The 120,017-nt window shown below is 38.6% G+C and overlaps 1 protein-coding gene across 3 annotated transcripts; it reads left to right on the forward strand.

Moving 5' to 3' along the window:
• Positions 1-57,173: 57,173 nt before the first annotated feature.
• PCGF5 (polycomb group ring finger 5) lies at positions 57,174-118,958 on the forward strand. 3 transcript variants are annotated; one of them, XM_075216425.1, is made up of 10 exons: positions 57,174-57,281; positions 94,560-94,874; positions 96,639-96,735; positions 101,495-101,550; positions 101,640-101,699; positions 105,627-105,769; positions 108,169-108,267; positions 110,334-110,423; positions 114,549-114,629; positions 117,280-118,958. In XM_075216425.1, exons 2-10 carry the CDS (start codon positions 94,763-94,765, stop codon positions 117,325-117,327), a joined length of 786 nt encoding a protein of 261 aa, XP_075072526.1. In that variant the 5' UTR covers positions 57,174-57,281; positions 94,560-94,762; the 3' UTR covers positions 117,328-118,958. The 3 variants fall into 3 exon arrangements, with proteins under 3 accessions (XP_075072526.1, XP_075072528.1, XP_075072527.1); XM_075216426.1 differs by having other exon boundaries at positions 57,176-57,281; positions 94,563-94,874; XM_075216427.1 differs by lacking the exon at positions 114,549-114,629.
• Positions 118,959-120,017: the final 1,059 nt, after the last annotated feature.

Raw genomic sequence — 120,017 nt, forward strand, 5'->3', positions numbered from 1 at the left:
TTAATAGTTATGTCACTCAGTGCTAGTGCTACAAAAGCTTTACATAGGCAGCAATGAATTTTAAATCTTAAGCGCGCCAGTGCAGCGTTTCAACCACTGCTTACACTGTTTTTGGAAAATTTAAAAATCTGTTCACTAGGGGAACCTATATTAGTATGGCAATCCTGTCACAGTGACTGCTTTAAGTGCTCTATGAAAACAGTTAACATAGTAAGTTAATTTCTTTTCTCAGCAGCGATTAAAACACGTGTACACTTTGATATGAGCAATAGATACATAGGTTTAAAGTGTCTGTGTGTCACCATCGTTATACTTTAAATTATGTTTTTGTGGTCTTTTCATTGTATGCAAAGGAAAATGTTTGTCTTACAATTTATTTGTCCTTACTCAAATGGTGAGCTCTCCTGACATAGCCCCTGCTTGCCAACCCATTCTCTGCTGTTTCCCATACGTTTCTTGCTACATTAAATACGTTTATGTATGTGTTATTCCGTGGCTATATATCCATAGAGGACAATAAGTCCTCTTCTACATATAGTTTGAGCTGTGGTTAGCTAGTTGCTGAATATAGCTCAATGTTAGCATACCACAGACTCAAGAGCAATGCCATCTGTACCTAGTCTAATTATGACATCTGGAATATATCAGGTCATGCTGTTTGTGTGTTATATATGAAAGTTGAATAATCAATGTCAAATAAAGTAACATTAGATGTAATGAATAATATAATTATAATAAGATATTGCCCACAACAACCAAACAAAGTGACATATGTCTCCACTGGTCACTGTCTGTGTAGAGACGGTCCTGAACTAGGAGTATTCACCCAATTCAGTAACTGCAGGAGTTCTTTTAAGAGTAGTAGTGAACAGAATATAACAAATGTTCTACTGACTTAGAACTAATTAGGGAACACATTTTGCTGTGAAATACAGTTTTGTAATTTTCAACCTTTATGTAAGGTTAGTTAAGAGTGCAGCAGTGTATCTGTTGAATCCTCAATGGTTTGTGAGTTGAAGGTAAGCAAATCTGCATATAACAGCTTTTTACCATATACAATAAAAAGTTGAGTACTGTAGTATTTGGCAGAACTTTATTTGAGTTCACAGTTAATTTTTCAATAAATGTTTTCAAAAAAAATGTCCTTATTGTTTAAGAGGTCAGACAGCGCTCTGAAAAATTTATTTTTATTAAAAGAAAAACCAAAAAAACACCAAATACTACACTTCTCATTATTCTATCTGAACTACTATCTTTAACTTAGACACACTGGGTCTAATTCATTAAGGAAAGTAAAGCAAAACCTTTGAACCTCGGCAACACCATGTTGCATTGGATGGGTAAATTTAAAATGTGAGGACAGATTTATAATTGGGGTAGAGCATGTCCTAGATCAACTTTTAATGTCAGTGTAAAAATAAAGCTATCAAGTATTTGCAGCCTACATGAAAAAACAGCCAGTATTTTCCTTATGTGCAAAATAATAAACTCATTTGCACCCCTTGCATTGCAAAATGGTGTTGCCAAGGTTCAAAGTTACTCATTTCTTTGCTTTCCTTTACTTAATGAATCAGAACCACTGTAAATAGCTAAAGTATGGATTTGGAACATGTAGGCTAACCTTCTCTTAAACAAAGATCTGCTAGTATGCTTTCCTTATAGTAGATTGAAATGTAACAGTCCATTTTTTTGGAACAATCGCATCATTAACGGGAATTAACTAGTAGAGACTGGAACACCAGATGTTGTTGACTGAAGAGGGATTAGAGTTATTGGATGGAAAACATACATACGTCTACAATAATGTGATGCCTTCTTAAGCCAGAAATGCCTGCTGTTTGTAATTGGTTTTACTGGCAATGGCTGCAGTTGGGCACTGTGCAAATTTATTTTTGCAACATTAGTAGTAATGTTATTATTGTTGTCATTGATTTGTAAGGAGCCACAGTGCACCGCAGCACTCCACAGTGAGGAAACGGGGTATACATAACATAGTGACATACAAGATAGACAAAATAAATGCGGACATGAAAATAAAGGTTAAAGAGGGCACTTCTCATGAGAGAGCTTACCATCTAATGGGGAACGGGCACAGCTAAGACAAGATCAGAGTAGAGATTGTGACAGGCTGTGCCAATAGGCGTAGTATAGGTGGAAGTAGAATTATTTAGTAATAAAGAGATAGGTCTTCATAGTGTTTAAAGACTTGAAGGTTGTGGGAGTGTATGCAGGGCCATCTTAACAACATTATCGGCCCCCGGGCAAAGCAGTGCACCGGGGCCCCTACATATATAGATATATATATATATATATATATATATATATATATATAGATATGGATGTATAGAGATACAGATATAGATATAGATATATAGAGATAGAGATAGATAGATGTACTTGCTCAGTGACCCTTTAAGGTTTTTTTTGCAGGTTTTTTCTTTTGCAGGATTATTTATTCTAATTAAGAGCCCTGCCTATGGGGCCCCCTTGCCCGTGGGGCCCCCGGGTACCTGCCCATCGTGCCCAATGGAAAAGATGGTCCTGAGTGTATGATCAGGCATGGTAAGATATGCCATAAGTGGATATCAACACAGGAGAAATCTTGTATGGAGTAAGAGGTGGTTACCAGAGATGAGGTGAGATGAGGTGAGATGTAGATCTAAGAGGGTATGAGGGAGATTGTTTTAATATGAGAATTGAGAAGTCAGAAATGGTAGTGTTGTTCAGGGATTTCACAATTCCTGGCTTGTGTCTCCCTCAGGTCCTTACCTACTGTCACATTGCTTTCATGTATCTTTTATGTATTGAAGTCATCATTGTATGCACCTTTAGGCTGCATCCTGGGATCGCAAATATTTTCTGAAATGGCGCAGTTGCAGCAAAATAAGATATGTGATATTTTTGCATTTAATATATTTACAGGTTTGTGCGTGGGCGATGTTTTCACCCGCAAAGTTTCAACACACACATCAAATTAAGCAACCAGGACTTTTCACTTCTGCACACACATCAGAAAGAGGAAACCAACACTCAATATAAAAGATGGCGGCAGGCCACCTGTAAGTTGCTAGTTTATTGAGCTATTCTTACTTAATCAGCAGACATGACCCTTTTATTGGATTATTTGTGTATGAGCTTGGCTTATTGTGACTTCTATCTCAGCTCTAATCTCTGGCACTATCCCACTACCCTTCTTGTTCTAGACCCCTTTCTATGTCAAGGCAGTTACATAAAATATATGTATCCTAATTAAATGGGAGTCCAATCTGGGCAGACCACATGATGAGGGCACATGGTCTATAATAAGGGAAAGTGGGTCAAAATCCTCAATCTCAACTTGCATTAGGGAAAATTCTTACAAATTCTTTACTATATGTGGTATTTAGTTGCTAATAGACTCCAAAAAATATTTGGCACTTCCACATTATGTTATCCAAAATAAACCTAAAACCTATCACCTTCTGGGTTTTCCAATAGAGGACATGGACAAACTTCCAGATAAATAAATGCAGTTAGGTGCCTGATAGCACAATATTGGATTCTTCCATGCAACAGGTGCACAATAAAATATGACATGGAGAATATTTCTGCCTATTTGAACAATAAGACCCATAAGTTCACTCAAATTTGGAGCTTTTGGTACTACTACAGCTCCCCCCTAAAAAAAACAAACCTTTTAGCATACTCTCAGGTTTCATTTGGTAAGATTTCATTTGTTTGACTCGATAATGACTTGATAAACTGTAATGACATTATTCAAAGAGTAATACATCTATCCTGGACTTGTTGGGGTTCCTGAAGTTAGCCTCAGTTTCCTCACCCACTCTATCCCTCCCTTATACTTTATAACCTTTTCTATCCCACACAGGCATATACCTAAGCCCCCCATGCATATCTAATACTACCTAAGGGCTTTGTTCACTGTAGTATATGGTTCTATGTTCACCTATGATTTTGTTCTTCTGTGTGATCCTAGTTTTTGTTGTTTTTTTCGTATTGTTGTATTTGAACCCCAAAACACTGGTTGAGCAGACTAATCATACTACTAATGGGTCATGTTTATGGCTTGGAACTTCCATATGAAATTAAGTTTTGCACATCACTGTCTGACATTATATTACGTACCTAATTACTGTCTCATATTTTGTCTAGAAATAATTGCATTTACTAACTGATTCCTATTCCCTTGAATAAATTATCATCCTATGTTTCAGCACAGTCTATTAAACTTACAGTACTCCATTGTCAGACATGATGACTCTTCTAAACATTCTCTACACATTGCTAAACTACTAAGTATCTTATTAATGTGCACCTGTTAATCCTGTCTGGTGATTCAGAACCTGCGAGTCAACATGCTTGTCACTTGTCAGAACATCATGTTATTCTCTCATCGTGAAGTAGTCTAACTACAGCCGGGCACAGGACTTTAAAGTGTTCACTGATATCAGTAAGACCTAATTAGAGATAAAGGATAAAGCTCTTAACTGAAAGTTGAAGCCCTTAACTGCTGAAAAAAGACTCAGAAGTGTGCAGATATGAGCTATTTGATAACAGAACTTTTAATATATAGTTAGAGCATAGCTCACACATTCTAATATTCCCAATTTGGAATTCTGAACATTTTAGGCCATATCTCCTACCCCCTCAAACCTTGCCCTTAGATCAAAAAGCTCCATCCTGAAATCAAGAAGACCCGCTCATTTTTGACCCTAGAAATTAGAACTGTAAGTGGGTATTCACAGCAGATGGCAGATATACAGTACAATATATTGTAATCAACAAAGCCTTAGGTGATGCCAAACTATAAATAGTTTTGCAAATGTTAAATGTTAAATATAAAATGGTCAGTGTATTATTCTGTGCAATCTTGCTTAGGTACTGTTTATATGGAAGGTTCTTGCTCATTTTTTTGTCCGTGCATCTGTTGCCAAGGTCTCCAGTGGACGATGGACGATTAAAAGGCAATATTTGTTGTAAGCAGAGGCACTTGGGCACGTGTTTATGCCAGAGGACAATGTAAAGTCTATTTAGGTAGAGTGACAAAAACACTGGAATACTACTTTTGAGTAGAGATATAAAAATGTCAGTGTTCAATTTCACAAAGTATTTCAGACTATAGGGCAAATGTTTTGTATTTTTGAAAAAATGTGATTTATTTTAATATTGTGCCAAAATTTAGGGTCTTAGAGTTGGAAACCAAACTCTTGCTGTGATTTTCTTTACCATGTTACATATAGCACTGCAGAAAAACCGTCTGTAGACTTTTACACAAGCTGAGCATAATCTGACTAGACACCATCAATAAATGGAATATTACCTACTGTTTATGACCAAGCTGCAGAGATGTAACATACATGTCTGGAGAACAGAATCGTTTTTCATCAAACACAGAACAATAACATGATGCATGTACAAGTAATGTTTGTACTGATTATAATTTGCTACAAATAGAATTAAAGTATATGTAGTCAACTACTAATATACACAATATCTGAAGCCTACAAACATTTTAAGTCTCAAACTAAAGGCAGTGCTGGTTAGCAGGGGAAACACCTGTGCCCCATAGGCAGAGCCGGAATAATAGTGGGTCCAAGGGATGGGGCCATACTCAGAAGAGGCCCCTGCTCTGCTCTATTAAAAGCAGGGAAGGGGGCCCAGGATGCAAGAATTGCAGTTTTTGCCCCTACCCAGATTTTACTTTGGGACCTGGCGATGTACTGTATTGCCCATGCCCATAGGTAATGAGTGTTGCAATTTTATCCCTGAAAATTCCAAGGAAACTTTTGTTCATCCTGAACACATTGGGCCTGAGTCATTAAGGAGAGTAAAGCATAAAAAAGGAGTAACTTTGTACCTGGGCAAAACCATATTGCATTGGAGGGGGTGCAAATGGGTTTATTATTTTGCACATAAGGAAAATACTGGCTGTTTTTTCATGTAAGATACAAATAATTGATAGCTTTATTTTTACACTGACATTAAAAATTGATCTAGGACATGCTCTATCCCAATTATAAATCTGTCCTCACATTTTAAATCCCCCCCCCTCCAATGCAACATGGTTTTGCCAAGGTTCAAAGTCACTCATTTTTTTTGCTTTACTTTCCTTAATGAATCAGGCCCAGTATGTTTAGTTGGGATAGAGCATGTCCTAGATCAGCTTTAAATTTTAGTGTAACAATAAAGCTATCAAGTATTTGTGTACTAGATGAAAATACCTCCAGTATTTAACTTATGTGCAAAATAATAAACTAATTTGCACCCCTTGCATTGCAACATGGTTTGTCCCAGAGAACATTTACTCTTTTTTTTGTCTTACTTTCCTTAATGACTCAGGCCCATTATGAGAGCTGCTACCTAACTATATCAAGACAAATCTTGGAGCCTAGTGCGCTAAAAGTGTGGTTTGAAACACTAAGTTCTCAAATACTATATTAAATGTTGCCTGAATGTAAGGGTAAAATTAATAAAATTAATTAACAGCTTATGCTAACGGTCAAATAGCAATGATGTTCCTATGCATGAGGTCGTGTTATCAATGAATATTGTTAAACTTGCATTTATTGCTGTAATATTGACCTTGATTCCTAGGTCAATATTACAGTAACTAAACAGTTCCAGGCAGCTGCGATTTTAGTTTTAATTATCTGGGGGAGATTGAATTTTACAGGTTATATTTACTAAACTTCGGGTTTGAAAATGTGAAGATGTTGCCTATAGCAACCAATCAGATTCTAGCTATCATTTATTTAATACATTGGGGCGGGGACTGATGTGAATGAGTTCTCTGTACAGCGCTGTGGAATCAGTGGCGCTATATAAATAAATGGTGATGATGATTCTACAAATAAATGGCGAGAATACTATCGGCAACATCTCCACTTTTTAAAACCCGCAGTTTAGTAAATATATCCCTCTTTGTCAGTTTCACTGACTTTGTGTTGATAACATTAGAATAGTATATTTTTATTTTATATATTATATATGGAAAAATTGGGAAAAAAATCAGAAAAAATAAACCTTTTTTTCTAGGCATATTATTGACTCCAATGTTATCAATTCTATGGGATCTAGTACAAACTGGACCTAATCACAGCTTACATTTATTATTTACAGCTTGGTGGTGTGTGTTTCTCTATATATAGAAAAAAGGAACAAATCCTGAGAATTACATTCAGTGTACAGAAGTCAAACGGGTAAATGAATGTACAGTTGAAACAGTACTAAATGAGTGAAACCATGTTTAATAGGTGGCCATCTAAATGGTTAAACTGATCAACTAATGAAATGCTTAGTACATGGTTTGAAACATTTCCTACGTTTCTGATTCGTTGGTTATTTACCATTGACCTGCGCTGTGTTATGCTGCACAGGGGTGTGTAGCTGAGAGAAGTATTAGGGAGCAACAAGCACAAAACTTACAGCTTCTTATTGATACTTCCTTTCATTTCCATCTTATGGGTATATTTAAAAGCTTCCCGGCGCTTTGATGTCTTGCTGTTATGTTTAGTTTTAAGCACGGGAAGAGGCACTCTTCCTCTGGGGGGAATACAATTAGCCGCAAAGTGTCTTCGGAACGTCTGTCTTTGTGGCAGAGATTTGACAGAAATCTCCGCTCATTTTTCCTTGCGCCTCTGTGAGGTGTGAGGAAAAATGAGCGGAGATTTCTACCGCAATTGCCGGCAATGTGCGTGGCGCGATGTCTGTGCACCACATCACCACCAATTAAATTCCCCCCTTCTGTCTCTACAATCCTTGGGCCAAACCTCCCTGGATAGGTGTGCACAGGGTCTGGGGATTTGTTAAACAATGTAAACTTCCCTTTTCCCTTTTTATTTCCATGGGGTACGCACCCAATTTGCGTACCCCATGGAAATAATCAACTTTAGACCCATACATTATGAGTTTATGTTTAAGTAAGGAATCTGTAAGCATGATATGACCCTCCTTTATACCTGTGTCTGAAAACATTTATTACTTTTGTGTTTTGTTTGTGGAACAATTCCATGGACAAATAGTCAGAGATGACTTATCTGATTTGTTAAAAAAGTGAAATGCAAATAATTTTTTATTGATACAAGCTAAACGCATTCCGTGTTTACGTTCACTGTCAATTTAACCACTTTAAGTAAGGATTTTGGTAGCTTCTTAACTGTTACATCACCATGACTCAGTAAGCTGTCATATCTTTGGATATGTTTGTTTTTTTTTCTTCTCTTATCTAACCCATTTTCATGATGTTACAGAAACTGTTGGTAGTTTTGAAACAAAAGCTATAACAGAAAGGTAAATATAACCGGAGGTCATCTACAACTTTAAAACGTCGGGGTTACACATTTTCTCACTTGTGTTTTTCTAGAATAGATCTGTAATGTTGATGATTCTTATTGGTAGGGAGTGTGCTTCTAAGCTTGGATATGTTCTACAGCTGACACAGAGAAGAATTATAAGCAGCTTCTGGGCATGTTATTATGTCAAGTGTAAATATTTCTTGCAGCTGCTGAGTAGATTTTGCAGTTTAGGCAGTGAATGCCTCTCTAACTTGCCCTGATATGGATATCTGTAAAAGTGTTAGATTGTGTTCATGTGATTTCTTTTTTACTGACCAGAATGCCAAACTATTGAGTGGGTGTGAAAACTACTGTTGACATTTTAGACAAAATATAATACTACTTAAAGTTAGCAGCAGTACATATGAAAAGAAAATGATTAATCTACCATTTAATTGTCTCATAGCAAAAAGATTAAAATAATAAAATCTGACATCTCGTTCCTGTAATTTCTACTGTCTTGTAAGGTAAATACTAATATATAATGCAGAATACAAAACTCCGGTGGTTATAAAATGCGGAGCCCAACTCTCTGGTGGCTATTTTCAAGTGCAAGTTTCAAATCTTTGTTAGTGAAATAATACATAGCCCAGATGTTAAGTGCTGATACAATGCAGGTCCTTATAGCTCTAGTGGTGACACAATGCTTTTACCCACAGGCCCATGTCACTACCTGCCCAGCAGAGCCGGATTTAGACCTCATGGGGCCCTAGGCAAGATACTGGTTTGGGGCCCCCTCCTGAAAAAATCCATAGCACTATAGTTTTTTAGCATAACATATACACTTATTCAGGGGCTGGCTGGCAGGCTTTATCCTGGGGGGAGCAAGCACATAGCACTGGCCCATAAGTAGCGGCCCATTTTTAAAGGGTGGCCTCACCGCCAGCCCTGGGAGGGACCCCTGGGGACCTCTGGGCCCTAGGCAATTACCTTAGTTTCCTAATGGTAAATCCGGCCCTGCTGCCCAGTGCTTCCTCCTCTTCTTTTTGTCTTAATTACCTAGCTATTGAGTTGCCACAGCTGTAGAGAAAAGGTGTTGCAAGTTTAGTCGTTCATCTTCTGGGATCACTTTGTGATAACATAATCTCATACAGCAATTTTTAGGGCCCCAGTCTGTAGATTAGCAGGAAAAGAATTGTGCTGGGGGCGTGTTCAACATGGGGTGTGGGTGGACATGACATATTATGTATTAAAAACTGTTGCGCTCACCTATCTATTATTGCAGCTTTCACAACCTGGTGCTGGATACTTGTCTGGATCCTGGAATGTTGGGACCTATTGGAAAATGTATAGGTACATGAAATATGGAAAACCAGGCAATAAGTGAATACAGTACATAACACAGATCACACAGTATATAATACATGCATTATAATAAAACATTACATTTTTAACTACCTTCCCAGCCACATCACACCACCCCCCCCAGTCACGTCACGACACCCTCTCCTCAGACAAAATATGATACCCCCTTTCCTGACAGATGCCCCCCCTTTAATCCAGCTCTGCCTCCAATCCACCTTTGCAACTCCACCCCACCCCTGATGGAGGAGGGGGGGGGGGGGGGGGGGTCATTTATAAAAAAAAAAAAATGCTAGTTCAAGTGCAGGCCCGGGCCCCAGTACTTTGTACCACCCCCTCCTCTCTTTGCATCCCTGAGTGTGCTATAAGGAAATGGCTAAGAGTCAACTTTATATCTATACTGTATACAGGATATTCCCCTGCAGACATCATATCACACGTGGGGTGCACAACACATGACATGCTCCCTCCAACTTGTCCAAGAGCAAGAGATGCAGACGAAAAAGTCTGTCTCTTAAATGTACGCCACCAGATGCAGGGACGGTGCTAGCGCTAGGCATATCTAAATGGTTCCATAGGGCGCCAATGGTTAGGGAGCACCAAAAACACTGGAAAAATGGCATAATGTCAAACATCCAGTATTTGTAATGCCTCTGTGGAACCCCCATATGGAATACCAGCTGCTGACATGAAGAAAAAGCAGCCACATCTTCTTACATATGAATCTGCTGGCTGCTGCTCCTCCATGTCAGTCTTACACTCACCTCCCAGCTACTAAACTATGCAGCAGGGGTGGGGGTGCAAAATGAGGGGGAGTTGCAGTTCCAACAGGAGGAGGTGCCGTCCTTAGCCTAATGGAAAAAAGAAGGTATGAGTGTGGGGGAGGGGAGTGAAGGAGTTAGTGCTCTTAATATGTTGTCTGGGGGCTATTAATGTAATGTGGGTGGGGACTAGTCATTTATCAGTAAGTGGGAAGTACTAATTTATTGGTGGGGTGATGGTGGAGGCTATTTTAATTTAATAGGGAGGTCATGGTATTGTCTATTAATTTAAGGTGGGTGATGGGACTATTTAATGCTGGGGTGGTTAAAATAATAATAAAAGCTGCATTACGAAATAATGAAAAACAGAGATCTTGGTGGCATTATTTGCACAGCATACATAGCTTTCTGGGCATACAAGCAGTTGTGGCAGAGCGATACCATCATTTTTAGGTGCTGCTAAGGTCCATGCACTTCTGCCCTATATATACACCACTGGCAGGTGTGAATGCGATCAACTAATCAGAGATTTGTTACAAGAGAGCAAAGATTGTTTACTTAACCCTTACCCATGGTACACTGTTCACTGCAATAAACTATGTTCCAACTGTAGTATACACAAGCACACAAGCAATGCTGTCATAAAATTATACTATTATGTATGTAAAGTATTTCACTGTCAATGCATGATTTTTTAAGATCATGTATTTGTTTTTTGTTTTTTTGCTTGCTATTGTTAAAATAAAATAAGATATACAGCAATTCTTATATAATGTAATATTATTTGCACCTAATTTCTTTCAGCATATCAGTGTTCCGCAGACAGGAAACAAACCAGTTATAACATAATATTCACACTGATGTTCCAGAATGTAAAATATTTACTAGCTCTGTAAATACCCCAGAGGACAATATAAAAATAATTCATTTAAATCTCTCTGGCCTCATGCCATGGGTAGTTTCTATTTATTTTAAGTATGTTTTTCTATCTAAAAAATAAATGTTTCTTTTGCTTTAACATCTAAAGAAACATCTGACCCTGTTTTTCTCTGGAGAAATGTCAGTTTTAATGAAGCTTTTACTGTACCTGTAACATTATGTTTCTGACATCAATGGATGCTACAGTAGGTCAATTAGCTTCAACGTATTATTATCCTTATTTACTAATAGTGTACAGTGCCAATTTAATAAACTACAGTATATAAGAATTTGCAATCTTTACAAAAAAGTGATTTTTTTATATATGAAGAATTAATTTGTTTTATTTAAAATTTATGAAATAATAAATGAAAGTAAACCCAACTTACAAACAGTATATTTTCACAAAGTTGTGTGATTAAGTTTACAGCCTCACCAGTGGCAGCAGTCATATTTGTTCCTCAACTTGTGTCTCCTGTTTGCATTCATAACCACAGGTACACACATGTCCATCCTATTGCTTGATATGGGGACCCCTTCCTTTATATGATGTCCACTCTCATAGCCTATTCCCTAACGCTTGATATGATGTTTACACTTCTAACCCACCACCACCCACATATAATAAAGGATCAAATAGGGTTTGAGCTTACCATAGGTTAATAAAACAATGGACATACTAGATGAGTCAAGCGGTTCTTATCTGCCATCAAATTCTATGTTTCTATGATATGGGGACCACCCACCTAGCCCACTCACTACTCCTTGATATGATCGTCCACCTAAATCGATATGATGCCACCACCTACAAACCCACCAGCCCTTGATACGGGGTCCAGCCACTTAGTCCACGCAACCCCTTAATATTGGGGCCACCAATCTAACCCACCCTACCTCACCCTTTGATACGAGGACCAGCATCCTACTCATCACCCCACCCCCACATGAGAGCCACCAACCCCATCTCCCGTCACATGAAGGCTGTCCACCTTGCCTCCACTGCCTCTTGTTTGTGTAACATTAATTATATACCTTTACAATTGCTCTTATCTTCCCCCCTACTAGGATTTTCCAGTTCTTATGTGGTGGACACTGAAATCAAAAATACACCTTTGTAAATGAGGGAGATGTTTTCTGGAATAGTATTGCCTACCTATATTTTTTCTTTGGCACATGTGTTACAGCATCTTGATTGTTGGTATCTTAGCCCGACTACGCTCTTCCTGACCCACCTGCCAGGACAGATGAGAGCTCAGTCATTGACTTAAATTCACATCATTTTCTTGAGTCATCAGACACCCAACGGTCCATCAAAGCAAAGCTGCCAGCAAGTCCACCATGGTGGGTGGCTTTTGTTACAGAGAAAGAAGGGGGAGAGGTAATAATCAGGGTTAGTAGTTATTGAGGAAGAGGAGGTTAATAATTATGAGGGGGTTTAAATAAGATGAGCGATTACTAATGATGAAAGGGTTACTGAATGGATACTTAAAAGATTTTGAGGAAGTGTGTGCAGGGGCGGATCTAGAGAATTCTTCTACCCGGGGCAATTTAGGGGGGGGGGGGGCAATTTAGGCCCCACCCCCTTTTTTACATCTGAGGCTGCCGGCGGCTGCATACTATGTGCAGGTCCGTTCAGCAGTGACAGGTAGGGACAGTGTGCTGCCCGGATGTTCTGGTTGTGTTTAAAACACAATCAGAGCAGCCGGGCAGCACACTGTCCCTGCCTGTCACTGCCGAGCGGACCTGCACATAGTGTGCAGCCGCCGACAGCAAGCCCCTGGATCCGCCACTGAGTGGGTGATGAGTGTTACACTGCCAGGGTAGTGTGACCACAAAGGGCTTGCAGCTTCCTATTGTTTCTCCTACACGAACTCATTTTCAGAGAGTAGGTAACTATGGCTCCTGGTAAATTGATAGGCTGAAAAATACTTCAACCTCCAAAATTGCATGAAGGCAACAGGCACATTCTAAATAACGGCTGCAAACAACAAGATAGTTTAAAGAAAAAAAAAGAGATGAAATAAAACATTGATACCTGCCAAGCAAATGAAAGGGATCATATTCTTTGGAGGAAGCCTAATTTGAAGTAAGTTCATTCTACCTTTCAACTTTCAGCATTAATTTGTTAGTTTTACCAACACAGAATACATTATTTCATACATGATCTAGACCAGATGCATAGAGCGGTGAATTATGAGCTGAAAATGTATTTTTACTCAAATGTGCTGTCATCTTTTTTTCCATTTTATTTTCATTTAGAAGCTGTGGACTTCCCTAGGCTGAAAGCCTCTATACATTCTGTTTTCCGTTATGTAATGTGAGATGTCTGTTTAGTATCATAAATATGTCACATAACTTTCTGTTGCTTCAGCAGGTTTGGAACTGAATATCACAAGTCTTGCCAGGTCCTTTAAGAGACATATTTTCTGCACTGGTGAAGTGGTTCTTAAATTTTGAATTATCTTTTTCCTCCTTAGGCCACCAAGAAGTTGAAAGTTACACTTCGTCATCTGGCATAAGTTTTCACTTCTTGACCCTCCCCTCAAATAAAAAGTCATGATTGTGATGAGCTCTAATTCTCTTTCCAGACAAAATTTCAGAGGGCCTCACTTTTTTTGGAACCTTTAAACGAGTCTCTGTTATGCAGAAACTTTTTTTTTCTTTCTGCAGAACGAATAATTATAACAGGAAAACAAACTAATCCAAAGTGTCAAGTTTCCTTTGATTGTTGCTCTAGCAAAATCTTGAGTAATGGCCATATTCGTCTAACAGTCATAATATAGCAGATGACACTCATTTCTAGAGGATGAAATCACTACATACTGTATAGAAGTTACTGGACAGAGAACATTGGGTCATTTGATGAAGCTGAGCCAGTTAGACAAAAGTTTATTTTATTTCAGTTGCAGTATTTTTTATTTTTTTTTAAAAAACCACACAATTTGGCTTGACGTTTCTGCATATCTTCAGAACTAGGGAGACTTTCATTGTGTAAATAAAACTTAAAGACTAGTTACAGTGAAATGTAAGATTTTGTTGGACTTAGGTAATGTAAATTATACCAAAAAAAATCTCACCTGCACTCCTGTAATTTTCTAATTTGGCGGGTCAGATTCAAAAGTTCATAAGGAAGGAGCTTAGACGACTCCACTTATAGTTTGAAGGCCCGATTCAGCAGAAAAGAGCGTAGACAAGCAAAAAAAGGCAACAATTCATGGTCATCATCATAATCATCATCAGCTACATATATATATATATATATATATATATATATATATATATATATATATATATATATATAAAAAAATATATATATATATATATATATATATATATATATATACGCTGCTATTGTGTGATGGTAGAATATATATTGGTGTCACAATCATATTACACTATCCTCTGGTCTTTTCTTGTGTTTATATGTTAACATATGATTGGAGATGATGGAAGATTACGTGATATCGGTACATCCAGCATATTGTGATTGATGAGTCTGCATACATCTACTATCCGGTACGCAATATATCACCTACGGGTGTTTTGGTCCCCAGAAACACACTACACTTTTAGGCACCTTGTGTTCCTCCTATTTACTTCTCTCTCTCTCTCTCTAGATATATATATATATATATATATATATAAAAGCTCACTTCCTAGTCAGATTGATTAATTAAAACACATTTCATAGGCAAATCCGTTAACTTGGATGGTGCGCCCAGCAATAAGCCAATAGCACTAATGAAAGCATAAAGACAAATATGTATTCCTTGTGGGGGCACTCTAGGGTTAGGTAATAAAAATCAATACTGTCTTTGTATGTGTTACAATGTGCATGTATATATATATATATATATATATATATAAACCTGTCTACTAAAAAAATATTTCAATAGGGATAAATTGAACTTTCATTGAAACCACCTGCTATAGAAAGGTATTCTGTAGGCAAAACGTATTATTATTTAGCTGTCATATAGTACAGTGATGGGCAACAGGCAGCCCTATGGCAACATACAGCCCTCCGAGCCACTCCTTCCTGCTTTATTATCAGATTTATTTGTTATAGCTTGTAACACTTGTTTAAAATGCCCCTCTGATATGTTGCTACAGAAAGGTGTCTCTTTCTATAATTAAATATATTGCTTTAGGTAGAGATGTGTGCAGATCCCCATATTTTGGTATTGGTTCTAAAACCATCTTCGTGTTCTGGTTTTACCATTACGTGGCAGTTTAATAAATGATACAATCTCTATGAAACATAGTGGCACAGCAGAGGGCATAAAGTATGGAATTCCACCTCATTACTACCTCTTGCTGCAGTTGGTGGCATGGATTGTCATTTTTTTGGAAGCTGCTGCAATGATCTGCATGCGGTTGCTAAATGCTGAAAATGCCCAGAAATTTTATGCACCAACCTCTCATTTTTAAGACATTCTGCACCACCAAGGGTATTATGTGCACAAAGCATGGTACGTGTTGAAATTCACCCAGACGTAATGCACACACAATTGGCAGCCTTGCCTGTTGCAATTCTCAACAGGGAAAGGAACTGAGGTGGCACCATGAGTAAGGACGGCAGCAGAAGGGTTATGGTGCAATGCAGAGGGGCTCTGGGTCAGTGGTCAGAGGAGATATGTAAGCGTGTCCCAGCAACCTATTAAAAACATTTAAGGGGAAAAAAAATGAATGTAGCCCAATGACCCATCCAATGGTAGCCCACTATGGGACCAGCATATGTCACCCTACCCCCAGCTAAGCGGCCCCTGTCAGGGGCTGGTTGAAAAAATTTAGCCTGGGGAAAGAGACAACACAACTCAGCAGCCTATTAGAAACATTTTAAAGGAAAATAAATGCATAGAGCCCAGTGATGAAGCCCAAGGTAGCCCACTATGGGACCAGCCCTGGGGACATATGCCCTACAGCTGAGCCAGCACCAATTCTTCATCAAAAGGGCAGACTAGTCAATAATGTACCCTTATTCTGTCAACAGCCACAATGCCACCATCACCTTGGCTTGGTCATACTGGTCAGTGGGTATGAGGTTTTCCCCAAGCAGCCAGGAGTAGCCAGTGAACGGAACACAAAGCTTTGATATTACCACCTAATAACACGATTCAAGTAAGTAACAGTTATGGAGCCCAGGATGTGATAAAGAATATTGGTGTTTATTGATCAAAATGCAGATAAATAGTACAAACCAAATAATGCTGAAACTGCACAGGAATATCTGAGATGACTGAATACTTGTTGCAAGGAATACTACAGATGTAGGAGGAATGGTTAGATGAAGGGGGATCCGGAGTAGTGATGTGAAGTACAAGAGCACAGAAGAACCAGGAGACAAACCAAAGGGGAAGGCAACAAAACAACAATGACCAGCACAGGAGAGGCAGAGAGGCAGGTATAAATAGGGAACACCCAGGTGCAGGAGATAATTAGTGACACATGTTAACCCCTAGCAATAACAAGTAGGAAAAAGGCACAATAATAGCACCTCTGATAAACAAAGGTACTGCCAGATAAATATAATATAACAAGTCCAAAGTCCAAAAGGCATTGTCGAAGTCAGCAAATTGGATAAAGTCATTACAATTAATATCGAGCAAACTTGGTTGTCTTTGTCTGAAAATATGTGAAGAGCACGCTACGGCATGGAAGGGCATATCCAGCCGCAACACGTGGCAATAACAGTTTTTATACTTTTCTACACATTCACACGAACACACACATTTGTAATTAGTACACATTAATTGTAGATGCAACACATAGTTATTTATGTCAAAATATAGCGGTATTTATGTTTAATATTATAAGCTATATGCATGTTAGTAAAAATCAAGGTTCAGGTTGCAGGAACTGTGTCATGTTTAGTATCATTTTAATCCCCTATTAATCAGCAGCTGTCCGGTTCATTATCGCACATTGCATACTCTAGTTATTGATGTTAGGGAATAAATGTTTAAAGTGATACTGACTATAAAATGCTAATAGACTAGTTGAAACTGGAGTCTTGGCTGGAAAGTCGGAGCACATCCCCTGGAGAGATGACCCCCACCTTTGGATATTATGGTTTGAACTGGCCTATGACTTGCAGTAAACTGGACCTTCCTGAAGCCTGGACCAATAGAACCAAGACACACCATCTGCTTTGTTTTACTGTATTTCTGACTGCATATAAGCAGGAGCTTTGGGCTTAGTGACCAGTCTTCTTTGACCACAGACTTCAGACCTGAATGACTGTTCACTGGATCCAGGGCGCCTGCGATAAGTAACGGCTGTACTTATTTTATTTTGCTTGAATTATTCTGTTACTTTTGGATAATAAATATCTTTGTGCGTTGAAAACACAAATCGAGATTCGACAATCGTTATTGGAGAGCGACAAAAAGTGCATAACAGCAGGAACTGCCAATGCAAAGCAACATGCAATGCAGAGAGCTTCAGGCAGATCCTGACATATAGCACTCATAGACATCCTTAAACTTTCCACAGGATTCTGTGAGTGTCCAAGTTGCTCTTCAGCCTCAGTGTACTTTTCATGTACTGATATGGCTGTTTTGGAGGTGACAGACCTACACTCTGAGCAAGAAGGTGGTGCATAGGAAGTTAATAAAGATGCATGACCATGTTGAGCACTCTCTTTTGCAATGGACATTCTAGTATGTAGTATGTGCCAGCAGTAGCAGGACCCCTACTGGCAAAAAGTAGGCATGATCTAAGCCTTTTCTTGCCACTGCAGGTGGTGTATGGAATGTTAGCTGTTTTCATTTTTTTGGACAAATCACCACATTCATCAGAAACGTCTCTCTTATGTTATGGCTCACGGCTGTTTAGATAAACTTTTAGAACCAGACTGGTAGAGATCTTCATCCAGAGCAGATGCCTTACTTGTAGAACTGCTATGTGCGGAGGTATTCGGATGCCCCAAGGACATAGCTCTGTAGTATTAGAAGCTTAACAGAACTAACCGTAGCGCCAGTTAGAGAGTTCTGGAGGTGGATACCAGAGACAGTCCAAAGGTTGTGGGTCAGATGTGAGTAGGATAGCCAAGGGACAAGGGACAAGCAAAAGGTCAGGGTAGGAGTTCAAGCAGGGTGCATACACGGGTAATTCAAAAACAGGCAGAGGTCAAGGGGCACAGGAGTTCAAGCAGGATCCAAAGTCAAGCCAAATGGTCACAACAGGGAATCAAGTTAAAGGTAGAAAGAGATACACTGGAACAGGGGAGCTGGTCAGGAATTTGTGCAGGCATAGAGAATACCATAACCGTAGGGAGGCTAAGCCCTCCCTGCCTTAAATATCTAGGAGAACCAATCAAAGGAGAGGGGACACAGCAGGAAAAATCAGCCTCAGTAGGCTGTTTATAAATGAATATATATGCACACGTCCAAGTGCCTCTCTATGTCAGGACACGGCACTAACTAGCTGAGCGTCCCGTATGTTGCCTAGGTGACACGCAGGAAAAAGTGGAAGTGACGTCCCGGTCGTCATGGTGACAGCTGGGACGTGGCCTGAGAGTAAACAGTGAGTCCTCAAGCTGCCGCTGCTCGTAACACCTTAATCTTTACTTCGAGAGATGATTTTTTTTTCTGTAAGATTGAAAGTGTTGGGATTTTGAGCACACATTCTTGCACTTTGTTATTGCATCATCTTTTTAACTAGTAGAGGTCGAAAAAGTACTGCAGGTAATGATACTGGGATGTTCCTGATATGCAGACTGATCCATGTTTGACAAGCGGAGTAATGCTACATGAAGTAGGAGCTACTTGCAACTGAAACTACACCAGGTGAACGCCAATCAGAAAGGGAAAGGAGGGAATGTTATTTTACACATAGTTGCCTATTCTTCTGGAATGTCCGGGAAACTCCCTAATTTCTGGGAGTCCTCCAAGACTCCCAGGAGAGCAGGGCAACCTCGAACATCCCCGCCACTTTGTAAAGTTAAGTGGAGGGTGTGGGGCTTAGTGTCATGATCCATGCTTCACCGTGGCCCCGCCCCCTGCGGGTATAGGGCAAAATGGTAATGACATGCTTAGGGGGCTCTGAAGGCTCCGAGCCCCGCCCCCACACACCCACCTGTCGCTCAACCTCCTGGAAGAGAAACTAAATTAGTAGGCAATTATGATTTTACAATCCTGCTAACACTGCTCCACAATATAATTAAAATTTAGGCAATTGATTATATATATATATATATATATATATATATATATATATATACATATATACATATATATATATATATATGTATCTAATATATAAATGTCTAGTGGCGTGTGTTAGTCTGTCTGTCTGTGTGTGTGTGTGTGGAAAAAATAAAACCAAACTGCAGCGCCACCTGCTGGGCGGAGTTATACACTGACCTACTAAATTCTTAGTGTGTGTGGAAAAAAAAATTCAGAAAGGGCTGAAATTTGGTATACTAAGATGTTTTTAATTTGTTAATTTAATTTGTTAATTGTTAAAAGTGTTTTGAAAGATTTAAAAATATATATATATATTTCTTGAAGGAGAAGTGACAGTTGGGAGTGGTTGGTGGTTGCCGGGGGTGACAGTGGGGAATGGTTGGTGGTTGAGGCCTGGGCTATGGCCCAAATGCATGACAAGAACCTTTTTAACACCTTAAGTAGCTTGATTTGACTAGAATGCATGAGTATCATGCACGGGTTAACTTGTATATATATATATATATATATATATATATATATATATATATACACATACATTCATATATATGCTTTCAGCTTGGAACACTTTGGATATTAAAAACAGGAAATCTATATGTTTTTTGGGGTGTGTGGCTCACAGTCAAACAGCACCCTGCTTCTTGTCCACTAAACAGTTCAGGGTGTAAATGTATCAAGCTGAGAGTTTTCCGGCGAGTTTGAAAACCCAATTAGATTCTAGCTATCATTTATTTAGTACATTCTACAAAATGATAGCTTGAATCTCATTGGTTACTATAGGCAACATCTCCACTTTTCAAACCTGCCGGAAAACTCTCAGTTTGATACATTTACCCCCAGATGCCTATACTATATATACTATAATATTATAACAACAGCGAGTAGCCATTACTTGCCTGTCCTTCACTCTCTAACACCCAATTGATCACCACATAATGCTAGCAGACCATCTATGGGATAAATTGCACAGTTATTGCAATATACATTGCCTCTTTAAATTGCAGCCACCTCTCACGCATATGCTACCATCTCTAAATTGGCAGATGAGAGCAGGGGAGAGGGTTATATATAGAAGATTATCGATTGAAACCTTGCGAGATTCAACAATTAACATTGCCTCGTTTTCAGATCTAAATTTCCTGCTAGAAACATGTCATGACTCTATTAGACTCAGAACCCCAAAATTCGAATCTATCGGATTTCTTTGAAGGCGAGCAGCACACTTTTTGAAGGTCAGAGGGCCACACCATTTGGTCCCTGAAGTTTGTCAGATTGCCCATCCTTGTAGTACAAATTAATGCTTATATTTCAGAGATAAATTCTAGTCAAGCTCTTTAGCATTATTGTTAGTCTTTGTATGCAATGCCACTTGTTATAGTAACTATATATTTATATGTTATTATTTGAAATGTAGCTTGCTACAAGTTTTCAAATACATTGTGATCTATTCCTCCATACAGGGAATCAGAATAACTCCTGCTGATTACAGGACCAGTACCAAAATAATCATTAAAACCAAAATTAATATCCAATTTCAACGAAATAGCAAAGATTATAGATTGTTTTTCCTCCACTGTGTACCATACAGGGCAAGCTCTAAATAAAAGTGCAAAATTATTGCAAATGGTCCTGTCTGTGCCTAGATTGTCTGTCCGCATTGCTATGCACCTTTCCACTTTAAAGGGGTGTGGTCAGTCACCACTGTGAAAATGTCATCATGCAAATAAGATTGAAGTTTCTTCCCTGCCCAAACAATTGACAAACATTTCTTTTCAATTGTGGCATAACCCCACCTCCCAATTCATCAGTTTCCTGCACAAATAGGCCACAGGGTGCACCTGCCCCAACTTGGCTAAGTACTGCTCCCAACCCATACTGTGATGCGTCAGTTTGCACAATAAAGTCCTTGTCAAATAATTAGGTGCCAACAGTACTGGAGCGCGAACAAGGACTTCCTTTAATGACTGAAATGCCAGCTGAAAATGCCAGCCCACAAGCTTATGTCCATTCAAATACTTTGGAGAGCTTCTACTCTCTGTCAGGGGGTTCAGACACGGTCACCTAATTCAAACGGTGGTAATCTACACAAAATCACATTGTCTTGTCCTTCTTGGGAACCAATACAGAGAAGGACACCCAAGATCAAGCTAGAATTCTGGAAGGTGAAACACAGCTGACATAAGTAAGTCTGATGGAGCAGATAACAGGCACCACAAACCTGTGGCTGGGAGATGATCTCACAGACAGAAGGCAGAGTCTAACAACAGGCAAAGAGCCGATCCAGGCAGCGATAAACGTAGTCGAAGTCATGAGCAAAAGGTCTTTTCAGGCAGCAAACAGGGACGGTTGGCAGAACTCAAAGCCGAAAATCAAACAGGAGCAGAATATTCACAGAAACACGAGCACAGAAAAGCACGCATGTGAACGCTATAACCAGCAAAGGTTCAGTGAAACTGACAGGTATTTAAAGCAGTAGTAGCCAATCAGTGCAGGTGTCAGATTGAACTGCAGGTAAGAGGAGTTCAAGTGCTCACACCAAGGTTGACAGCAACACTGCAGCAGACAGAATGAAAACAAAGCAATTACCTGATTTTCCTAGCACCATATATTAAATCAAAGGGGGAGAAACCAGTAGACTCTGGTGGCACCTCCCGATAAGTAAACAGGAGGTGTGGCAGGTAGCTGTCCCAGTGCTCCCCTCCAAAGCTACAAATACCTGTTACATGTGCTTCAGTGTGTCAGTGAACCACTCATACAGTCCGTTAGTCTGGGGATGGTAGGGGGCAGTACAGAGTTGTCGCACTCCGTATTTGCCCAGAGACACTGGCCCAGCTCACTCATACGCTGTGTTCCTTGATCGGATAGGATCTCACTAGGTAACCCTATTCTACTAAATACTCCTAGCAGCGCATCCTTTAGCTTTTCCGCAGTGTTGGTGGACAAGGCCACAGCCTTTGGATACCGGGTAGCATAATCCACCATGGTGATGATGTACTTCTTCCCTGATCTATTTGGCACAGGCAGAGGACCTACTATGTCCACAGCTACTCGCTAGAAAGGTTCTCTAAATATATGCAAAGACCTCAGGGGAGCACGAGCACTCAAGCCGCTTACACTCATCACAGGACTTACAGTTTGCCCAGACTGTGTCAGGTGCTTCAGTGTTTGGTCTCTTCCCTGGTGTCCAGCCATAGGTATTTTGTGGGCAACTGTCATCAGTTGCAAACAAAAGCTCTGTGGAAACACCAGTTGAACTTGTTCTCGGATTGGTCTTTCCCCATCTACCTTCCTAGCTACCCGGTACAGCAACCCTTTATGCCAGGTCATAGTCCTTACCTCCTTCCCTGGAAGGCCACTGCCAGCTTGGCACCTCATGCCTTCTAACAAGAGATCAGATAGTTGAGGTCCCCTGAACTCTTCCCTGTGGCCCCCACTATTATCTAAGTTGGAACACTCTGCAGGGGATCTATGTTGGAGTTACTAGAGTTAGTCAAAGTGGAGTCAGTCAAATTGAGGTCACTATGGTCAACTATACTTACTGCTGGGGCTGGCATACTGCTTAGGGCAAGAGCATCACCAGGCTCCCCCACAAAATCAGTTTAGCCAGTGTTGCTATGGGACATAGTATTTCCAGAGGCAAATAGTTGGCTGGTTCCTGAAGATCTAGCAGCTGCAGACATTTCCTCTGACCTGACTGATGCTGTGGTTGCTGGCAATGGCTGTTGTCTAGCAGCTGTGGTCTTTTCCTCTGTGCTGGGTTGGGTAGATGTAGATCCTGAAGACTGCAGTCTGGCAGCTTGGCTCCAGGTAATGAAGTTGAGAAATGCTGTCACAATTCTACCCCCAACATCATTGCCAAAGATCACATTGGTTGGGAGGCCATCCATAATGGCAACATCTGTCAACTCCTGGCAATCTGCCCAGTCCAGATACACCCATGTGTAACAGTAACTTTGGCAGTGTGACTCTGCAATCCTATGGCAGGTTTTAAAAAGATGGGGACTCACTACAGTGATTGAGGTCCCTGAGTCTCTAAGTTCTTCTCCCTGCAGAGGTCCCACTTGGACAGGCTGCAGGTTCCTCTACATGTGTTTTGGGAGTGTTTTGTACAAAAAAGTGACTCTCCGCCAAGTCACCTTCAGACATGCCACACTCCGTTGGGTTGGCATGGGTGGAAACAGTATCTATAGGCTCACCTTTGCCAGTTAAGCAAGTCAGCTGGGCCCCAGGACTCTTAGGGGATGTCTGGGGTGCTGGGGCTGTGGTACACTTCATCCTTAGGTGACCGGTTTTCCCTCAGCTGTAGCACTTTATCTCCAGCTTGGGATCTGATGGTCTCTGATAACTCCCAGGGACAGGGTGGGGCAGTGGCTGGCGAGGTTTAGGGTTGGCTGTTAACCTGGCACTTCTGCCAGTGTGGGCAAACAGCCACATATTGATCTGCCAACTGGGCGGCTGCTCCCAAAATGACTGGTTTCCTGTCTAGCATCCATCATTTCACCTCCAGTGCGCACTGGCAGTAAAACTGCTCTTGGCACATTGAGTCTATTACCTTCTCCATGGTCTGGGTGTCAGACCATGCACCCACTTCCTGGCAAACTCCTGCAGCATCTTGACAAACTCCTCATGGGTGGCGTGGAGGTTCTTGGCAAGGTCCCAGAAATGTTTGCCTTGAAGAAGTCTCGAATCTATCACGAAACACGTCCGTCTATCACAACATTTCCGGTAATAGCCACGTGTGCTCCTCGTTGAAACGCACGCCACACTTACCAGCAACGAGCTCTTTCACCATCCATCGATAGCAGACAAGTCATCCCTACAGCATAGGGCCACAACTTGCTGCTATTGGACCCAAAAACACTGTCTTGAAAAACTAACCGCAAGTATCGGGACTTTGATCTCCACCATAATTAATTTTGGACACCTTTGCATATTGAACGCTTTCAGACTGATATTGAACTGGCTAGCTTATTCCTCTTTGTCTCCTCTTAATGTTGATAATGTAGATATATATGTACAACTCAGAGGGGCATATTCAATTTCCGCTGTTTTCCGCGGCGTTAAAACTAATACCGTTATTACGGTAATAGTAAGCTGGATTTCAGCTCGTAGCTCAGGGAGCTGCGAGCTGAAATCCAGCGAGAAAACTACCGTAATAACTGTATTTACGCGCACTATTAACGTAATAATGGTAATAGTGTGCGGAGCGTGAGATTTTTGGCGTTTCCACCAACAATTGAATATGCCTCAGAGAGTTAGAAATTAATGAACTTGCACATTAGCAGATATTGTTATCATGTTACTACCTTTATCGTGTTACAATAAATTTGATTTAACTTTTCATAAGCCTGGTGTAATGACAGCAATGTACTAGCTACAGAAAACATCTAGCCAAATTAGACAATCAGATACTATTACACTAAGCCTAGACATTATAGGAACCAACACAGTAGGAACTGTGATATTGAGCGCTGAATCTTTCCAACCAGAACTTTTGCCGATAGGTCTCTGGGGTAATAGTGTAGCATTTAAGAAGTCCTCTGAGGGCATTCCACTGTGGGCACCAAATGCTTGACCCATTTCACTCTGGGTACAACGTATAGCCTGCATATCCTTTCAAATACTTGTAGATACTCATCAATATTTCCAACACTGTCCTCAAATTTAGGGCAAGGCACAGAGGATAGTTCTGATCCTCTAGGGGGTGTCTCCCCCCTGGGCTGCATGGCTGGTGCCCTTCCTGCTTGGCACCATGCTTCAATGAACTATGTCTGCTCAGCTTCTGTTGCCTTGCTAAGGCATCCCGCTGCATCCTTAGTCCGAATGCCCTGGGCTCATCATAGAACCGAGGGACTGATTTTGCTGGACCGTCTGTTAAGAAGAAGGTGCTGATGTCTGGGGGTCTGGTTCATCTTGTTCCTGGTTTTCAACTGGCAACTGCCGTCATCAGTTTCCTCCTCAGGGTACCATGCTGTAGGTGCCATTCTTTCAGTGCCGCTCTCATCTCTGCCCTGTTTGGGGAATGCCTGATATCAGTGCCCTTGTCACTGCACAAAGTCTCAAGGTCATCATCATCAACATTTATTTATATATAGCGCCAGCAGATTCCGTAGCTCTTTACAATTGGGAACAAACATTAATAAGACAATACTGGGTAATACATACAGACAGAGAGGTAAGAGAACCCTGCTCGCAAGTTTACAATCTGGACTCATTGGCATTATCAGATATCCTGTGCATTCTCCTGGCTGCAGATAATCCTCTCCTTAATAATTCAGCTCTACTGACTGGTGCACGAAAAGCTGCCTGAAATTTGTGACAGAATGGACCTCCTATGCCACACTATCTGTGCTGCTGAGGAGCAGCTTTTCATCCTGTCCCCTTTCTCTATCCCAAATTGTGCTCCTCAAAACGCAGTAGGAGGGGCTTGCTGCCACCACCACTAGGCTCCTTTGCCGGCACCTAGAACAGCTTTTGGATAACTCTCGCTGCTAGTGTACATCCTTGCTAGTTACCTGGATTGATACACCTGACCTCTTCCTTTAGATCAGGGTTGCTGTGGATGGTTCCCGCTGGCCTTTCACACTGGCCAGAGCTGCAGGGTAGCAGGCAAAGCGTTGGTTCTGGATGCTGGGTCCCAACCTCAGAACAGCCGGGTAACAGATTCGTCTAATCTGTAGGTCACAGGAATTGCCGGCGGTAAGTTGGCGTTAAAGCAGAATGTTGAATCAGTGATGTTTTATTAGTCAAAATAAAGTCCTAATAAGTACAGCTACATACAAGTTTGTGTTACTGAAGTTACAGATGGAATGATACATTACACGGTTAAACAGTGCTCTTTTTATACAGATTCTGACATTCATGTGGGCAGGGCATAACTCAGCCCCCAGATCCTAGCTAGCACCACAACATCTGATATATTATTTTCAATAATTAGCATCAGGATGCAATATGTTATTTAACCTTGGAGTTAACACAATTTAATTTACAAAAAGTCACATCAATCTGTAATATCCTAAATTACTTTCATCCTGAGTCCTCATTGTTCAGACAGGTTCTAAGATACAGGAAAACAAAATACACAGGACTGAAAGGTAATGACCTCCTACTGTGCCTTCAAGCTGAAAAAGTGTTGGTCACTGATATGTTAAAGTCTAATTAATATGAGATTACCTGCCTTCAGACAGTGAAACACATTTCCTCCAGAAGAGTTACAAAATCAAATCATGACATACTGTCTCAGAAATCAGTACATTTCCATACAAAATACATACCAATACAAAAATTGGTATGTTTGCAATTATATAAATTGGCACACTGCATTATTAATTTAAAAAAAAATTATACAATAAGTTATTTATATGTGATCCAGCCACAGACATTAATAACATTATTTACACATTATTATCAATGATTAACATTATTTACATACTAAGCTCATTATCTGGTATAGTGTTCAAACCAGCCAGTACAGTGTCACAAATGCTAGCATATCATACACATTTTAAGATAGTTTATACAGTTCTCCTTTAACAATCTAATTAGTGGATCTCCTTTCTGTGCATTCTTTGGGTATTGGCATGAGCATTTAAAAATGCTGAACCTTTTGTTAAAAAAACTGTGTGCAGAGATGATTGTGCACTCAGCCAGTTGTTAATATCTTGTGAACGGGGAATTTGAAATACTTTGATCTCCATGTGTTGTGCTCAGCAGTTGTCACAAATTCATTTAATCCTCTGTGTTCTACATTTCTCCTTCATCTGCAAGTATCATCATAACAATACAACATTTGTTTAGTGTTGAATTTCTTACAGCTTTTTACTAAACAAAAAATGGCTGATATTCTCCATCTACACATTCACCTCCTACCACTTATATAAGAGACATACCTATTCAATACCTGAAATAATACATGGACACAGATTTAGGCGAACTAAGGTTGCAGTTTTAATTGTATAAATGATAGTCACAAAAAGAGCAATGCAAGTTCAACTAACAAGATAATACTATATAACAAAACATAGGGATAGCCAACTGGCCCAGAATCCCAGGCGCTAATTTACAGTGTCAGAGAGATTACACCACTTATGGTCTATGAGGTCATGTTCGCAGAAACGCTGCCCAGGGCCTTCGCAGAAAGGACCCTAAGAGAGACATAGATCGAAGGGGGGAAAATCCTGCAGCCAATCATAAACTCTAGCGCTATGTATTAACCGTTGACTGCCCTGCTTTCCTGCCAGCTATGCCTTGTCTGAATATGGAAAAAGAAAATTAGATTAACTACACAAACAGCCGCACATAATTAACAGACATATTGTGACAGGGTGGGATGGAAGGATTTTGTGAAGCAAAAGAGGGTGAACTTCCTGTTTTTGGTTGCTACATGGGTTTTTTTCGCCACTCTCTCTTTTAACCTCTGAAGATAAGTGCAATGGCATTTAAGTACATTCATTACTATGTAGGTCTTTATTTATCAGTATTGCATTTTAGAAGAATGCTTTGTTTGTTTGTTATACTATTGTATAGTTTTTCAGAGTATGGACATATGAAGTAGGTGTACTTAGGACCAATAGCAATAGTATGGGTGTTTTTTGTGTTCTAAATTATTTTTTTTCTATCAACTTTCTCTGTAGTCTAATACAGTGTTTCTTAAACCTGGTCCTCAGGACCCCTAACAGTGCATATTTTCCATATCTCCTGAATTTAGCACAGGTGTATTCATTACTGACTGACACAGATCCACAGTTGGTATAATTATTTCCCTTGTCACCTGGAAAACCTGCACTGTTAGGGGCCCTGATGACTGGGCTTGAGAAACACTTTTCTAATAGACCTTCCCTATTTTTAGGAATATTGGATCCAACGTAAATGGTATCTAATCATAATTGAAAGCAAATTAACCCTAATTTGCAAAGCTTTCCCATATAAATAATCTGATGGAGTAATCCTGGGGCTCATTTTCAGTTGGACATACACTTGGAAACACATTTCCATGCTATAATAATGATGTTCAGTAAAAATGCGAAAGCGCATGTTCGTATCCAGATTTTTGTGTATTATTGACTTGCACCCCCTTACGCCTGGAGATCAGAGCCAAGCAGGGGTGGGCAATCATAAGCTGAGTACACTAAGGGAGTGCTCATGCAATAGCAACACAATCAAATACCCAGATCTTCTGCGGGTACTAAAGGACTGGGCCAACCATACCCAATGGTGATGATGACTATCAGCTATACAATCCAGCCACTACTGATTGTCTAATTGTGTGTTGGCCTCTCCAGTTTATAGTACTTAAAGCAATAACATTACAGCTATTATAAATCAAGTTGTGGCCCTCTATTTGCACTACTTGGATAACATTTCCATATTTACCAATACAGGAAAGAAGATTCCAATTTTTTTTTTAAAGCGGTAAACAGTGGCAGTTTGTATTTTATTAATAGCTGTCACAGGGCCATCTTAACAACATTATGGGCCCCTGGGCAAAGCCATGCACCGGGGCCCCTATATATATATATATATATATATATATATATAGATATAGAGATAGATATAGAGATATAGATAGATGTACTTGCTCAGTGACCCTTGAAGGTTTTTTTTGCAGGTTTTTTCTTTTGCAGGATTATTTATTCTAATTAGGAGCCCTGCCTATGGGGCCCCCTTGCCCGTGGGGCCCCCGGGCACCTGCCCATCGTGCCCAATGGAAAAGATGGCCCTGAGCTGTCATTATAATTTTCTCTCTTGTGTATATGATAGTTCATTCCCTTATTATATTGTGTACAAATTGTATAATGAGTCTTTAGCATTTACTACTAACACTGTAAGGCCACATCTCTATGCTATCGTTAGGTGTAAGTATACCTGATGTACATTTGGCACAAATATGAACGAATCTTAAGATGTGTCCTACTCAACATACCTACATCAAAGTGTGTTCCCCTCCTAATGAGCCCTCTGTGACCATGAATGCTGCAAACAGTAGATAAACAGTACATTTGAAACACCACCATTGCTCTTCTAATATATTCATATTAAAGCTGTATATGTGTTCGATAAACATTTCTGCCTTCCCCTTTATCACTCCCCTCCAGAAGCAGAAGGAAACGCTGAGGACCACTCATGGCTGCCTGTTGGGTATAATCAAACTTACCAGCTCCCACAGAAATGTCTACCCAATAATTGAACCTTAAACAGACAGTATTTTCATATTTACTTTCCTGCACACAATGCAAATAATAGAAACATTTTGCAAAAGCAGTTGATGCTGTTCCGCATAACAGTCTGATACACAACTTGACAGTATGGTACTGGGTCTAAGACAAAATGCGTGTTTTTAAAAACACATAGTAGCTTAAGTAGGATAGAAAACAAAGAATAATTATAAATGAAACATATTTAGACTGGGCTTATTTCTATAAAGGTGTACGATGTACCAGTATTGGACCCTGTTCTTTTCAATTTATTTCATTAATGAGCTTGTGAATGGCCTGGAAAATAAGATGACCTTATTGCCATACAAACGATAGCTAGTGATGGCTGCACTTTAGATCAGCTCTGTGACCTATCTCTCACTTAATCATCTACCCACAAATATTAAACAGTTTAACATTTGTGAAGGCAGTGGGATATTTCAATTCCACCAAAGATGGGGGACACCATTTCAGATCAGCTGCTGGACCCAGAGAGCTCAACTGTTATTGCTATTAGCATATCCTCCTTTGGTGATTTCCACTGAATCCTTGCTGCCTCCAAACAGGGGGAACAAGTGGGGGTGGTGATTGATTCAGGAGATTTATCTGATTGCCATTTTTGGGAGAAAGGAAGGATATTATTTCCTGCTGTGCAACTGGCAGCTATCATACTGGGGATTTTGTTCTGCCTGTCTCTCTGGATCAACACAGTTAGAAATCATGAAATGTTAAACCTGTTGGATCTGTGTCTTTTTTTCAATCTTACTTTGCAACTATGAGGTTAATATTTGACATTGATTTATTCATTGCTTTGCATGAGAGATTTGATTCAGGTCTTCCAAATATCTACCAAGGTCTGAGATTAGTTTGTCTATATACATAAATTTTGCACAAAAAGTACTAATAAGTAAGATAGACTAAATACTTATTAAAAAAAATGTGTAGGCGCCAAAGGTTCATCAACATTTAAATTCAATAGCTCACCTACTGAATAAAACACATTCCTAAATGGAGACTGTGGGGTATATTTACTAAACCGTGGGTTTGAAAAAGTGGAGATGTTGCCTATAGCAACCATTCATATTCTAGCCATCATTTATTTAGCACATGCTACAAAATGATAGCTATAATGTGATTGGCTACCATAGGCAACATCTCCACTTTTTCAAACCTACAGTTTAGTAAATATCCCCCTGTGTGTCATTTCAAACAATGGTTGTATATTGATCCAAATAAAAGCCAGTTAGTTGCAACAATGTGTCAGAAACAGTGTTGCTGCTTTACTGAAATTCTTGTCTGCAATTGAGACAGTTATTCTTTGAACTACGCTACTTGACAGATTGTTTCCAGGTATTACTAATTACTCAATGTGCTTCACCTGTTCCAAACCAGTGACCAATCAGATTAAGCACTGGAGTATTTGAACCCAGCAGCTTCTTGTTAAATCATGTCTCTTCCCTACAGATTTTATTAATCTTAAATCCATTATCAGTGATCTAAGGCGCCACCTGTGAAATCTAGAAAAAGATTTATAAAGTGTTATTATCAATTTTATACAAAACAAATAGTGAGGGCTTTAAGGAATTTTTATGATGCACATAATCTTCCACCTAACATAAACTTAGAGTTGGCTGGAAAACTAGTGCATGCAATAACCAGAGAATGTCTTTGGAATATAATTCACTTGAAACTATTTGTAACTCCAGCTGTTAGATATTCGTGATACATGTCTAATTTCCTGAATTACATGCTGTGCTCATGTCTCCATTCGTAAATCACAAGAGAATAATTGCACATTTTTCACACAGGATTGAGTCTGAAACTATCCTTCACTTCTGTGGAAATGCAAACCATTGATCCATATAACATACTTATGGTGTGTAGTGCAGCATTTGTGTACAATGATTTGCAATAGCACATAGACGTTAGAAGAAATACCTTCCATAAATACTCAAAGTACAATAGCTGTATATACATTAAGTCATTTGACATAATTTTCTAAAGAACTTGGTGCAAAGTTGCAGATTTGCTCCTGATAAATTCATGCAAATTACAGCACTTCTTTTTTCAACAAAAGATAATATTTTCTTGCAAAATTAATAAGTAATCTTAGCTTAATCTGCCTACTTGACATTAGTATCTTTATCTTTTCTGAGCTTAAATAAGCAGCCAGTTCAAAACAATTGATTAGTATTCCCAAGAGTAAACCAGTGAAGGAGCAGTTTGATTAGTAGGATGAGAATCAGGATTGGACAGTGTCCTGAAGGGAAAACAGCTTTTGCATGAGAAGTGAGTGGATGACAATATCAAACGCAGCAGAAAAATTCAGGAGAATTAGGAACGAGTAGTGGCCTTTAGATTTAGTATTGCTCAAATCATTGGCCACCTAAATCAATGCTGTCTCTGGGGACTGTTAAGAATGAAAGTCTGAATGAAGAAGGTCTAATACGTTTTCGGAGGAAAGGTGAAATGCAAGGAGGGATTAAGCAAGAAGCCAGGTGGAGCATAAGAAATGAGTGACAGAGTGGTCCATTTTTATTTTATTAATAGCAGTAATAACTGCAGGTTTGATAATGATGGGAAGATACCAGTTGAGAGAGGACAATAACAGATGTTAGTTATGACTAGGATGAGCACAGGAGACAGCAATAAACTGATTTGTGAAGACATAGGGTCTAATGGACACGTAGTAGAGTGTGAAAAGGCAAGAACAGATACTTCATCATTATTTGTTTGATAAGATAAAGAGGCAGGCTCATTGGGTGAAGGAAAGGAATTGAACAGGTTGTTTTCGCGAAGAGGATATAATTTCATACAAGACCTTGTCAACCTTGTCCTTGTAGTCATAAGCAAGACCTTGAGCAGTGATAGTGATAACAGGGATTAGTGTGGGAGAGTTGAGAAGAGAATTAAGCATATTTTATACAGGCTTGCAGTTAGAAGTGTGGTTGGAGATAAGAGAACAGAATAATATTTGTTTGACAATGTCCACAACATTTCAGCACGCATGGTAAATAGTGGTATATTTTAGGAAAGCATAAGAGGAACAAGACTTTTGCCAATGCTGTTTTACATTGTATGGGAGAGCTTTGGAAGGCAGCACATTTTCATAAGTGTTCCACAGCTGAGATTGTGGTTGATGCAAGAGTAGCTGGAGTCACTTCATCAACTGCTGTTGCTAGGATGTGATTTAAGATATGGTACTACCAGAATACAGGAGAATGTGGAAACTGGAGAAGTTGTTCCATACAGGTTAAAAGTTGTTGAAAATTAATAGAGACGAGATTCCTGCAGGTATGAGGAGTCTAGGTTGAGTAGGAGTGCAAAGAGGTTAAAGTTGTGGAGTAGTACTTGCAGGTGATCAGGTGATAGTCTGAGAGAGAAAGAAATACTAAAAAAAATCAAAAATTAATCCCAGCTGTTATGTACATTCCCAGGTGCTCATTCAGGGATTTTCCTGTAGCTCAGAAGTCCACACGTTTCCTTCGTGTTCTTTAGGGACATCAGGGACAGAACTACTATCTTACAGCATCAATTTTTTGCTTTGTATTTTTTTTTTCTACCCGCTGTACAGTGCCTGTAAATGATAGCTAAGCCAAAAGCAGCTACTTGTCACAGACAGGAACTATTTTTATTATTATTATTATTAGTCAACAGTGATGCAGAGCTGAGGGGGAGAAGAGACTCTTGAGGGAGGGAAGACAGCGACTTTCGTTTTTGTCATGTTAAGTTTAAAAAAAAAATTGGAAAATGCAGGAGACGATGACAACTTTGGCAGCCCTCAACATTATTCAGACCAATCGGAGGAAAGTCTGTGTGTTCTTTGAGTCTCCTCTGATTGGATGGAATGGCGTGCACAGTGCATGTTATGCCATCCAATCAGAGAACACACAGCATATCCTCTGACAGGTGTGCATGGTGCATTCCTCTTCTCTTGTATTAGTGCACAGTGGAGTCAAAGAGGTGCTGAGGGGAAAGAAAAGCCTTATGCCAACTGACTGCAAAGCAGACAGCAGAGGTATGTTACTGTAAAGGGGTGTGATGTAGGGTGAGATAGGAGCTGCTGGTGAAAGAGAGCTTGAGGGGGAGGAAGGTAACATAGAAATAGTGTTATGAATAGATAGCCTGTGGAAAACAGACAGAACACCAGGGATTGAAAGACAAACCTGGGAAAAGGAAACAGAAAGTTGTGTTAATAAAAGAAAATAGGGAAAGAAAAAGGTGTGGGTAATAAAATAGTGTGGGAGGGAGAGACTTTTGAAAGAAGGAGATTTATATCTGAGAAAAAATTTGATGGTAGAAAAAAAAAACCTAGGAGAGAAAAGAGAGAGTAGTACTTGTAAAAACAGCTAAGGTTAAAAAAGAGAGCCTGAGCAGAAAAGGGAGAGCTCGAAGGAGCAACAAGTGCACAATGGAGAGAAAAGTGATTTTAAAGCACAGCTAGAGAGAAGACTCAGACCTGAAATAAACAAGAACAAGATTCTTTTATCTATTTGCAACTCTTTGTAACTCAACTATACTTGTTATTTACGTAAAGCAAATTGACTGCAAAAAAGTGACATTACCATGCTTATTGCGCCTTATTAATCTAATGAGAGAGTAAACGGTCCTCTACCAAGGTGTTTGACACACTATAGTCAATGTAATACGTCACTTCAAATCGCTAAACTAAGTTTTAGCTAGCTCTAAGCAACAAATTGAGTACAGTGATAATAGCATTCCTACATTTTGATTTTTTCTTTTTGATGATTAAGTGAAACAAAATCAGTATTTCAATCCAGCTGTTTGATTAACACTATGGAAGGAGTAATTTTCACCAAACTTGTTGCCTAAAAAAAAAATAATGGGAAAATCATAAAAAGTAAATGAAGGAAATCTAAGAATTAAAAGAGAAAATGTATAAAGAGAAGCACAGTGGAACATTTCACGTAATACAATTTGTGGCACTTAGGAGATTAACAGATATTTAGTGATCAAAAAGTGCTGTTTATCACACACCCTGACAAAGTCGTAAGGCGAAACGCGTTGGCTATATAACTGGAACTTGGGTGTTTCCTTGGATATTTCCATACTACCATTCGGACCTCTTTTCTCTCTATGCCTCATTGTTTCTAATACCCTTTATGGACTCCATGCAGATAAGCCTTGATGTTTTAATTTGAATGTACTATTATTTTATGTCTATTAAATCTGTTTTTATTTTAAAATCTTGGTATTTGGTCAGTGAATATATTTAAAGATCTTATATGTCCTTTCTGGTATGCATATATCTTTACAGTGTATGAATATTCTCAATAGTCACAATATACTACACTATGATACTTCCTTTTTAATGAGCTAAATAGCACTTTTTGATCGATATGAAGAGAAAATCCTGATGTAGCATATGAAGAGGACAACACAATTTTAGATAAGCTTTATGATTAATTTGCTTTGGTACGCAGAAATTGATTAGATGCACACATTTGTTAATTTAAATTTGGTTGTTATTACTACACTATTTAGTACTTCTTGTATGATTTTGTAGCACAGAGGAACAATTTAAGTTTAATAAAAAGATAGTACAGAGCAGAGGCATAGATACTGTGGTAACAGGGCCTAGCAGCTGAGAGGGCCCATGGGGGCCCTTTAGCAGCCGGGCTCCGTGTTCCTGCTCCTGGTCTACTTGGAGCCTTACTCCCCTATATGGCATCTGTAGTGATCAGTCAACATAATGATTCATTCAGCTTAGACAGAAAGGGAACTCTGTAGGGAAGGGAACTCTGAACTCTGCTGTATTGAGCCCTTTTATTGTATGAATAAGTATCTGGAGAAAACGCCTTGGTAAAAAAACTAAAACAGCCAATCGGACAACAACTTGTTTTATTAGCTGACAAATCAAGAGCATGGCTGTGCTACAGTACAGAGGTAGCAGGTTCAGAAGGACAGAGAAGGAAGTAATTCAAGGAAGCAGGGGAAAAAAGGCTGAGGTGTTCCCATAGGCACGTAGAAGTGCAGTAAGTTTTGGGGCAGAGCAGCATAAAAATAGCGGCACAAGCTTTGCTTGCAGAAAGAGGGGTTGCTAGAGATCCATGTGCACCATTTATATGACTGCTCTGTCCTCCATGCTTGCTATAATACATTGAACCCTTTATACATAATACATGGTGTTTTTTGCTTTGGAGTGAAACATGCTCAAAGCACTATGCTTCAGTGGATGAAATGAAAATGTCTCTTGTGTTGGTGGTATATTAGTTAAACATTATGAGGTGCTGGGATTGAGTAAAGTGGAAAGCACAGACTAAAGCCTAGCAGTAAATAAGAATAAGGAAATAGATAACTGAGTAGTGCTAGTATTACAAAGCCAAATTTACTGTCGAAGAGTCTAATTTAAAACCTAGCATTCCGCTATGGTGCCAGTCACAGTGTCTGCCCTGCCAACCGTCTGGTGACTTTGGCCCAATCAGCAGTTTAAATCTACACCTGGAAGACATTTTCCCTCTAGTTGGCCAATATTTTTATGCAATATCTGTTAAATACCAGCACAATGTCAGAAAAAATAATCCAGTTCAGTTGGTGGAGAACGTCATCACTGCAGTGATTTACTAGTACAGACTTCAGCTCAGTGAGTGGATCCAGTTTCATTGCAGAGGAAATTTTTACTCTGGCTCAAGCTGTGATGATCTCTTGCTGATAATTTAATGCTGATGCTTTTTACTTCTGGTCTACTTAATATTTAGGGTAAAGTAAGCATTGATAAAAAGAAATCTGATTTGAAAGCAGGTTATACTGCAGCTTATCTTTAGATGTATGTGAAAATATAAAGATTTTTAGTTTAGTTTTCATTTTGTTATTCTGAAATTACTGTTGTTATAAATAAATAAATATATATATATATATATATATATATGTATGTATGTGTGTGTGTGTGTATTGATCCCCCACGTTCACAATGAAATACACCCACTAGGTACTGTTTTAAATAGCAATTTGTCCCAGTCTCACCAAGTATTCAACATCCCTTGGAGTCAGGCCCGAAGCTTCCATTAGGCAGCGTTAGGCAGCTGCCTAGGGCGCCGGGCTTTGGGGGGCGCCACTGAAATATTCCACGTTGTATAATGTTGTGCGGCAGCCACAGAGTTTACTTTCCTTGGCCGCCGCACAGCTGCAGGTCCATGGTGGGGGTGTGGTGATTGATCGCCGCCCCCACCGACGATAGGATGCACAGTGTAAAAAGGGGAGCATTGTTTAGAAGGGAGAAGGAGCATTGTTAAGCAGAGAGAAAGAGCATTGTTTAGCAGGGAGAAAGAGCATTGTTTAAGCAGGGAGAAAGAGCATTGTTTAAGCAGGGAGAAAGAGCATTGTTTAAGCAAGGGGGGAGAGTATTGTTTAAGCAGGGGGGGAGAGCATTGTTTAGCAGGGGGGGAGAGCATTGTTTAGCAGAGGAGGGAGAGCATTGTTTAGCAGAGGGGGGAGAGCATTGTTTAGCAGAGGGGGGAGAGCATTGTTTAACAGAGGGGGGAGAGCATTGTTAAGCAGGAAGGAGAGCATTATTTAGCAGGTTTGAAACTTTGCCTAGGGTGCCGAGACACCTAGCACCGGCCCTGCTTGGAGTTATATGAATAATTATATGCACCCAAAGTATACAGATTGATAACCTATATCCCTTCTTTGTCATTACTCTGAGACATTACAACAGTCTCTCTACTATCACTATCCCCCAAGAACATTAACTATAGAGACATACATACTAGCCTCTTATCAGGAGGAATAAGTGTAATTTTCATGCAATCACAGCAAATACATAATAAATAATCATATGGAGCCATTTTTGGAATACCAATAAAAGTTATATTAATAAAATGCAGATAGAGACAACAAAGCATAGCAGTTTCTGACTGCAATTTTAACTCACTTTATTACACAATATATTAATTCACACAATTTTGCTGCAATTTTTGCTACTATCCAAGTAATCAGTATTTATGAATATTTTAATGAGACTAAATGAAGATTGAATATATTTTAATTATACTAAACATCTCAGAGTGCCCCAACTAAATACATTCTTTTCTCTTTCTGTTTGGAACATTACTGTTTTAAGCAGGTCCCCTTTGTATCTCGATGTGTGTGATTATTGTTTGGTGGAAAAAACTGTTACCGTGATCTTTAATTTTTCTTAGACTTATTCCTGATATTCCCAGATTGCTATGGCTGTAGAAATTATGTGAGTCCTAATATTGATATTTATATCTATATATCTATTAATCAGTTCAATAGATGTTCATTTGCAGATACACTAAACTACATTGACAAATATATTTTAATTATTAAAGTTATTTCACAATCATTTGGTATACACTACAAAAATGACTAATATTTTGAATAACTAATTAGACAGATATTATGAATCTACCGGAGCATGGTTTTTTTTAAGAATGTTTTTTTTAAGAGGGAACTTGTCAGGATGAGGGCATAAATAGGATATGGTAAAATAGAATATTAAATGTCAGGCCCAAATAAAATATTACACTGATACATAGAAGTGAACATGATTTGCCACTCAGATAAAAGTTTGTTTCCTTTTTAAAACATTTGATCAATTAGCCCAGTAGGAGGTAATTAGGTTGAGCAGACCCTTTGTGTGGAAACCAGCTTAATATATGCAAATAACAGACATTCATTGTTTTGATCATGTATTCAACTTCCTAATTTACTTCCTTTCAATAGGTATTGTAAACACAAAAGAATAAATTAGAGAGAGCAATATGCCTAGGTGAGAATCCTTGCAGACAAAAGCAGCATTTTAAGGCTGCCTACACAGGTATATAGAAATATGAACTTCAAATAAAATGTGTTTGTATTTCATATTTCGGGAAATCTGTGTGCCACTCCATACGGAGGACTAGCTGTGAAGTCCGTCCCAATTCATTTTGCTTTAAAAAATGGTGTTGTGAAGGAGCAAATTGTCAGTATTTTTGGAAATCAATCATTATTGAAAAGCTGTCCATCTTCACTCCAATTTACCTTGACCAGAATATACCACTTATCTATAAATTATAATCTGAATTTAATCCCTTTATTTTTAACTGTTTTGCTTGTGTATGTTATGTCAAATGTTTATTGTTTTTTTCATTAACCTATAAGCATTGAACTTTTTGTATATTAAATCTAAAAACTTAATAGTGATGTCCTTATTGCTCTAAATTAATTCACCGTCTGTCTAGAAGAGATAGATTGCTTGACCATGCTAAACCTTACATTGCTGAGGTGTGAATTGTGAATACATTGGTATATCTAGCCGAGTGTGTGCCTACATGTACATTTGTGTCATAGAGCCTTGAGGGGTTAAGTGTTAACCTTTTGATAGCTGGTGAGTGCCTTACTAAACTGTGGGTAACAAGGAGTGCTCATTGTATGACAATGTGAGACAGTATATTAGGATAATATTGCCCTTATTCAATAGGTGGTGGCAAACCTGAAGTGTTTGTGGGGGGGTGAGAGCGCTGTTGTGGGGGTAATTCAGCAGGTCTATAACCTGTGTGATAGGTAAAAAAAAGAGACTGAGTGCTGGAATTGTGTGTAACCTCATACAGTAAACACTTCCAAGTCACAAGTGCGCATAGTGCGGTTTGTGACAAGTAACGGTAGTCAGGAGAGGTTTCCTGAGAAAATAGAGGTGATATATTGTTTGACAGTGTGAATATAGGATAAGATATTAATCAGGGAGTAACCAGAGAGGGCTTATTTGTGAGAGAACTCTACACATTTCTCTAATTCATTATATTATATATTTATATATTTGATGTTTCAAAAATTATTATTGGCTTTTCTGCTCATTTCTAGTAGAAACATCTATATACTGGTTAGGTGTATATATTAGCTAGCAAAAATCAAGTAAGTTTAAAAAAATAATAGTGTTAGCTCTCCCATCTATCTTCCCTGTTATCTACAATAGTACTCGCCCAATATTTATTAGATTTTGTGCTTTGTGTGGCTTTGTATATAGGTTTAAGAACTAAGAACTTGGCACTAAAGCTGGGTACATACTACAGGTTTTTCATCCAATGATTGTGTCGATCACGACAAACAACCATTTGGTAAGATGTCGCATTAGTGTCTACGCTCCCACGATCATGTTTTATCTTACCAAAGCACATTGTATCGTTTGATTTCATTTTTATAAAATCACAATCAACGATGTAATGATATCTGGCAAATGTGGAAGTGTGTATGTAGTCATGACCAGCAGTGTAGGCAGATCTCTATACAGTATGCAGTCATTATATTTTTATGAGATGGGTATGAGAGATAAAGAGTACAGATTGTGTAGGTGTGTACACATAAATCTGCATGCTCATTGGGATTTTCAGTAGTTGGTAAAATTGTTACAGTAATCGCATCTGCAGTAAGTTTCTGTAGTGTGTACCCAGCTTATATTCACTTAGATAAAGAGCAACATTCCCCTCCCATGAGCGCCGATAGGCTGCCTGCACCATTCATAGAGCATACGTTTGTCAGGAACTCTGTTTTTACACTGCATTTTATGAACATATAGCATATAAAAAGGCAAGTTCAATAAGCTGGTGAACAAAAAAAAATGCCTGCCTGGCACAACATTGTTGCTTCATTCCGCAAAACAATGAAGCTCTAAAGGGGCATATTCAATTACCCGTGGACAATGCGGTTACCCCGCAGCTGGGCATGCCATCAGTTAATACAGTATCACAACAATGCGGATTACCTTTTGCAAGCCCTATGGGGGGCGAAGGGAAATCGGCAATGTTGCAGTAACACAGAGTAACTCTGGAACTGGCACGAAGGCACTCCGCGCACAATTAAATATGCCCCTTAGTGCATACTTTACCATGTAGTGATGGTAGCGCTGTACTCAAACGATATGATACACACTGGGTCTGAATCAGTAATTAACGCAAATGCTGATACGTGCCATATTTTGCGTAAAATCCCTCTGGTCATGCCGAGAAACTAACCATACACCCGAGAACGCAGCAATGTTCAATTAATTTTCAAGCGCAAAGAACCCTTATTATAGCCTATGATTTCAGGGGCAGAATGGGGAGGGGAATGGGCGTATGCGCGTAATCAATGTCCCGTAAAGGCATGCCAAGCTCAAGCACACTCAGCAGCGTCCAATTCAAGTTTTGGGCATCTCAAAGGTACCTGTTTTTCAGTCGCATGACTTGCCCCAGTTATAGGTCTGGTGTAAGTACAGATTACTAGTGATGGTTGAGTATGCATGCTAGAATATGTGTTTGCAATCAGGAGCAACTGTAAAAATGTATTTTATGTATAATAGACATTATTAACATCTTATTAAATGTACTTTATCTGGGAGGAATGATAAAAAACACTTTATTTTTTAATGTTTTGTCATTAATGACTATATTATTACAGGTGACATTAATTGAATAGATTTTTTTTCTGTGCATTCTTTCATGACTTCATATTCCACATATGTATAGGACATATCCTGCAGTATCTTGTCTGTTAGAGAAGAGTGGACCTAGACCCATCTTTAGATCTGTCTTTGATCTACTCTTTGTTGAATACAGACGTGCGTATGCTCGATATATGGGCGTTTTAAAGAAAACGCACAATACATTCGTTTTGCATTCCTTGATGAATCAGGTCCACAATCATTATTAATACATTATAAGGCAATACAAAAGAAATCATATAAATAATAATTTTCATTGCAAAAAGAATACTCTCTGTGTGTCAGGGGTAATGAATTTGTAATAGTGGAAAAGAGACAAGTGCAAGTTCAAAGTGTTATATCAAGGTGGAAAATGAATGTGTACCAATTTATATAAAGATCAGGCTTATCTGAATGCCATTCATAGTAACACAGCCCTGCACTAATGATGGTCTCTGATTCCTGCAGCTGAAGCTGGCGATGATTCTGACATCCAGTGGGAAAGTTTTGAGGGAATACTAGATATCACATAAGTAGTCCAATTAAAGTCTAAAATTATCCTGATCCCTATGCTTTTCATCTAATTCAGATTTCTTTAAGGAATTGCAAACACAGTACTATTGCATTACATAGTTCCAGAATAATATAATTCAATATTTTTGCCCCCTTAAAAAAATTTTAAAAATGGTTTCCTTATAAGTAAATTCTAAATTATTTTTGCACCTTAATAAATAAATAATGATTGCCTCAATAATTTATATATGATTGATGCTTCCTCTTATGTTCTGAATGGCAAAATAGCTCACACAGTATGCGGTTTGAGCGATCTCGCCACTCACTACCACCTCTTTCATTTTTGGCGTTTGAATGATTGTTTTGCGGCAGTTTTGAAAACCCCAAATTAGTAAATCTGGTGGTTTTTATGTTCATCATTGTTAAAATCGGGATGGCGATTTGTAAAGTGGTGGTTTTGAAAAATGTCAATTCTGGCCATTTTAACAGTGACATGGGCTTTAGTAAATCCAGTGGTTTCAAAACCGCTAGAAAAATAGCCAAAAACCGTCTGTTTGACCAAACCGCTCTTTAGTAAATCTAGACCCTAATCTCCGTGCAACATTCAAGTCCTTTTGCAAAATGAAAATGGGCCTGCACAGCAAGGAATGCCCTTAAAAGGTACCATCTCCACCCCTACCCATCTCAAGTCAATGATATTGCACCTCAAAATAAAATTTCATGCACTGATCCGCAAGACTAGATGCACCAGTAATCCAACTCTTTGTAAGAAAAGAACTCACTCCATTAATTAACTCCCATCGGTCAGTGCAAACCTCTCCTCCTGCAAACACTCCCAGGGCCTGACTCATTACTGATCTTATCTTGTGCGGAAGTTGCAATGCATATTTTAAGGACAAACGGGGGGAGAAAAGAATTTGCAATTCGACAAGGAATTAAAGTTCAAAGGCACGCCCATCTTAAGCCATTACGCAACAGAAAATAAGATGCAACGGATCTTAAGTAGTCAATTCATCTTAAGATTATCCGCTTCTTAAGATCCGCTTCTTATTGAAAGATAAGACGGTGTTACGTAATGGCAGAAGTGAAAGTTGCGAAGTATTTATTTACAAATTTAAAAACACAATCTGAGTGTATTGTGCAGAACTGTTATTACCTAATTATTTGTTTTAACACTTTCATGCTTATATAACCTTGGACAAATGACTTTGAAGTGTTAAATGAGCTAAATCGACACACTTTCTTATTTACCTACATGAAAGATCGTGCAATGTGCTTTGAGTTGAACTGAGAATGTGGATGCTAAAGCATCTCATAATAATTCACTAGCATAAATAAACATGCTTTTTAAACTAAAAATTAGTATATTATATAAATGTATATCATTACCGTTACAAAATGCGTACTCTTCCATAATCGATACATAGGAGAGTACATACAACCTCCACACAGATAAAGGGCGTGAGTCAGGAATTTAACTCATGACTCCATTGTCGTAAAGTGGATTGGCTAACCACTAAGGCAACGTTCAGTTGGAAAAATAAATAATAATACATTCTATAGACTAGAGCGAAAAGCACAACAATACAGCATGTGTGCAACAGATGTAAGAGCTAGATAATAGTACACGATAGAAGAACAGGCACTATATGATATTCAACAATTCAAATCTTAGCATGAATTGTAATGCGTCTATCTATACTTGCTGCTCCCAATAGGCAATCTACTGAAATCGCCCCTATGGATACAAATAATTATATATAAAAGATGGAAGAACTGGTATAGTAGATGATAATTATTCAATTGTAAAATAAATAAATACATAAAACATGCAACCAACAAAATTCAAATAACTGTGGTTAAAAATACCATATTACCCAGTAATGGGTATACTATTAGAATTACTATACCAATATAAATATACAACCTGCAGGTGTTGTACCAAATCACATTAGCTCATATAATTGACCAGATCTTATTTCTTATTCCTTTCATAAAAGAAGCTAGACAAAAATAATGGGTGTGTTAATCTCCTTACTACTCTGTGTGCCCCACAGGGAGCATTGGCATCAATGGACAATAAAAAATGATGTCAAAAAGAGTCTCAGATGTACAAACTGATCATAAATGGATCCTATTAGATCTGAGTTTGCAAACAAATTGCTGCTACGCATACCGTAATAATAGGATGGAATCCACTTTAAGTGATTGCTCACAAGATATTCTCCATAGTGGATGATGTTGAGGTGGTATTGGAGGCTAAATGAACAAATTAGTGACCCAAAACAAGAGATGTACAACATTAAAATACAACATTTAGAAAAAAAAAAGGAATCTTGCGAGATCTCAATAGTGAATGAGAGTGAAAGGGGGAATATGCCAGAGGTAGGTACACTACAGGAGCGGTTAGATAGGTAGGAAGTGACCCAGGAGAGAGCTGTGTCTAGACGGACAATGGAGTGAAAGATGTGTAGGAGAAAAGGGTATTTAACAGTGCCCAAAGCAGCAGAGAGTTACAGGAGAATGAGTGTTACAAAATTAAAATATTAATATTTATTTATAAACACAATTTCAGTAACCAAATTAAACACAAAATAAAATCAAACTGTAAATACAGACTCCTTTTTAAACAAAAACTAAACAAAACAAAGATCAAGTACAAACAAATGGATGTTGGTTTTATCCCATAGTTGCAAGGCAAGTCATGCTGGAACCCATAATGGCTGTCTTCTTTATCTGTTTAAAATATTAGAGAAAAAGGGATAAACCTTAGGCCATTTTGAAACTAAATATTGCTTAACTGTGTGTACTTTGTAGACACCTGTACTTTCAAGCAGGGCCACCTTAACTACTTTATGGGTCCCCGGGCAATGCAGTGTACCAGGCCCCTAAAAAAAATAATATATATATATATATATATATATATATATATATATATATATATATATATATGTGTGTGTAAAAAAAAAATATATGTATGTAAAAAAAAGCGTGATTATATATATAATCACTTTTTTTTTACATATATATATATATATATATATATATATATATATATAGGGGCCCCCTTAACTTACTTTAAGTCCGATCCTCTTCTTTTTTCCGCGCCGCTGAGTCTCTTCTGCCCTCTTCCGTGCTGTGGTTGCAGTGAATGCTGGGCGTGACATCATGCCCAGCATTCACTGCAAGCACAGCACGGAAGAGGGGACCAGGGAGGGAGCCGGATCACCGCTGATGTGACTGCAAGTATTTTTAGGATTCAGACGGGCCCCCCATTGCCTGCAGGGCCCCCGGGCACCTGCCCATCGTGCCCAATGGAAGAGACGGCCCTGCTTTCAAGCTGTAAAATTTATTTTCTGATACCTTAATTGTAACACAGGTCCCCCAATAACCAAACAGGAACAACATTGTTAACTATAGATACTTACATGCTTACAAAGGCAACTCCTTCATTTCCTGTTCCTCCTCCTCCATGAAATGATCCTTGGCGCACCTCCTTGGTGCTCCAGCTGTCAGCTGTAAGGTCTGTTGGAATAAATTACACATATTTAGCTCTTTAATAAAATGGTGTCTGTTTCTCACTTATCCTCAAAAAGTTTATCTTTCATAAGATATCTCCATCAGAACACATTGACAAATCAGTGCTTTAAAATCAAGAAACCAACACAACATTTACTTTATTTACCTGGGCAGAAAAGAACATTCACATAGTGAGTCAGATATATGATTAACACAGACTATAGATGATTACTGAATATTTTTCAGGGGACGCAGACATGTCCCAGCTAAGGCCTGGTAGTACATCAATGAAAGCCTTTAGTTTGGTCTTTTTACAGGTAAGCTCTAACATTCAACCATCAACATTATGTTTATATGTGCTATGGGTAGAAAACTCACATCTGCAAATATCAGTAGGGGCAAAGGCATCCCTTACAGCCTAATTAGAAAATAATTGCAGAATTTAAAGGTAAACATTTTTTTTTCAGTCAAAACTGTCTGGTGCATATGTTTACATAAACATATGTTTATGTTTTGAAAAATTAAACATGCCTTTACTTTCATCACCAAACAACAATTGTATTTTTAGGATGTCAGAGAATTTTAAAAATGTGATATAAACCATATTAGAAAAATATTTTAGTTTGCAAATATTAGATTGAAAAGCTTCACAACACCCCCCACAAAAAAAAATAATTTGGGTTACAAATTAAAATACAAAAAACAAACACATTAAAATACACATTACATATGAAAATCAAGATGCACTGTTATTGTGGAACATAAAATATCTTACAAACACAAACTTTTAAAGTGTCTATAAAAGAGTAAGATAAAAGATAGCTGTCAATAACAAATAAAAGTCCACTATACAAATCTACACCAGTAAATTCCACTACAGACTCCTAACCAACATCAAGTGTGCATGAACCAGACTTTTATAGTGGATTCTAATGAGACAAGTATATACAGGTATATGACCCACTTTGGTATTAGATGACGAGATCTAATGCTGGGTCTATGCAACACTGTTTATGGATATCTGTTGTTTAATTTTATGCTGATTAAAATAGACAAACCAGCTGCCAACAGTAGGGTCATGAGTTTGAATCCAGATTCTGGCCCGTATCTGTGTGGACTTTGTATATCCCCATGTTTTTGTGGGTTTACTCCAATGTGTCACTCATAGAAGAGTACGCTAGTATATGGTTAGGTGCTGTCTATAGAGTATTGTATTGTGCATGTATATTTGTGATTGCGAATTATTAGCAGTTGAATTTGCATCCACATTTATTTTTATTTTACCTAATAGACTTTCAAACATGGTGCTTGTCATTCAAGTCTATATAATGTGTGCAATGCTCAATCTGCACGTTGCCTTAGTGGTTAGACAATACACTTTTGATCAGTGGGGTTATGAATTTGATTCCTCATCCATTTTGTGAAATATGCCTATATTGCATGTTGAAATTTATGTGGAGGTACAACAGAGACAAGCAGATGTTCCAAATAAAGTGAATACAAACAAATAGAACATTTCCACAGCTAAAAGCAAACACCACCTAAGTCCCCCAAAAGAGGCAGAAGGCCAAAAATGACAAAAGTCCAACTATTATTATTATTACTACTATTATTATATTATACATCAATGAATTTACATTGCAAATGATTAAAACTGTGCATCTACCATGGATTTAGGGCAAAAATATTTCATTGTATAATTATTGACACAATTCAAAAAGAAAGAAAGTTTGTTATGAGGGAAGTGTATGTTGTGCATAGTTTTGTTTATTGTGGGTTTTTAAAGTAAACATTGTTTTTACAACAGTTTAGTGTTGTGGCTTATTTGGTGCTGTTGGAGTGTGCAACACTTTAGCTTGGCAGTAGCACTTGACTTGCAGGCAATGATGTATTGTTGAGCTTTTCGTTCTAGTCTATATCATGCACATATTGTTTCCATCTACACGTTGGCTTAGTAGTTAGACAATCCACCTTCCAACAGTGGAGTCATGAATTAGAATCCTCAGTCACGGCCTTATCTCTGTGGAGTATAAATATCCTCCCCATGTTTGTGTGGGTTTCCTATGTGTTCATTATGGAGGAGTACGCATGGTTTATGTTTGCACATTTTATCTATATAGTTTTAACAAATTCAGCTGTTATGCCTTTCATTTATAATAGGGTATTATTAGCCGTTTATAAAAAAAAACCAAATAAGGTATAGACTATTAGATATTACACATCAACCACTTCACATTGCAATTTATTACAACTGTGTATTCACCATGGTTGTTTAAAAAAAATAGTACATTGTTTAATGTTTGACATTAAGATAAATAAAAAAAAATAAAAATTCAAAGTGAAGAATTTAAGATATATGTTGTGCATATTTAGCTGTGAGAGTTTTAAACGAATAATGCTTTTTGAACAGTTTAGTGTTGTTATTCAGCGCTGCTGCTATAGCATTTTTGGACTTAAACATGACCCCGAGCTTCCTTAAGTTGAAGCAAGAAATTTAGAAAAACGCTAATAATTTTTTCTTATCTATCCGACAGATTCGGAGGTAAGCGCCTACTCTTCTTGAGTCAGTACGATATCCGCCCATTCTCCAGCCATTCCCCTCCCTTTCCCAAACCTTTTTTCTTAAGTGGTTGGAGAACCTCTTAAGTGCAGTTAAGAAGGATTTTCTTCTTAACTTAAGAAATTCTTAACTTACGCAATGGATTTTCCTTCTTATCTCCCTTTCCTGGCATGCACAGAGAGGATTTTTGTAAGAGCAGCAAAAAATGGCAGATAAGATCAGTAATAAATCAGGCCCCCACTCTGTAAACCTATGCACAATAGTGGAAATCAAGGTGCATATGAGTAAATTAAAGTGGACGGTACAACGAAAGAAGACTTTACGCTGCACCTTGAACACTTCACAAATGAAGCACTTTGGGTCGTGAACCAGTTACTGGACCAAAACACCTAGCAGAATATTGAAAAATGTGCCAGGGCTTGGGATAAATACTATCACAAAAAGGGTTAAAATGTAATTTTCCCAAGTTAAAATCATTGTCTATAGGGTGTTAAAAGTGAGCACATGGAAAACAATTTCTGTTTCCCTCTATATTTACCCAGTTTACCGGTAATATGTATTCTTTTTGCCAGAACTACCACAGACCAATCCTCAGGTATCTTGGAATTAGTGAAATGTCTTTCAGGTTTGTGATCCATACCAAAATGTTGAAGAGCACATAGCCATTGAAACCACTTACCAGTTCTGTTCAGTTGCTAAATTTGCACACTCTCACTTTTCCATCACAAACAGTATCCAACACTAGAGCAAATGAATTACACAATTACCAATTTGACACACTTGGCTAATATATATATATATATATATATATATATATATATATATATATATATTTATTTGTGTCCCTCCTATGCCTGGCCCTTCTCCTGACATTAAAGTGACAATATGTGCTTTAAGATTCTGATAATTTGCCTTGCTTTATCCCTATGATGAACCCTGTATTGAGTCCTTGGATGTTTACATATTTTTTTATGAGACCCCTCCTCCACTTTATCCATCGAAAGACGACCCACAAGCAAGCAGAACAAGGCAACAATAAAAGTTAAAAATGTAAGATCGTTGTCTTGCCTTAAGTTTGTGAAAATGATAATGCCTTGCAAATTTATATTATGAAGGCCCACTGCCAATGAAAAGGGCTGACTCTTTTATGTGAAGCAGTTAATCTATGCCTCATACAAGAACGAAGCTATGATCTTTCTGTTTTGGGACCCAGTCTGCAGCTGTGGCAGTCCCCTGATTTGGGTTCAGCAGCTCTCCTAGAATGGTGGCCCTGGCCAATTGCCCCTTCAGACAAGAAAATCTATCTGCAAATGCTACACTTGGCTTGGGCTTCATCACTCCCCTGTGGATTTACTAGAAATGCTATTAATAGACAGTCATCTTCCTGATAAATAAGAACTGCTGTATACCCTATTAATAAATATATTAGTTACCGTGACCTTCTTTCCACTCTTCTGTATAGCCCAACGCTGCACTAGGCACCAGACACAATTTATTTATTTCTGTTCAGTAATGGCCAGGTGTGAGACTATTGCCATATTACCATATTATTCTAGGTGACTACTATAAGGCCCAGCAGTACTGGGAGCTCATGACCTACAAATAGTATGTGTCTCCACAGTTCTCATATGTGTAGTCTCATACTGATTTATGCAGATGGCAGCTAGTAAAATAAATGTTTATATGAAGTGCTGACAACTAAGTCAGATTGATAAATAAGTTAGTAGTGTTGGGCTTTTTTCTGGGATGAAGCAGATCACTGAGGATGACCATGATTTAGGGGTTAAGTTTGGATGGGTTGGAAGTATAAGATGTAAGCAGGGCCGCCGGGAGGGGAAGGGAGGTACTATTTATCCGGGCCCGGACCAGCCAGGGGGCCCGACCCGGGCTCTCACTGCCGATTTTTTTTTTCTTTTCTTTTTTTAGTTTTATATATTTTCTTTTTTTTCTTTTATAATTTTTTAAGCGGGGGGTGGGGTGGGGGTGGCTCCACACCCTTTGTTGGTGAGAGGAGCAGGGTATTTAAAAAAAACAACAACAAATACTCACATCACATGATTGCGGCGCCGGCTTCCCTCTTCCTTCCTCTCTGCTCCATTCGCACTGAATGTCGGGCGTGACGTCATCACGCCATGCCCGACATTCAGTGATGAGCGGCGCAGAGAGGACCAAGACAGAAGAGAAGAAAAGAGATGAAAGAAGCCAATATAAAGGTAAGTAAAGGAACAAAGGCAAAGGGAGAACAACAGAAAGGGGCAGAGTGATGAAGAAGGGGGGGGGGAGAGAAAAAGGCACCAAGTGATTACGGAGAGGGGGATGGGGGGGAAATGCACTAAGTGATGAAGGAGAGGAGGGGGGGGGGGAGAAAAAGACTTCAAGTGATGAAGGAGAGGTGGGAAGGAGAAAAAGGCACCGAATGATGGGAGACGTGGGAGGGGCAGCATGGCACAGTGATGAAGGAAAGGGGGGAGCAGCATGGCACAGTGATGAAGGATCGGGGCAGCAAGGCCCAGTGATGAAGGAGAGGGGGGGCAGCATGGCATAGCAATGAAGGAGAGGGGGGAAGCAGCATGGCACAGTGATGAAGGAGAAGGGGGAGCAGCTTGGCACAGTGATGAAAGAGAGGGGGGGAGCAGCATGGCACAGTGATGAAGGAGAAGGTGGCAGCTTGGCACAGTGTGATGAAGGGAGGGGGGGCAGCATGGCACAGTGTGATTAAGGGAGGGGGGGGCAGCATGGCACACAGTGATGAAGGGGGGCAGCATGGAACAGAGTGATAAAGGGGGGCCAGGTGGGGGGATAAGCAGAATGGAGGGTGCAGTGTGATCATAAGGGGACACAGCGTGGTAATGATGAAGGGGCACAGTAGTGTGTGTGTTATGGCACAGTGGGCTTGTGGTAATGTGTGTGTGTGTGATGGCACAGGGAGCTTGTGGTAATGTGTGTGTGTGTGTGATGGCACAGTGGGCTTGTGTTAATGTGTGTGTGATGGCACAGGGGGTTTGTGGTAATGTGTGTGTGTGATGGCACAGGGGGCTTGTGGTAGTGTGTGTGTGAAAGTACAGAGGGCTTGTGGTAGTGTGTGTGTGATGGCACAGGGGGCTTGTGGCAATGTAGTGTGTGTGAGGTAGGTGGTGTCTAATTAATATGTGCTATTTTGTTTGTGGGGTGATGGTGGGTCAATTTAATAGAGTGGACTATTAATTTAAGAGGGGTGGTTTGGGGGCTATTGAGTGTGGCGGTGAGTTTGGGGAGAATGAGGTCCCTTTTTATTAAATGTGACTATGAATTATTTAATGGGAGTGATGATTGTGGGAAATTGCTATATTTCTGAAATGTAAATACTATTAATTTATTGCTGGGGCTGTTTGCAGGGAGGGAAATAGGTTTATTTATTAAATAAGAATACTGTTATTTTAATGTTGGGGCTGGAGGAAGGCCTAATTATGACTCTTGGGTGCTATTGATTTAACGCAGGGGCTGGTTTGAATTTTCTAAATGTACCCATTTTTTCCCCAAATAGGGCCCCCAACATTCCAGGATCCAGACAAGCCGCAACTAAAGAAACCTGCAGCCACAGGTGGTGAAAGTGATAAGAACAGGTAGAAGAGAGCAGGACAGTCTGTGAAATGTTGTGATTCTAGTGGGATAATCTCAAATTTGAGTGTTCTGCCCAATGTAAGGGGTAGCCAATAAGGGGGGCCCCATGAAGTTGTTGTGCAGGGGCCCTGAATTCCTCTTGGCAGCCCTAGATGTAAGACTGGACAAGCCATATACCATTGTTATGTCTGGCATTATAGTGTGTGTTAAATAAAAATGTTCATAATTTGTATAGTAATTGCAGTAATTGCAAGTATTAGTGAATTGAATTTATTTTGAAGTTTGACGTCTTATGCATTCATAAATGTTACCACGTGGATTCACAGGTATAAAGTTATTCCTATTTATTTCCTATTAATACAGCGTTCCTGGTATAATATTGTAATGCAGTAACTGTATTATAGGTACTGGCAAGTTTTAAGAGAGACTAACACAGGAAGTCCTATGTAAATGAGCCACTATCCTCAGTTGGGATTAATGGGGGGTGGCGTCATCATCACAAACTGTATTCCCCTTTTCAGTAAGGGGTAATGATCCCATTGTATCTTATGGGTCATTTTTTATGTTTCATGCCTCAATTCTGTAATAGACACACATAATACAGATACCAAGGGTGGGGGGTCTCCTCTGTGAGACTGTCTTTGTAGTGAAGATATTTCAGTGTTAAGGAAACTGTGTTGAAACAGCTTTTTGGGAAATTATAGATTACTGTATAGTGTGATTGAATCCTAAATTGGAGATATGTATTGCCCCTATGGCTAGAACTACCCACTGCTGCTAAATATTAATATTTAATATCTCTTCAGTTGTCATAAAACTAGAGCTATGTGATCCTGGAAAAGCAAGAGAAAAAATAAACAGGACATGCTCGTAAAGCCTTTTTCATTGGCTGAGCCAAAGCTAATATGGATTGGTTGTGTTAGTGAAGGCTAGTCCCTCTGCCATATTATCTGCCCTGCTCAAATATCCACCAGGATTGGTACAAGATTTCAAGTTTTTATTTGAGTTTATGGAATAAGGGGTGGAGACCATATGCTGCTGTATCATCATTTGACAGTTCTGATTAGGGGTTATGGTTACTGTTGCGCTGATCAGATGATCATGCTTGATACTCAGCTCGTGGAAGTCTACGTGGACTTGGCTACTTTTGGTCTCTGACAAAAGCAGGAGGACACAGGGCTTGGTCCCTGCCCACCAGCAGTGGAGTGAACACTGTGATCGGGACAGAGCTCCAAGAGGACCAGTGAATATAGCCCCTTTAGGGTAGAGTTGAGTAGTAGGCTCTTTGCACGGTAAGCCCCTGGCTTTTGTTACCTACACTTATTATTATTCCTGTGTCTTTGTATATATATTTATTTTTTAGATAAAATAAAGTACACCTGGACTTTCCCATTTGTTTGCCTAAGTGATCCCGAACCAATAAAAGTACGAGGTACCGTCAGCCAGCACAAAAGGCTGCCGTTGGCCTGTAGAGCTAGTACTGTGTAGGCAAAAGAGCTATACATAAGTCCGGTGTCCCCACAGCTACATATTTAAATTTATATATAAAAAGGGAAGGAGGAAAAGTATGGAAGGGGGTTGGGAGGTTGGAGAGGGATGGGAGGGGAGAAGGAGGAGTGAGGGTAAAGGACAAGATGGGGAATGCGAAGAGGCAGTAGACAAAGAAGGAGAGTGGTTCACTCAGATGAGATAAAAAAATGAGTGCTAAATAGAAATGAAGAGCAAATGGAAAATTAAGAAGGTCTACATACGGAATACCAGTCTCCAATAGGTAAATTACCGAGACACTTTTAATGAACACTAATAGGGTTGGGGACCACAGATATTTCCAAGAGGCTGCAATCTGCCAGGTAGTTGTGCTCAAAGGCCTCATTACAGCTTCCCCATAACATGAGCATTTCCATGCTACTCATGTACATCAGAAATGCATCTGTGTCACGATATTTATATATATTGTTGACTTGAGTCCCCTTACACCTGGAGAAGTGGAATGGGTCGACAGGAGCAGGAAAGTGTACTCAGAGTTCAATAAGGGCGTGTTCATGAAATTGCAACATAATTAGACTTGGACACATTTCCAGATATGCCTCATAGAAGGCTTACAGGTTATGGAGGGCTTGTGCAAAGAAATGCAATGATAATAATGATGAACTGATGATGAATGGTTGGCTGATTGTGCATTGACCTCTTCAGTTGATAGTACTTAATTCAATCGCAGCTACATTATATCAAGTTGCGGCCATCTATTTGTATTACATATTTATCATTCCATTGGGACTACTACTGGACAGGAAATTCCCATTGCATTTTTAAAGTAGTAAACAACAGATGTTGGAGTGTTTGTATTTCATTATATCTTATATGGAAAATGCAAGTTTAGCATTTATTAATAACAGTCCAGTCACTATTCTCTCTTGTGTATATGACACTTTATTACTTTGTTATATTCTGTATAAATTGGGTAACATGACTTACCACTAATAATGTCAAGTTGCATCTCTACACTATCGTTAGGTATAAATATACACTGTTGTGTTCCTGATGTATGCCTCGCACACTTACTACTGTTGTTTAGGTTTACGCCTCAAGAGATAGGTACAACTCAATATACTGATGTAAGTATACTTTATTTTGCATATGTCTTTTTCCTGTGTACGTTTGGACAGCAAATTCCTCCAACTCTAAATGAAGCACAAAATGATTCTAATTACCGTAAATATATTTTGATGTTTATGAATGGAGTAGCATAAATTTCGAACTTACTTGGATCATAAATGTCGTGATGCTAAAGATCAAGTTTCTGGTCTCTATCCATAAGGGTTAGGCTTTGGCACAGTTTCACCAAATGTGCAAAAATAATAATTTCTGATCGCATTCTCTTAAGCATATATTGAACTGGCCTCCTACCTGATAGGAGGACTAATGCCTGTATTGTCCCCACAAGCCTAGTGCCTGAAATATAATGTGACCACAGGATATGCCTGAATTTGTGTCCCCTTTCCTATGCTCTGAGCCTAGTTACTGTGCCAACGGCACAGATAATATAAATTTAAAAGCATTATAATGCTAAACATAGCTGACATAAGATTTGTTGAGCTTGTAATTCATATAGCATATTGCATAGGTCAAAAATTTGCAACATAAATACATAGATATAAGAAGACCCCCTATAAGTAAAAGGTAATCCTATAGAACGAATAGCAATTGGCCACTATGAAATCCCAATATATTATTTGAATAGTCCCCACCTTTTGGTAAATCACAAATTTACAGTGATAAGCGACTATATGGTGCTCCAACAGTTTATAAGTTATCTGATGTTAAAAGAGAAACAACCTCAGAAGGTACTTTAGCTGTAAGAAGACCACTCCAAAGTATGGGAACAATAACAGAGCACGATAAACTGCAAAAATTGTATAGATCTTAAACAGAGTTTTTAGTCTTCAATGTGTAGCTCTGTTAATCCGGAAAGCCATATAAGAAAGTTGTCAATAGTTCAATATTAAGCCTTGTGTTGAAACTACTGGAAATAGTGATGTCAGTGTGGAGAAAATCTCAGGGCTGTCATAGAGAACTAGGTTCGCCCCAAATAAAAATCCTTTATGTGCCGCTTCTCGAACAACCTCTTATAGAGGTTCGCAAAATTCGGCGCTAACCTAGTTCCCATGGCAGTCCCAAGTATTTGGAAATAATATTGTGAGACAACAAAAAATAATTGTGTTTCAGTTGCTGTGAAACCATGCAGTGCGATTGTTTGATTCATGCGAATAAAGCAGAGGTACACTCCTGCATTAGACAAAGTACTGCACAATCCAGCAGTCCACAGAATACTCAATGGGGGCAAATTTATCAAAGCTTAGCTTTTTCGGAGCGTGACCCTGATGGGGAGAGCATCACAGGAGAGGGATCCTTTGATCCCTCTCTGGCAGCCTTGCTGCTCTCCACTGTGCTGTTTAACGCAACTGGCAACTACCTATGTCGTACTTGCAAAGTAAAGACTTCGGGTCAGAACCAGGAACCTTCATTTGAGAAGTCATTGCCGGGACAGCCCCCTATCGGATGCCCTGTACCGACATGACTTTATAGTAAATCTGCGATGACAGTTACTTAATGGGGCAAAATTCCGAACATTGCTGAATAGGCCCCTATGCACTAAAGTAAACAATAGCATATGCCGGCGGTTCCCAAACTGTGCGCCGCGGCTCCCAGGGGTGCCGCGGCGCTGTCACTGGGGTGCCGCGAGCCAGACATAAAAAAACCCCCCAAAGAACACATAAACTTACCAATCTGCCGGGCGCCGGGACCCAGCACCCTCCTCTCTCCTCCAACAGCTTGTTACTGACGTCGATATTCAGTGACAGCTGCGGGAGAGAGGAGGCTGCTGGGTCCCGGCGCCCGGCGGATTGTTAAGTTTATGTGTTCTTTGTTTTTTTTTATGTCTGGCGCGGGGCAGAGGAGGGAGAGGGAGAGTGACAGCGGGGCACAGGAGAGTGACAGCGGGGCAGACAGAGGGGGAGAGGAGAGTGACAGTGGGGCACAGGAGAGTGACAGTGGGGCAGACAGAGGGGCACAGGAGAGTGACAGAGGGGCAGAGGAGAGTGACAGCGGGGCAGACAGAGGGGCACAGGAGAGTGACAGCGGGGCAGACAGAGGGGCACAGGAGAGTGACTGCAGGGCAGACAGAGGGGCACAGGAGAGTGACAGAGGGGCAGAGGAGAGTGACAGCGGGGCAGACAGAGGGGCAGAGGAGAGTGACAGCGGGGCACAGGAGAGTGACAGCGGGGCAGTGGAGGAGGACACAGCGTGAGAGTGGCAGTGGAGGGGGACACAGCCTGAGAGGGACAGTGGAGGAGGACACAGCGTGAGAGGGGCAGTGGAGGAGGACACAGCGTGAGAGGGGCAATGGAGGGGGACACAGCCTGAGAGAGGCAGTGGAGGGGGACACAGCGTGAGAGGGGCAGTGGAGGGGGACACAGCGTGAGAGGGGCATTGGAGGGGGACACAGCGGAGAGGGGCAGTGGAGGAGGACACAGCGTGAGAGGGGCAGTGGAGGGGGACACAGCGGAGAGGGGCAGTGGAGGGGGACACAGCGTGAGAGGGGCAGTGGAGGGGGGACAGGGTGACAGGGGGCAGTGTGAGAGAGGGCAGTGTGTCTGGATGCAGAGGGGGCAGTGTGTCTGGATGCAGAGGGGGCAGTGTGTCTGGATGCAGAGGGGGCAGAGTGTCTGGATGCAGACGGGGCAGAGTGTCTGGATGCAGAGGGGGCAGTGTGTCTGAGGGCAGAGTGTCTGGATGCAGAGGGGGCAGTGTGCCTGGATGCAGAGGGGGCAGTGTGTCTGGATGCAGAGGGGGCAGTGTGTCTGGATGCAGAGGGGGTATTTTTGCATACAACTATATAAGTATTTCTGTCCTGACCTAAATACCTATTATAATTTTTTGACCCAACTACTTCTAAAACAGGACTGCTCAATAATTATTTTGGAGGGGTGCCTTGAAAAAATTTGGAGACTCTAAGGGTGCCGCGTACTGCAAAAGTTTGGGAACCACTGGCATATGCCATTAATGGGCTAAATATAGCAATTATATTCAAATGTTTACCACTTTGAATGCATTGGTCAGAAAATATGGAGTGTATGCTTGGTATAGCTTTCATATATGTGTACAGTGTTTAACCAAATTAAGTTTCAAACCATTTGCTGATGCACCACATCATGGCTTCCCATTGAAACCTTTACCCACATTTAGAAACAGAAGCGCCAGGAAGGTCACACTGTAGTGTAAAAACTTCATTATGCACAAGACATGATTTACACTCAGGAGTCTGATAAACAGCCACTGTATCTTTAATGCAGTGCACGCCCACAAAGAAGTCACACAGCTCCAGCCCAGCAGCGTGAATTCAGTGTGTGCTGCAGGGTCTAATGAGGAAACACCATGGTTCATTGCACACTTTCTGGCTTTTCTAAAGATTCTGGTAAGTTTCAAGATGGTTTATATCCCTGTGCTCCTTCACAAAGTTCTGCTGCACGGTTACTTGGCATCTCAGTGCACAGGACAAGTTCATGTTATGTCTGTGAGAATGAACAGGCACCCTTGGTTCCTATTTGTCCTGCTCATGTTTCATAACAAACTGCTGGGCTGGCACTAGCATTGGATGCTGCCTCAGTGATGCGCACATTAGAATGGAGGGGGAAGTACATGGAAGAGAGTGTAACTTTTATGTAGATTAATATCCTGTATATATACAGCAGGAGATTGCTGCTTGATGTATATGTTACATTGCAATTCTATTTATTTCTGTGGGAGGAGGAATGAGCCACTAAGTCTGCTTCTGAGGTGCTGACGCAGGTCCTAATGTGTTCAGCTCACAGAACCTGCACTGACTTAGCAGGCTGCACAAATCAATGCATGGTGTTGTTTTTTGTTCTGTATGAGGTAGGTTATAATAGGCTAGTTGGTATGTGTGTGATGGGGTTTTATTAACATGAGTGATGTTACGTAAGATGTCCGTAATGGGGAAACCATAAGGATCCGTGAGGAAGTTAGAATGGCGTGTGTTGATAGGGTGGAGAGAGGCAGCTAATTTTCACCTGTGCAATGAAGGCGTGGAGCTGATGTCACTACACGTTGTACGTGGGAGGTCCACGGTATGAATGAGGGAGGAGGGTTCCTCAGTCAGCGTTGCATGTTCTCTAGTTTAGGAGTAAAATGTAAAGGGGGTTTTTCCACGTTGTAAATGCCAGGAACGATGAATCATATAGCAACAAACTTCATTAGAATCTATTGTCAGATATGTGATGCTTAAACATCTACTAAAATTGCACGTATTTAACTCCCTTACTGCTGTTTCTTTATTGTGTGCTGTATGCAACATCATTATTGGTTAGTAGAATGGGTATCACTACAACTCAAACAGTGTAATTTGCTTTGACTGATGTTGACAGGTGTATTGCAGTACCAATTTCTGTATGTCAGTCTATTATTAAACACTTAAAAGTAATGTGAAATGTTCAGGCAATTGTTAAAACTAAAGATATTTAAGGTAGTGATTTGCTTAGAAAATGCACTTCTTGTCTGTAAGTCTGTCAGAGTACAATATGGAGCCACTAAGTATAAAATTGAAAATAACCCATATAACAATATATTACATATATAAGAGCACACGTATGTAAATGTTATAAGATGCCTTTTTATATTTGATAAACTTTTGTTTAAGTTATATTGACCCTGTAAAACTTCACTAAAGAACTTGCCTAGCTGACTGAAAGTAACTTTTGTAATTGTGTTTTCTTTACCTCCCAAAACTGGCAGATGCTGTCTTTATTAGCTGCACAATCTGTTTTAATTAACAAACTTCATCTCTTATGGGGCTACATATTAGTGTAGCCTACATATTAGTGACCAGTAAATAGTTTGAAATTAAATGTATTTTCCACTTACAGATTAATTTATTGCTTTGAGCATGTCCTCATTCATCTTTCACTAAATTATATTGCTTTTTTCTAGGTCCATTCTAATCTTTGACCACCAGTTCTTTTCCTTTCATTACCCTGAGATGTTTGTCTTTACCTTGTGCTATAAACCTACCATTGTACATAGTTGTCCCACATTGTAAAGCAATGCTGTGTTATCACATAGATATGTAAATATATTCTGTATTAAAGATGCATTACCAGCTACATAAAAGATTTTACTAACATGCCCCTGTCCCTCGTATTTTTACAGGCGACTAACAAATTAAATATGTTCACCAGTGTTAAATGGCGGTGGAGAGTGTGTGAGTGGAAGGACCAGTCACAAGCTGCAACCAAGAGATTTTCTTGTTGTGATTGGTCCTTCTGCTCACCTCCCTTCCCCTCGTTTTAAGTTTGAGTTATAGGTGGAACCCAAAGGAAATGTCTGTGTGTAGCAAATCCAGGGGATCTTGCTAGGGGGAGAGGCATGTTAGTAAAATGTTTCATGAGTACTTTAAGAAGACTTGTTTTTATTTCTTTTCAATATGTGGCTTTTAGTTTCTTTTTTAGTCCACCTCAGCCTAACTATAATGATTCTACATGCTGAAACGCAAAATGATAGAGGCAGATAGGGAAAATGTATTATTAATGTGCATATGATCATTGATGGAAGCCTAAAAACAATCTTGACTTTCTTGTATGTATATCTGCTTGTACTCATGGATTTTCATGGCACACCATAGAGATGATTCAGTGTCATCTGGTCTTCTGCCTTTTAGGAACACTACTGACTGATGGAGCGTGTGAATGGACTCTTAAGATTTCCAGCACACATCACTTTTTGCTTTGCCCTGGTCTTTGGCTGGTAGAGGAGAATGTTTTTAATGCTGACAGAAAAGCATTTGGGTGGATAAGGGGCATTTCCTAATTTGGGCCAGTTTACTGATTGGAGATTTGGACAGGTATGCTCAAGGCATCAGCAATTCTAGAAAGAGTAGAGGATGAGCAGTGATAGTGACTTCCTAGCGCATGCTACACAGTTGCCTATTGCTATCGAAGCCATAAGACAGTCTTGTACTCTTGATGGCACTCTTGCCGTTGCCGTCTAAGTAAATATTTTGTTTGTTTCATGAACTAAGGCCGGCAACAGTGTACAGCTGTGGAGAATAAAAAGAAAATTACAATGTTTCTTCAAATAAAGCATTTACATATTTACATTATTTATCCGCTGTTGACCCTATCCTTGAATTCACCTATAGTTAGTGATCCTGTCATCTTTGAGAGAGTACACTATATACTATGTAAAAATTTATTATGCAAGTGTAAAATCAAATTTTAAAAACAGTTTTCCATGTGTGCAAATGTCTTAGCTCAAGAGTTGTCCAGTCTTCTGTACTTTAATCCCTACCTGGAGCTACCTTCTTTTGGCTTCCCTGCCTCAGAAGCACGAGTATCAATCTCCAGTTAATAAGGACTATCAAGAATTGCTGAATTTATTTGCAAGTCCATATTTTATTGTGTAAGTGTATGTGTGATTGTCTGATGGGATCAGTGATCCCTATTCCCTTGACTCCATTAGGTACACTGAGCTCCGACACCTGTAGCAGGTAACTGAGAAATGTATATGAAGTCCTGGCACCTTTGATAGATGGATAGAGATGTAAATATTAGAAATGGGTAAATTGATTTAGCTGACTTGGAAACTTTAATGTTTTGCTGTTCTTAAAGTATTTCAGGATTTGGCCCACATTTGTCCAAATTAGACAAATAATTAAAGGTCACTGCACAATCTGACCGTGCCGCTTGTCACTGGCATCATGAAAGTTACAGCTATTTGGATTCTCATTTCTCCTGGCCTGTAAGAAAAAGTTTGTGGATACTCTCCTTGACTATTAGTATACTAGACTACTGTACAGTCATGTCTGCACTGCTTTTTCTTGTGATTTGCAGTGAATCATGTCATTTTGACTCCATCCCCATGACACAGTGACACACATGCAACTTAAGTAAAGTTGGCAAGAATGCTGCAGACCTTTCCTTTTTCTTTCTACAAGGGATGGAAGTTCTCAAACCCCCAAGATGGCATTTACCCCAGAATGAGAGCTGATTGTGTTAGAGGATGAGAAGTGCATAGTATGAAATCTTATGCAACATCTGAGCTCCCTTTCTATCAAAGGGAATTCAACGATCTTGTATGGAGGATAAAAACATCTAAGCAGGCACTAAGAACTGTGTTTAATAGTTAGTTGCAAGAACAGCAGAATCGAAAGAGACAACTTTACTAAGATCAAAACAAAATGGCATGTATATGGGATTGTCCCTTCTTCTTGGTGATATTCAATGGCAGGTCTTAAATCCTGCATTCTCCTGCGGATGTTGCTACTGTTTTGTCTCAAGCTAATTATCGTACCCAGGATGAAATACTGACTACCTCGTCCCAGCGATTTGGTCTGCTGACCTTGGAGCTGAATGACTGAAACCAGAAAAGCCAACCGTATGAAAGACACAGATGATAAGGAGTCATGAACATCTTGCCCCTTCCAGGTGGTGCAGTGACTTGCATAGCAACATAAAACACTTGGGGCTAGATTTACTAAGCTGCGGGTTTGAAAAAGTGGGGATGTTGCCTATAGCAACCAATCAGATTCTAGCTGTCATTTTGTAAACGGTACTAAATAAATGAAAGCTAGAATCTGATTGGTTGCTATAGGCAACATCCCCACTTTTTCAAACCCGCAGCTTAGTAAATCTTGCCCTTGGACTCTGCGCCAAGTGATTTACAAGAATTAGATTCGGCAGTGAAATCAAGTCCCAGCTCTCTCAGTAACCGTTGTATGGACCCATCTTCACTGCGTGGTGCTTGGGCTCCTATAAATATTGTGCCCCATCCTGAACAGTGTGTTGGACAAAACCAATCCACTTATTTAAAGAAAGAAATGGTCAGCTATTAGGTGTTTTTTTCCAATTAATGTAAAAACTAATCTACTGCATATTTCATAGTATTGTGTTAATTTTTTGTTTAATGAAATAAAAATATAACACAAGCACTTGTGGTTGAGGAACATTTCTTACTCATCTTTTTAAAAATATTAAACATCATTTACATATTTTATGATTCAATAATAGTAAAGGCTGTTGGCTAAATTCATATAGCACTTATATCTATCTTAGTGTTTCATTTGTAGCCATGTTTTTATTATATTAAACTATTACAGTTAGTACGGTAATTTCAACATCGGGGGAATTGAATTTTCCCCACTTGTTGCTCAGTTGGAATATTCCACATGTTCCCCCATAATTGCTGCTGTATTGGTTTATCTGAAATGCCAGTATTTTTAACTAATGTGCCTTAAATGTGACTTGCCTATGTCACATCCCAATCTTGAGTCTGTTTGGACTTATAGGGCTGTATTAGTTCCATGATCTGCCATGCATATCTCCTCTGACTGTCTGCAGTTTACCTCTTTCAAGAAGAGCTTTGTAACTTCAGTTATAACCTATGGATAAAGAGGACATTGCTTGTATTCAGAAGACCCGTTTAGAGATGATGTTTTCCAAGGATTATACATTGTGGCTACCTTCATGGTAAAATGAGGAGTGACAATCCTCGTTGCAGCACAGGTTCACTTCCATGTGCAGAAAGTTCAGATACATGTTTGTTTATGGACATATCAAATTACTTGTTAACAACTGATTCTATTTACCAAATAAGGTCAATTTACTTTTTTACATCCACTGCATGAGTAGGATACTTTTTAGGACAGTATCATGCTGGTGGGGATTTGAATATCTCCATGGAATGTCCTCTTGACGCTTCCTGTAGCAGGTCTATGGTACCTAAGACTAGTCTGGTACATCTGAAGCGTTTGCTGCATGATTTACATCTCATTGACAGTTATAGGGCAGTACACTAAAGATGGGGATTATACCTTCTTTTCCCATTTTCCTCAGTAGAGATGAGAAAAATATTCACCTTGTTTTTGGCTGCAAAATTTCATGTGTTTTGTGAGTTGATTTTGGCCGTTGGAGTAGCCAGTCATAGGGGAGAATTCAATTGGCCGCGTTACTCTCATAAGTAACATGGCCTGCGCACTATTATAGTTAGTGCGGTAATTTCAACGTCAGGGGGAAATGAATTTCCCCCATAGAATGAATTGATTATATCATACATGTCACCCAAGTTGTATTCATTCTGTGGAATGTGAATTTAAAAACAAAAGTCTAATGGCACAGGAAAAGTAGAACTCAAGATGGTATTACTGGAACCTCGCTAGTACCTTTCTGTAGCAAAACTATACGTGTGAAATCTTGCCTCTGATTCACTCTACTCATCCGGTTTACATAAGGCTGGGTTACGTTTTGGTAATACTTCAGGAGAGAGGCCTTGTTAAAAGAGATAGTCAGCTCCATTCACAAACTTAGATGCACATCATAAAAATACACCTCCATTCCAAGACTCTATGTAACTGACAGACTTGGAAGCAGAAAATTCTTTTAGATTGTGATACTAAAATCGCGTTTGACACATGTTCTGAAAGACATGTGCAATGTAACAGGTGTAGTAGGATGTTTGCTATGACATTTACTCTGTGAATTGCTCCAGTAGTCCAAACACACATCAAATATGACTAAATTGCCTTTAATTATGCTAAAGTATAATTATTGTCGTAAGTAATTGATTTTGACTTGTTTTGACACACCTTTCTCCACAGGGGAGTGGTAGTTGTCACATAAACCAACACCTGCTGGTAAGAGCCCTTACAGCTGCATGATGGGGTACTACAAATTATTCAGAGAGGTGTCATCCTAAGCTTTTTTAGGTATAGTTAACTCTATAACTTAAGATATTCTATTTCCTAAGCAAAGTTTACTTTCTCTTATTACAGTAATACCGAAACGGGACAAAATGCTACTTTATGCTCTAGTTCCGCCCAAATTCTAGAAGGATCTAGCAAATTGGAGGTTTCCTCAATATTGATGGTTAGAATATACATTAACAATTTATTGGCATATTTTTCTTTTTGCAATCTGTTTCCCTACGGGTTCTTGTCTGTCTTTGTTATGGCAGAAAGCTATAACTGACTTTAGCTTGGTGAGAAACCAAGGTTAAGATAGCATTTACTAAGAGTAATGTATTTAATGCAGGGGATACTGAAATCACCTGACATACTTGTACTATAAGATTGCTTATATTATCATAATGTTAGACTGGTTGTATTATATTTCCACAGAGTGATTAATACAGATTGAATAGGTAAGCAAAATACTGCCTATTGCACTGAACAGGTTTATCTAAATTTGCTATATAATTTCACCCAACCATAGCAACTACCTTAGACTTGGCGTAAGATGCTAAAGAAAGATTGGCTATCATCCAAAAGTTTGCCTCTTCTCCCACTTCTTTTCAGTCCTGCTATGTCCCTAGGACAGGGCAAGGGATATTTTTTTAGATGGAGGTCACAGGATAATTTTCAAATCCATAATTTATTGTTCAATGGGAAACATCTATTTCTTGTAGGAGTTATAGACCAGTTAGATATTTCACTTACATGACTGTGGCAGTTTAGCAAATATGTCAGCCCATTCATTCATACCCAGAATTTTTTTTTTTTTTTTTAAATCAGATTAACTTTTATTGCATTTTTTTTTTTTAATTTTCTAAACAACAAAAAAGCCCATAACATTGAACTTAATCCCCAATTATAACCCACACACAGAATTTTATTTTTAACATGTCTAAGGGCTAGATTTACTAAGCTGCGGGTTTGAAAAAGTGGGGATGTTGCCTATAGCAACCAATCAGATTCTATCTTTCATTTATTTAGTGCCTTCTACAAAATGACAGCTAGAATCTGATTGGTTGCTATAGGCAACATCCCCACTTTTTCAAATCCGCAGCTTAGTAAATCTAGCCCTAAGTCTTTATCCTTCATGGAATCCCCATCTTGGCTGATGGTTCTAAAGTATATATGCTTGTGTAGGTGGACATTTTATAAATTGCCTCAAGCTTTTTCAGGTTGCAGGGAAGAGGACCTGGGCGGCACATAAGAAAAGAATGATGGTAAATGATTTTCTTTCTTCACAAAATGTAAAAGCTTTTTAAACCAGTTACAAATTACTATCATGCTAGTATCTGTTTCCTTTCTTTTTGTACAAATCCCTATCGAAAATATGCTGGAGATATCACAAAAAAAGAGGTACATCATTTTGCGTTTGGTGGAATTGGACAGTAATAAGGCCCCTCATTAAAATGCAGCAGGGAGATCAAATATCTATTTCAATGTACAATCATTTGTTTTGTAGACATCTTGTAAACTTAGCTATTTGCTTGATTCTTAGATGCTGGAGTTCCCCTTATCCTCCGTCTATCTCTGTCCTCCCTCCCCAGTGTTCTGCCCAGAAAATGATGCCAGCAGGGTGGCATTAAGGAGTAGCTGGGTGGGGGCAGTGTAATGCTTTGCAATGCTATTGAACAATGTTTGAGGATATTGGCCACACCTGCCAGGACAGGTGATCAGTGGTCTAATACATACTGATGGCTGTAGTGCTCACGTAGGACCTGTTGAAACAGGAGAAACAATGGTTTGTTATAGTATAATAGGACTCTGTTGGACTCCCAAGAGCCGGGTGGCAAGTACAAACAGCTGGGTGGAGCATCCAGTAAATAGGTGCTGGGGAGGACACTACTTCTTTTGACATGCTAAACTTTTGTTTCCATGTGTGTCTTTGGTTCCGTTGTTCTAATAGATCTTATTGTGCACTATTATGTCACTATAATTCATAGGAGCATATTTATGTATACTGTATTTCCATATAATTTTTTAACTTGTGTAGGTTTTAATTTTATTGTATACTTAACTTTTTATGTTTTGTGACAGAAAGTTATTTGCCACACCTCTCCTACAGAGGGATGGATAAAAACCCAAGGAGTCTGCGGGTACAGGCTGCAGAAAAGGTTAAATTCCCTCCAAGTTATTCTTGCAGTGCACAAACACACAGGTTCATCACATAGGTATAATTTGTTTGTTGTTTTCTGTGATTGGTTTATAGTGCTTGGGTGGAGGATAAGGCTAGGTACACACTGAATTTTCCGATGGACTTGTTTGTTATCTACAACGATTATACCTGCGACTTAAGCTCTGATCGGCCAGACGATTCATGCATACACACTATTCACGATTTACCTTCAGATTTGTGTTCTTCATCTGGTCCTCTAGTCTTTTAGAGAATGACAGCACAATAGTCACTCATTCCTGTCACACTGATTAAAACCGCCTTGTTATAGCCATCCACATGTCCTTACAAATTTCGTTCGCTTCTTTGACTCTGAAACTAAATATTCAGTCTCAGAACAAACAAACTATTCCATCTACAGCACTCTCTAAATTTAAGTCACCAGGACATGTTCATTGCTGGCATTGGCTGAAAGATCATTACTCTGTAAACTCTATGGAGATCGTGAGTGTATACGCACTACATGATTGGAACGAGATTATTAAACAATACAACCAACCGAATGAAACAGCATTCAGCACTTTGAAACAATTGTCGTTCATCGTGTGAGTATGCACACCAACACGATATGTGGCCGAGCTGTTGTTTATCGGGTGTTTAGCCCGATAATCAGCTGAAAAACCTCCAGTGTGTACCTAGCCTTAAACACTTTCTTCTTTTGGGCGAGGCGACCAATGCCAGCTAGTTGGCTGGCGACTAGGCAGCTGAACTGTGTCTAGCTAGAGTGAGGGCCGCCTGGTATCACTCTGGCAAATGTCTGCTGTGCTATTTTGTGACATGAGCAAGGAAAAATACAATTTCTCCAAACGGAAAGTTGTTTGTGTCTTTCATCAGCCAGGTGTCAGTATCACAGTATGTTTGTTTTCTCTTGTGTTTTCATCTACCTTTAATCCTTGATACACGTTAATAATAAAAATTATATTTAATAGCTCCGCAAATAAAATGGTGCAATTATTAAAACCATGCAAATCAATGCTTGCACATTGCCAAGAAAAGCTTTAATAAATTCATCAAGTCACAGTCATAGTGTACCATATTCTGAAGAAAAATACATCTGTGTTTTAACCATGTCAGTAGTAATGAATCTAATAATGAAATTTAGAGAACGTTCGCCATAACTCCCTCCTAGGGTAAAAGAAAATATGTTTTTAATGCAGAATTCTGAATCGTATGTACATAAAATGGTAGTAACATGCCTCTATTGCCCTATAGTGCATCCACCTGTTTGTGATCCAATCTTATATTGGCTTGAGAAGCATACAGTGGTCAGATTTTGTCATTGAAACACTTTCCTACCCATAGTTTACTGTATTCACTGAACACCAAATGTAAAATTGTAACCAAAAAGATTAGTAAGTTATCCCCTGAAAATGTGGGACTGCTGACATTTATGCGATTTTATCAATATTGAAAACCCTTAATTTCCAGCCCCTCTATGCATGTGGCTTAGATTAAAAAAAATGTAATATGTAAAATGTATTGTACCATGACGGCAGTTAGAGAGAAGTTTTCATTGGTTGCGTAGGTGGAGTAAGGGTAATTCTTGCAAATGAAAACTAGGCACATGTGCACCTAGTTTTGCAGGCCAATGCAAAAATTTGACTTTTTGTTTTGCAGACAGATTATTAAAATGAAATAAAAGTGTGGAGAGCATTGTTAGGGGCTTTCCATAAAGCCCAGTCATTTCCATTCCGCAGAAACACTTAATTTTGCACCAGTTATGAACTGGCAAACATCAGACTTTCTCTCTTTGCATCACACACAGCCTCATGTTTTATGGTTATGGTTAGCCTAATATGTCTAACCTGAAAGTGGGCTATTAGGATAACGGAAAAGCCTAAAAGTGTCAATTCTATTATCCCATAGACTGAACACATCTGATTTTACTTATGTGAGATGCATCAAAATTGGCAAGAGGAGATATCCAAAATAATGGAACCTTTTATATGCACCCAAGCCTCTTGGAGACAGGTGGATTATCTTAGACTGAATTTACTATCCTTCAGCTAGGAGTATAAATCTGCGGGCAGATATATTTTCCTGGTCTTAAACTCTGTTAACCCTCTGTAACAATTTCTCTATCCAGGCAAGAAAACAACCCAAGTTGTAAAAATTACATTTGTCTCACAATATTTTCCATTTCTCATCGAAGTTCAAACATTTATTCTGAATGGAGCCGTGTAAAGTGCACCAACGTATTAATTACTTAGCTTCACATACTTGGCAAATGCTGAAATGTTACCTCAAAGTTATATACACATGTTTCATTATTTCATTGTAATTAAATGTTACTTAGTTTGGTTATGTATAATGCAGTATGCAAAAACTGTTACAAGGTTTTAATGTTTCCACTTATGTCCTGTTCATATTATGCAGTACAAGTGTTTTATAAAAACTGGATGTTTACATGATCAGCAGATATTTATATATAATGGTGCCAGGATTTATATTATGAGAACACAATATATGTACTTTGGCACTTAGCAAACTGATGGGAATATAATGATATAAATACAATTATAAAGAGAATGGTGGATAATCCAAAACATCCTCTGTTACCCCAATTATACTTTCTTCTTCCAAAGATAACAGAGACAAAATCTTTCTGTATGAAAACTCGGTATATGATGAAAGTAGTAAACACGAAAAGGGAAAGCCATTTAATGTATTAACTTTTAACACAATCTAAAAATCATACAACTATTAGGACCATGTTTAATAAAAACGGTTTATGGTATGTGAACAAATAGTTCTGGATAAGAAAGTACACCATGTGAGGAGGGGAACACACCCCTTTGATGTTATGCTTACTTGAATAAAAAGCCTTGAAATCTCCCTCAATTATTCTCAACTGGCTGAAGTACCCGGCATTGGCTGTGTTTCAATCTTCAAGTTATTTAAGTTATCTATGAGCTGGATGTGACTGTCAATGTTTTTAAAAATAATTAACGGCTCTTCCAACGCACCTATGAGATGGCTGCCCAGTGTCGTTTTTGTTTTTATATTAAATGTCATCTAAATCCATCCAGTGGAAGGCCCAGAACAGGCTCCCCGGATCAAAGTTCTGCCCAGCGCACACAAACTGGAGGTCTGATCGGGACCTCAACCCCCCCCCCCCCCTAAAACCTGGCCAGGATCCAACTGTTCGACCTCACGTTGGTTTCATCCCAATCAGTGCAGGGGTGTCCGAATGCATATCCAGACAGACAGACCCATGATTTTTATATACGATAGGACTCTCCCCTCAAGACTCCACTCCAATTGCAGTACATATGGTAGAAGAGATAAAAAAGCAAATCTTGCATGCCACCCTTTTATTACTTTTAATATTTTAATATAAATGATTATACTCCCATTGAATAAATACAAATAAACAAGTCTTGAAAGACCAGGTCACATATGAAAATAGTAGGTGGACGATCCACCTACCAGAAACACGGACAAAGTGAGCACAGAGTATGCATATAAATGTGAAGTCCCGTGTCTCTTTTTTTTTTTTTCCTTTGACTCACTGCTCCTTTGACTCACTGCTTCTTTGGAATAGAAGATCCTGGTGACTTGGAAATAACGGCTGCTTTCCAGCACATACCATAAACATACTATAAACTGTTTTATTACACATATTGTGACAAAGGGAGTGGTTTGCCACAGGCTTAGGAGTTAGGTAATTAGCTGACTGTTTTCAGTCTTGCTCTGCAGACTGAGTTACACATTTGTACAGTAGTGCACCTAGGTTAAAGTGGTGGAGGACATGTGTGTGACAATATAATAGTAAAGAGTGTGATTTAGCTCACATATTGTGTAGAGGTTTAGAAGGATCTTTTTCCAGACCTAACAGCAAGCTGACAGGGTGTGTCTGCAGTGATAGCAATCAAGCAGAGCATCTCATGAGAACCGCTTTTCCCCTTTTTAAAGGCAAGGTGGGAAGTGACCGGCCTATCAAGCTAGGCCTGTGGGAGGAGTGTTAACTATTTAAACCTGCTTTTTCATTGCTCATGTGTGACTGATGCCAGACAGTGGTCTGTGTGTAGGGAGCTGGGGTAAATTTATCAAGCTGAGAGCTTTCCCGCGAGTTTGAAAAGTGGAGATGTTGCCTATAGCAAACCAATCAGATTCTAGCTGTCATTTTGTAGAATGTACTAAATAAATGACAGCTAGAATCTGATTGGTTTTTCCACAAAAAACTCTCAGCTTGATACATTTACCCCCTAGTCTCTGTTACTTTAGAATTAGGGTCGCAAGAAAGTGTGTGCAACTTTATCAATTACTTTGTCATTCTGATAATAAATGCAAAGTAAAAACCAAGAAGGTGTTCATGTGCCCGCTGAGTTTTCTTCTAGGGAGATTTTGTCTTGCCTATCCTAGGAGGATGGAACTATCATTGGGGGAACATAGATGATGTTTGGATCATTCACAATTATCTTTATATTTGTATGTACATCATTTTATTCCCATCTGTGTGGTAAAATCTAAAGTACGTATATTGTGTTTTCGTTTTAATATTTTTAAGACATTAGTGAGGTCTAAGATATGGGTACTACGCAGATTGGATGTGAGATTGAAAGTTATTTATATACATTAACTGCAGAGGATTGTCAGGAAGTTTTTCATATTTTGAGTGTATAAAAGGGAGAAGGGGGACTAATAGCTAAATGTTTTGTTATCAATTGATTGGCTAGATATTTGTTTGTTAAGGAACTGTCATCACTGATAAGCTCAAAAATAGATATAACATTACCTTGTGTAATATATACATTTTAGCTTGTTATTTCTGCAAATGTATGTTAATTGTTGGTCACTGTTACCGTTTATGAAAGGGACAAAGTTCATCACCATATTGATAGCCCATACAAGTCTTACTGTCCAGGGACTGTCTAATAAATTAGCATTTATTAAGCCCATTTGCTCTTCATTTTGGCATTCACTTGATACTGCTTGGGGAATCCTTACCTCTTTGCTGTAGCGGGTGTTCCTAAGGATCTGGTGAGGCAACAGGAAACAGGAAAAAAGAGAGCCCGGAACATAAGCCTGTCTGCTCATGCCACCCTGAGATAACATGCACCTTATTTATAACTCTGTGCCCATACACCATAATCGGGGTACCACACCTACGAAAATATGTCCGTAATTACAGTTGACATATTTTAGATTTGAGGGCTTCTTGCGCTTGGAGAGGCATCTCAAGGGCATTCATGTGTAAGTTGAGTACAGTATGGGAATGGACATGCAAGTCAACATTTTTAGGATGCATATCTTTGCACATCCCATAGGCATGGTGAAATTTTTCGGCTCATCTTTGCATGTATCTTAAGATACATGCAACTCAAAAATACAAACGTAAAACCACAGTTTTGCAGCCATATTTTTATGCATTCGTTCAACTAGCATTTTTAGACCAATTCTAAGTTATGTTTATCAATGTAAGAGAGTACTTGCACAGTGGACTGAATATACTTCCTGCCCAGTTTATCATTTTCTCAACCACAAGGAGTCAGGGAGAGCAAATTAGTGACTCTGCAGCACTCTTCTGATATGATCCAGCAGCGTTGTAATACCTTGATGCTTGAAAGTTTTAAGCAGTTAGTGCAGTAGCTCATCTGGAGAATCCAGTACAAAGAATCAGCTTTGCTTGGCTTTTCCTCCAGAGGATGGATTCCCTGGTAGTGACTGGAAAGTGTCAACAGCAGTGCTCTGCTGTGAAGGCCTGCACAATGGAGGGAGCAGAAATGATTATTTTTAGACAGGCGGTTTCAATAATAAATATTGGTTTTAAGTGTTTAAAGCCATCCATAGGATGTTTTAGCACAGTTGTCCTTTTTAGGTCAGTACAAGCTTTGCACCACAGGCTTATAATGCCTGTATGTGTACCCCCTGGAATGGACAATTTGAGTTATTTCTCAACTTGTATTTCTTTGTTAGAAATCAATCACCCTCCAAGTCGCACCTGTGGTCTCCGCATACCTAAGAATACCCATAGACCAAGGTTTGTTTTATTTTGTGTTTAGTCTTGTTGCTTATGTTCCTAAACTTTTTAATCAACTGGTAACAACCAGCTATAACATCGATTTTAAATAAAATGCTAAATAAAAAGCCGCATAGTTACAACCAAAATAATCTAAAATTGTATTTTTCTAATATCCGTTGCAAAGCATTAAGACTTAATCTTGTTCAATATGTTTATGGTTTAAGGACAAAGTTAAATTTGCCATTCTGTGTAACGAAGTGTGGAACATATGCTTTTATTTTAGTCCGTATAATAGAGGATGTTTAAGGTCCTGTATGCAAAATATAGCTAAAATGCAAATTGAATTATTATTAAAAGAATTACAACTCCTACTGTTCACATCAAGTAATGTTTACATTTTTATCTAGAAACCCACTATACTTAAAGCTCAGGAAATCAGACAAAAGGCACATAATTGCTGCAGTTCAATAACCATGTTATACACACAGAAATAATCACCAAGATTTCCATCCTAGAGGCATGTTCAACTGTGCATGGAGTGCTCCTGAACAGGCGCGAAGGCACTCCGCACTACCGCAAAATTGCGGATTTCCCTTCACCCGCCCATAGGGTTGCAAAGGGAAATTGCGATGTTGCGGTACCGTATTTCTGTTAAAAATTGATTATGCCTCTTACAGTCACTGTGAGGAGCACTATTCAGTGAGATGGGGAAAGATGGGTAATGTAGTATATTGAATTCATGGTGCTCCAAGTTAAAGAAGAAAATCCTTACCTGAAATGTCTCCAGCTTTCTGGATAATTGGTGCCATACATTTGCATCAGTCTCGGTACCATACAGTACCCGTTTTGTTATACTGACAACTTGTCGAAAAAGCTATAATGGTGACAACTGTATTGGATAAATATATATTTCTCTATTTGCTAATAAGAAAAATAAGTTGACCTTGGCATAAAAGTGTTGCTACCACTGTTCATGGACATCTTATTAATGTCTGAAACTTACATGTTTCTGGATGGAGACACTGTAGGAATACTCAATATGTTTCACCTGCACCTCCTAGACGAACCGGAGGTATTACCGATAATATGTTTCCCATTACTCCTAGCACAATATCTTGTTCTTAAACATCCTTTCATCTAGGTGAAGGCATAGGTAATATTACTGGGCTGTGTTGTTTAGTGTTATATAATTTGTAAGGTTAACAGAAAACCATATAGTAGAACTGCCCTTTCTTAAAAACTAATTGCTTTGGAATTGGGGGTTACAGCTCCAACATGATTACATGGTACTGTGATTAGGCTGTTGAAAGAAAATGGAAAAATATTAAACTGCAGTAGGCAATCATTTGTATAATGCTGAGAGGCTGGCTGTAATTTGCGATTGCATAGATTTATAGAGATGCAGTTAAGTAGCTAAACTGAAAATTTAAGTTGCCAAAGAAAATACATATCCATTTCCATTTAATTAGAATAAAAAGCACAATCTTCCAAAACTATGATATTACTCACAATAATTTATTATAAAGCGGACCAGTCACCACGTCATACACGTCTACTCTCCTGGAATGTCTGGGAGACTCCTGGATTAGAATGACATCTCCCAGGAGAGCAAGCAGTTCTCCCAGAATTACGCTACCTGTCTGCATGGTAGACTGGATGTGCTTAGATGATGTAAATTGTGTCATTAAGCAACGCCCACCCCCACCAGATGTCGTGAATTACATCATTGTGCCTACCTCTTGGTCTCATACTTCCCCTCTGCATGTCTAGGAAGAGAGATAAAATATAATCAAGTATTTCAGGTCCTAGGAATTTTTCTTTGCTTTATTCAGTGCCTTGTGTACTATTGGGAAAAAAATTGTGCCCCTTCCACCCCCCATTAATCTAGCCAGTGAGCCAGCTCTTTACTCTGACAGCCCATTTCTCCTTCCACTTTGTTATTTCAGACTGCTCTTTGTTCGCTCCCAGGCTGGTTTGCTCTATAACCCCTCAGTTTTCCTGCTTGCCCAGACGACTGCATGGTGCATTGAAAATTAAAACTGTAGTAAAGCCAAAAAACATCATAGAACCTGATGACCGGTTCCCCTTAAAGATGCAGCCACTATCAAACTTATAAGCAACTGCTTTCTGAGGATGCGTGCTGTCCCCAAACCTCCACATGATCAGCTGGCTTGCTGAGCGTATTACTGTCGCCAGCCGTTCCACCACGTAATCTCGGACTGCCAAGCTAATTGAATATGGCCCTGGGAGTCTTACTTTTTAAAGAAAATAATTCACAAATAACAATTCTATTCACTTTGTAATAATCGGCTCATAGATTAAGTAATATGTGTATAAAGAACAGTCATTTCAGCAATAGCTAGAACAGCAGTTCCATTAATAATGAGCCAAGTTTGTTTTGGTTTTTTTAAAACTAAAGGGAAAGATGTCCATCTGCATACCTGTCACTCTATAACACTGTCATGTGGTAGATGTATAGTAAAGTGTTCCTGACACTTAATCATTCTGTATTTCCTGACAACCAGGAATTATTTTTGAGAGCAGGGAATATGCAGCTCTACTGTGTTTTAAATGCTGGATCTGCACCTACAATTTCCAGCACCCAAAGCATCTACCTCTTCTGTGTACTATCTGTCCTGGTATCAGGTTTTTCTATAGACCTTTCTGCCCTTTCAGTGTTTTCTCTAGAAGGAAACATACAAGGGGTCCGAAATACTTGGATTTGTTTATGGAAATGTAACTTAGAAGACACTAACCCTGTTAACCAATGAAGGTTTGGCAAGGCATGCATGTCAGAAGTGTAGGTGCTAATGTGACGGGTGAATGGAACATTCACTATGAAGGATTTTACAGATTGGTGAGATCTCATAATATAACATTTATCTCTGCCAATAATTATCTGAAATGTGTGACCTACAAAGCATCTCTGGTTTATAAAACAGAACTGTGTATTTGTTTCCACATACCAGGAATATAATTCTGTTAGTTATATTGTCCAATAAAAATTAAATTAGAAAATTTCCAGCAGAATGTGTATATAAACATTGCAACAAATCTAATTATTTGTGTATCTGGACAACACATTATTTCCAGGTATGTATTTACCAGATTTGTTTATGGAACTTCAAGAACTGAATTTGAATGTATATAGAACTTGCAAATAACTGAAGATGACAACTGGTTCTTAAGCATTTGGCAGGTGGACATTTATATGCATGCAACATTAGTTTCCTTTTGTTGATTAGTAATCATTGTTTAATCCTGTATCATTTGAATAAGCCATATATAAACTTGTTTGTCCAGAAACATTGGAGCTGTGTAATGGAAAAAACCTCTGACAGAGTTTGTAAATCCCCTGGACCACCAATAAGTAAAAAGCTGATGTTCACTAGATGTCCCTGCAGCGTCCTTGTCACAAGTCCTGAGAGTTGGTGATGATGGAAAGTGTCAATACTAGGTAAATTCAGAAACTGGTTGTGCTCAGGAAACCGGTTGTCTTGGCACTTAACAAAATAATTGGATTGACTTAAATAGGTTATATGGGAGATGTTGCGCTGTGCGTCTGAGTGAATGGTGTATCTGTGCACCTGAAAACTTTTGTACATAATAACCATGTAATGTACAACCTGACACACTTCAGGGGGCCACATGGTGCAGTCCACTAACCTTCAAAAAAGCGCACATTGCACTCAATCTCAGTAATAAGTTAATACAAAACATTTAATCAAATAAAAAGACAACTATCTGATATAACATACTAGCATGCATTTTAGTGTTGCTAGCTATAACGGACAAATCTGACGAAGCAGGAAGGAGCTGGGGGCCCGCAGGTGAATACTTGGAGGGCTGCACGCGGTCCTAGAACCGCCTGTCACTGATATAATGTCTGTGAAACCGTGCATGAAAACTGGGGTGGTAGAAAGATGGCAGATATATAACACGTGAATACATTCTTTAGTATGGTAGTGGGACACAGTAAAATGATATCATTTTCACCACTAACAGGCCTAAAGCACACAAACATCATGGGAGCCAAGTAGTCATTGGCTGTGTTTAATTATGACAAGTTTTCGTTCCATGATTATGAGGAATATTTTATGCGATACACATAGTCCAATGATTCTGACAACTTGTCAGATCTTTGTAATGCTCTTCAGATGCTTTGCACATTTATCCCAGAGATAAGCAAAAAAGGGCATTAAAAAAATCCCCAAAACTTTGAGCTTGTTTCTGGGTTATGTAATAAATATGGGTTATCTCCTTTGATTAAGTAAAATACTGGCGCTCTTCTGATATGGGTATTGTTCTGCCTCTTGGTACTCTCTTTTAGTCATTCTTATCTTCCAGAATGAGAATGGTTTATTCAAACTGCCTCTGCAGCAGATAGTAGGTTGAGATTATCCCATTGGGAATTATTAACAAATCATGGTTGTGCTTTTCAATATATAATGCAATAATTATACCTTATATAAGGTGTATTTTGCAAAGGTGATGTATGGCCTTCTTGACAGGGAAAAGGGGCTGCATGTACTGTCCTTAAATATTGGATTTGACACAACTGTTGTGATACAACGTAACTGAACTCTGAAATTCCGTGATTCAGCACTAACGCCACAGTCCAAAGTTCTCATCTGGAAACCTTTCTGAATCAGAAAATCCAATAATTTGGTGATGGCCTCCTCCTATGGGCAACTGATTGCCCTGTATTGCTATTTATGATAAATAAAATGTTGTTTATATTTTGCATGATGTTTCACTATTATATATCACAAGCAAAAAATAACCATTTGTTGAATGGATGTCAAGAAAAGAAAATGGAGAATAAGATGTAAGCCTTCTTACCTAGTCAATGTGCACCCAATGAATCGGGGCCCTGACTCTGTGTGTGGGATGTGACCGTGCATGGTACATAATATAGTATATGGTTTGAAGGTTCATATTAGTTGAATACTTGGTATAAGGTTATAGCTCTTGTCTGCTGTTTATAAAATCGCAAGGGGTTTGCTAGTATTTGCATAGTAACATAATATACATAGTGACACTCTGACATACATATTCACATACTCTTTAAACCCATCCTTTTCACCATCAGCTCAGTAATATCAGTGTTTGGTCAGCTGACAGTGGAGCTGGATGGTGTTAAACGTTCCCCAGCATTTCTCGTAACAATTGATTAACATTGTTACTCTGGAAGTCCAATCAGTGTAACTACTATGTGCAGTACTACATATTTCACTAAGGGTTTTTTCTCCGCAGGATATCTAGTGGCCAGTAGCTCTACCACTGTTGGTCGAGAAATTCAAATGAATATGAATTACCAACCCAGTTATTATATTTCGGCAGAATAACATGAGATGTAGAAAATGTGGATGCATTTTACACCAATGATCATTGGAAGTGTACAATCATGACCAAAAGTTTTGAGAATGACACAAGTATTGGTTTTCACAAGGTTTGCGGCTTCATTGTTTTTAGACCTTTTTGTCAGATGTTACTATGGTGTACTAAAGTAAAATTATAAGCATTTCATAAGTGTCAAAGGCTTTTATTGACAAATTAAGTTTATGCAATCGAGTAAATATTTGCAGTGTCTACCTTTCTTTTTAAAGACCTCTGCAAGTCACCCTGACATGTTGTCAATCAATTTCTGGGCCACATACTGACTGATGGACGCCCATTCTTGCCTAATCAATGCTTGGCGTTTGTCAGAATTTGTGGGTTTTTGTTTGTCCACCCGCCTCTTTAGGATTGACCACAAGTTCTCATTGGGATTAAGGTCTGGGGAGTTTCCTGGTCATGGACCCAAAATTTTGATGTTTTGATCCCGAGCCACTTAGCCACTTTTGCCTTATGGCAAGGTGCTCCATCATGCTGGAAAAGGCATTGTTTGTCACCAAATTGTTCTTGGATGGGAGAAGTTGCTCTTGGAGGATGCTTTGGTACCATTCTTTATTCATGGCTGTGTTCTTAGGCAAAATTGTGAGTGAGCCCCACTCACTTGGCTGAGAAGCAACCCTGCACATGAATGGTCTCAGGATGCTTTACTGTTTGCATGACACAGGACTGATGGTAGCGCTCACCTTTCATTCTTCAGACAAGTGTTTTTCCAGATGCCCCAAACAATCTGAAAGGGGATTTATCAGAGAAAATGACATTACCCCAGTCCTTAGCAGTCCAATCCCTGTACCTTTTGCAGAATATCAGTCTGTCCCTGATGTTTTTCCTGGAGAGAAGTGGCTTCTTTACTGGCCTTGTTGACACCAGGCCATCCTCCAAAAGTCTTCACCTCACTGTGCGTGCAGATGCACTCACACCTGCCTGCTGCCATTCCTGAGCAGGTTTTGCACTGGTGGTGCCCCGATCCCGCAGCTGAATCAACTTTAGGAGACGGTCCTGGGGCTCACTGGGCGTTCTTGGGCACTCTGAAGCCTTATTCACTACTATTGTACCTCTCCTTGAAGTTTTTGATGATCCGATAAATGTTTTTTTAGGTGCAATCTTACTAACAACAATATCTTTGCCTGTGAAGCCCTTTTTGTGCAAAGCAATGATGACTGCTCGTGTTTCCTTGCAGCTAACCATGGTTAACATAGCAAGAACAATGATTCCAAGCACCCACCCTCCTTTTAAAGCTTCCAGTCTGTTGTTCTAACTCAATCAGCATGACAAAGTGATCTTCAGCCTTGTCCTCATCAACACTCTTACCTATATTAACGAGAGAATCACTGACCTGATGTCAGTTGGACCTTTTGTGGCAGAGCTGAAATGCAGTGGAAATGTTGTTTTTGGGATAAAGTTCATTGTCATGCCAAAGAGGGACTTTGCATATACACCAGAATGTCATGAAGAGTAATCAGATGAATTGCAATTAATTTCAAATTGCCATCATAAAAACTGAGGCAGCAGACTTTGTGAAAAATAATATTTGTGTAATTCTCATGACTGTACAATTAGACATTTTTTTTAAATTAATTTTTAATTAGAGTATTATACTCAGATCTGCAAACCTTGGGCCTCTTGTTCTGATGTTGTAGCTGCTAACATAGAAACATATAGACTTAGCCATGCCCTTTTTATCATTTGCTTGTGTTTTGTTAACCAATTTGATCTCAATACATATATTTTACTATAGGTTTATCTTTTAATAAGTTTTTGTGATTTCCATGCTATGGAAGTGTGATGATACGCGTACATTTTAAAAAATACTGTATATTTATTTATTTTAGTTTGCACTTGCTACAAATTATCAGCCGCACGGAATGAGTGAGAAAGCTTCGGATGAGTGCATGTAAACTGCTCTGCAATAAAATGGAGTGCTTTACAGGCTTTTCTGAAACTCCATAACTTATATGATTCATGGAGAATACTAGACCCCTTGGCCAGGGACTATACCTTCTTCTCTTCTCCCCATAACACTTATTCCATAACACTTATTCCAGGATTGATATGATCCTGCTCAGCCACGACCTCACTCTTAAACTTTGCTCTTCCCAGATCTTTCCTGTCACCTGGTCGGACCATGCCCCTGTTTCCGCTGTACTTACCGCCCTTGCCCACCGCCCTCCTAAAGCAACCTGGAGAATTAACGAGTCACTCCTACATGATAAAGATACTATTACTCACCTTTAATCTCTTCTCTCTGAATAATTTGAGACGAACGACACCCCTGATATCTCCCCTATGACTCTTTGGGACGCCCATAAGGCGGTAATACGGGGTCATCTTATTGCTCTGGCATCTTGGACTAAGCGACTTTGCCTGGCTAAAACTATCCAACTGACGGACTCGCTGAGAGCTCTAGAGCAACGTCACAAATTGAACCCTGATCCCCTAGTTCCCCAGTAAATTGCTTCTGTGCGGGGTGAATAAAATCTCTTATTATCCCACCAGGTTGCTAATAAACTGAAGTGGCTCAATCAGCGCTTTTATGAAAAGGGCGATAAGGCCGATAGATTAATGGCCACCAAACTCAGAGCTAAGATAGCGGCCCGGAATCTCCTGGCTATCAGGGACTCAGACGGAGTTTTACACTATGACCCTCAGCGGATACTGGCCGCCTTTCAATCGTACTACACTAAACTTTACAACCTTCCCCAACCCTCTGATCACTTGGTCTCCCAGCAATACTCGCAGTTGAGTCTTTTCTTTCTTCTGCTAAGCTTCCAAAACTCTCTCCACAGGCCAGTATTCTGCTGGGGGATGAGATTACTAGTGAGGAGATTGTACAGACTATAAAGTCCCAGAAATCTGGAAAGGCTCTGGGGCCTGATGGCTTCACGGCTGTCTACTATAAGAGGTTTGCTGGGCTTCTGGTCCCTCGTTTGCACACCCTTTTCAACTCAATCCTGACTGGGGGTTCTTGGTCCAGGGATTCTTTGGAGGCTCGGATCTCTGTCATTCATAAAGAGGGTAAAGATGTCCATGACTGCGCTAGTTATCGCCCTATCTCCCTACTCAATACAGATGTTAAATTATATGCTAAAATTTTGGCTAATAGATTAAAATCGGTCCTCCCCTCCCTTGTACATTACGATCAGGTTGGCTTCATACCGGGCCGTCAGGCCAGAGACAATACCAGGAGAGTCGTCGATCTGATTCATATCATTAATACCAGGAAGGCTCCAGCTATTATTCTCTCCCTCGACACCGAAAAGGCTTTTGACAGGATCTCTTGGAGCTTTATGTCCCGAGCCTTGTCGGCATTTGGCATCTCAGGTAGCCTCCTTGATATTCAAGCCTTATATTCCTGACCCACTGCAAGAGTCATGATCAACGGCTCTCCCTCGGACCTTATTACTATATCCAACGGTACCCCCCAAGGTTGTCCTCTGTCCCCTCTCATGTTTGCCCTCGTTATAGAACCTCTTGCTGCCTCTATCCGGGCCTGTCCAGATATGCGGGGTGTGCAAACGGGGGACTTAGAAAGTAAGCTCGCTCTCTTTGTCTCTTTGCGGATGATGTCCTGTTGACCCTCCAACAGCCAGGGGAGTCGCTTCCCGGACTCTTCAACATTTTACACCATTATGGGCACCTTTGAGGTTACAAAATTAATATTGCAAAATCAAAAGCCCTCCTCCTTAATATCCCCTCCCTGGAGGGACTAGCACTCACCTCCCGTTTTAACTTTCGGTGGCAAAGAAAGAAAATTAAATAGTTAGGTATTTTTGTTACCGACTCCTACGACTGGGCCTCTTTGCTAAAATCAAACCAGAACTTTTCTCCTGGCGATCATTGATCATCTCGTGGCTGGGCAGGATCATTTCTGTCAAGATGAACCTCCTTCCTAAGCTTCTTTATTTCTTTCAGACCCTTCCTGTGAGTCCCCCTTTCGGACCTTTCATCTCTCCAAAAATGTCTCTCTAGATTTGTTTGGAACGGTCGGTCTCCCAGGATTAAGCTGGCTCTCTTAAAGAGACCCACCAGATGTGGTGGTAGGGGTTTCCCGGATTTCAAAATTTACTATTGGGCGGCTCATCTGAGCCAGATTGTAGCCTCCTTTGCCCCCCCTGCGAAATTGTCGTGGGTCGACATTGAATCCGCCTATCTTAAATTTCCAGTTCTTTCTTGTATTTGGGGTCTCTCAAAACAAGCTAGATCTCCCCTTACTTGCCGATGCCCCACCTTATTATTTTCAGCTACGATCTGGGAGACCTGCCGGCCCCATCTCAAAATCCCGATATCCTCTTTTCCTGTCCTACCTCTTTGGGGTAACCCTGCCTTTCCTCCTGTGCTCTCCTCTGCCTTCTATAATCCCTGGGTCTCTGCAGGTGATTTGCAGGGGATCTAATATTTCATGGTGCCTTTATCTCCTGGGATGATCTGCGCTCTAAATTCCCAAGTCTCCATCCTAAATTCTATGAGTATTTCCAGTTACGGCACTTTGTGGGCTCTCTCCTCGGGGGGACTCCTTCCCCCTCTCGTGCTTCCCCCTTTAAAACGTTATGTCTCTCCTCACCTTTGGGTAGGGGCACTAATTCCTATATCTACAGCCTTATTCTTGATGTACTTTTACCTCCGGGAGGTAGGCATGAGAGGGAGTGGGAGAGGGACCTGGGCCCCCCCAGGAGGAGGATTGCTGGGAAACCATAAGGGAACAGGTTGCCACCAGTTCTATTTCCACTTTAGTTAAGGAGAACGCTTATAAAATATACTATAGATGGTACTACACCCTGACAAACTTACTAAAATGTTCCCCTCTAGTTCTCCATTATGCTGGCGGGGTTGTGGCCAGATGGGTTTTTTCTTACATATCTGGTGGTCCTGCCCTAAAATGTCCTCCTTTTGGGACCGAGTTAGGGCCCTCCTCTCCTCCCTCCTTCTGTGCCCCGTCCGGAAAGACCCATGGTCTTTTCTTCTCTGTTACCCTTTGATTGATAATGATAGACAGTCTGCAAAATTGGCTTCCCATGTCCTTGCAGCTGCGCGATGCCTAGTGGCTAAGTCATGGAAACAAGTTGAACCCCCCACTATGGCGGCCTTACGAGCCTATATTTGGTTCATTGAACGGATGGAACAGATTACATACCACCTTCACGATAAGGACGATAAATTCCACCAGATTTGGGCTCCTTGGCTTTACTTATCATCCCTTAGCTCCTGCACCAACTCCTTCCTGTTAAGTGATGTGCATAGGGGGCCTGACTCCTGAAGCTGTTACCCCTGTCCCGAATACCTAGGTAATACTCTCTCCTGAACTTACTTTTTTTTATAATAAAAGAAGATAAAGGGAAGAATGTTCTTTTTTTATTTTTATTATTTATCTATTTTCTTAAGGTGACGACCAGTGCCCCCCCCCCACTCCCTTACCCCCCACTATACTATTATAAAATGTCATTGATGTTTGAATATCCTGAGTAACAATGGTATACTTACCTGTTTCCTCAATGGCATTCTGTTGATGTCTTGCATATCCATTACTTAATTTTCTGTTACATTGTTATTTATTCATGCCTTGCTTTGTTCCTGTTTTGTTTGTTTTTTCTACTGCTGCAATGTACTAATTTGTTGATTCGTATCTGTATATCATTGCGATTTCTCAAAATAAACAGTTAAAAAAAAAAGTTGAGTGCTTATCTCCATGACATTGAATTATAAAGATACCGTCATCTAATACGATGCATGCTGAGAAAATGTCAGAATTATTGTTCACACACACAACGACGATTGGGTGATCAACATTTTCTCCCAAATCTATCCATTTCTAGTGATTGGACAAATTAATTGTAGCAATTATTATACACTTTTAGCAGAAACTACTCCCTACTTTTCAGATCTACTCAGTTTTGCATGGCATTGAAGGATATATCCCTTGTAAAGTCTTTTGCAGTATAAGTGAAGAAATTGTCTGTTGAGAGTTATTGGAGCATGAAGACTGTTTTTTTATGAGGCAGGTTTGGAAGGAAACTGTACTCGTTGCCGTTTTATGTTGATGTGTCACAAAAAAATATCGTGGAATGATCTGATTTGTCTGATGTCCTTCCAAAACAACTGAAATCTGATTATTGTTTTATTCTTGGCATGTATTTGAATCCAATTAAACAAAGCAGACTATGCTAGGTAAGAATCACTAGCTGTCTCCTTGAGATACATTCTATAGTTTTAGCAAACTTTAAATCAGTAGTGGGGATTGTTACTTTGGGTATTTTATAATAAATTGTCATCTCCATGTCTTGGAATTGTGTGGGTTCTAGTTATTTTTTATTTGTAATGGAAAAATTGGGACTACCTATTAATTTTAGCAAGTATGTTTTTTTTTTTTTATTAGTAAATTTTCTTAAATATCTTTTAAATTAGATTGTTAGTGCCACAGCATGTATCATCATAGCATGTAATTCAAGTGAGCACTATATTGCCCTCACAGATGTGCATATGTATGTAGACTTTTTTTTATTGATGTTTGAGAAGCATGTTTTATATTTAGTCTTTTATCTGGTTTGCAGAAAAGGGGGGCACCCTGTTTCTTTTCTGAGCCTCTCCCCTTTGCACCTTTAGTCAGTTATAAATTGATTGAGAATATTGACTTTTTTGTTTTGTAGTTGTTCTTTAGCTAATTATGACAGGTGCAGTCAAAGGCATTTTTACCAGTGCCCATAAAACTGTGGTATTTGCCGGTATGGTTATATTTAAATTATCTGATTTCCTGCTCAGTGGAAAAGACATGTTTACCCTTAATGAACACAGGCCATCTTTAGCTAGTTATATGATTAGATATTGTTGCAGTTGTAACATAAGCTTTACAGATAACTCTGTTCTTAATTTTCTTATTTTTGGACTTTTTAAATACAATAATTGTGTATTTGTTTACCGAGATGTTTGTTTAAATATAATATGTATTACAGTAGAATAGTCTGTGTTTAATTCCTATCATGATAGTTAAAAAGGAAAAAAAAAGTTTGCTGTAGAACCATAAAAAAGGTAATAATTGAGAGGCAGTGATTTCCAGTAGCTGAAGTTCAAAGTAAAGTCACTTCTGGAATAAAGATAACATTATATTAAGAGCCATGTAGAGAACATACTACAACAGTACATTGTACTTCAAATGAAGTAAATTCAGTTCAGTAAGGGAATGTCACAAAGCACCTTTGTTTTAAGGTATGGATTTTCTTCTGGTAATAAGTCACTTGAGTTTACTGTAAAATCTGTTTTCTTCTTCTTAGTAAGAAGGACATGATTACGTATATTTTTGTATGGAGATTTTTTTCTTTCTTGATATTTTGAAGATATCTCTGCTTTGTTTTAAGGTTTTTTGTTAATAATTATTTTGCTCACTTAGAGCCTCTCATAAGGTTTCACAGTTGAACGTTTGTTTTCAGCTAAAGAATGCTTCAAATTTTACAATTCATCAGCTTTTATTCATTTTAAAGCTATACCTTTATGAAAGACAAACTGCTAAAATTGTGCATATTGTGTAAAATTTTATGTTAAATAATTACAATCTTTTATATTCTTTGTATAGTCTCGATTAATTGTGGATAAAAATGTGCAACACAATTGGGTACAAGAATGTATTGCCCAAAACTGCAACCACAGTTATTAATGTAGATTTGTCAAAAAGCATTGAGTGTTTTTTACCTTACATATCATCATCATCATCATCATCATCATCATCATCTATTTATATAGTGCCATCAAATTCTGTAGCGCTTTACAATTGGGAACAAGCATTAATAAAACAATACTGGGTAATACATACAGACAGAGAGGTAAGAGAACCCTGCTCGCAAACGTACAATCTATGGGACACTTAACAACATTGAGTGGTGGTACACCTAGGGGTATATTTACTAATCTGCGGGTTTGAAAGAGTGGAGATGTTGACTATGGCAACCAATCAGATTCTAGCTTTCATTCATTTAGTGCAGTCTACAAAGTGACATCTAGAATCTGATTGGTTGCTGTAGGCAACATCTCCACTCTTTCAAACACGCTGTTTAGTAAATATACCCCCTAGTCTGCTCAGTTTTTTTCTGTGATTTGAAAGAAGTTAGTTTATAAAGAAAATGTGTGTCTCTCTCGCGTGCATACAGTAGATGTTGATTGGTGAGTCCAGCAGAATTTTGTCTTGTGAGTAGAGCCATATCTGAATGTTGTACACTTCATAGCTGAGATGTCACAAGATCAGTCGCTGAGTACTTGTCACTTTATACACCATGTCTTCTTTTGGCATATGTATGTTGTGTATGTCCCTTTCACTTCTATGACACAACCTCATTGAACCAACATAGCACAGTGATCCTAATATAGATACAGACTGTCAGGAACCACTATTCGAGTCCTTCACACTAGGAGAGTGTTTCTCAGTAGAGACTGCTAATGGTACATGATTTAAGAATATGCGTGTCTGCATACATGTGGGATAACTAGTGGTCGGTGTTTTCAGTATCAGTGTTTGAAGCAATAGTTCTCAAACGTGTTTGGTCACAGGTACACAGGCTGAAAGGGAATAAGACAGGCACAAGGAGCTGAATATGGATAGGTAGAGGAAATGCGTACAGAGGATAAAAAGAAAGATGCATAGATTAATACATTATATAATATTTTAGAACTAATTTGCATTAAATTGATAAAGGATAGCAGATACACCAATCTGTAAATAATATGTAAACTATAATGTGTACGTTTATCTGAATAATTGCAGTGAATCTCTTAATATAGGTAGAGCTTGCTTCTTGTTGTTCTAGAGTGAGACAATGAGAAAACCTTCTCTAGAGGATAAAACTGTATCATTGGACATTGTTGTTCTTTTAGAGCCAACATTTTATTAGTAGTGTTGTATACAAATTCTCTCCACATGGCTGGGACAACCATTCGAGCTCATGCTGTCCCAACCTGTCCCAAAATTTAAGGCCATTTTGCACCACTTTTCCTTACCAGTTTGATTATGACAGGTCTAAAATAGGGCTCTCCCAGTGGTAGGACTGTTTTACAATCCTTCTGAAAGCACTGGACACCTCGGCTAGACTATTGCCAGCTGTAACCTATATGGAAATGTTCATGAATATCTATCATAGGGCTTATCTGTCTCCCTACTGCTGCTTTTGTATTGGTTTGATAGACTCCAACTACTGCCCAAAGTGTAGCTCTCTTCGTGTAGATCTCATGCAATGCCTTTGGGACTGTCTTCCATCAAACGGTTCTGGACCCAGATCTGGAGGTTCTCTATAACTCATTTGGTGAATTTTGTCCCTCTATCTCCCGAATGGACGATCTTTGGGATCCTCCCTAATGAGGATATTTTGGATCTCTATTTCCCTGATATAATAAGTCAGAATGGGTTAATCTGGAGGGAGAGAAACACCCTCTCACTGATTGATTCCAGATTGGAAGTTCTACAGTAAAAGTTCTGATTGGCTGTGATAGGATAGAAAAAGGAAATCTGAACACTCCTCAGATGTCTGCTTTGAAAAAGCATTAAGCGAAACATACGTCTTCATGTCTGTGGTGTGTGAGAGGATCTGGATAATATGTGAGATAGCAGTTCACCTTAAAGCAGTGTTGGCTAACCTGTGACACTTCAGGTGTTGTGAAACTACAAGTCCCAGCATACCCTTCCAGCAATAAGCTGCTATATATTGGCAAAGCATGCTGGGACTTGTAGTTTCACAAACACCTGGAGTGTCACAGGTTAGCCAACACTGCCTTAAAGATATAGAACTTTCAGTTTTAGGGAGAGAAATGGACCATATGTAGGGACTTGGCAGCTAGGAGATATTACAGTTTCAATTGCCCCAGTAAGCTTAATTGATTGCAACAATTTCAGCTGGCATGTATGAATGAATGATACTGTGTCTGAAGTACATGGCTTGGTATCCAGTGAGATATGAGATAAGCGAACAATACATGAAGGAATAATATATCTTCATAAATAACTGAGCCATAAGGACTCATTGTGAATATGAACTATAAGAAACAATGGATAAAATCAATTAATATAACTTCATAACCTCCCTAAAGGTGCAATTGAGGAGAACTAATAAGACTATATGTTTTTTATTCATTTATTAATAAAAGTTATAATTTAGATCTACATATGATAGATAGTGTTTTCCATTTAAATGACTTTCTTTCCTCTTCTTTCCTCTTTTAAGATTTGCTGTAACCTAGTTATCTGCATTACATGTTGCGTTTACACCAACCTTGCTAACGTGGCACATGAATTATTTAAGAACACAAAGATAGGACATTATTAAATGGCGTTTAATATGAAGAAGTAAGTCATAATGTTTAATATAGTAGAAAAAAAATAACAAAAGGACATAAAGTAATACAATTGCAAAACCAATTGGTAAAATGACAGAAATAAAAAAGCAACCGAAAACACACAAATTTTCAGTGAATCTCTGGGGAAGGCTGGAAACTGGACAGAACCTCAACAGCATGTGGACCCCAAGGTCTGACATTTTCTCAAGTTATTACATTAGTTTTCAAACATTCACGGTTGCCCATCCACCTTCACTGTGAGGTCACTAAAAGGTCTGGATGTGTGCTAATTGGTTTAAAAATTGGTTTAGTCAGGTATTTCTATGGGGGGAATACAATTATCCGGGATCTGCCTCCGTAACCGGCACGACGGCACTCTACAGAGATTTAGATTTCCTGATTTTTCGTCACAACCCATAGAGGTGCGCAGGGAAATCGGTGCTTTTCGGGTACCGTAACACAGGAAAATGAGTGCTGCCGTACATTGCCATAATGTCTGGCTATTCAACGCGAGGAATTGAATTCCACCCACCTATAAAAATATATTTTTTTGGGGGGGAAAAATGCATAGAATATATATTTGCATATAATGTAAATCAACAAAATGTAGACGCATGTACATATAAAACATCATCATGTAATATAAATGCCTTAGGAACATATTTAATTTTATGTTATTTTACTTGTCTCATCTCATGCTGACAGTTATAGTTGACATTGCTTATGTAGGTCATTCCCCTGATAAAAATCATACAGTGACTTTCTCATATTTGGATTTATTAGAGATAAAGCTTTGATGTATTATGTTTCTTCTAATGTAAATATATAAAGACCTGGAATCGTCATATTGTTTACTACAGGCATAGTATCTGGAGGGTGCCACAAAACTTATCTGACATACTCATCTTATCTGAAGGTCCTATGGTAGGAGTCCTAGGGGTATATTTACTAAACTTGGTTTGAAAAAGTGGCAATGTTGCCTATAGCAACCAATCAGATTGTTGCTGTCATTTTGTAGAATGTACTAAATAAATGATAACTAGAATCTGGTTGCTATAGGCAATAGCTCCACATTTTCAAACATGCAGTTTAGTGAATATACCCCCTAGACTTTAATAAAATATAAACATCCCAGCTATGTGACAAGACACACAATTTAGATAATGCTAACCTGCTCTCAATAAAATATTCCATAGGCCTTTTCAGGGTAATTAATCATTGCATTACTGGCACACATGACGGTCACATGATAGAAACTCCTATCTGGGGAAGTGAACATTTATATTTTATTTTGTTAACTTCTGATAATGCCATAATGACAGTAATATATATTTTATATATCCTCATTTCATTCTTGCAGTTCATACAAAAGACCTGCCGGTTGAAAAAATAAATTTTGAGGGATTACACTAATAAGCTTATTTTGAACCATTTATTTTAAAGTCCTAGTAAGTACCCATATCTGCTTACTCTACTCTAAATCAGTTTAACTATGTGCCTACTTAAATTCATTATAGCTGACTTAGAAACTGGCAACATGTTCTGTAGTATAGTACAGTACTTTGAAAATAACACCCTAACTACGGATTGTGTGCACTTGCACTTCTTTGCCTGTTCTTTTTTGGGTTTCAGACACACTTTGATTACTTTGAATTTGTATACACTTATTTTATTTGCTTAAACACATTAGGTGAAAAAGTGGTCTTTTAGATTGTTGAAGTATGTTGTTCTCATCTTATACTGCTGCAGACAGGGCAATGTATTTAATGAAGTAAATCACTGGCTAAAGATAATGAGATACGCTTGCATAAATATGGCAGAGTTTTGTATGGAACTTGTGAGTGATTTTCTGAACTGGTCTGACATGCACAGCAAGGAAATTGGCCTTCCATTACAGATCACCTTCCCACATTAGACTATATTTTTTAATTCCACTTTAACCCTTACTGTTCACAGCCTTTTTAGCATGGTAGACCTTGGTTTAAAGCCCATATGCCATGTTTTTATGTAGCATATCAGTGGATGAAGCACACCGCTTGCCTGATGGTCAGCAGTCATTATGAATGCTTGATTATTTCTGTACAGCGTTCAATAGAATGTTGTGGAGTGTATACAAGATGCCGTACTTCTTAATTCTGTATACTCCTATGCTCCACATGATCACCAGGCCACCAGCAGGAGAGAGAGCTGCAGGGTCTAAATTGGCCTAGATTACTTCTCAGTGTAAAAAGAAAATTTATACATAACTTTGGCTGGTTACACACTACAGTGTTTTCAGGCGATTGTTGTGCCAATCGAACGATAAACAACTCTTCGGCCTGATTCGACATTCGTTTGTACACTGAAACAATGAATGATGGTTGTTCCAAAACCCATCGTATCGTTTCATTTGATTTTGAAACCAGATTAAAAATCTCATTCAATGGAACAGCGTCTTTCCAATCCTGCAGTGTGTATGCACTCACGACCAGCAGTGTCCATAGATCTCTATGGAATGTGCAGAGTCAGGACCTTTACATCAAATTGTTATGACAGATGAAGAGCACAGATCTGAGGGTTAATCTTTTTTTTAAAAAAAATAGTGTATACACATGAATTGGCGAACTGATTGAGAATTTCTTTAGGTTTTTCAGTCATTGTTAAACTGATATGGCATCGGGAGAAATTTTCTGTATTGTGTACTTAGCCATTGTTTCAGCTCTAGCTGAAGTTGGTGAAGCATCTCCAGTTAGATCAAAAAAACTGTAAAAAATAAAAATCTATAAGTAGTATACTCCAAAATAATTTGACCAAGAGGATAGAACTTAAGAAAAAACAAACAAATCTTAAAATAAAGAACCCCGCCACTCATTTCTAGGCCCTGTAATTTTACTTAAACTAGAAAATGTTACACATATTAAGGGAGAAATAAGGAAAGACATTTCAGGAAACCTAGTTATTTAAAGATTTTGTTGTTTAACCAGCACATGGCAAAAAACAGTCTCAAGTACCCTGACTATTAAGATGTTAAAAGCCTAATTTTGCTTGTACCAGAATAATTCTGTATTTAACACGTAACTTGCATCTAGTGAACACAGGCCAAAAGGAAAGGTAAAACCACATCCTATACACATTGCATAGTGGTCTATTGAGCGCTATGCAGAAATTTCAGTGGTCTGGAAACTAATGGCTGCTGACTGTCTCTGTGGAGCCCTGGCCATTTACAGCCCGGCACCTGGTGTTTGACCGCCATTCCTATGAAAACAAAAAGTCCTCTATTGCCTTAGAATTCTGGATCAAACACTGACCAGGAACAATATTTATATATCGCCTATGGACTCTCTTGACCTGCATGAACATAGTGTACATAAAAGTGATATTGGTGGAAAGGACATTTATTTTTCTACCAAAAAATTGTATTCTTCAAATTATTGGGCTTGGACATAATCTCCATAAGTGAACAAGTGGCTGTCCAGTAGTACCTCTCTTCCATGTAGATATGTGATAAACATATTTTAGGTTTGTGTTTAAATATGATATTTAGTTATAGAGTGCCTGTTTTTATTATACTTAATTTATATAGCGACACATCGTATGCCACTCATTTTATCCAGGAAAAATCAGGGCAAATAAGCCCCGCCCTGGTTCACACAAACCTTGCCCCAACCCACTCTTTCACTACAACTCTCCACCAAACATACCCACTTTCTCGTAAGTCCGCCCATTTTAAAGTTCAAGACTTGGGACAGTTGGGAGGTACACACAGAGAGTGTACACTGCCAGGCTGACAAATGCCATGCTCTTCTCATCTGATGTAGAGAAAGTTCAGGTTTTGAACATGACGAAGACCGTGATACTTCAACTGCTAGGTCAGACTTGGACGGTGATTGCCCAAGCAAAAATAGCAAGCAGAGCAGGGATTTACAGGCAGCAATGAGGTGTTTACTAAGAGGGTCATCAAAGGGCTAGCCAAGTGGAGCTAGAAGCAGAGGAACAATGTGCTTGTAGCAATAGTGGGGCACAGGGGATATAGCAAACTAATTCTAGCATCGATAGTGGGGTGCAGAGCTGACAGTCGCAATGATCCAGCAGGACTTTATGCCTTGTGGAATTGAATCCTGTGTGGTCATCTCCTAATACAGAAACCCCAAATATAATTCCGTTCACAGCACAATCTGGTATAAATGTGAAAAAACTGACATTTTTGTTTGAATTGACATATTATCAGAAATATTTAGCTGAAAACTCATTTATTGTGCCAGAAATGTAAACATTTTTTGGGGCTCACTTTTAATTTGGGCATCACAAAAACTTCAGAAAATCACTTCTATTGGTACACCCAATTCATCATCAGCCAATATACTGTGCTCTGCTGTGATGCCTAATTCACAATACGAAACTTTGATGTGAATGTTACATTTTAAAAATAAGTGTTCCAGGAATGATGACCCAATGCTTGATTGATTGGTCAAGGTGAGGCCCTTTCTCTTTCACTTTTTCTGTGAAATTTGTCAAAAAGTACACACCCAAAAAATGTAATATATTTTTACTTTCTGGCCACTGTGGCAGAAAAATTTAGATGCCAGCTCATTTGTATGGTCATACTTAGCATTATTTGTCTGGTGCATGTAGAATTGCTCACGGGAGTTCACTATTATTGATGTATACTATATAGTGGATGTTTTAGGTTATGTTTTAATCATACTCGCCCACTCTCTCGGAATGTCCAGGAGACACCTGCATTCTGGGTAGGTCTCTCTCACACCCGGGAGAGCAGTTGATTCTCCCACATTCTGCCAATTCTTAGTGAAGTGAGCAGGATGGGGGCCTCCATGACGCAATTCACATCGAAACGCATAATGTTGGCTCTGCCCCGTGGGTCACAGTGACACTGGTGTGGGGCATGTGAGGTAAAAGCTGGTGGACAGCAGTGACATGCAAGACAGGATTGTGGACAGATGACCTGTGAGGGATAAGATAATGAGTGTTATGAGGAATTTCAGAGAAAAGCTGGTGAGTGTCAGTTGAGGATGGGCCGTGTGTGGAAGAGGCGTCTCCATTCACATACCCCCTTTGCCCAGCAGCTTTACTCACACATGCCCCACTCTGCCCAGCAGCTTAATACTCCTTTCAGATTGCTGCCCCTGCAATATCCCGGCTATATGAACCCGGGTCTCCCTAGCAACATCACAAGAGAAGCCCTGATTGGCTCCTCTTGTGATGATGATTTCAACCCGTTGAGACCTGGGTTGAAAAACCTGGGTCTTGCCCTTCACAACATGCCTCCTCCCCATCAATTTCCCCTTCTTACCTTTTTCTCTACCAGTGACTTGCAGCTACACAGGAACAGGGAGAATTGCAGCAGCCTCCTGCACTGTGTACCATGTGACTGCTGCAGCCACATGACCTGGTGATGCCATAGTGATGTCTGAAGGTACTTTAGCTGAAGGGAATTTAGCCACTACCATGTCGTACTCTGCAGCAAAACGGTACCTAATAACTAAACATATAGGTACCCTGCACAGAACGCTAGTCACCTGTAGAAAGAGCTATATTTGTACAGTGAGTTTATACGCAAGGGACTTCCTCTATTACAGGTTTAGATTATGGAACTTCTGGCTATCTACCTATTGTATTAAAAGTCTCCACATGCCCACTCATCCTTGGCTGGGTTTTCTAGTACCACAAGAGTTGGCAAGTCCCTTTCAGGTCTGGTAATGTTCCTATATATTGATATATCTAGAATACCTGGTGACTGGAAAACTTGATGGTTTCTCAATTAACCAGTGATTCAGTATTGTGGCATAAGTGGAAGGGCATTACAGTTATAAGCGAACAGCCTCTTGACAATCTACATTTAGGGGAAAATTCAATTCGGCAGAATAACGCGACCTGCGCACTATTACCGTTAGTACGGTAAAATTGCACAGTATTACCATTAGTACGGTAATTTTAACGCTGATTTTTGCTCGCACCTCTCAGGGCTGCAAGTAAAAATCTGTGTTTAAATTATCGTATTAAAGGTAATAGTACCAACGCCGCGTTAATCCTAGACTAACGTGGCTGAATTGAATTGGGCCCCTTACATTCAAAAAAAATATTATTGGTCACCTAAAGTAATGGCTACTGTACAAGTTTGTAGGCAGAACACAAATAATGTGCACCAGTAAAGTTTCAATTGTTCATCTCTTGTGTAAGAAGTGTGATACTGTTTACTCTCGTGTCAGGAAGTTAATAGGTAGAGTGATTAGTTTTTTGATGGAGTGTTTTTAATAAAATGTGTTCCTTATCAGGCCCACTGAAGGGCTCATGCTCAAGGAGGTATTTCTCCTCTGATTCAATCATTCTGTACTATATGGACCAGAGGGAGAAGAAAATTCAGTATTCATCACTATGCAGTAAGGCTTACAAAAAACTAGCATAACATAGAACAAAATGGTAAATGCACCATTCTGCTCTCTGATGCATTGATCTATAGTCTTGTCTGTACAGAGGTTTGCATGCTTCTTTAAAGAATAGCAGAGTGGTGAGCCTTCATATCATGGACTAGTATTGTCTACCCCCTCCCCCCAATCACTTAAGGCCCCATAGCCACCACACCCCCTGGAATGACATAAGTACCTTCACTGGTGACAAGCATATGTTCCTGAGTCCATGATAACTAAGTAACAAAACACAAAGTAAATCTCACACTGGGAGCAGTCATGATGCTCTCTCCAAAAGTGACCATTACTGTGCTGTATATGCTGAATGTATAACTTATTTTATTGTTATGTAAATGTTTTGTGCGGATTGTCTGTGATATGTAAAAAGTTAATAAGAAAACAAAGTGTCTGCTGTATATCACATTTATGCTAAAAGTTTACTTTTTCAAACAAATCGACTGTGTGCTGTAGATATTTACATAAATATGGCACTATGGGATACGGGATTTTTTTTGAGGAAAGAAGCATTATAGCTCACAATAGACTAAAACATACACATGTCAATATCTTTTGTGTATTTGTTTATTTAAAGCACTAACACTATTTGTATATCAATGTATATTGTTTCACCTTAATATTTTTATTAGGCTGTATGTTCTGCACATCACCTGTTTTGTGCAGTGGAATTAATCTTTGCTCTTTGCTCTCTTACTTAGCAGGAGCCTGGAGGTGCAACACATATTAAACAGCCAAAGGCAAATTGAAGCAATGAGCGTTTTAGTAAGGTTCATCTTGAGGACAGTCATCACGTTGATAAAAATGTGAGAAATTTTAAGAGAATTTGCCGCTCTTTAAATCCTGGTCCGTTCTCCGGTCTCTGCCTGTGTCCAGGGATTATCTGTCTCTAGGCATCTTGTCAATGGCAGCCCAAAGACGGTGTTTTGTAAAAGAATTCAATCCTTACACTACTTGTTATATCTGCAAAGGCTATCTTATCAAGCCAACCACAGTCACAGAGTGCCTGCACACATGTAAGTATTGCCAGCTGATAATATTGTAGAAATAATCAAAAAGCTTCATATTTTCACATTGAATAAATTATGAACCATTTGAACAGTACGAATCTATAGCTTCATATTCAACGTGACTGACATTGGGTAATTTTTAGTTAACATTTCACTATTGTGTTGACACAATCATTTAGTTATCTTTTCTTTGATTGGTGTTTCTTCTGTGCGTACATCTGCACGTAATAAACATGATGTGTAAAATTGAACAGAATAAATCCTCATCCTTGTTCTTTCCAGTATAATAACCTTTAATATGTAAATGCTGCAAAATGCTAAATGGTGTGAGTTTATTTGTAAACCGTTTTAAAGGGATGGTTACGTTTTTGGATCAGACTATTCTCTTTACTTAGCTTCCCTCCATGTAGCAATTCGATAGGGGCTCCTTTGACAATTTGCACCAGACTGAAACATTTGAAGGGCAAAGGAGAAAAGACTTCAGCATTGGAGACTTAATGCTGATGTACAAGTCTAATTTGGACAAAGACCTCACTGATTTATAATCTCCTATCCATAAAATCTCCCTCTTCATATAGTCTCCCAAAGCTGGAGGTTTTCTACTTTCCTGGTTTACAAATTATGTATTCCAGCACTGATTCAGGTAATGGGAAAGAACCCCCATCAACTTGCAATATAGGGGGCAGACATGAAGTAAAAGGGAGGGGTTTTCCTAAGTAGACAACGTCTATAATTTAGTTGCAATTATGAAGTCACTTAATCACGAAAATATGCAAGGTAAAATTCCACTTAAAATGACGCAAATGCTTGTATGAACAGAATCCCAATCTCCTGACTCCTGTTCCGCTATATGCTATACTCACTGCTAGCTGAGACACTGTCACATTTGCAAAAACATAAACACATAAAATGTTTTGCATTGGCTGTAAATTAAGTGAGACTGTTAAAGTATAAGGATAAAGTATTATATACATCTCATTTGATAGTCTAAGTTGTAAGAAAGTAAAATGTAGAGTTGCCGCACAGGAGTGATAGAGGTAATTAAAGAGAAAAGAAACCAAAAGTACTCTTAAACCCAATCTTAGGAACTGCCACAATATAAGTACTAACTATTAAATATAACTTAATGGTAGTAATGAAAATAATACAATTAAACCCAAAATAAATATGTGAGGCTTATTGTGAAGTTTTACGATAATCGAAAATGTATGTAGCTCCCTGTATTCAAAGCACTGCCATTTCTATCTCTCTGGCTATGTCTATAGGCCTGATTCATTAAGGATCTTAACTGAAGAAACTTCTTATTTCAGTCTCCTGGACAAAACCATGTTAAAATGCAAGGGGTGCAAATTAGTATTCTGTTTTGCACATAAGTTAAATACTGACTGTTTTTTCATGTAGCACACAAATATCAACTTTAAATTTCAGTGTACAAATAAGCTATCAAGTATTTGTGTGCTACATGAAAAAATAGTCAGTATTTAACTTCTGTGCAAAATAAAATACTAATTTGCACCCCTTGCATTGTAACATGGTTTTGTCCAGGAGACTGAAATAAGAAGTTTCTTCAGTTAAGATCCTTAATGAATCAGGCCCTATGTCTTTATCTACACCAGCATATTGAGATATATACTCGAAAGATATATATATATATATATATATATATATATATATATATATATATATATATATATATATATATATATATATATATATATATATATATAATGAAAATAATTTCTTCTGTGTTTTTTTTTTTCTCTCCCAAAGTTTGTAAGAGTTGCATTGTCCAACATTTTGAAGAGAGCAACGACTGTCCGAGATGTGGAATCCAAGTACATGAAACCAACCCTTTAGAAATGCTAAGGTATTGTAAGATGTACAATTGGGAATTTGTATATTTAAATCTTTTGAAAGTGAGTTTTTCAATCGTGTGTATCTGTATTATTTCCAACCACAACAATCTCCATCAGTTTTAAAATCTTATAAGACAGAAGCTTGTGAGATATATATCTGCCTTTAATATCTTTCCCAATGCTTATGGCACAATACGTACATAGTGGCATAGTGTTTAGCATTGCCGTCTCACAACATTGGGGTCCTAAATTTAATTACAACCTAGACCCTTGATGGAGTCAGTATGTTCTTGCTGTGATTTTTGTACGTTTCTCCGGTTTCCTCCCATAGTCCAAAAACATACTGTAAGATTAATTGGCTGCTGAAAAATGGTCTGCGTATAAGTGTGTGTGTGTATGCATGTTAAAGAATTTATACTGCCAACTCCAATGTACATGGACCGATGTAAATGATTAAATATTCTATGTAAAACGCTACATAATACGGTGATGGTGCGATTTAAATAATGAATAATAATTAATATAAAGTGTTTCAGTTTAATTGCAATCTGGCGTTAATTATTTGTGGGCATTCCATGGAGGAAGTATTAAAAAAATGTAGGATAGAATGGAACCACTGACAGACAGGTCCTACCAACGGGGGGAGGACTAGGGGAGAAAATTTTCCCGGGCCTCCGACTGGCATGGGGCTACAAAATTTTCCAGCATATTGTTTTTGTGCTCCAATTTTTTTAAACATTTTTTATTTATTTATATTTATCAATTTGCTATTTTGGCAATTTCCAAGTAATAAAAGTTCAACCCTACCGCCTAAACATGTTAATTGGTTCTATTGGCAAGATGGGCAGTAGCACATGCGCTTATTGCTCTTTCTGTGCATGATGCATCTATACACACAGACACATGAAAACGTCACTTGTCCTTGAGATTTGCCGAGGTGAGTGACTCACAACTTCGCAAGGGAATAGTTTGTTTATAATTAGGAAATTGGACTGGACTGTTTGATGTTCAACGCTTACTCGAGGAATTGCAGAATTGGTGTGTTAGGGAGGTTAATTTCATCAATTTTATATTATTATAGTGCTACAAGGTTTTGTTTTTGTTTTGATTTGATTTTAAAATATCATTTTTTTTAACTGAAAGCTTTTAAAGGTAAATAGCATAAATTAAATAACAGGGCCATAACTAGGGCAATGTTCATTTGCCGGGAGCCCACTGCATTCTCTGTAGTCTCTCTCCAGCTCCAGCAGGGCTGTCGGAACCTCAAGGGAGGGAGGGAGAGTGACATCTGAGCATGAGGGCAGATCTAACATGGTTGGGAAGTATAAGCAATTCTGCGTGAGCATAACTCTACTGTATTTTCTCCAGCTGTGGAAACCACACACTGTACCTTGTGGGTGTTGACTGTACTGAATCCTATAAGGAGGCAATTACTTATTTGGAACTATGCAACACATGTACAATATGTTCAGTTCCTCTCCACAAAGGTGGGAAACTTTTTAAAGAGCATCTCCCTGCTTCACTTCATAATCTATCCACAACTAGATGGTCTTTATGCATTGATTCAGTTAAACCAGTTGCACATCATTTGCATTATTTGGGAACGGCATTATCAACAGGGGCGGGCTGGGCCGGGGGGCATCGGCCCTCCGGGCCGCTCAGTCTAACCCCTGTTTGCCAGCCCGCCCCTGATTATCAAATATTGAAATTCTCAATCTCCCTGCAGAAACTCAATCAGAAATTCAGTCCATTAAGAAGTAATTGTTGAAATTTGAATTTGTTTTAACGTCCTCTTTGTGGATTAAGCTACTGTCGCAAAGGGAATGACTTGCCACGACATCTAAGAGTGGAATCGGCTATGCAGCTGGCAGTCTGCAGGTAAAGACTAGAGACCGGGTTACACACAGATATAGCACTGCTCCTAGGTTAAGACATATACATGTATAAGGCTTGTGAAAAAGTAAAAGTATAAAGTGTGATTTTACTTACCTGTTTTCACAGTGGAGAGAAATAGGTGAGCAATATTACTGTCAACTGTTCAGTACCTGTTTTGTTTTTCCTGAAAAGAAAGCAAAAGTTTTAAAACTTGTTGGGCATTGTAGTGCCACATCTTGGTTATTCACTGACCTGCGAGTTGAGTATGGTCCATAGAAAACCTGTGAATACAGGTTGCTGTTTACATGTGTGGAATACTTAAGCACCGGGTGTTTTGCTAATTGCCTGTGGAAAGTGCTGGATAAATTTAAACATCATGTTTTATGTGTGAAGGTTGTAATAGAACAGAGTAATTGTTGCCAGTACAAATTTTTCTTTACTTAGGCAAGATGGGCAAGAAAGTGAATACAATTTGTCAAAAAGAAAGTTTTCAAACAGGTGTAGCTGAAATACAGTCCCAGCAGGAAAATTTGCATCAGAGTTTACAGAGTGGAGATTAATTTGAAAAATCTCATGCAGTCTGCACGCAGTCTAAATTCCCTAATATAGACACACACTCACACACAGACAGACACAGAGAGTGAAAGACTAGGGTCAATTTTGATGGCAGCCAATTAACCTACTAGTATGTTTTTGGAGTGTGGGAGTAAACCGGAGCACCCAGAGGAAACCCATGCAAACACAGAGAGAACATAAAAACTCCACACAGATAAGGCCATGGTCGGGAATCAAACTCATGACCCCAGTGCTGTGAGGCAGAAGTGCTAACCACTAGGCCACTGTGCTGCCCCACATGAAACAAGATCAAGTTCAAGAAATTGCACTTTATTGTTTTTGGGGAAAAGCCAAACCTTATCTTCCACTTATCCTGAAATGAGCAGACAAAGCAGCTTACATATAAACTACATATACCCAGTTGTAATATATATTGTATAGCATTTGAATAGGCTGGGATGTATTACTAAGCTGTGCACAATACTTATTTTGCAAGATATATAGGTGGACAAATTACTTAAGAATAGTTTTGGTTGCATTTCAACTACATCATTTTAACATAAATGTAATGTATAAAGAGCGGTCTATTATGCTCATCTGTATTCATGCTTGAAACATGACAAACTGGGTAAATGCTCAACTTATTGGGATAATATGATGCATAGATTATAAAACCATTCTGTCCTGCTAAATTGTCACAGGCTTGTGTTGTCATACAGTGGTGTGTACCCACTGTACTGGTAGCATTTGGGACTGGCTAAGGCACAGTCTAAATGGTTGTCTGGTCTTCATCAGCTGTAGTACTCCTCTTTTTAATGATAACTTCTGGGCACTCTTTACCTGGTTTGGGTAGAAGATTTAGAATTATCTGACAAAAATGGAGGACATTTACATCCGCAGCTCTGATCCCAGATCTCTATTTAGGAATATAGCCCTTCCAAACAATCAAACAAAACAAATCTCCATGTGGCATATTGGAATATAAAATTTGCTGCTCTTGAAACTGTTGTTGCTACTCAATCATGAGTGGTTTTCTGGAAGGAAAAGCAACTTGCCTTCTGGCATATCTTGCCAGGAGGCAAGTTATGCTGAAATGAGACTATTAATATGTTGCAGTATCTTATACAATGAAACGAGACAAGTTCGAAAAAATGTATGTAAATAGGGATCAAGTGCGTCTATTAACGTATGTCTTGAGGCTATCTGAGGCTTTAGGAGAGGGCATCATGAGTTTCCTTCTAGATCTGAGATGGTGGTATTAACAGTAAGATCCCCCAAAGAAGTGGAAATGGAGAGTTTACGTTTTGGGTGACCAATGAAACATTTTTATTTAATAAATTCTCAAACTGGCTTTACTTAGTGTGTGAAAAATCTGTGTAAGAGAGCAGATGTGATCAATCATCTTGATGCGCTGAAACATACATCTCTAGGTCATATTCAACCCACTTTCTCTAGGTCTTTCCATTTGCCTGTGGATGGAACACAAGAATAATCTAGTGACTAGATTCTAGTCTGTATAGGGTCTTAGAGAATGGTCGCTCTGTTTTTTTTTTTCCACAAAAAAAGACACCAGCAACAGCTGGAGAGGTACTTTTTTTTTTTTTTTTTTTGGAATAAATCCCTTTTTCAAATTCTTTCATATGCTGACATAACTTGGGTTCCAGAACTTACCTCTGGGAGAAGGGGTACCCAGGATGAAGTCAATGACGCAAATAAAATAACTATGTGGGTGTATTGTTTCAGCCTTGCATTTACAGAAGATGTCAGTAAATTCTGAACATTCAATGGATGGAAAAATTGAAGATCAGCGACTGCCAAATGAATGGATGTAGCATCTTTTTATATTAACAATACATGTGTTAGTGGGAGAGGATTTCAATATACTTCCAAGACCATGTCTTGAAAGTGCTGTCAGAGCTGCTTCAGGCCTTGAAAAACTGATTTTGGTTTTAAGTTTTTGAAATGTGTTGTAAGAAAATTTGAGAGACCTTAGAGGTGGTGTCACATCGCCAATCTTGTTTCTAATTTGAGTATATAGACATGAGACCAATTGGTCACGATCTGGCCATTCAGTCGCACAGGCCACATGGCTAGTGGGTCCTTATTGTGGGAGAAAGATGATTCCATCACATTGTATTCACACAGGATAATCTATGATTGGTTTGTGTTGCCTGTAGAAGAAGACTAGTCCATTCACACATTGCACTTCTAGTGTCTGACATATAGTGCTTTGTACTTACTTTATGCCATCTCAATCTAGAGAATTTTCTTTCTTAAAAACATGTTATGTGAAAATTGGTATCAAAGTAATATACTGTATTTTACTCTTTTCATGTCAAGGCCAGACAATACCCTAGAAGAAATCATATATAAATTGGTGCCGGGTCTACGGGAAGGTATGTTTTCTGTGTTTCTGTGCAGCTTTTGAGTTGTAAAATATAAAAATATGCTGTGTTTATATTGTCTACATTGTTCTTGTTGTTAGGAGAGCAGCAGCGAGAATGTGATTTCTGGAAAAGGAAACGCCCACAAGAGAACGGCGAAGGTATTTTATTTGGTTTTATATTAAAATGTAAAATCGTAAAGAAATAAAAAATCACTTATTTTGATTAAATTAAGATTCTTAATTTTTTTTTAGGGCTCTCTTGTGTATTGTATTTTACAAGATAGTACATCTTTAACTCAAGAATTTTAATTTTCCTAACATTCAGACTCCTGATGAATCTCAATTAGCAATTATTGGGAAAAGTCTCATTATTTTACAGTATTTGGTACCCAAATGAGAACAAGTTCATGGCAGTTATTGATTGAGGATAGTTCATGTGTTAATATTTCTTCTTTCTTTTGGTTTTATGAGCTTTATACATGTGAAATATTGTAAGGAAGTTATATTCTTCAATATAACTAATGTTAGGATATATTGGCTTGTATTTTGCTGTATCAGGAAGCGTCTACTTCCTGAAACTAACACGATCTGTTCTTAACACCGTGAAGTGTAATAAAATATGAGCTCCAGGAAGCCAATGTTTCCTGGCGTAGAACTTTTTTTTTTTTTTATTTTTATATGATTATTCGTTGTTTTGCTATTTTCTGAGCATAAATTTGGATGATGAAAAAGCTTATCTAAGATATTACACACGTACAGTTTCAAGTACCAGTTTCCCACCAGTGTTCATAGTAGTCCCAATTTTGAACTTGGTCTTAGAAAGCAGTAATATGGTCTAGTTGGGAGACCAGGAAGAAATTAATGTAGACCACATACATTGATTTCTTCTCTCGACCAAACATTTTAGGGGATTGTAACTTGCTAAAAGCAGATCTCCACACAAATGCATTCATGTCCTCCAGCTGAAGATAGTGACTCTCTTCCTGACTTATTGTAAATCATCATCTAAACGTCTCTGGTTTTAAGGTTTAACCGAGTCAACAGTGATCGGCAAGTTTTATTGGCTGCACATAATTTATAGTGGATGAGTCTGAGCTCTGGTGCAGTAAACATGGCAGGCAATTGGAGAATTTTTACTGAAAGCGTGTTAACGTTTTGTTTTCAATGCTGTATGTATATGGATTTTCACACAAGTGTATAAGCAAAATGGTACAAAATCTAAATCTTCCATTCATACAAATTTTGTTGAGCCTGGAGGGAGCAGAACATGTACTAATAAAATAAATTTTGGTGGCGCTCCCTATTAAGCAGACATTTATTAGGAAGCAGTTGTACTAGGTAACTAGACAGTGGCTTAGTGGTTGACATTGCTTCCTCATAGCGCTGGGGTCATGGTTCGATTCGAACCAGTTCCTGTGATAAACTCTGCACCATTGCTAAATATTAAACATATAATATGTGCAGCCTTGTGACCGATATCTAATTAGTTTAGCTGTGCATAGCTTTTGACAAAAATATTCATTGCAAAAAATATTCTATGCCATAGTTAGCTGTTCACTGCAGTAACTTCTGGTCTATACATAAAGGGATAAGTAAGTCGGCTTTTGCAAATGTTACATATATTGTTGAGCTTTGATAGGAGGAGATTGAGATCCCTAAAACTGTATTGTTCGTACATTAAAATATTCCAGTTTGCTTTGTACAAGTTTGGGGAACATCTATTAAAACTTATTTAGTATTCTATAGCTTAGTACTACCATGTTTATGTCACTTTGGAAATATTTCCTTATTTATAAGTAAAATATTGAAAATGTCACCAGAAGAAAGCATCTTTTTTAAGGAAATAACACCATTTGTTTAGTAGGCAGCCTTTATACTTTGTTATTATGGCTAGAACTGGAAACATTCTGCTTACAAGCCTGAAGGTATTATTTTTCAATTAAACTATGTGTTACAGTTATTCTTTTATAAATAGTCATGTGGAGCAGCTTGTAATTGTGCCAATATTTGTGCAGTTTTGCTTATCTTGGTACCACAGTTGGTTGCAGTAGCAGCTTTAAAACTATTTTGAGAGATTAGCAATGCCCTGTCAGTATTTGTTTCAACCTCCTAATTAGGTAAAAGCCTTCTTCATTGGGGTCACTTATCGGACCTTCAAAGTATTTGTACTAAACCACCCGGGATGTCTTGCAGACAGCAAGGAGAGAAGAGCACCATTAGCCTGGCTCACTGGGTAGTTCCAATTTATCACATTCTAGGTCTAGTGTATGCAGCACTTGATTGGACCAGGTGCCATGGCCAATCCGATTTAGGTGGTGCATACACTGGACACAATTCTTTCTATGTGCTGCAGTAATCAAGACTCTGGCAGCTCTCTTCTCTCAAGACCCTGCAAACAGGTTGTTGTGTCCAGTTATCTGACACCCACTGAAGTGCTCCAAAAGTAGACCACCCATTAATAAGAATATATCCATACAATATGTTTATTTTTTCCCCATTCAGCTCTCCTTTAGCGAGAACTATGTTTTCAATACATTTTATTAGTGATACTTAATATAGTAGGAACATCCTAATGCCAACCACTGCAGGTTGTCATTTCATATAGGTACTAGCTGTAGTGTTAAACTTAATGGCTGCATTCCAATGTATTTTTTCTTTCCTGGACTCTCCTGACACTCATGGTTTGCTATATTTGTTAGATATGTAGCAAAAAAATAACTTAAAAAAAATTATTATCGTAGCACCGTGTTAGCCAGAAAAATCTATGTGATGTTAAATACTTTCGTGTCAAAAAATACAAAACTATTATAGGAGTGATACCTTTATTGGCTAGCCCAAAAAAATATTATTATATTTGCTAGCTTTCAGAGCACAGAGGCCATGTTATCTTAATGATATATCATCCCCCCTTCCTGTACAAATTTCTTGATGTAACAGCTCTTAAATGTTGTGCCTGTTTCTTAGTCATTCATTTGTAAAGTTGCCTGATGCAGGGGCCTCTGTGCTCTGGAAGCTAGCAAATATAATAATAATTTCTTTGGTTAGCCAATAAAGGTATCACTCCTATAATACCTTTGTCTTTTCTGACACGAAAGTCTTTAACATCACATATATTTGATAGAGAGATGTACTGCAAATGTTCCATATAGTTTTCTTTCACAATATAGTATAATATTGTAAGCCGGGGAATGTAGAACTATTTTAATTAGTAGAATAATGCAGCTGCTGACAGCTGGTAATTACGAGAAGTGCAGAGCATGCAGCAGCCGAGGATACTGCTGGAACATGCCTATTGAAAAACTAATGCTAGTAAAACCCATTGGAAAATTATCAAAAAAGCATCTAGAAAGTACAGTCTGGCAATCCATTCAGTCTCTTTCTATAAAACATCATAAAGATGAACAACAAAATGGAGACGCACTGCTTACTGGCCAATGAACACAACATATAAATGGTGACATAATGGCAAAGCATAAAACCTATTTGACAGAAGTTTGAAAATAATATTTTTAGTATTATAATACAAATTATATAATCTCTATGTGCGTACAGCGTGCTTTATTAACATATGATTAGTACTGTGTGAATCGGTGAGTTCTGTAATATGATGATCACAAACCTATACATTTGAAGGAGAATTTTTTTTTTTTTTTTTAAATATGATGGCATGAAATGTACACCCCCATCTAAAGCGAAAATGTTAGGCATAAATTATTAATATTTGGTAATTGGTGACACGGAAGGGGAGCGAGCAAGTGGAGAAACAGAAGTGAGCACTGTGAAAGCAAACGGGCAGACTGAGACTATATAATTCTTTACTGAATGAGGAGATCTCACATGCATAAGATCAGTTTGTTGCTGCATTTTTAACAGACGAAAAATAAAGTAGGAACTATGTCCTAATAAAGGGGCATTAATGAAAGAGGAGGTAAACGTGTTTTAAAGCGTACCATCGCCAGTACACAATTGAAGGTCATTTTATGCTGCATGCCATAAAAATACATTCCCAGAACGGAATTTAAGGGTGGGATGTTTCAAACAAAAGACCGCAGTTGCAGTTTCAAATTCGTTGTTTTGGTTTTACAGATGGACATCCACATAATAAAAGATTTAAGGATGACGAAGAGGAACATGATGATAACAAAGACTATCACAGAAGCGACCCTCAGATCGCCATCTGTCTTGACTGTCTACGTAATAATGGCCAGTCAGGCGATAACATAGTAAAGGTAATTCCTGATGATTTACACGGTTGAGCTGAAACACTTTACAGTGTTTGGTTATTTTACATGCACCTTTATTGTTCAATATACATTCAATGCAAGTTCAACTTTTTCAATTCTGAAATATTTTCACCACTCAATTTATATTTTTTGACACTTATCTTCTCATTTACAGTCATGTTTCTATTCATCAAATTCCCCTTCTTTTCACCATCACATGATACAGTTCTTGTTTTGAATACCATGAAAATCCTGAAAGTTGCGTTTTCTTCATCTGCTTATGCAGAACAAAGTAATGTCTGGTGATCACTATGAGGAACGTATTGTCTATATTCACTACATAGGTTCCAAACTCTGGACAGATCTAGCTTTCCGCTGTAAATGTAGAAACATGTAAGTCAAAGTAGGACTCAACAAATATTTTAAAATTTAGGAAGCAGTCTTAACATTTTTTATGGTATCCACTGAAAAATAGCACCATACACATAGCTCTCACCACCATTACACAGCACTCACCCATTTTTACAGACATTACACATTCGTCAATCCACATCATTACTTTTCTCTATGCCCACCTCAATCATCTTCTTCATAACACTCCTATATTGTCCCTTCTAAAATCCATTCTCTATGTTCCCTCTCACTTCTCAAACACCTCCTAACCATTCCTAGAGCTTGGCCACTTTACATTTGGTTGTATCCCCCTCTTCACGACTGGGCTGTCCATTTTCCTTACATTTGAACACAGGTTACTGAATATACCCACTACCAAACCATCTATTGAATGCTTATTTCATACTACCCTTCTCCCCCCAACTTCCCTCTTCCTTCCCCTTCATTACCTCCACCTCCATGCTTGCTCCCTAAAATCTGTTAGCATGATGTTATATAGCCTTGTATATGCTGCCTTTTTCAATTTATCTATTTGTTACACATGTGTCCTTTCCAAATAAAACATTAAAAAAAAAAAAAAAAAATTCACCCCATCCTCAGCATCGTTTCATTATCCTCTCCTCATAATGCCTTAATCAACATGTCCCCTTCATTACTTTCAGCATCAAGTCCCCCTTATCACCCTGCCCCCATTACCTCCCCTTCATTAATATTATAGCAATAATTCATAAGATACCACTTATTCTGCAGCGCTGAACAGACCACATTATATGCATACAAAACAAGTCGTGATCATAAAATAGAGCAATTGTAAAAGATTACACTAAAATCATACAAGTTCAACTTAAACATAAAATCGAACATGACAGCACATGTAACAAGATGGACAAAGGAGGTGCAAACATGAGACAGAAGGAGGAGAGGGCCCTATTTGTGAGAGCTTACAGACTAGAGGAGGGGGAAAGCCAAGTTAATATGAGCTAGTGGGAGAAAGAAGGTGCAGAGGGACTAATATCAGGTGGGAGTTGGAAAGGCCAAAATGAAGAGATGACTTTTGAGAGAGCGCTTAAAAGATTGGGGGATAGTTTAGTAAGGTAGGGAAGGAAGTTTTATAGGTGAGGAGCAGTGAGGTGAGTGAGGTGATAACCAGAGGGCAGGAAAAACGTAGGTCAGAGGCATGACGAGATCAGAACTGTGTGAAGTAGAGGCGTCAGTGAGAGCTTTGTAGGTGAGGGTGAGCAGCATGCCTTTTGAACAGGCAAATTGTGAAGTTATCTACAGTGAGACAGACAGACGAAAGGAAGAGACACTAGGCGGGTGGAAGATGATGAGCTCGGTTATGTTAGGTTTGAGGTAGTGTTGGGATACCCAGGTGGAGGTGAAGGAATGACAGTTGGAAATGCAGGATAACAGTGACTGGGAGAAGATATCGGAGGAGAGCTATATGCTTTTTATTTTCCTCTGAGTGCATTGTGACACAGCACCACTCCGAGAAGGACAAATACTCTGATTCATGCAGGGCAGAGCTCCACAGTATATAGTCGTTCTGGCTTCATTTTTATATGGCCTGGGATTTGTTGAGTCCTGGGTTAAAGGGACTCCTTAAACGCCTGTTTAAAAAAATGGTCTACTTATTGGTACACTGACCTGTTTTTTTAAAAAAAAGTCTTAAGTGGTCTTTTTTTTTAAATTATTATTATTACTTTTATTTATTTTAATGTCTGCTTTTAGGGAAAATGTTGATGATTTCTTTTCAGAGGGTGAACAGTTATTAGCAACCTTCAGTCTCTCTCTCTCTCACCATCCTATCTCAGTATAGCTCGGCCAGTTAGATTGTGTCTGTAAAAGAAATGAGTCAGAATTACACCTGTTGAATGAGGGGATTAGAGAAAGTAGAAAACTTCTGGACTGTCCCTTTTATACCACTACATACTCATTGCATTGGTTCGATTTTTGCATTCCTTTTTACCATTTTAATACCTAATATTTTTACTTGTGTTTCTCATTTCCAGGGATTGATGAAAAGATTCATCCGTTGTTCAACACGAATAACAGTTGGGACTATTAAAAAGTTTTTAAGTTTAAAATTAAAGCTACCAAGTACATACGAGGTAAGATCCTCAAACAAATAACTTTTGTCATTACGTACAATGACCTACATTTGGCATTACATTTCACATGCTAAATAAACTTTATATTGTAGAAGACAATGCCAGGGCTTTAATGATTTATCCAGTATGTTATTTTATTATATTTTCTAGAATATTTTACCTACCATTTGTATTTTTCATTTGACAAGCCAATCTATATTTAGTTTCCAAGTTGAAGAAAAGTAATTTTGTGTATATTTAAAATAGCTGCCGTTCTTTAGCCTATATTTGAAAACTTTGATATAGGAAAGATTCTCAAAGACTTCACAAAGCCATAGTACTCCATATTTATACGGTCAACTTGGAAATGAATGTAGCTCGTATTTGGTGTTACAGGAGTGGCAGTATGAAAAGGCAGAGTATTTTGAATAGAGGCTGTGTGTGTCACTTCAACAGTACATGATACAAGCTTAAGTCACAATACTTGTATGCGAGTGTGTGGAGCCACTGCAGCATTATTCATTTACCTCCCCATGAGCAAGATTGTGCAGTCTAAAAAAAGCAGATTTAGATGTAGGATCAGCAGGACTACAGTATTTATAATATAGATTTGTACAGCACTAAAATATACAACATTATTACAATAAACAGCTTTTTGTGGCTGCGTCTGTCCAAGTCCATGCTGTGTATGTACGCACATGCTTGGACACATTCCCAGTTGCCTTTATTCTTTTCTTGTTTCTTACCTGAGCAACAGACCACTGTTGTTTTTTTTTTAGCAAAATGATTTGCTGTTCAAACTGAATGTTGCATTAAATCCGCTACCCTCTTATCGCATAAGAACTGTAGTTGCCCTGAGACCAGCTTCTCTCAGGTTCAAGAACCTATTCCGCCTGCTAAGCCATTTTGCCAGTCCCTAACTATAATTTTGTCACAATATTTTCCAGGAGTGCAAAAAAAAAAATTGCATTTGTGCCACAACATGGTTGTCCAGGTACGGATTTGCATCCTTTAGCTGTATTTGTTTCTAACTAAAGCTGGGTACCCACTACAGTAATTTCATGTAATTACCATGCAGATCACATGATGAACAAATGTTTTGTCAGATTTTGCACTGGTGTGAACCCTCCCATGATCATGTTTTATTGCACCAAAGCACATTGTATCATTTGATTTGGTTTTCTAATATACCTAAAAATCACGATCAACGATGGAACGATATCGGACAAATGTGTTAGTGAGTGTGCTCTCAGGACCAGCAGTGTAGGGGGATCTCTATAGAGCGCGCAGAGTCACGATCTTTTCAGCAGATGGTTATGAGAGATGAAGAGCATATATCTATAGGTAAATAGTGCAGGTGTGTACACATAAATGTGCATGCTGAACAGGACTTTGTCCTTGGTAAAATTTGTTATAGAAATCGCATTTAGAGTAAAACGCAATTGTGTGTACCCAGCTTAAATGAGGCCCATGGTGTGTGATGGCATGCAGACATTAGTGGTGACTGTCCATTGGAAAGCTGTTTTTAGTGCCAAGAGAGTGAATTTATTTGTTACAGGGCCAAGTTATATGCTTGCAATTTATCAGGTTACAGATGCATTGTTAATGAGTGATTTAAGGTTTTGGAGACTGAGGGCCTGAGTCATTAAGGAAAGTAAGGCAAAAAAAAAGGAGTAAATGTTCTCCGGCACAAACCATGTTACAAAGCAAGGAGTGCAAATTAGTTTATTACTTTGCACATAAGTTAAATACTGGCTGCTTTTTCATCTACCCCAACTATAAATCCGTCCCCAGATTTGATCTCCCCCTCCAATGCAACAACATTTCCCCCTCCAACGTGCAAGGTTATTACTTTTTTATGCTTTGCTCTCCTTAATGACTCGGGCCCTGAGCGTCTGATATAATGATGGGAATTCAAACCCAGGACTTCAGGAGAGAGCAGAGGTGATCAGAGAAGGTGATAGTGCTTTGAGGGAAGGTTAGGTTGGGGGGAGTATTTAGAGGTATGGTATGATGTAAGAAACTTAAGGCCTGGTAAGTTAAGTTACAATACACATGTGGTACTCAAAGTAACTTTTATTTTCCAGCTGGATGTACTATGCAATGGTGAAATCATGGGAAAGGACCACACAATGGAGTTCATATATATGACAAGATGGCGACTAAGGGGAGAAAATGTAAATATGATCTCTTTTTTTGTGCTTCCTTTTTTTACAAGCTGTTACAATATTCAAATACTTGGTTAAAAGGCCAGTTCAGTGCCTTACAGCCTTCGCAAAAATATTCCCCATTCCATGGGTTGAGTGTCGAGTTGTTTGTGCTTTAGACTTGTGAAACAAGTCCCTACAGTTTCTTTTTCAATATGGTGCTAGCGGTTACGTGAGGCTTTTTGTTATATTTAGATCATTAATAATTGCATTTTTTATTAAGAGTGTTTATCATGGGAACAAGTCAGCTATTGTAATGCTTTTGCAAAATGATTGTATTTTAAGGTGCTGTGTCATTTCCACACCATGGAATCTTGTCAGTCATGCTTTCATTCTGCACTGCCTCTTCACAGTACCTTCCCGATCTCTAAATCAAAGCAGGATTCTGCAATGTCCATTAAGTTTACTTCTCCTAAAACTGATAAATATTAGCATAAAGCTTAGGGGATAGAGAGCTCGGTCACTAATGCACTATTGATGATACAGGTGAGATCAAAAGAAAGCTGGCCAAAAAGTCAGTGGCATAGGCTTGTGATCAAAAAAGGCTGTTCGATCAATTGAGATGTCTAGTATGGTAATTTTGGTAATTTTATTTAATTTTTTTATATAACTTATATATTTGTGGTTTTGCACGTGTGTGTATGTGTGTGTATATATATATATATATATATAATCATTCAAGTGATCTCTGTACAACAGAAGAGTATCTTAGTGATCTATATAGAGTAGAGATACCATGCGATGGCAGCCCTGTTCTGGAGGCCACTATACAATGTAGGCACCCCCTAAATCTCTGGTGGTTGTACAATGCAGCCAACCCACCCACTTTTGCTTTCCTCCCACTTCTCTGAAAGTTTAACACTGTAGATTGTAGCTCTTTTATTTCAAGACAAATGTAGATTACTTCCTTTGCCCTGCATTATTTCTCGGCGTGCTGGAGAGAAAACTTGGCCATACCAGGAGTTTGTCATACATGATAGGCAGATCCCAGCATTCTGATTGGTGGCTAGCACGACATTCCCCAGTCAATGTGTCAGGACCTCCAACACTGATTGATTGGTGGATAATGCCATTCATTTACCAGTGTAATGGACTAGCCTTCACTGACAAATAGGCACTAGCTAGAGGAATAATTCTCCCCTGCTGGGCTGCATTTAGATGGTGATGAATACAGTTGGGACAGAACTGGCAGTACTTAATCAAGGTGTAGACCTGTCTCAATAGTCGATTCTATGGAGTCTCAGTATGTCAACAATATTACTTACATTCAAAACCTGAAAAGAGCATAGATTCATGATGAGGAGTAACAGTAAATTATATAAACAAAAGATTTCAAGGTGGTGAAAAGCACACAAAATGAAATGTTCTATAGCAATGTATAATGATAGAAGCCCATTGTAATGCAAAACTTATTACCACTAGTAAACTGTATTATTATTAATATGTGAAAAATTGGAATAAAATGGTAATTGTTTTGCTTTTAACCACTGTATCATATCTGTGGGGTTTTTTTGTTTTGTTTTTGTTTTAAAAGGTCCCTGCATCTTCTAGTTTTTGTTTCAGTGATATTGAGGGGCTGTACTGACAATAATATTATGCTCCATTTTAACAAATCATTTTTGCTTTATATGTAATGAGGCAGATACTTAGAATTATGTATAGTGTTGGGTCCACACAAACATAATAAAACAGGTTTTGGGTTACTTTCTGGTTTGTTCTCCCCCCCAGAAATTGCACTGGAAGATACTTTTTAATTTTTCCGTAAACTAGCCTCCAGGGAGGGGATTCAATTCAACGTGCTGTGTTTCTGGGACAGTCCGTGGAGACGCATCAAGGTGATGATCTGCAAGAAATCCTCGCTTATTTTTTCCCACTCCCCAGAGAGGTGTGCAGAAAAATGATCGGAGATTCCTTACCGAAATAGGCGTCTGTGTGCGCTGCCGGACATCGCAGTAATGTCTAGTGACACGTCGCATTGAATTGAAACTCGCCTTATAAATCATATTCCGTTCATTGGACTATTGTTAGTTCTACCGTGGTGTGACTTTTATTGATTGACATAGGGGATTACCAGGTCTCTTAAAAACCAAAGTCATCTTAAATGACCAAAAGTAACCATGTGCAGCTTTTACGGACAGGGAAAAATATACCCTTTTCTTACCCTTACTCTTTTAGGGGTAATTGTATTGGTATGCAGTCTATAGACAGAGAATAGTAACGGACTAGGACCAATGTGAATTAGCAGTCATGTGATCAAATGCAAATCAATGAACAACAAACATAACATAACTAGTGAACTAGGCAGTATCTTCAGGCTTGAGGTGACTTTAACTGTACTGGATGACAGACATTACTATTCTCTTCATGTAGTAAATCACAGGTCAGTACGCACTTTGCGGTCAAAATCCGTTCAAATCAAAGTGATCGACATTCTGTAACTTGTCCATTAAGGGACATAAATTCTGATACGTGGCCGTATTTTATGTAAAATCACACTGCGCATGCTCAGAAAAGGACTATACGTCAGTGAGCACAAGTTCATCCAATCCACCTTTGACTGCAAGGGACTCTTCTGAAAGCCTGCGATTTCATGGGCAGAATGAGGGAGGGAAAGGGCAGGGCCGCCATCAGGGGAGGTACAGGGAGTGCAGCATTATGGGGCCCAACAGCAGAGAGGGGCCCCACCAGCCCTGGGCTCAAACAAATTTATTGAGAGGGGTCCTGCGCAGTGAGTTAAAGGGGGTAGTGGGTGCCATTTCTAGACAGCAGCTGCTCCTGAGATGTGAGAGGTGGTGTGGGGAGACATCTGCATGTAATTAATGATGCATCAGCGGGCCCCTTGTAGGCAGCATGTTTGCCACCACTACCAAGATGTTGGGGCCTTACAGCTGCCACCATTTGCTCCAGTCCCAGCCCCCAGGTCCCCGAGGCAGTGAGGCTCCCTGCAGCATCGCTGACGTCATGTAATTAATAATGTCACAGCGCTGTCAATAGAGAGGGGACGGAAGGAGACAACAAGATGTAGAGGGGTAAGTAAACTACTGCAGGGATTAGATGGAACTGGAGATGGGATGTGACTCCAGAGAATGGGGGGGGGCAAATATTGGGTAGAGAATAATGTAAAATGAGGGGGCCCTGCCAATTACATTTGTGCTGGGAAGGGGCATATGCACGAAGTCAATGTACAGTAATGGCGTTCTAAAAATGAACGCATTCACATCGGGCAGATTCAAACTCTGGGCATCTCTGAGGTACATGATTTTCACTTCCACCAGCTACAGGGTAGGTGTAAGTGCAGAATCATAGTGATGATGGTCATATATGCATGGTAGAACATCTGTTTGCAATCAAGAGCAACTGTAAAAATGCATTTTATGTGCAGTAGACATGAATAACATCCTGATAAATATATTTCACATTTCAACCTTTTTTATTAATTTATTTTTATGCTTTCATTAATGATTATTAACCCTTCTTAATGTATTTAATAATATTTTTTTTAATCTGTGCTTTCTTATGGGACTTTATATACACACACACACACACACGCGCGCATTGAGCACTGGGTTGTATTTGCATATGACAAGTGGCATATAGGCAGAGTGTACTTGCACCGGTATTCAGCTAGAGACATATCTTGAGATCCTCTTCTTGTTGCATATGGGCGTGTCTGCTTGCATTTTCCATCTGTTTCCAGCAATTTGCGTTCACTTTGCATTTCTTAATGAATCAGACCCTTTATGTTTAAATAATCCTCTCTGGCTATAGAAGCAGCTCTAGTGGAAGGGAGACATATAACTCCAAAGGGATTTTTGTTATGAAAACTTCATGTAAGAACCTGCATATTCATGGTGTTTCTGGAACATAAAAGTTGTTCCATTGCCTTTAGAAAGTTGGAATCCTATGTAGTCTAATTGCATTTGTGACTTTGTCAGAAATAAATACTGTATCACATCTTCTTCAGCAATGTGTTCATATTTTCATCTAGTGTTTCGAAAGTTACGTTTTTTTATCCAAAAGATATTTTGCAAAGCACTGGTTTCTACATGCAGTTGTGGATGTCTTCTTCTAACAAGCACATAATCTCCTTCACAGTTTCATTGTCAGAACAATTCGACTTCACTACATATGTCCCTCAGCGAAAATGTTCCTGATGTTTCAGAGACATCCACAACCGTATGTATAAGTAAAACTTGTTTTTTGTTCACTATTTATTTATGTTGACCTTGATTATGTAAAAGTTGTTTTTTGTTTCTCTCTCTAAGTGGAACTAAACCCTCATAAACGAAAATGCAAACTTTAATATTGTTTAATGGGGATTATACACTCAAAGAAAGTCTTCATTTTATTTTATACTCAGTTAAGGTTATTCTATAATACCGGTTTTGCTGACTGATGGCTTCCACAAGGACCAGTCAATGTCATAACACATTACTGCTATATTTATTGAGCCAAATCTGTAACTTGGGTTGTGGGACAGACTTCTCCAAAAAATATTTTAGTGTGTGTTGAGCAACTTCTAAATTACTTTCTATTTAACCAAAACTGTTATAACATTACACTGTATCATTTAATTTTAAAAGAAAAGAATGGCTTGGATAGTAATGGATTGTGTACTCATAAAAAAAAAAAAAATTTGGTCAAACATGTCCGGTCCTCAACCTGTTACAAATCCACTTGTGTAGTTTCATAATCCTTAAATATGGGAGCAGTAGAAAAGACTGCATTATGTATTTGTGAATATAACAACATAAGTGTTTATGTGAAAGAGGCTTATGTTTTAGATCCACATTTTTTTTTATGCTAATATAGCGCTTAAAATTTTGCACAGTACTGTAAATTATTGAGATGCAATTTCCCTTCTCATCTGTAGTTAGTATCCCTGGCGCTATAAATAGTTTGTTTTCCTAAAATGTGTGGCCTACATACTAAACAGTTAACTTATAATATTTTAGCTGTTTTAAAAATATTTAAACTGGAGTTTACGCTTTATATTTATCCCTTTCCAAGCCTGTATAAAGGTATAGTGATATCTTCATCTTCTGTGCAAGTATCAAGTGTTTCCCCTCCCATGTATTGGCAGACATACTGAGAGTAATCCTGAGATCACTTTTTGCATCATCCGTTAAATTATAAAAGCCATTTTACAACACTGGATCCTGATTGCTTCTGGATGATCTTATGAGATTGCCCAGACTAGATAAAATATCCTGCGATTTTAGAAAAGTGACCCATTCTGTGAATCCTATATATACAGACTTGTCATGTTACTGTAACTGGGAAAGAACAATAAAGAGAGGTCATTATTTTATCACATCTATTTGCAACATAAAAGTAAGTGATGTGATTATTGATGCTCTTTATATTATGCTGAAAACTGAGATGACCGGTACACTTTAAATGCAGGGAAAAAAAAAGTTTTAATTGTATTTTTACCATGATGAGTCCTAATTATTTGTGAAATATTCAAAAAAAAAGTTCTGTAAGGTTTATTTTTATTAGAAATATATATTTTTATTGTTTATTTATGATCCCCCTCTTCCTCTTTATTATATTGGTTGGTATTTCCTTATGTCCTGAAATCCTCTATAAAAGAAAATTGTACAAACAGTTTTTTTTGTATGCATTCATTGTAATTATCCAAATCAGCTCACTATGTCTGTTTTTATAACTAATAAAATGCCATTATATATTTCATGTGTTTACTCTTACTTTTGTATAACAATTTCAATGCGATTTGTAAGTAGGATATGCCTGACCATTATTTGCATTTTTATTTTTTTAGTATGGTACCAACACTTTCAAAAATGAGATCCAATTTAGCAAAACCGATGTCAAATTCAGAATGAGCACCACAAAGTTACCCCAAAATCACTCTATTATGATTGGCAATAAAATAAGTATTGACCAGTGTTATCTGTCATCTCGCCCCACTATATCTGTGTGTGCACAAAAACCAGCAGTGTAAAAACTTGTTTCAGTTTATCAGGCAATAACTTTTGAACAAAGCATCTCTAATATTCAGGACATATTGTTTCAATATGAAGTGGCTTAGCCAGTGGCTAAAAGTACTCCGCTGAGCCTGAAAAGAGCCATGTAATGTCTTCTAACAAAATAAACTGCAGCATCATTTAATATCACACAACATTATGGTGACTTGTTCATTGATGTTACTTCTCCCTTAACAATTTTCTATGTATGGCTTTACGTTAACATATATGACCTGCAGTGGCCATGTGGGATATTTGGCACATTTCCAGAAAAATTACTCCTCCCATAGCTCCATGCCCAGAATGGAAACTTTGTCATGCATATGCTATGCCACCACACACTCGGATCGTCAGTGTGGTAACGTCACACAGAATTAATTATAGGTACCAAACTGAAAACATGCTTCCAGATCCTTTCCTTTTTATCGCCATAGCTTTTTCTGTGTTAAGAAAGTTTTAGGGGGCTTTTAAAGTGTTCCTCTCATACAGCTTTGAAAAATCAGTCTGAGTGGAAGCCTAAATGCATTTAGTTATTAACCCACATATTGATTTTGAGAGACCCAGCCATATACAGATGCCCCTCCTCTTTCTATAGTGCTTCCTACTAAAATGCTTACATTAACTGTTGGTGTGGGCTTAATATTCTGCCAATCCTGTGATTATTCAGAGCCAGTGAGCTCAAAGGAAGCACAATGAGCAGGCTCCTGTCAAAATATGGTATGTTAACTCTCATTAAAACTCATTTAATTTTATGTAAGTTTAAATGATAATGACCCAATGTACTTCCGAATTCTTGTTTGTGCTTTCTCCAATTTTTTTTGTTTTGTTTATTTTAGTCTTACCCCATGGTATTGCAATATCGACCGAGAATTGACTTTGGTTAATTGTTGGAACACACACACAGAGAGAAAAATTAAAAAGAAGAATCCTGCACTATATGTTTACTCATCGACAGATTGCACAATGAATGGATGTGCCTAATTACATGGACTGAAAGGACACCATCTATTTTACAGCATGCAAATATGGATGTGGTCTCTCTCCAACTTGCCAGTAGTTTATTTGTAGTTATTGTTATAAAGTGCCAGTCTGCTACAAAACCTCTGCAAAACCTAGCATTGGTGGATGTAATAGCGTACAGATACGTTTCGTTGTATTTTGGTTTGTGCCATAGATTTTTGCATTGGCTGTGCTTTTTAATTTTTTTGTGGTTTTCTAATTACTAAATATTGATAAAATAGTCTTGGTTAGTAAAATAGTGAAAACTGTAAGTTTTCCATGCAGAACTGTAACTGACAATAACTTAATAGGGGGAAAAAAAACTACACAAATACTTTTACCGGAATATGATGCCAATAATAGTTTTAAGCGCCCCTAATGTGAGTAATTTTATTTTGTAAAATGTCTAAGCAAGTCATCGTCATAGATGTTCCACCAATATACCTAGTGTTTAGCGCCATTATTCCTGCTCCCAAATTAACAGTCTCTACAGTTCCCTTTCAGTGCCATTGTTTTATTTAAAAATACAAGAAAAAAGAGGCTTCCTGTAAGGTTTGTCAAAATTATGTACATACCTTGTCTAAAACACCTAGTTATGTTACCTACCCTTTATTGACTGATAGGAGGATATTTTTATTTGCACTTAGATAGGAATGCCTAAGAGAAAAAGAAAAGAGATATAGAACATTTGCCCATTTGCCTAATTTTTGCCCCGCTTTTTTCTGCGCTTCTTATACCTACTTTTTTATTTTTAGCAAAATTGTTAATACTCATCTGTCTTCCACTTTCTGTTTTTAAATAATTTATGAAATTAAATAATACAGATATAATGCAAATAGCAAGTCAGAGCGCCATGTAAAAAATGTCTTGGCCATAAGTGAAGTTGTAGTATCTGTAGTCTATAATTCCCTTGTACCTCAGTGATAATGTATTGCATAGGTATTTTTATTTATGCATTATGCATTGTTTTATATTGGTGCATCTCCTATATCTTATCTAAGCATTTTAAAAGGTTAGATTGATAGCACCTATTATTATTGTAGAATTGTAATATGATACAATGTATTGTTTATATATAAGAAATACATAGAGATGTGTATATGCACTGTGAGCATTTAGGAAAAATGTTGTTATTCCTTGTGGTGTGATATTTTCTTACACGTGTTTCTTTGAAGAGGAAAAGTAATTGTAATTTGCTGACAAATATGATTCTAGACAATGTTGAAGATGCCTTTAAAAAAAACGTAACCAAAATACCTGTATGATCACTAATAATTACATGAATTGTTAAATGACCAAATGTCTTGCACTACCGCATTTGAAGAAGGGACTTGATGTCAGGAAGTATATTTTTATAAGTTTCAGTTAAAATGTATTTTTTACCTGTCAAAAAATAAGTGAGGCTGTTGCATTCTGTCAGTTCCTTTCAAATATAAATTTTGTAACAATGCTCAAAACTAAATGCATTTTATAACAAACGGCACATTTTGTAAATAAATTGTCTTCAAGAACTGAACATATATCAACATAATTTAAACTGATTTAAAAATAGATTGTTGGTGTAGTCTCTGTGTGTATATTTTTTTTGCATTCCTAAAAACCAGAAACCAAATCATATTAACTTAATCTTCTGCTATTTTGAAACGTGTGTGTATCAAAGCTTGTGTTTGTGTCCTATGTACATCCCATTTGTTTAATTTTTTGAGCCATACCACCCAAGTCCTTCCATTGGTAGTAGAACTTTTTAGAACTGACAACCTGGACAATCCCAACATATTTTTTCAGTGTGTGTGTGTGTGTGTGTGTGTGTGTGTGTGTGTGTGTATGTGTATGTATATGTATATGTGTATATATATATATATATATATATATATATATATTTCTCAGATTTCCAAGGGGGAAATCGTTTGATTCAGATCCTAGACTATCAGTCACAGGTGCATATTCAATTTGGATTCACGGGCGCGATTATGATCGGCTGCACGAGTCCCTTTAGCGCAATTTTTTTTTTGTACACTTACATAGTTCACTAATTACTATGTAAACATCTAATTATCCCACATATGACATGTTCTGTCTAATGAAAGATTATCAAAGAAATTCACTTTCCTCTCAACAGATAAATTGTGTTATGTACCCTGCAGAAGATTTACTCACTTTGCAATTTCATTCCAAGTACAGTATTAAAGTATTCTTACTTAGTGAAAGGAGAAGTGTATATTTTTAAAACTGCACTTATAGAGTTTCCTAGACTCTTCAATGGCAGCATACACCCATGAGTTACTCCCTCCTTCTCCAGAGTCAGGACAGGAATAAAAGACACACCTGGAAGATATTTAAGGATATGCCTCAATTCTTCCTGTTTCTTCCTATTTTCTCAGAGCTGTAACATAGCTCAGCAAAACAACTTTCTGTAACAATTTAAGGTGCTGCCATGGAGGAGTCCAAGAAACCCCACTATCCGTTACATAATCCTCCGTTTTCTCTTCCATGGCATCACACACCAGTAGGTGATACCCAAGCAGTTACAGTGCCTATAGAAAATCATCATACCCTGTCAAAATCATTACCATTT

This window comes from Mixophyes fleayi, chromosome 6 (assembly GCF_038048845.1).
Source record: "Mixophyes fleayi isolate aMixFle1 chromosome 6, aMixFle1.hap1, whole genome shotgun sequence".
Lineage (NCBI taxonomy): Eukaryota > Metazoa > Chordata > Amphibia > Anura > Limnodynastidae > Mixophyes > Mixophyes fleayi.

Excerpts from the sequence above, each read along its gene's own strand:
- PCGF5 (XM_075216425.1), top strand. The coding sequence starts at position 94,763 with ATGGCAGCCCAAAGACGGTGTTTTGTAAAAGAATTCAATCCTTACACT. Across the intron at positions 101,700-105,626 it reads CCCACAAGAGAACGGCGAAG|ATGGACATCCACATAATAAA; the intron begins GTATTTTATTTG and ends TTGGTTTTACAG. Across the intron at positions 110,424-114,548 it reads GGCGACTAAGGGGAGAAAAT|TTTCATTGTCAGAACAATTC; the intron begins GTAAATATGATC and ends TCTCCTTCACAG.